Raw genomic sequence first — 144,179 nt, 5'->3', positions numbered from 1 at the left:
CCCTCCAACCGTCACTCCCAACATATACAATTACAAACTATTAACAAGGTGGGCATGGGCCACCTCCAATGGACCTGGCCCACACCCCCAAACCTCATTTAATACCAACCATATATATATGGGATCGGCAGGGGTCAAACCCACTCGGCCCATGTGGCCAGCCCCCAAGCGGGCGGCCCCAAAAACAAAGCGCAACCATTAATACAACGAACCAACAACTTAACAAACTGCGCATGTTTTAAAAAAATGTTTTGTTATATATGGTGGGGGCGAGATTTGATCCCCCAACCTCCGCGCTCCAAATATATCTGCCGACCGTTGGGCCACGGGTTTCCTTGGTAAACTCTGCCCATATTTTTCTATATAAACCCTTAAAATTTACTTGCACGGGGAGGAGAAAGGACCGAACGGTGGATTTGAGAACAGAGGTGTGGAACGGGAATGGAGCCACGTGATGCAGAACAGAACGGAGGCCAAAGACTGGCACATTTTTCGAGGCAACCATTTTTTAATTAATTTATTGCAGGTGGAACCATGAGCCCAGAGAAAAGGCAGGTGGAACCATGATTGGGCAAAATTCTCAAGAGGGTGAAATTTTTGCAGTGTCCAAATTGGACAAATTTTATGTCGATCTTACACCTATCGGCGACATGAACCCAATGGTGCAGTCAGTTTTCTAATCTGAGTAGCCAATTTGTAGAGGATCTGGAGGAGGGAATCTAGGGGGAATCTAAAAGATTCCTTAAGCCCCAAAATTCCACTTTCTCAGAATTCAGAAAGTTGACTGTTGATTTTGCACTATTCGACGCCACAAATCTAATGGTGTGTTTAGATTTTTCATTTGCTCATTCTATTCTTCAACCACTTTCTAAGTAGAGTGCAGGTGTCAGCATTCATGTGCGAGCAACCATTTCCATGTGATCGATGCCGTGAGATTGATGGCATGAACAGCTTCAGCAGTTTGACACCCGCTTCTTCAGATGGCCCTGGATGCGAGTTATATGTAGTGCGTTCATGTACTTCTTTTGCTATGCATTATGTTGCATAGATTCCTGGTGATGCTTGATGTGGGATCTTGTTTCTTACTCGATTTCATGATTCCTGCTTGATGTGATGCGGAATCATCCGTGTGATGTACTTGTTGCCATGATTTGTCATGTTGTGTTTTGAGATCCCTTTGTTGTATTTTCATGGGATACTCATGTGTCACTATGCATGTTTGCATTGAGATCCCTTTTATGCCATGTTGGAAGGATGCTCATTATCATCATGCATGAGTTTGTGTCATACTAATAAGAGTCTTTTGACTGAGAGTTCCTGTAGCGGAACATCTCTTGGAGCCACTCTGCGTGAGGGGATTTTCCTTGTATGATAGTGACATCATCTCTATGTACATCATCACTATTGACAGCACTTAAGGCTGCGGCCTACACCATCTTGACACCGGGGCCCGGAGACGTAGTCCCTCCTAGATGAACTTTGTTATCAACGGCTTATGTTTTTTATGTTGTTGATGATTGTCATCTCCCTCTTCTTTACAACATGCAGATGTATTCATTAATGTTCTTTAAAAAATGAAATTTAACACATGACGAAAGTAAAAGGTCTTGGAAGGGTCCTTTGTCACACCTGGGCCTGGATCAAAGGCCTTCACCTGAGTCATTATCTTCTGCTGCAATAGCGGACTCCTTAAATGTGGCATTAGTGAAGCTACAAACCACTCGCGATTTTTCCATCCGTTCATATTCATATTAGATTAGCAAATCATACATTTCAGCCTCTGATCCAGCTCCCAAGGAGTCTCTCTTGGTAGCATCATGATCTCTTTGAATCCAATGATCAATTGTGCTTCACACTTTTGCCTGCTAAATTATCTATTTAGCGTTGCTTGGATATCTGTGATTCCTGCATTTGGATTATCATTAGAGTGCTTAATATACCAGGTCAGTGCGCGGTCCTACAAGGCGTTAACCATTGTCTCTTTCTTTATATTGTCATCTATAACTCCTTGTGCTTCCCATACAACCCTTACAACGAACCAGAATTGGTTTGGATCCTCACTTCCCAAACCTTTGAACACAAGAAACTTCATTATGCTTGCCATATTGAATCGCGATGGTGGTGGAGGTGGTACGGGTGAAGATGGAGGTGATGGTGGAGAAGCTAATGGCTATGTGGGTGGAGGTGGTACAGATGAAGATGGAGGTGATGGTGGAGAAGCTGGTGGCGGTGTGGGTGGAGGTGGTATTCACGGAATTCTTTGCCTTATCAGATGGATCGCACTTCGTGGTGAGACCTTCCCGAGCTCTTCCTCCTCCCCTCTCAGAGATGAAATCAACAGGTAATTTTTTGGTCCCTTATTTCCTTTGTTTCTGTAATTTTTTCCACTTCGCGTAACCCTGAACATCAAGGTAACTCCATAACCCTATTTTCGTGCAATAACATTTTAATCCAAGTATTCAAAGACTTTACGTACTTACCTCGCGGTCCTTTGAGAAAGCATCTCTCTGCCTCGTTGTAGCTAACTGAGGTGTTAACCACAAACTCAATAATGAATCCTCCTATAATACGATTGAGCCAATGATCAACAGCGTGCGCGATCTTATCTTCCAATGCTTCCAACCTTCATGCTAACTCTGGGTTCCACACAATAGGATCGTCAAGCTTCCACCTTCCTTGGCTATCTGCTAGCTTCACGATCCACTCGTATAGCTCAATAGGGAAAGACGCAAAGGATATTTTGTGGATCTTTGTGTACAGGTAGCAGTCTAAACACTCTTCTTTGACAGTCGCAAGTTCCCATTCTCCTACGCCGCGAACTTGTGAATTTTTTTTCCAACTATCCTTCAATTTATTTCTTAGTTGGATTCCAAGGATATGACATCAGACATATCTATGCAGATTTTGATCCCAGCAACAAAAAATTTGTTGGTTTATGGGGGCCTGACCTAGGTTCGAAGTTATTTAGCCAAACAAATCCCTACACTACTGGCCCTTTCGGCATCAGTCCATGGAGCCCGGACTAAAGTCTCACCCGAAGCAATATGGAGGGATGTTGGAACCAAGTTTCTGCACCCTTGAGATGTCGATTTACTCCAACTAGATCTGTCTTCACACAAGTCATTTCATGCACTGTTCCAACCTTCAATACCTTCACGATCTATTATAATCGTCTTTCGCACAGCCCTAACCAGAGGCTAAGATGCTTTCGCGCTGCTAGTGCAGCGAACTACACTATTTCCCCAAACTACACCGCGTATCTTATCTTCTTAATAGATCTTAGTTAACTTTGCATAAACAAATATTTTATCTTTCATTCACTTAATCAATACAATTATACACATTCACGCATCATATAAGTATTAGAAGTGAATTTCATACCCAAGATAACATATGCATAAAAAAGGTAATAAATAGACATAAATGATAGGAAACTTCTCTTTATTAATACTTTGAACAGTTACAAACTCGACTCGCCCTACGCACTCAGCTGTAGGGCTCCGTGCACTCAGTTGTAGATTACTAGGCCTCTGTGCACTCAGCTACAGAGCCTTCTCCTACTCTACGACCCAAAAACTAGACTTTACTCCATAGATATATCTCGCATACATCATATGTTCATCTTTTCTTATTCATTCTTGATCTTCTTAATTACTTAGAGCCTCGCTCTATTTATACAATCCCATGGTCCGCGGACCATGGGTAGGTTTCTACAGCTGACATTACAATAACAAAACTAAGGTAAAACAACCCTATGGATCTTTTACAAGCTATGCGCTCCGTGCCCACAAAATGTGGAGCCTTTACATCATAATTACAATATTTGACAAAAATCTGGGCTCTAAGCCCCAAAAATTCCCTTGGGGGATCCTGCGCCCAAAACATAGTTCCCACTGAATTTGTCCTCCAAAGAGAAAGGAAAGATTGTGAGGAAGAGCGCCCCATTCACTTGGATTGGGGGAAACCTCTTCAAACTAGGCCCAAATCAAATTCTAAGAAGATGTGTCAGGGAGGAGGAAGTCTTTGAAATCCTTTTGACCTGTCATGAGCCTTGTGGAGGTCACTTTGCAGCAAAGAGGATAGCATTCAAGGTGTTACAAGCTAGTTATTATTGGCCCACTCTTCATCAAGATGTGAAAAGATATACTAGTCAGTGTTATCGGTGCCAAAGGATGGGAAAGCCTACTCCAAAGGATGAATTCCTCTACAACCTCAAGTGACTTTCGAGCCATTTGACAAGTGGGGCATGGATTTCATTGGACCTATTGACCCTCCTTCCAAGAAAAAGCAGTACATCATTGTGCGCACTAACTATCTAACTAATTTGGCTGAAACCAAGGCAATCAAGGCAGAAACATGGGAGAAGATGGTTGAGTTCATAAGGGAAAAGTCTTTTACAAGTTTGGGTACCCTAGAGAACTGGTCATTGATCAAGGCAGCCAGTTTACATCCAGCATGATTGAAGGCTTGTTAGGCCAGCACAAGATCAAGCATACGACCTCCACTCCCTATCACCCACAAGATAATGGGCAAGTGGAGGTGACCGATAGAGCGTTGGAGGGAATCCTGACCAAAGTGGTTAGAAATATCAGAAAAGAATGAGCAGATAGACTAGTTGAGGCCACCTAAGCCTACAATATCACTTGGAGGACCACCACTAGATTCACACCCTATGAGTTGGTCTATGGGAAAAAGGCCATGTTGTCCATTGAATTTGAGTACAATACATTGAGGATGGCAACCCAACTAGATCTAGATCTCAGTAGTGCACAAAAAGAGAGATTTCTCCAGTTGAATGGGTTAGATGAGTCCAAAATGTAGGCCCTCCTACACACAGAGGTAACTCAAATTCAAAGGAAGATCTAGCATGACAAGAACATCAAGGACAAGCAATTTCAAGAAGGTGATTGGGCTTTGTTATATGATTCCAATATAAGGACTTTAAGGGAAAGTTAATGACTAAATGGTTAGGGCCTTATGTCATAGAGAAATTTCATGATAATGGTTCAGTGCAGATCAGAACCATAGATGCAGAGGCCATTCCTTTACTTGTGAATGGGCACAGATTGAAAGTTTATAAAAGGCCATTATCAAAGCAAGAGTTCATTGATGGTATCAACAAAATAGTGATGGTGGTGAAGCAAGTCTCAGCTCCTACCTCATCAAGTCACTGAGAAAAAGAAAAAAAAAAAAAAAAAAATAAGGAGACTCGAGTGAAAACCTCCATGAGGTGCATGAGTCCCACTGTTGGGTTGAAAATCTCTTGAGGTGGCCCAATGGTGTCAAAACAAAAAAGAGAAATAAAAAGATATCTGGGTGAAAACCTCTCTTGAGGTGCCCAGGGCAAGTAGCTAGGATGAAAACCTCTTGGAGGCAGACTAGTTGTTTTTCAAAAAAAAAATACAAAAAAAAAAAAATTATGAAAATATTGTTTATAGGTCAGCAGGAGGATGATCAGAGCAACAATTGAGAATCAAAAGGGACCTATTCAACTCATATTTTTATTTCTCCATTCATTATCCTTCATCATTCCACCATTCATTTCATTTTTTTCACTCATTTGCCTCAGTTTGCAAGGGTTCTGTGTTTTCTACAGGATTCCCTGTAAACCTATAAGATTCCCTGAAAACCTACAGGATGATCCTTTAGGAATTACAGTGGCTTGGGAATCCTAAAGGAAGCGACCCTAGAGCAAGGAAATGGATTTCCCACGTAAAAGAAATAAATTCCTACATAACCATCTCATTACCATACCTCTGTCCACCATGATCGCCCACGACATTCATCAAAAAAATCAGTTTCCAAAAAATTACAGTTTTCAAAAAAAGACACAGAGAAAAAAGATGAATATAGAGAGCAAGGGGACAACACCTGAAGGTTATTTTTCATCATTCACAAACCCCTAAACCTTCTCTATGCCCATGCTAATCATCCTCATATCCCAGCAGTAGAATATGATTAAAAATTTTGAGGGAGAAGTAGCTACAGGACATCCTTTAATAAATCTTGTAGCAACCTATCCCACAGAACAGAAATCATAGGTTGCAGCAAGTTTCAAACATGGAGATCCAAAGGTAGAAGAAGCTCCTCCAGATCCTAGAAGCAGCAGCAACAGCAGCATCATCAACACCAAGTACCTACACATCAAGGAAAATCATCAAAGGACAATATAAAAAAATAATAATAATAATAAATAAATTCACATGCAGCCAACACATAGAAAAAACCCCATTTCTTCAACAAACTGCAGCAAGGTATTGTTACCACAAGTAATTATCTCTCTTCCACTCTCTCATTTTCATAATGTGATCAAAATATGTAAAGATTGTGAACGAGTTGGTTTATAAGCGAAAGGTGGCTAGTTAACTTGGCCACCTTCGTTCAGTCAGCGAGGACAAAACAATTAGTCCTCACACACGTGGCAGCAGTCAAGTCAAAGAAAAGGAGGATGAGGTCGAAAGCAGTTAAGCTATGGATGCTCGAAGTGGGAGTTGATTACGAGGTGAGGAGAATGATGATGTGGTAGTGGGACCAACGGTCCAAAAATAGATATTCGTACCTCTGCTGCCAACACACCACCTCACTCAAATCAACCATAAGAGGAAATAAACATTGATCCCCATGGATCGATGCATTCACATTCTCAAGGCTCACACTAGCGAAGTCACTCTCAGCCCTCAAGCAGTCTACACAAGAGGTAAATTTCACTTTTTTTTCTTGCGTAGGACCACTTACAGGGAATCCTACAGGATCCCACAAGAATCCTACAGGATACAGTCATGCAGTCTACAGGATTGGCAGTGAGAAATTTTAGAGGGAGGAAAACAAGGATTGGCTACATCAAGCATTGTAAGGAAGTAGGCTCTACATTTCCTCCTATTTTTCCAAGTGAAAGGAACGAAAAATCCTCTAGTTTGTTGAAATTGATTGCAGTAAAAGGGAATTGTATCCACAGAAATTCCAGTTCAATTTCCTCCTTCATTAAAATTTTGTACCAGACATCTCTGCTCCTCCATCCATCAAACAAAATAATAGGGGGATTTAATAGAAGGGAGCCCATCAACACTGTGAGGATTCACCAACACCCTCCTGTGCTATAAATATTCAAAAGGCATAATTGGATGGGTTTCTTTGAGAAATATACGGGGTATGATGATGAAGTAGCCAGGGATTTTGCTCTCTCCCTCATTCCACTGACTAGGACCCATGCCACTATTATGGTGAGAGGCCTCTCCATCAAGATCACCCCTGAACTCATAAGTAGAATTACCACACTCCCCTTAGTAGTGCCTTATAGAAATGAAGACAAGGGCAATAGCCAAACTGCAAAGAAAAAATTCATTTTAGAGGGAGAGGAGGCCATGGAAGAAAAAAATGGAGTAAGAAGAGCAAGCCTACCATACCCTTGGAATGAAATAAGCTACCACCTTATAAAATATATATCATGTGAAGGTAGGTATAGTGTGGTATATGGATACCACTTTAGGCTTCTTGAAGAATTGAGGTTTGAAGCAGATACGCTTCCTCACCACAAGTGCAGGAAGGAAACTACCAACAGCTAGCCCATCATGGGTTAATTAGACTCATCATAGAATATTCCCTCCAAAACCTTAGAATTCCTATCACATGGGTAATTTTCAAAGACATGCAGACAGAGGACGATATAAAAGCCCTCGAATATGACAAGGTCCCTACTGCCAATGAAAGGGATGAATAAGTAACTGAAATAGATGAAGGAGAAGCAGAGAAGGATGAATAGGAAATAGATGAGGAAAAAGAGGAAGAGAAAGAGAAGGAAAGTGGTCTAGAAACAGAACAATATTCCAAGGAGGAAACTGATGAGGAACTAGAGGGAGAAGAAGAGGAGAAAGACAAAGATGAAAAGGGCAATGGAAAAGAGTAGGCAAAAGACAAGGAGGAGTCACCCAGGATGTCTCCAGAACCCACCGAGAAAGAGGCAGCATCTGCCCTCACTACCCTTAGCACCCCTATCAAACAAAAAGGCAAAAGACAAAGACAAACTCCTTTGTACTTTAGAACAAGAAGAAGTACAAGAATAAGGCAGGGAAAACCTCAAACTCCCACCAAAGTTCCCATTGTTATTGAATACTTGCCTAAATAGTAGGAGAAGATGGCTCCGCTTATAAAAACTCAAGGAGAAGGAACCTCAAGACAAACCTCCCCTAAGTCTCCTATCACTTATGTGAGAAGGCATGTGAATAGATCTGCCTCATCCAAGGGAAAAGACATCCTACAGGATACATAGCAGGACCTACAGGAAGCAGAGGCAATCCTATAGGAAATTTTGCTAAACCTACAGGAAACTCAAAAATTGGATAAGGAAGGGAGTATGCAGCAAGAAACAAAGAAGGATGACCCAGAGCTAAGGGAATCTAATCCTCAACCTAACCTTGACTCCTACTACATATTTATTGAAGGGGGTAGGTTCATTCCACAAAAATTTTCCATCCCATTATTCTTTGAGCTTGAGAAAGAAAGAGAAAGAACACATAGATGGATGCTTGCCAAGTCCAAGGGAGTGGAGGACATAGTTCACATGGAGGAAAAGCTCAAAGATATGGGCAGAGAACTAAGTAGCCTGAGGGACAGAGAGGCCATAGTGAAAGCTCAATTGGAGGCAGAAAATGCATGGTTAAAAGGATAGTTGCAAGAAAGAGAGAATCAATTAGAAGCCATGGCTAGTCTATCCCTAGAGGCAATCCAATGTAGGATGCCGGCTAAGTCCTATGCATTATACCTTAAGAAACAGTGGTTTCAGTTCCAAATCAAGACCCTAGCACAGAGAGGCACTATGCCATTCCAGGATTATAGACAATTCATTGATCTTTATGATCAAAGCGCATTGGAGGATACGGCTAAGATGTCTGAGTTCTACTTGCATAACATGGCCTTGACAGATCTGAATGTATGGGACCCTAATGCAAAACTAGGGGATTTACAGTTGATGGCTTTGGCATCATGGATGAACCATGAGGAAGCAAGGGCTACAGAAATGAAGAAGATATTGGCAAGGGAACAAACAGAGCCTCTCATGATAAGAGTTGAGAAGTCAAATCCAATGGTTGTCATCAGCACACATAATTTAATTTCAAATGATCTTCAACTTGCACCAAGGTATCTTTCTGCCCAAGAGCAATCAATTACACATTTTGAGCATATGTTTAGGTTGTTAAGGGATGAAAGCATGCAATATTGCCAAAGGAGATGCAATACTTTGCCATACAATTTGAAAATCAGAGAGTGCCATTCTCCTCAAAGAATGAGAGAAGCACTGAATAGGACACCCATGTACAAGAAAACCATCCAAAGGCTCAAAGTCAATTGGATTGGCTTGAGACTCAGTCCACCACTGCTCTTGGGGATGTTAGAAGGAAGGAAGTAAGAGGAAGAAAGAAAGCAATGGGAGGAGATAGAAAGGAAGGTAGGATTCTATGCTCAAGAAGAGGAAACCACAGCAGAAGCATTGGATGTCAGGGAGGCCACTAGGGCTATGAAAGATATGGATATTGATTGAGTTGCTCAGAGGATGAGAAACACTTTCAGTAGGGGTGATGGTGAGCCTCATCATTGGGTAACTATATGGACCTTAATTCACCTCCTAGCTTAGTCAAATCAACTCTTCTCACAATTTATTACATATTTTGATTATTGTTTGTTTAATGAGATGAGTCAAAGTGAGATATTATGCCTAGTGGACTAATGTGCATTGAATATAGGTTTGTGAGAGAAAATTGGGGATTTTGGCAAGATTAAAGGTTGAAACTCGAATGGGACAACGAAGAGAGATTGTAGGAGGTAAATCCTCCTCATTTACTCCTCCCTCATTCAAATATCCCTCCATCAATCACACTATCTTGGAGTACAAGTATCCAAGTCATGAAAATCAAAAGGCAGTCGAGCAAGTGACAATCAAAGAGTTAGTTTATCTCTTGGGATCCTGGCCTCCCTAGATTTAAGGAAGTCGTTGGAGACTTCATCTGTGTTATGCTCCTATACCAATAGGTGTCATATTTCATGATTGACTTGATTAGCTCTGCAATATGTACATACCTTTTCTTATTGCAAAGGTTTTCCATATTCTAAAAAATCAAAAAATTTAAAAAATGTAAAGAGGGTATACCCTAAAAGAAAAATCAAAGGGTGAAAAGATAAATGGTCAAAAGAAAAAACGAAAAAAAATGAACCCCAAATGAAAAGGACCAGGAAAGTGTACAATTCAAAATGCCACTACTATTTCATTTTTCTGTAAATAAAGCATCATGTACAGCTTGTTGAACTGTTTTCCACAATTGATGAATGGCCAAATAGCTTAATCTTGGCCAGTTCATGTTTGAATTTCTTGTTTTAGAGATAGAGAATAAAAATCTATCCAAACTATTTAAACTTGGCAAATAAGTAGGTAGGTAGAGAAGCAAAGGAGCTCAATTGTTTAAACTGAGCTCTTGGATGTAATAAGTGCAGATTTAGATAGGCTTATCATGTAAAGAAAAGAAAATTGATGAGGGTTTGCTAGTCCAAGTGCACCCAAAGAAAAAGGAGAAAGAATGTTAGGTACAGTAGGCTGGGTAGGCAATTTTGATGTTGCAAAAACATACTTGTGATTGGTTTTGTCTCTCAAGATCTTCATCTTACTATTATCACAAGTGCCATGGCAGTTTTATATTTTGGAGCAACTCAAACAAAGCATGACTAATCTCCCTTCATACTATTTCCCTAAATTATTTACTAATATCCCCCAAGGTATTAAGATCTGCTTAATCTTCTTAGGGTCACTCATTCCCTTTTTCATCAAATACCTGAGTAAAACCCCATTTTTACTTAGGGAAATGTCCTCATTTCTTGCATAAATTCTTGTTTTTCCCTTTAGCCTAAGTTCTCAAACATTCTAACTTAGCACTTTTTCATTACATTTCTCATATTAACTATTAACATTATTTTATAACTCCCTATACTTGTTCCCCTTTCCCGTAAGGTATAAATCTATATAAAACCTCGCATTACTACATATCCCGCCCCGGTTCAATTATAAACCATATTATTATGAAAATGGGGATTAAAGGTTTATCTGAAACCTTGTAATAACCCTTCATGCACAACCTCGGGATTAATTAACCTTTGGTTAATTAATAACCAAGCCCGCAACCCCCCAAACCAATTGTAAATAACCTCGATGCGTTATAAAACCTTAATTTTTTGAGTAGGTCCTGCGCCTTAACTTTTTGCTACCTCCAACGAGCGACAACTGTCAGATCAATGGCCCCAGATCCAACGGCCGAGATCTGTATTGTGCTCCACTCTGTCGTCGAGAATTAACGCCCGGGAGACTGGCGGTATCGCAGCCCATACCCAGACGCGTGTCACATTCTCGTGTTGCTCGCGGCCCTCCCATCCGAAACCACTTTAGCCCATAAGCGGTTTGGGGTAAACCACTTACCGCCCTCCTATTAACCATCAGCCACATCGCTGCCACATCACCATCTCGTACCCTCCGCTACATGACAAGATGTCCCGTCATGCTGACGTCATCTGCTCAATAAATGCCAAAAATACCCGCCAAATCGATTTTCGTTAGATAAACGATAAAATGTCATTTTCACCCAAATTTTCTGCAAACTGTGCTCCATGCAAAATATTTCCAGTCGAATGTTCAAGCAGTTAGCTCGTCACCCGGCCAAGAAACTCCAACGTCATGCTCGACAGTCCACCATTCGACCTACAAAATTCACATCTTTACCTCCGCAATCTAGGTATTTATCCATTTTTACCCTACAAACCTAAAATTTCACTTTTCCACAGAGAATTCTACCTGAGAAAGCCAACTTTGAGTTGAAATCAGTCTGTTTAGTCCATAAAAGACTCCTAAACATGTTGTTTAGTCCAATTCTCCACAGAAAGCCCAAATTCCTATTTGAATACACAAGAATCAAACATAGAAGCCCCTGTAGCCCTGAATGTCGCACCCATGAATGCACCTCATAAAGACTTGAATTATCTACCCTTGGCCGACAGAGATTTCCAAATAAAATACCTATCTAGTGACAGGAATCATCTTCAGACCTTCTGCCAAATTAGAGATAGTCATCTAAGCAACTCTGACATTTTTGGACTATGGGAATCAAACCTTCCCATGTACTTTCTTCCCTCAGTCCATGTTTTCCCAGATATCATTCACCAATGCTGTGCCAGCTATGACCCTGTCCACAGAGCAATTATGTCACCTTCACAAACTGTCCTTTTTTCCATAACTGTTGAATCCATCAATGAGATGATACATTTCCATTCCAATGAGCCCCTTGCCCGTCTTTCCATGGGATTTTTTCTTTAACAAGCTTCTCAATTGCCCAACTCAGAGATAACTCATATTGCTCAGATGTTCATGAAACCAAACTACCAGCCCCAAGGCCCACCTCCCTATTTACATACCTGGTTCACTGAGACTGGAAAACTCATTCTTGACATGATATCCTTGATCTTGGGATTTAAATCCAGTGAGTATGTGGATGATATCATCCTAGTTCTATTATCTATCTTTACTCCAGGACAGCCCCCTGCTGTCAAGTATGACTATGCCACTTTTATAGCCAACAAAATCCATGACCAATTCCTAAATTTGGATAGAGAAGGAGTTTTCAAGTATACTTCTTTTATATACCATCTGTTGTTATATCATCAGCTAGACAACTTTCCATTTCCCATCAGGAAACTGGACTCAAAAGGAAATCGGAGGTTTGTAATCTTTTGGAGCTCGATCTTCCATAACTGTGACTCCCCTTATACCTATAGTGAATTCATTGACTTATTTGTACACCCAGCCTCCACTCTGTTGATAGGAGCTCCTCCTCCTAGAATTACTGGTGATATGAAGAAGATTTTGCAGCTTTCCAAACAGTACAGGATAGGTGACTGGTACCTCTACCAGAATCACACAGAAATCAGAATATATGGATGTGAACTATGCCCTTTCAAGTTGCCTAGATATGTGCCTATGAGGTTATTTGCATTAGAATATTTCAGGCAGCTCATCTATGCAAACTTAACCCACTTTTGTAATGTAAAGAAGAAGGCTCAGCTGAGAATCAGAAACCAGTTAGGCCCTTATGTCATCAATTCTAGGGATGTGTGGCAAGATGCTGAAAAGATCTTAGAAGACCACCTTAGATTCAAGAAGAGTTTTCAGTGGGTGCCATATGACCCATGTAGTTTCATAAGTGACAGAAGGGTAAGAAACAGGCTATCAGTGTATGTACATCATAGGATCCCAGAAATTGAACAGTATGCAAATCAGGAAGAATGGGTAGAAGGGACATTAATAGAGGAAATTAGTGAACAAGAAAAGATGGAAAAAGCTATGAAAGATCTTGAAAAAACCCTTGACCTGGACTCTTTTGGACAGGTATCTTTCAAGTGGCCTCAACAATCAGGAGTTGGGACATCCTCTGTTGGAACTTCTCAGCAGCCTGCACAGAGAACCAGCGCATCAGTCACAGGGACTTCAAAGGGAAAAGAGGTAGAAACTACAGAGCAGCCAATAATGACTAATCAGCCAAGGGGGTCTAGAGAACAGGAACAAGTACAAATTCCTCTAGCCCAATCTAAAGCAGTAGAAATCCCAGCATTACAAACTCCTCTAAATGAGGAAAAAAGTAAGAAAAGAGACAGAGAAGAGGCCACACCTATCAGTGGACCTGTTGAACAACCAGGAGCAAAGAGACGAAGACTGAATCCTCTGTCAGAAGAGGAAATCATTAAAGAAACGACAGACAGTCTAAGAGGTGAGAGGGTATTAAGACAGCAGACTTCCCCTGTGGTGGATACATCAACTAGCTCACATAGACAGGAGCTAGAAAGGCAGCACAGTGTAGAGGTATCGTCCACCAGGCCACAAAGCAAATAGTCCTCAGACATTAAATGGACTTTCATAGAGATCAAAGCTAAAAATGATCCTGTGAGGATTCAGATGTACAATCAATAGATGAAGATGGCCCCTTCAAACCAGCAAAGGTTAATGTCTTCCTATGACATTAAAGAAGGCAAAATGTTGATGAGCTATTTTAAGCCAAAGGTACAGCAACCCCAGTCTGCAGCAGATTACATCAGAACAAACTTAGAGGTCCTAGCCAAAGACATTCATCCATTGGACTAGATTTAACTTCACAAGCAGACTGTAGAAATGGTTTATTCTACATTGGCTGACAAAGCAATGTTGGCCCACCAGTTACAAAATTCCTTAGACAACACAACAGCTCAGCTGCATTGGGAGAAAGCCTCTTCTCTGGCCAAGGATAACAGAATCAAAACCTTAGAAGAGATCATCATGGAACTGGGGCATGACCCCCAAGATGCTAAAGGCATAAAGGCACTAATTAAAAATAAGGAAGAGGACATTGCTGCCCTGAGGAAACAGTTGAAGCTACCTCCTTCAAGGCACCCTCAGACTGCAGAAATTATAGATCAGAAATTAGAAGAAGACATGATGGACCTGCTCATGATACTTAATGAAAGATTAACTGATACAAAGCATGCACTAGAAAAAACATTAAAAGAGAAGCAGGGAGAGTTGACCTCCCATCCACCTGAGGTAATTCCTACAGTCACAACTGCAGTCCCCTCAACAGTTGGATCAGAATTGGCCCCAAATGTCCCAGCAGTCGCAGCAGAGGTAAGCACAGGTACATCATCAGCAGGAGCAACACCAGGCAGTAGTGCTAATATGAGAACAGAAGAATTGATAAAGGCCATGGAAGAATTGAGACTCCATGTGTCAGAACTGAAATAAGTAAAGGAAAAATTGGAAAAAGTAGAAAAGAGTTATGATAAATCCAAAATAAGTGTGGCAGAGAAAATAAGAGAGATTAAAGCATTAAAGAATAAAGTGATAACATTAGAGAAGGATCTCACTTTGGATAAACCTCTGGCAGAAATCAAAGGAATTCTTTGGACCAACATCAATCAATACCTAAGTAATGTTTGGCCATCTATCCAAACTATTTATGAGCAGATTGACTTAGTAAATGTAGCACATGGAGAAATTCAAAATTCAAGAGCTTTATTAGGACAAATGCCTGATCAAGCCAATCGGCTCATACATTTTTTTAATTACAGAAATAGAGAATAGTTGGAACAGCTTGGCATCCCAGACAGGACAGGCACCATTTTGGAAATCAAAAGAGTTCTAACCAAGAGAACTTTAATGCAAAATTTGGAAAAAAGATGCCAGGATATGCAAGTGGAAATTAATTCTTTCATGGATAGGTTTACAGTTTTGCAAAATAAAGGGCTACCAAGTCTTTTAGGAAATAATGACCGGCTTATGAAACACACAGATTATGTACATAAGTTGAACACATACGCTATTGATCAAGTTAATTCATCAACAAGTGCTTCAGGAGTAAAAGCACTCCCCACAGGGCAAAGTCTCTATGATAATTTGGAGAACTTATTTTATATTGAACATGAGGTAAAACATTTGTTTCATCTCCAGCCTAATTTTATCAGATATACAGAAGCTGATGAAACCTTGAGGAAAATTCAGAGACATAAATTTCCAGACCAACAATGGTGGGAATACATGTTGGGGTTTTTGTAAATTTCTCTCGGGTAAAACGTACATTTTGGGCTATTTTTCCATGATAAAGATAAACAGAGATAAATGACGCTCAAGTGTGTCAAAGTATATTTGATCAAGGTCAAAGAATGTTTGGCAATGACAGAGTAGCCAGCGCATAGTATCAGTCGAAGATAGTTGTAAACCGACTCGCAGAGCTTGCCTCCAGCACATCTGACGAAGACAGAGTAGCCAGTACAGCGTCGATTCATCTTCTCCCTGTTTTCGAGACTGTTTGTCTCTATCTTTTGTAAAAAATGGATTAGTCATCACTAGATATTATCTCTATCAGATATTTTGTAAGATATTTTGATATTTTGTATAAATACCCCCCCAGACGAAGTATTTGGGGTTGGTGGGTGTTCATAGTTTTTTACTGTAATACTAAAATTTTTGGAGTAAAAAGTTGTTGGAACCATTTGTTGTCTGGCCTACTGGATGAGGAATTGATGCAGAAGACTTGTCACAGAATTCTTGAATTAAACTCCGGATCAATAAGTCCCCTATATCTCATGTTTTACAGTTTTCTTGTTTACTATATCATCTGTGTTTCATAATCTGAATGGTAAAGAAAAGGATTAATTCAGAATTTGCTTAAATTGCGCTCTATCTTCAATCTTTATTATTATTTGTGTTTTCTTCAGCAGTGAATTCTTAATTGCTCCTGCTTCCTGGTTCTTGCCCATTGACTATTTGCTAAGGAATTCTTAACTACTTCTTACGAGTAATCATCCATTTTCTCTCTTGCAATATGTTGAAGGATTCTTAATTGCCCTTCATCCCTTGTGTTCATTCCATCTGATTCCAGCCTATCTTTGCTCCATGTTTGACTAGCTTGCTCTGTGATACCATCCTCTATTAAGAAACCGAATTCAGAAAGCCATCTTTCTTTGACTCCAGCATGCCCAATGGACTGAACCATTCAGTTTGCCTCACTACTCTATTGAATTCCACCATCCAAACCCAAAACAAATCCCTTGAACTTCATAACTAGACTAACACCTTTCAAAACAAAGCTAAATCATAAAGAGAGAGCCATCTCTGGAAGCAGATTGGCTAGAATCTGTATCTAAAAGATTGGTCTATGGTTACCTCGGTCGTATTCCCTTTCTTAAAACTTTGGGGAACAACCTAAGTGATAACATCATTGGCGACTCCACTGGGGACTCAATGATTTGTTAGTTGCAGCTATCTATTTCAAACATGTTTCAAGTTCTTGATCAGTTCCTTTTTACAAAAGTCTTTAGGAAAGTTTAAAGTTCCAATATCTAAAAATTCCTAGAAGATATTGTCAAAGTTGTATTGTTAAATCATTCCAAGAACAAAAAACCAAAAATATAACCTAGAAGCTGGCTCCAAAGAAGATCTGTTACACTAGATTAAACCCGGATCCAAATCCCCCACCTGTCTTTGAAAATCCTAATCTAATTCCTAGGATCCTTAGAAGCCAGGAGAGCCAAGAACATTCTGCTAGTTCACCCCTTGACAAACATTTGCAGAACCCTATCCAATCTGAGCTTACCTCTGGGAAAACACCAAATCTTTCTGTCATTGCTGCAGCTTCTTCAAGTTCCCCATCAGCACCTCAAACTATCCTTCCCACTCCTCCATCTATAGCATACATTTCCACTGTTATCCCTGCCCTTCCAATTGTCACTCTTATATCTGCAAACATGGAAAACCGATATGCTCCCCTGCAAATACAGGGGCCATGCCCCAAGATTATCAAAGTAAAATCACCTATTTTGATGGTACTGGCACTTACACAGCTCAACAACACACCAAGAAAATGACAGATTATTTTGAAAACTATGAGATTGATGATGATGATGTCAGAATGAAAGTATTTGTGCAAAGTTTAACTGGAGATGTCAGAACATGGTTTAGAGCCCTCCCTGCAAACACTATAAATGACCCACAAGCTCTTTATCAGACCTTCTTGAACAGATGGGAAAAGAAGAAAGACCCTCTCCACATTTTATCAAAATATGAAGGCTTAAAGAGAGGTACCCAAGAAACTGTCCAAGATTATTGTACCAGATTCAATAATGTTTACAATGCTATTCCTCAAAATCTCAGACCTCCTCCAGATTTGGCCTTGATCAAATTCCCTGATGCATTCGATTCTGATATGGCATACCAACTTAGGGAAAGAGCTCCTCGAGACTTAGAGGAGATGCAGAGTATAGCTGTCAGCGTTGAAGCCAACCTGATTTCTAAACGAGCTCGAGCCAGAGCTGAAAGGAGGATACCTATCAAAGAAGAACCTTCTGCCTTTGAACAGAAATTAGATGCTATTATTAAAGGAATGGATAGACTTGGTGATAGAGTAGAAACAATTGAGAGGAAATCCCCTTGGGATGGTATGCCGAGTAATACTGGGAGAAATCCAAATTTCAGAAGAAAAAAAAAAACAAACAAACAAACAAACAAACAAACAAAACAAACAAACAAACAAACAAACAAACAAACAAAAACAAACAAAAAACAAAAAAACAAAAAACAAAAAACAAAAAAAAAACCAAAACCCTAATACTGGAAAGGCTGGGCCTGACCAAAACATTAGGCCCCCATTCCAGGAAAATTATGCTGAAGCCTCAACTTCTGATCAACCAACAGAAGATACTCAAATTAACTTAATGGGCCTCAATAATGAACAACAAGTTTTCTTGACCCAAGAAGACCAAGAAGCTCACACTCTTAAACAATTCCAAACTCAACCAGGTGAATCATTTGATTTTAGGGATGGATATGATACAGCCATTTATGAAGTTCACAAGAAATACAATCTGAGGAGCAGAAGAATAGATGTCCCTGAGGCCAATAAACAGAAAAATACCAAGCAACCTACCAAAGCTAAGATAAATAACACACCTGTACAAACCCTTCTTAGAACAATTCCTAACCCAAATAATCCAGTAGTTGAAGACGTATCAGAGGATCAACGACCTAACAAACAACCTTCCACTTCCACTCCTCCCAAAGGAAAGGTGGAAGAACCTCCAGAAATTGACTTGGAAGCAACTTCAGCCCATAACACCACTCCTGAAAAAGAAAAAAGCACTGAAAATACAGTAGAAAAAAGAAAATCTCACAGTCCCAAATACAAACATTCAAACTGAAAAACCTTTCAATCTTGAGACTGAAATTGGCAAAATAAAGATAGTTATTTCATTGATATAATTGGCTAAACATGATGTCTACAGAAATCAAATTAGCAGATCACTTCAAATTTCAGAGAACAAAGATTCAGTAAATCTCTTTGATGACCAGCCTGAATTGATTTTTGGCCCTGAGGTAAACAGAAAATCAGTAGATGGAGGGGTCCCTCCTTTCTATGTAAGTCTAAACATACATGATAAAATACTTCATAATGCCATGTTTGATTCTGGTGCTTCTCATAACTTAATGCCTAAATCTGTAATGGAGAAGTTGGACCTAGATATTACCAGGCCATACAAAGACTTGTTCTCTTTTGACTCAAGCCAGGTCAGATGTCTAGGATTGATCAAAGATTTATGTGTATCATTAGTTCAATATCCCGCCAAGACCATTTTAATGGACATAGTGGTAGCCGATATTCCACCAAAATACGGCATGTTGTTGTCTAGATCTTGGGGTGCAAATCTCCAGGGATCTTTACAGTTGGACATGTCCTATGCTACTGTTTCAGTATTCGGTCAACCAAAGAGATTGTACCAAGAAACTTTAATGAAATATGTGGTAAGCAGTCAAGAGAAGCCCCAGAATTTTCCCATCTATTCTATGCACTCTGACATGGACTCCTTCATTCTATACAATGTTGAAGTTAATCCACCAACTCATGTCAAGGTTTTAGCACTTGAACAAAAAGAAATTATAGACCAAAAGTCTAATCTTCAAATGCAAGAAATTTCTAAGAACAATGATATATCAGACACTCAAGAGAAACCAGATGAAACTAAAAAGCCATGTTTCCCTAGCAAACAAATTTCTGAGACACCTGATACCAGCTATGAACATGAGATCCTTTGGTACTTAGAATTTGATGGTTCAGTTAATAAATTAGGGGCAGGAGCAGGAATTTGGGTACACAATCTAGAAAATGATCATGCTGAAGGGCACACTTACAGATTAAATTTTAGATGCACCAAAAATATGGTTGAATATGAAGCCCTGTTACGAGGGCTTAAATTGATCAAAAGTTTAGGGGCTACCAAGGTATCAGTTTTGGGAGACTCTGATTTAGTCATTCAACAGATAAAAGGAAATTTCCTCACAAATGATCCCAGATTAAGATCTTACAGAGGAGCAGCAATTGAGATCCTCAATAAATTTCTAGAAACACAGCTTGTCAAAATTCCAAGAAAACATAATTTGCATGCTCACAATTTAGCAACATTTGCCAACACTTGTAAATTTCCATTTGAACCCAATCATCAGTTTACATATGAGATTAAACACAGACCAACCATACTTGACAATGTAAAGAATTGGCAAGTGTTTGACAATGATATGCAGATTAACAATTTCTTGACCCTAGAAGAAGAATTTTCTAGCACTAATATAGACATGGACACTGTTAGTGAAGTTGAGCAAATAGATAAAATTCAAACAGACATTTCAGCAGAAAGGGAAGCTCAAATACTTCACCCAACAATATTTACCAAGAAAAAGTTGCAAGATCTTAAAGAAATAGACATCGATGAGATTATTGGAGACGAATATGAAGTTATTAATTTAAAAGACAATTATTTGCCCACAGGATTAACTCCTTTGGAAGATTTCTTTGATTCTAATGATATCCTAAAGAAACCCAAGATGCAACCTCTAAACGTAGACATTGAAGACTGTAACATAGGAACCGAAGAACATCCGAAAATGATAAAATTATCCAAAACTTTGCCCCCTGATCAGAAGCTTAAATATGTTGAACTCATCAAAGAATTCCAGGATGTCTTTGCATGGAGCTATGAAGATCTGAAATCTTATGACACCTCTGTAATTCAACATACAATACCCCTCAAGGAAAATCAAAAGCCATTCAAACAAAATCTCAGAAGAGTTAACCCTGTACTACTCCCCTTAATTGAAAAAGAAATCAAAAGAATGTATGAAGCAGGGATAATTGCTCCTATCAGGTTTTCAGAGTGGGTGTCTAATTCAGTGCCCACTAGGAAGAAAATAGGAGAAATCAGATTGTATGTCGATTTAAGGAATGTAAATAATGTTTCTTTGAAAGACCGATACCCGTTACCCAAGATGGACCACATTTTACAAAGGGTAGTAGGTGCTTCTAGGATTTCACTGTTGAATGGGTTTTCAGGCTTTAACCAGATTCTTGTCCATCATGATGACCAGGAAAAGACTTCTTTTACAACACCATGGGGAACTTTCAAATATGTTAAAATGCCATTTGGACTTAAGAATGCAGGGGCAACCTTCCAACGAGCAATGGACATAGCTTTTGCAAAAGAAATTCACGATTTTCTGGTCATATACCTAGATGATCTTACTGTGTTTTCTAAATCAGATCAGCAACATTTAGATCATTTGAGACAAATGTTTTTAAAATGCAGAAAGTATGGTATTTCATTAAATCCTAAGAAGTCCTTGTTCAGTCTAGAGGAAGGCAAATTGTTAGGCCATATCATCTACCAAAATGGCATTAAAATTGATCCTGATAGAATACAAGCCATTCTACAAATACCCCACCCCAGGAATGTCAAAGAACTTCAAGCTTTCCTAGGAAAAATTAACTTTTTAAGAAGATTCATTCCTAATTTGGCTGAATTAATCAGATTGCTAAACAATATGTTGAAAAAAGATTCCAAAGTTAAATGGACATTAGAAGCTAAGCAAGCATTTGAAGAAATTAAAATGGCTTTGACTAAAACACCAATCCTTACAAGCCCAAAGTTTGATAGAGACTTCATAATATTTTCATTTGCATCAGAACACACCATTGCTATTGTTTTGCTACAAAAAGATGATCAAGGATGCGAAAAACCCATAGCCTTTTTTAGTAAAGCACTTAGAGATGCACCGCTAAAATACCCAATCATGGAAAAACAGGCTTATGCACTTGTGAAAGCTATTAAAGACTTCAGAGTCTACATATTATACTCCCATATAATAGCCTATGTACCAAATGTTGTTGTCAAAGATATCTTGACCCAAGAGGGGATTGAAGGCAAGAGAGGTAAATGGATTGCTACTATATTAGAGTATGATATTGAAATAAAACCTACAAAGCTTATAAAAGGACAGGGATTGGCTAAACTCATGACTGAAACCAATTTCCAAGCCCTGGATATTAATGAACTGGATAATGAACAGGAGATGGCGACTCCACAAATTAGCCAGGCCTTCTTAGAATCACCTTGGTATGCTGATATAACTCATGTATTATTAAACCTGCAGGCTCCTCCAGGGTTATCCAGAACAAAGAAAAGGTTTTTAAAAATGAAAGCTTCAAAATTTTGTATTTTAGATGGTGCTCTTTTTTGGAAAAATCATGAAGGTATTCTACTAAATTGTTTGATAAAAGATGAAGCTGACAAGGTACTCAAAGAATTTCATGTAGGGGACTTCAGTGGACATCTTTACTGGAAATCAATTGCTGACAAAATCCTAAGGGCTGGATTTTACTAGCCAGCTTTGTTCACTAATGTCAAGAAGTTTGTCACTGCTTGCCATAATTGCCAAATTTTTTAAGGCAAGAGGAAACTTCTACCTCTACCCCTTAGACCAATTTCCATTGAAGACCATTTCAACAATGGGGTTTGGACTTCATCGGGGAAATCCATCGTCCCTCTTCAAGCCAACATAAATGGATCCTCACTACCACAGATTATTTCACCAAATGGATAGAAGCCATCCCTTGTAGACAAGCCAATGATTCAGTGATCATAGGATTCTTAGAAACCAACATCTTGTCTAGATTTGGCTATCCTGAAAAGATAATAACTGACAATGTTGTTGCTTTCAAATCCAAGAAAATGATAAATTTCTGTAACAAGTACCACACCACCTTAGGCCATTCCATAGCCTATTACCCTCAGGGTAATGGTCTGGCTGAGTCCTCCAATAAAAGCCTGATCAATATTATCAAGAAAGTGTAGGAAGAAAACAAGAAAAACTGGCACAAGAAACTTACCAATGCACTATGGGCAGACAGATTAACTACCAAGAGATCCATTGGGACTAGTCCTTATGAATTAATCCATGGTATGGAGGCTATATTTCCTTCATCATTAGGGGTCCCTGTAATAAAATTACTGCAATAAGCTCAGGTGCAGCCCAATGACATTCAAAGAAGGATAAATCAGACCATCCATTTGCAGCAAACCAGAGAAGAGGTGTACCAAAGATCCCAAGTGTTACAAGAAAAACTCAAGAAAATATTTGATAAGAGGACCAAAGCAGAGGATTTTTGTCTAGGAGACAAAGTTTTAAAATGGGATTCCAGGAGAGAAGACAAAGGAAAACATGGGAAGTTTGACTTCCTATGGAAAGGACCTTTTACTATCCAGGCCTCACAGGGGAACAATACTTACTTTTTAAAGAACCTGGATGATTCAGAAACAGAAGAAGGGCCAGTTAATGGTCGAATGCTGAAACACTATTTTGATCCAGTTTGTTGATATATCCTGACTCTAACTTGTACATAAGGAAGTTCAGTTTCTGCAACTTTTTACAGCAATAAGAATGAGGAGGAATGTGCAGAAAATTTTGAAAAACAGTAAAGGAACTTTACCATTTTTGCTTTGCCTCATTTCAATTTATCAGAGATTGCAAAAGAAGACTTGGGAGCAGAAAACATGAGAACAAAATATCCAAGCAAACTATCCAAAACAGATCTACAGTTATGTAAATCAGCTCAAGAAAAATGTGTATATTTTACATGATCTTTTGTACAGTTTTCTACTTTCAGCAAAGGAAGACTTCAGAACACAGCAAGAGTTGTTCATAAGGCCATCTAACCTGTTGTTCTTGACTTTTCACCAGGAAAAGCCATCCCCAAGTGGAGCCAGTGTTATGCTCCTATACCAATAGGTGTCATATTTCATGATTGACTTGATTAGCTCTGCAATATGTACATACCTTTTCTTATTGCAAAGGTTTTCCATATTCTAAAAAATCAAAAAATTAAAAAAAGTAAAGAGGGTATACCCTAAAAGAAAAATCAAAGGGTGAAAAGATAAATGGTCAAAAGAAAAAATGAAAAGAAATGAACCCCAAATGAAAAGGACCAGGAAAGTGTGCAAGTCAAAATGCCACTACTATTTCATTTTTCTGTAAATAAAGCATCATGTACAGCTTGTTGAACTTTTTTCCACAATTGATGAATGGCCAAATAGTTTAATCTTGGCCAGTTCATGTTTGAATTTCCTATTTTAGAGATAGAGAATAAAAATCTGTCCAAACTGTTTAAACTTGGCAGATAAGTAGATAGGTAGAGAAGCAAAGGAGCTCAACTATTTAAACTGAGCCCTTGGATGTAATAAGTGCAGATTTAGATAGGCTTATCATGTAAAGAAAAGAAAATTGATGAGGGTTTGCTAGTCCAAGTGCGCTCAAAGAAAAATGAGAAAGAATGTTAGGTACAGTAGGTTGGGTAGGCAATTTTGATGTTGCAGAAGCATACTTGTGATTGGTTTTGTCTCTCAAGATCTTCATCTTACTATTATCACAAGTACCATGGCAGTTTTATATTTTGGAGCAACTCAAGCAAAGCATAACTAATCTCCCTTCATACTATTTCCCTAAATCATTTACTAATCTCCCCCAAGGTATTAAGATCTGCTTAATCTCCTTAAGGTCACTCATTCCCTTTTTCATCAAATACCTGAGTAAAACCCCATTTTTACTTAGGGAAATGTCCTCATTTCTTGTATAAATTCTTGTTTTTCCCTTTAGCCTAAGTTCTCAAACATTCTAACTTAGCACTTTTTCATTACATTTCTCATATTAACTATTAACATTATTTTATAACTCCCTATACTTGTTCCCCTTTCCCATATGGTATAAATCTATATAAAACCCCGCATTACTACATATCCCACCCCGGTTTAATTATAAACCATATCATTATGAAAATGGGGATTAAAGGTTTATCCAAAACCTTGTAATAACCCTTCGTGCTCAACCTCGAGATTAATTAACCTTTGGTTAATTAATAACCAAGCCCGCAACCCCGTGAACCAATTTTAAATAACCCCGATGCATTATAAAACCTTAATTTATTGAGTGGGTCCCGTGCCTTAAATTTTTTCTACCTCCAACGACCGACAACCGTCAGATCAATGGCCCCAGATCCAACGGTCGACATCTATATCGCGCTCCACTCCATCACCGAGAATTAAAGCCCAGGAGACTGGCAGTATCGTCGCCCGTACCCAGACACGTGTCACATTCCCGTGCTACTCGCGGCCCTCCCATCCGAAACCACTTAACCCATAAGCGGTCTGGGGTAAACCACTTACCGCCCTCCCATTGACCATCCACCACGTCGCTGCCACATCAACATCCCATACCCTCCGCTACGCAACAAGATGTCTCGTCATGCTGACGTCATCTGCTCAATAAATGCCAAAAATACCCGCCAAATCGATTTTCGTTAGATAAACGATAAAATGTCGTTTTCACCCAAATTTTCTGCAAACTATGCTCCATGAAAAATACGTCCAGTCGACTGTTCGAGGAGTTAGCTCGTCACCTGGCCAAGAAACTCCAGCATCGTGCTCGGCACTCCGCAATTTGACCTGCAAAATTCGCATCTTTACCTCCGCAATCTAGGTATTTATCCATTTTTACCCTGCAAACCTGCAATTTCACTTTTCCACAGAGAATTCTACCTGAGAAAGCCAACTTTGAGTTGAAATCAGTCTATTTAGTCCATAAAAGACTCCTAAACCTGTTGTTTAGTCCAATTCTCGACAGAAAGCCCAAATTCTTGTTTGAATACACAAGAACCAAACATGGAATCCCCCATAGCTCTGAATGTCACACCATGAATACACCTCATAAAGACTTGAATTATCTACCCTTGGCCGATAGAGATTTCCAAATAAAAGACCTATCTGGTGACAAGAATCATCTTCAGACCTTCTGCCAAATTAGAGATAGTCATCTAAGCAACTCTGACATTTTTGGACTATGGGAATCAAACCTTCCCATGTACTTTCTTCCCTCAGTCCATGTTTTCCCAGATATCATTCACCAATGTTGTGCCAGCTATGACCCTGTCCACAGAGCAGTTATGTCACCTTCACAAACTGTCCTTTTTTCCATAACTGCTGAATCCATCAATGAGATGATACATTTCCATTCCACTGAGCCCCTTGCTCGTCTTTCCATGGGATTTTTGCTTGAACAAGCTTCTCAATTGCCCAACTCAGAGATAACTCGTATTGCTCATATGTTCATGAAACCAAACTGCCAACCCCAAGGCCCACCTCCCTATTTACATACCTGGTTCACTGAGACTGGAAAACTCATTCTTGACATGATATCCTTGATCTTGGGATTTAAATCCAGTGAGTATGTGGATTATATCACCTTGGTTCTATTATCTATCTTTACTCCAGGACAGCCACCTGCTGTCAAGTATGACTATGCCACTTTTATAGCCAACAAAATCCATGACCAATTCCTAAATTTGGATAGAGAAGGAGTTTTCAAGTATACTTCTTTTATATACCATCTGTTGTTATATTATCAGACAGCTTTCCATTTCCCATCAGGAAACTGGACTCAAAAGGAAATCGAAGTTCTGTAATCTTTTGGAGCTCAGTCTTCCATAACTGTGACTCCCCTTACACCTATAGTGAATTCATTGACTTATTTGTACACCCAGCCTCCACTCTGTTGATAGGAGCTCCTCCTCCTAGAATTACTAGTGATATGAAGAAGATTTTGCAACTTTACAAACAGTACAGGATAGGTGACTAGTACCTCTACCAGAATCACGCAGAAATCAGAATATATGGATGTGAACTATGCCCTTTCAAGTTGCCTAGATATGTGCCTATGAGGTTATTTGCATTAGAATATTTCAGGCAGCTCATCTATGCAGACTTAACCCACTTTTGTAATGTAAAGAAGAAGGCTTAGCTGAGAATCAGAAACCAGTTAGGCCCTTATGTCATCAATTCTAGGGATGCGTGGCAAGATGCTGAAAAGATTTTAGAAGACCACCTTAGATCCAAGAAGAGTTTTCAATGGGTGCCATATGACCCATGTAGTTTCATAAGTGACAGAAAAGTAAGAAAAAGGTTTTCAGTGTATGTACATCGTAAGATCCCAGAAATTAAACAATATGCAAATCAGGAAGAATGGGTAGAAGGGACATTAATAGAGGAAATTAGTGAACAAGAAAAGATGGAAAAAGCTATGAAAGATCTTGAAAAAACCCTTGACCTGGACTCTTTTGGACAGGTATCTTTCAAGTGGCCTCAACAATCAGGGGTTGGGACATTCTCTGTTGGAACTTCTAAGCAGCCTGCACAGAGAACCAGCGCATCAGTCATAGGGACTTCAAAGGGAAAAGAGGTAGAAACTACAAAGCAGCCAATAATGACTGATCAGCCAGGGGGGTCTACAGAACAGGAACAAGTACAAATTCCTCCAGCCCAATCTAAAGCAGTAGAAATCCCAGCATTACAAACTCCTCTAAATGAGGAAAAAAGTAAGAAAAGAGACAGAGAAGAGGCCACACCTATCAGTGGACCTGTTGAACAACCAGGAGCAAAGAGACAAAGGCTGAATCCTCTGTCAGAGGAGGAAATCATTAAAGAAACGATAGACAGTCTAAGAGGTGAGAGGGTAGTCAGCTAGCAGACTTCCCCAGTGGTGGATACATCAACTAGCTCACATAGACAGGAGCTAGAAAGGCAGCACAGTGTAGAGGTATCGTCCACCAGGCCACAAAGAAAATAGTCCTCAGACATTAAACGGACTTTCATAGAGATCAAAGCTAAAAATGATCCTGTGAGGATTCAGATGTACAATCAATACTTGAAGATGGCCCCTTCAAACCAGCAAAGGTTAATGTCTGCCTATGACATTAAAGAAGGAAAAATGTTGATGAGTTATTTTAAGCCAAAGGTACAGCAACCCCAGTCTGTAGCAGATTACATCAGAACAAACTTAGAGGTCCTAGCCAAAGACATTCATCCATTGGACCAGATTGAACTTCACAAGCAGACTGGAGAAATGGTTTATTCTACACTGGCTGACAAAGCAATGTTGGCCCACCAGTTACAAAGTTCCTTAGACAACACAACAGCTCAGTTGCATTGGGAGAAAGCCTCTTCTCTGGCCAAGGATAACAGAATCAAAACCTTAGAAGAGATCATCATGGAACTGGGGCATGACCCCCAAGATGCTAAAGGTATAAAGGCACTAATTAAAAAGAAGGAAGAGGACATTGCTGCCCTGAGGAAACAGCTGAAGCTACCTCCTTCAAGGCACCCTCAGACTGCAGAAATTATAGAGCAAAAATCAGAAGAAGACATGATGGACCTGCTCATGAAACTTAATGAAAGATTAACTGATACAGAGCAGGCACTAGAAAAATCATTAAAAGAGAAGCAGGGAGAATCGACCTCCCAGCCACCTGAGGTAATTCCTACAGTCACAACTGCAGTCCCCTCAACAGTTGGATCAGCATTGGCCCCAAATGTCCCAGCAGTCGCAGCAGAGGTAATCACAGGTACATCATCAGCAGGAGCAGCACCAGGCAGCAGTGCTAATATGAGCATAGAAGAATTGATAAAGGCCATGGAAGAATTGAGACTCCAAGTGTCAGAGCTGAAACAAGTAAAGGAAAAATTGGCAAAAGTAGAAAAGAGTTATGATAAATCCAAAATAAGTGTGGCAGAGAAAATAAGAGAGATTAAAGCATTAGAGAATAAAGTGAGAACATTAGAGAAGGATCTCACTTTGGATAAACCTCTGGCAGAAATCAAAGGAATTCTTTGGACCAACATCAATCAATCCCTAAGTAATGTTTGGCCATCTATCCAAACTATTTATGAGCAGATTGACTTAGTAAATGTAGCACATGGAGAAATTCAAAAGTCAAGATCTTTATTAGGAAAAATGCCTGATCAAGCCAACCGGCTCATACATTTTTTGAATTACAGAAATAGAGAACAGTTGGAACAGCTTGGTATCCCAGACAGGACAGGCACCATTTGGGAAATCAAAAGAGTTCTAACCAAGAGAACTTTAATGCAAAATTTGGAAAAAAGATGCCAGGATATGCAAGTGGAAATTAATTATTTCATGGATAGGTTTACAATTTTTCAGAATAAAGGGCTACCAAGTCTTTTAGGAAATAATGACCGGCTTATGAAACACACAAATTATGTACATAAGTTGAACACATATGTTGTTGATCAAGTTAATTCATCAACAAGTGCTTCAGGAGTAAAAGCATTCCCCACAGGCCAAAGTCTTTATGATAATTTGGAGAACTTATTTTATATTAAACATGAGGTAAAACATATGTTTCAGCTCCAGCCTAAATTTATCAAATATACAGAAGCTGATGAAACCTTGAGGAAACTTTAGAGACATAAATTTCCAGAGCAACAATGGTGGGAAGACATGTTGGGGATTTTGTAAATTTCTCTTGGGTAAAACATACATTTTGGGCTATTTTTCCGTGATAAAGATAAACGGAGATAAATGACGCTCAAGCGTGTCAAAGTATATTTGATCAAGGTCAAAGAATGTCCGGCAATGACGGAGCAGCCAGCGCAGAGTATCAGTCGAAGACAGCTGTAAACCGACTCGCAGAGCTTGCCTCCAGCACATCCAACGAAGACAGAGCAGCCAGTACAGCATCGATTCATCTTTTCCCTCTTTTCAAGACTGTTTGTCTCTATCTTTTGTAAAAAAGGGATTAGTCATCACTAGATATTATCTCTATCAGATATTTTGTAAGATATTTTGATATTTTGTATAAATACCCCCCAAGACGAAGTATTTGGGGTTGGTGGGTGTTCATAGTTTTTTACTGTAATACTGAAATTTTTGGAGTAAAAGTTGTTGGAACCATTTGTTGTTTGGCCTATTGGATGAGGAATTGATGCAGAAGACTTGTCACAGAATTCTTGAATTAGACTCCGGATCAATAAGTCCCCTATATCTCATGTTTTACAGTTTTCTTGTTTACTATATCATCTGTGTTTCATAATTTGAATGGTAAAGAAAAGGATTAATTCATAATTTGCTTAAACTGCACTCTGTCTTCAATCTTTGTTATTCTTTGTGTTTTCTTCAGAATTAATATAAGCAGTGAATTCTTAATTGCTCTTGCTTCCTAGTTCTTGCACAATCACTATTTGCTAAGGAATTCTTAACTGCTCCTTACCAGTAATCATCCATTTTCTCTCTTGCAATATGTTGAAGGATTCTTAATTGCCCTTCATCCCTTGTGTTCATTCCATCTGATTCCAGCCTATCTTTGCTCCATGTTTGACTACCTTGCTCTGTGATACCATCCTCTGTTAAGAAACCGAATCCAGAAAGCCATCCTTCTTTGACTCCAGCATGCCCAATGGACTGAACCATTCAGTTTGCCTCACTGCTCTATTGAATTCCACCATCCAAACCCAAAACAAAACCCTTGAACTTCATAACTAGCCTAACACCTTTCAAAACAAAGCTAAATCATAAAGAGAGAGCCCTCTCTAGATGCAGATTGGCTAGAATCTGTATCTAAAAGATTGGTCTGTGGTTACCTCGGTCATATTCCCTTTCTTACAACTTTGGGGAACAACCTGAGTGATAACAAGTTGTATAAATAAAGAGGCCTAGAGCCTCATTAGGATTCAATTTTTTGTTGTAAAAACACTATTTATTTTCAATCTCAAGACTTATGGAAGACATTGCAATGTAATTTTCTGTTTTGAGAATGAGAATGAGTTTTTTCTTGATCCAACACTGAGTTAACTCAGAGGGCTGAAGCTCTTGAGTTAGGGCCCAACCCTAGCAGAAAATTCTCCTCTTCTTCTATATGTATGCTTAGATTGATTTCATAGATTCATGGTTAAATTGTCCTTAGAAGTATTTCATTGCAAGTGGTGTAGATTTGATTATTTTGTTTATTAGTTTGCTTCCATTTGTGCTTTACTTCAGCAGTAGTTTAGAAGATATAAAGGAACATCCAAAAGATGTCAATAGGTGTTTTGGACTCATTTCTTCCTTCAGGGATCATGATTTGAGGAAAGGACTACCATGCAGCCCCAAAAACACAGAATTCTACTTTCTCATAGAATTTAGAGTTTTTTTCACTTAAGCCAGCATTTGATCAATTTGAAAAAGTAGGATCTAGTTATCATTTCTTCCATAATTATTCCTACAGTAGATCTCGTTAATGATTCCATATTATTTTGCAATTTTGTCTCATGCATGAAGTAGACAGCTAGCTCATTAAACTTTGTTTTCCTAGCTTATTGAAATTCTTCTTGTTTACATGATTTTTGGGAAAATATCAATGTTTGATGTAGTCTAGGTGTTTCAGAAGTAAAGATAAATCTCATATCCAAAAACCTCCTTCAAACTTTCCATCCATGATCATTCCTTGCTTTCACTAAGACCCTCACCAATTTCATCATTTTACAAGGAAACTTCTCCAAGCATGTTGAGAAAATCCAACCATCTCCCAGCCTTGGTTTTCAGTTCTAAGTGATCCTAGTAACAGTATTGCTTCATTCCATCCACCAACCACCTTCCCTAAGCCTTCAATCACGTTCAGCACCCATCATTTTTCTCTCGGTTGTATCCTGTAGAAATACAGGGAATCGTGTAGGTTTTCTTGTAGTGGCATGTTTTGAGGCCGAATTGAGGGGAAAGCCTATAGAAAGCAAGACAAGGTCACCTAAGGGTCTCCCAAACCTTCCAACCATCCACCAGCATTCCTAAGCCACTTTCCACATCACCAGAAGAGATTAGCTTTCACACTTTTCCATAATAATAAAAAGGCAAAAGGAAAAACAGATTTATTTTAAGTCACTTACATGCACAGTAGTAGCATGTTTGATGTTTTGAATTTACATTCTTAAGATAGTATAACTTCTTACATGTTAACCTAGAATTATTTCTAAAGCATAGTCTCTTAGAAGTTAGTTAGGAAATGGTGTGATTTTAGCATTGGATTTCGGTCTTTTTCCTTATTTTAGTAGACAAGCTTTCTCTTAGAGTAGATTTCTCTTTCCCTCATCAGTAATCAAGCTTCTTCTAAATCCATAGAAGTCAGGCTTGAAAAACCCTAGTGGTCTCTCGCTAGTTGAATAGTGACAAAGGGCAGAACCATCACTTTTACTTGTGTATACAGCACAGTCACCTCCAAGTTTGTACGAACCCCGGGTTGATAAAGTAAAGTTGGTAGCCCCAGGAGTTGCAGCATTCTTGCTGCAATACTGGTGCTCATCAGAGGTCATACACATCATTCATCCTATCCACCTGTTGCTGAGCAGTATAAGCACCAGTGTTATCAAAAGTCACAATTTCTTATTGATAATCTCCAGGCATAGAATTCAGCTAGCCTAGCAGGCCTGGCAACACCAAAGGTGCATACCTTCTTGCCATAACTATTCTGGAAGATTAAATTGAAGATGGACCTAATGTAGGTGTACTTTTGATAACTATAGGGATAATAGGAACAACATTTTGGGAAGTCAAAGGTGAGGAGGTTGATACTATGGAATGACTAGTACTGGGAGGTTGTAGATGAACTGACTAGGAGGATTGACTAGACAAAGAGGTTGTTGCAACGGTTAAAGAAGAAAATTTAACCCACTGTTGAATAAAGGCTTCTTCAATAGCTTGGTCCAATGCTGAAACTAGACCTTGTAATTTGTCAAATTGTTGTAAAGATTCAAAATCAGGATATGTTTGAAGGAGTTGTGTTTGGGGTATATATGGTTACGGTATGGCTTTATCTATGAAAGTTTGATCTACAAAAGCCTCAAACTTTGATCTAAACAAACTTTGCTGGAAAGGCAAATCAAATTCTATATCTTTTAAAGTTTCAAATTTCTCTGGGGGAGAATTAGACCTAGACAAAGAAATATTATCAGGGAAAGAATTGAATCTAGACAGAGAACTATTACTACCTTGACTCTTGGTAAATCTTTTCTTTCTCACCAATTTCTCAGGGTTATCTACAATTTCAGCAGGGTTTGGATCAGGGTGAGATCTAGTGTAAATTCTTTTGGGAGCCAGGGCTATAAAAAGTCATCACACAAATAAAAATCAGAATCAATGACACATTAAATATATACAAAATAACAACCTCAAGTCATGTATTTCATAATGATACAATAGTTTCTTATTGAAATACTAATTTAAAACCAGGGAATAATAATGTTTTGTATTAAAATGTATTCTTCCCTAGTATGGTCACACTATGTTCTCATTCTGTATTTTGAGGTTGAGGGAGTAAACACATTAGACAACATCAAAACCACTTTGGAAGTTGGGATCTATCCCTGCCATTTTCAGAGAGGGATCTCTCTCTTTAATTTATCTTTTTCTTAGTGTAAGTTTTAGGCTAGTTATGATTGTACTTGTTTGTTTTGTTTGAAAGGTTTGGTTGATTTGAGTCTTATAATTCCATTAGGATATGGAGTCCATAAATAAAACTGGATTTTGCATCAATTGTTAGAGGAGTTCTCACAAGGCAAGATAGGTTGCACTAACTGGATCTTTTCAGAATTTAAATGGATGGTGGAAAAGAAAAAGTGTAAGGTTCTGTTGACGGTGTTGGACCCACCAACATGTCAAGGGGATCTCCCCAGTAAGAAGTCCCAAATAGACCTCTGATCGTTTGGTGTAGTAGTGCTAGCAGTGGGTCATAAGGTAGTGCCTTAACTGTGATGTCATACAGAGGCAAGTAAGATATTAGTAGTAAGGGTGTGACTACTACAGTGAGTCAAGGAAGGTAAATGAGAGGTTTTGACACACGAGGGGTGAGTTGAGTGTGCCCCTTAGCAACCTGTAGCAGTACTCAGCTAAAAATGGAACACACGAGTGAAGATGTATCACAAGCTGGAAAGCAGATCAGTCGACAATCCAAAGTGATGGTTAAACCAACAACACATCTGCAACAAGATTCACATAATTGCATACGAAGCAGTTCATACACAAATACGTAATTTAAACAACATATATTGCTAATAAACCGAAGTAGTTCAACTACAAGAATGACATATGCATGAAAATGTGTTGGCTCTTATTATATAAATAAGTGTAAGTCCCAATCATATAGTACATCCATGTAAACCTGCTAGCCCCAATAGTGAAGCGTTACAGGCACATCCGCCTACTCCTCCAAAGAGATGAACTAGCTCCGTGTAGTGGAGAAGCCAAGGCGCGTTACAATATTGTCCAAGATTTTTTCATGATAGCCGTATCAGAAGCTTGGCTAACCAAAAGCCTATACAGTGAGTTATGAGGGACTATTTATAGAAAAGGGTGGGGTGGCCCTTGACATTCCCCGTTGTGACTGTTCAACTACCCTCATGACTCTTCACCTACTCTATGACTGTTACATTCACTATTGACTCTTGACTTACACTTGACATGACTCAACATTATAATGCATATGTACCTATGTGAACACAATGGCTTGAGCAAGCCAAACTAGACATCACTCTGACTTAGACAACAATAGAAGTTCAACTTCTCAACATCCTCATGCTGATCGACAGTAACATATTGATGCCAAGCTTTGTAGTCTATGATAGTGTCTATGTGTTTCACGATGACATCTGTCTGAAACCTAACCTTCGTCTCCATAGCATCGGGTACACTGCTCGGTATCCTCTATCCGACTTGTTTGAAATCATGTGCATCATTGTCTTTAATGTGGTCAGACCAGCAACATACTTGTGCATGATATCTACACTGATAGGAAAGTCTAGGCTGGTGGCGATGCATATCAACTTGTCAAAGTGTGAGTCAAGCTCTAATTGGACCTGCTTCTTGGTCTTCTCCTTGGTGAGAGTCCCAAGTGATGGGATCGCACGTGTGCGCACCACAACATCCATGCTCTTGAAAGCTCATGCATGGGAAGCCTATATGCTAGTGATGAGTTGCGGGAGGTCCTCATAATTCTAGATCTGACTCCAGATATGTGGTTTCATCTCAATCGCATTTGGCCTCATCAACTTTGGCAAGTGAAGTGGGGCTCCCTTGTACTTCATCATCCATGTTTGCATGTCATCAACAATAGCATTTATGTTCATCAAGATGCGTGCTCTCCTAGCACATAGTTGTTGCCATCGGTTGAGATGGACGACCGCCTTGTGCACGATACCAAACTTGGAGTACAATGCTCGCATAATTGTGTCAAGGGACAATACTTCATCTAGTATTGCCTTCTTCAGTTCATCTTGGGCGGACGTTGTCGTCGAGTCTCCTCCTTGCTTGGCAACCTGTAGTTCCTTCGCCATTCGCTCATTCTCAACTATAATAAAATGAAAACTTGAGCTAGTGGCTTTGGCATACACTCTGGTTGCATCGGCCAAAGCAGTTGGATGCTTACACACATCAGTCACGATCACTCATTCTTCAACCTGCGCAATGGATTTTTGATCATCCGGAGTTGACACTCTGTGAAGCTACACAACTGTATGTTAGGATTCATCAAATGAGATGTTTTGCATCTCTTCTTCCAGATGATCACCAAGGATCTCAATGCCTCCTTGGTCATCTGAGACTTGCTCTTCTTCTATATGCATTAAAGCGGGTGAGTCGAACTCTTTGTGGTGAGGCATGAGGTCGGTATCATGTTCCAACTCATGTTGCTCAATGTCTACATCCAACTGTTGAAGTGCATGTTCTATCTCATGAGCAAAGTATTGCCTCTACAATGGTTCACCCTGTTCACCCAATGCCAGCTATTCAGATGAATCAACTACTTGTACAGGTGCTACTTCGCTGGTTTGCACATGATGCACCCCCTATTGTATCTATTGTTGCTACGCTTCCCACTCCTATTTGCGCAGCTCTTGTTCCTTTCAGAGTTGCTCTCTCAGATCATGAAACTCCTTCTCTACTTCTTCCATTTTCTTCTTATCCTTCTGCCTTCGCGCAATTCGCTTGTCGCGCTGCTTCCTCTTTGCCTCTATAGCCATAACTGCTTTCTCTACAAGTGGGTCTACTCGAAACTTACATCTTTGCTCCTCCTCCATGTGATCGAAAATATTCCTCTTCCCTTTGTCACGCATTGGTATGCTTGGCTCTGCTACTACTGCTGGTGCTCTCCATGACGCTTCTTCGCTAACCACTCCACAGCGAATCCGACTAGTTCATTGGGTCTGGAGAAACTGTAGCAATATCTCCATGGGTCCTCCTCGACTCAATGAAATGCCTCGTAGATCCAGTTGAACTAAACTCTCTTGCAGTGATCCTTCACAATTCAATGTGGGTCATACGGATTGTAACTTCGAAGGTCGAACGGGCATTTCTTCATCAGTTTTGCTTCGACATCCGCTTGCTTGATACTCTAGATCTCATATAAACCAATCCACAATGGAAGAGTGGGCCAAGGTGCCTTCTTCTTTCATTGCAGTCTAGCTGTCAATCCTTCTGAGATGTGATAGGCTACTTCCTACATGAAAAATACGTCCAAGGAAAACTTTGTCAGACATCCAGAGGCTTCTCCGCACTGAACATTCGAATGAAAGTGTTGGACGATGAGGCATACCAATTTGCAATACTTATCAATGCCTCTATTACTTCCTTTGACATGCAAGGTGGATCTTGTTTGAATATCATCTTGTACAAAGGGATGAAAAAATGATCGAATAGTCGTGTGATTGCTCGTTTGAAGTTGTATTTGGACAAAAACTTGATATATGTGTTCACAACAATCTCCACTGGTGACCATGCCCACTCCAAGCTTAGAACTCATGTCAGGCATAGATTTCATCTAGGATGTAAGTGGACATGTAAATATCTGCGTGCATACCTCCAGGTGACTGTGACTTGCTCCTTCAGCTGATGAGCCAGTATGCCAGACCAGTTACATGGTTTTCCTTCTCTAGCCACTTGGTCCAATGCAACCACCCAACTCTGTGGGAAGGTTTACGTGCTTGCTTGGCCATAGAGTCGACAAGAAAATATGATCAAGTATTGGTATGCCTTCCTCAGCATCTTTTTCTTGTAGACCTCGTTGGGTGTCATCCTGAAATGAGCTAGCTCCTTTACCCAATCCTTCATAATGTATCTAGAGTTAGCATTGTTGTTGGGTAAGCCAAATGAGGTCTCCACGACAGTCACGGGCTTTGACATCTAATACATATCATCATAATCATGTTCCCAGAAGGTCGCAAGCTTCGTCCCATTGACACTGCTCAAGGTCAACATCTTGGGATCAGTGTGAGAGATGATCCAGTGTATCATGTCCGCTCATGAGAACACGGGATATTTGCATGCAATCTGGTACAAGTCAGACTTGTGAATATTCATGTACACCTGAAAGTCTTCGAGATGTTCCCCAAACGTGACGCAAATGTTTCATTGACTTCTTGCCACTTTAGTTTGATGTCCTTGTCTAGATACAGCTTTGTATCTTCATAGATCGGAAGACTAGAGGAAATTTGCTAAGTTGCTACTCCATTTCCATTTCCATCATTGTCCTGAGATCATGTTATCTTGGAAGCCATTGAGATAGATGAACACTTGAAATATCTGGAGACAAGAAACATGCATGGCAAGAAATCTATCAATGAAAATAAAGCAAATTCTGGGGAATGAGACAGCACATACCTGGGAAACTGATGAGCAAGATTGTGCAATTTCTTCTGGGAGGCTAGGTGACTGGCTTCCAGAACTGCATAAAAGGCATTCTAGACTATCTGGGAGGTAGGACTAGCTGCTGGATCTGCGCAATGCGCAATCTAGGCTGGTTGTTGGCTACTGGGATTACGCAATGCGTAATTCCAGCTGGGAAGGACTACAAGCCCTGGGACTGATTTATGCAATTTCCTGATCCAGCAGTCACGGTCCTCCAAAAATGCACAAAATAGTCATGGAGAGAAGTGCTAGGAAAAAATGTTCATTTCTATAGAGGAAGGTAGAGCCTTCCTTCCCCAGATTGGGCAAAGCAGTCTAAGTGAGGCAGACTCCAGGCCAAGGTTGGTCTGACTCGTCGACGAGAAACTGAAATCAAATAAGACAGTGAATGCATGGCGACACTAAGTGATAGCAGAAGTTATTGACAGTGCATGCAAGACATGAATGAAATATTTAGCAAACAGATCAACATGCATGTGGGTGAAGCAGTTTGTCGGTTGGGTGAATGTTCATGCAAAACAGTGTCATGCATGTGACATTAGTGAGATAGCAATGAAAACTAAAACAAAGCTAGGACAATCTAGTATACATGTAAATGACAACAAGCGTTCAAAGAAATCAAACAAACAACACTCATACAACAAAATACACAAAAAGCGACAGAAATGGTGGAAAAAACAAGTTGAGGCCACTTACCCGTGAATAGTTGAGCCAGATGTGTCGAAGAATCTTGGATGTTCCGTGGAATGTCAGAGCTCCAAGGTCGATGTGAAAGAATGAGCTCTAATGCATCGAATAAATAAGTTTGGGCTCATGACACGCATGCCACGAATCTAGGAAAAAGCGACACTTGGAGGGAAACTTCTAAAACAACTTTGTATGTAACCCCTAGCTACTAAAAATATCTCCCTGAATCATGGGATGCCCTTTTCATGTTACCTTTTGCTATTCCGGGAAGAACCTATCATGCATGCATACAAGTCAAGTTTCCTCACTCACGGGTGGAACTAGTCAACCGAACTGTTCATGCATGCAGCTACTCAACTGCTTGAGAAAAATGTGCATGTTTGGTTGGGAGCTGGGTTGACTGCCCAGGAGGATTGTGCAATTTCTGGCAAAGCAGCTGACTGCTGCCTAGATTTGCGCAAATTCTGGGCTCAGCAACCCTACTGGGGAAATATGTGCAAATCCTGTTGGGAGTGTTGACTGGAAGGATTGCACAATTCTGGAGCCCAGCAAGCTGCCAGAGAGGATTGCGCAATTTCTGGAGGGAAGGCTGGTTTCCCTCCAGAAATGCACCATTTTCTAGGGGAAGATGCTCAGCCTAAAGTTGGACCAAGTCCGGGTGAACAACCTGTGAGGGGAGTGGATCAAACTATGCTCGATATACTGCCTTTGTGCATGAAAAACACTGAAGCTTGTGTACTTGACAAAGCAAGACAAAGTGTTGTGTAAGGTTGGTAGGGAGGCTCCAAAACCGGTTAAGGCGAAATTTTGGAGGGTGGTTGTAGCCGCTACAACAGGTTTAGTAAAGACCAAAGAGCAGTTAAGAATTCTTTGACTTGAATTCAATGGAAAACATTTAAATTAAAAACAGCCAAAATACGGTGCTTTTGATAACGAATCATATTTATCACAATTTATGTTAATTAATTCAGATTTAGAATAACAAAGAAAAGAAATAAAATTGTTTAAAAAAATAGACAGAAGAAACACATCACCATTTAACACACCACATGAATCTTGTGAAAGGTCTTTGTATTATTGATGTTACAGTACTTCAAAATTACAATATGTAGCAAAAATTACATTCGAAAATCAACCCTTAATACTTCACACAGTGAAGTATTTATAATAAAAATTACAATAATTCTTTACAAAATCGTTGTCAAACCGACAATGTATGATTAGCCTAATTATAAACTAATATCATCTAATCTTGGAAAAAGGATAGGCCACATAGGCTATTGACGAAAGTGGTGGCCCTGTTTGGGTGGTTTTAGTTGCTGAGTCATCCAAAATAGAATGTGATGTTGAACTGAATCTTGTGTTGGCTATTGCACTGGAAAAATATTTTATTTCTCCTAAGTTATTCCTTAATCCAGTAAATCGAGTAACTCTTCCCAATATCTTTTCATTTGGAACTGTTAGCTTTTTCATCCTATGGTAGATTTCATCTACCTCTATATATTTAGTAAAAGTTGGTTTCACGGTAAAAATATGTTTTACCTCATTCTGCGCATGAAATTCATTTGACATGGTCTCCAGAAATGCCTTTGTTTTCATACTCCATTTGATTCCACTAAATTTAATGCTGCTTTTGGCTACCTCTTTCATCTTCAGGAAATAGTCCTCTGAGTGATCAGCTTGTCATTAATGACATAGATACTGGGCAGTCCCTTCTGCATTAAGGCTTCAATCCTATTTGTAAATTTGTTCACCTACAGCTCCAAGGTTTCACACCTTTCCTCCAATTGGTCAATAAGATTTATCTTTGGCAAGACTTTCTTAACTTCCAGAATGGTGGCAGTTTTTTCACTGCCTCCCACTTCCTCCAACTCATATCTGGAATTTGAATTTAAGAACCTGATAATATTGGCAGCTTCTGTTGGCATTTCTCCTAGTTTTTCCCTTCCTTGCACAATGGTCTTAGTGGCCTTTTCTATTAACTCTTTTTGTTCAAATATAATTTGGATGGAAGGCCAAATCTCATTCATTGAATCAAGTATGTTCATCCAAATTGTTTCCTTGACTTGGGCCAAGGTCTAGCCAATTGAAGTGTCTCTCTCTACCTAGCGCATCTTTTCCAAAAGTCTCTGAGATTTGTCCAGTTCAGCAGTCTGAGTAACTTCAGCTTTGGCCTTCTGGACTTCCAAAGCTTTGAGTTGGCCCTGCAAGATCTCAATTTCCTTTGATTACAATGACATGTTTTGTAGTGCCTATGTTACCTATTCAGCACTGGGTGTCTGAATTGAAGTGGTAGGTGCATTATCTTTAATCTGTCTTCCTTCTCCTTTATCAGCTTTTCCAACTCCGTTTCCATTTGCCTGATCTATATGTTTTGGTCAATAATCAGTTTCATCATGTCTGCTTTTCGAGCTTCACCTTCTTCAATGTCCTTGGTCATTGGATCTTCTATAGCTGGAAACTTTAGCTGTTTCCTCAATGTTGTAATGTCCAAGTTCTTCTTCCTAATAATCTCCTCAGCGGCATTAACATCTTTAGGGTCATACCCTATCTTGACCACCAAGACTTCCAAAGACTTGATCTTTTTATCTTTAGCCAAGGAGGATACCTTCTCCATCTTTAACTTTGATTGTAAATTTTCAAAAGAAACCTGCAATCTCGATAAGGACATGGAAATATCAGTCAGAGTGGATGTTATCATCTCACCAGTTTGTTTGTGCATCTCCATTTGATCAATGGGATGTATGTCCTTTGTACTGAACTCAAGGGTGGTGCTCTTGTATTCAGCCATTGATTTAGGCTGTGAAGTTTGGGTCTCAAGAAAGGCCATCTACATTCTACCATGCTCAGTATCAAACACTGACAGAAATATCCTTTGTGAGTTGGAAGTCTGCTTCCATAATTGGTTGTAAGTGTTGTTCTTCAAGATTTCATTCCTGAGCTTTATTTCTCTGTACCTATCAAACATTGTCTTTTATTTTTCTATTCTTACAGTGTGTGATTCTAACTCAGTCTCCTTATGACCTTGTGAAGATGAAGGTTCAGAAGGAGATGTAGTGAACTTGGTGGTTGTCGGTGGTGAATCTGTGATGATGATAGCTGCATGTTCTTCAATCTCTTTGTCTACTTCTAGTTTGTGAGTTACCTTGGGTCTCTTTCTGTAACTGATTCTAAATTCTTTAGCTTCACTCTCGGTTGTAGATGATGACCCTTCCTCCCTCTGCCTTTTGCTGGATTTTTCCTGAGGAACAAGAGTCTGCAAACTGGAAGTGGAAACAAGCTTCTCTTTAGCTTCCTGCAGGGTATTTTCTGCCCATTCCAATTGATTGGCATATTGTTCTATGTCTGGCCTAGAAGTATGGATGTAGGTAGTGTTCTTATTGTCCACTGTGAGTTTTGAAGTGATGCCACATTGGTCATAAGACCATGTGAAACTCAAGCTGAACTTCATTTCCTTTAGTATCTTATCTGCCTCCTCACCTTTTGTTCTTGTGTTGCACACAAATGGGCCCACCTGTGTTTTAATTCTGAATTGTGCCTTCTTCTTGGCCACTACAAAGTGGATATCATCTGAGTTCAACATCTGCCTGATATACTCCAGTGCAAAGATCCTCATTAGGAGGTACTTGGGGAGTTTATAAGGGGCCAATTCACATCTATAGACTCTAATATTTGTGTAGTTTTGATACATGTACCAATATTCGGTCTTTGCTTGGTCTGATAGATGCAGTATTCTTTTGATCTCCTCATTGATCCTGGGTTACACTGTACTATGGAGAATGTTCATAGCTGGATGAACAAAGTCTTCTATAAATTGCTTGTAGGTGAATTCTTGTTGTTCTTTCATGACCAATGAGGTCTAGAAGATCAATGGTTGTTGGTCCCCTGCATCATCTAATTTCTACAATGCAAAATTGAACTTTTATGCTTGATAGTAGATAAACATGTAAATTAAAACAGAGGTGTAACTGAACACCTGCTCTGTAGGAAACTTGATTAACTGCTCATGGATATTGTTATCCAAGAATTCACTGAAATTGAAAATTATAGAGGGCTTGTTGTCTATGGAAAATGTGGAAAGGAATCCTAAAATGGGCTCATCTACCCACTGATCAAAACGATAGCCTAGAATGTAAGAAAGGATGGAAATAATCTACTTGGCCTGATCAGGGAAAATGGAAGAAGGATAGGGAGGATTCTTCTTGGGCAAGTGGGCATTCTCTGGCAAGAAAATCTCAAAAATTCTAGCTCTGGTAGCAAAATCCAACTTTTGATAAATCTGGATGAGGGCTTCTAAGGAGAAAGGGGCAACATTTTCCATAGAAGCGGCCAACATCATTTGGTCAATAGATTGGGTTGTAATGGTGAAAAGAATGTCACATGTAGGGAAAATTAAGTATCTTTGGGTAGGGACATAACAAGTTTGGCATCTTCTGGTAAATTCTAGGGCTTGGAATGTCAAAGGAAAGATACAGTGGGGGAGGTTTGACCTTCAGTGCCCTATCTCATCAATCTTATCTGTGTGTTTATCCTCTAACCAGCAACACAACTCGAAGAAATCACAGTCACATAGAGTTTCGTTGATTCTGTAATCCCTGTCTATTAATGGGATGTGATCTAGGTCTATAGAAGGTGCAATTAATGGATTAATGGCCGGGTCCTGGGTCTTAGCTTTAGGGGGCATGACTGTAGAACTTTTATGAACAAAATGAATATGCAAAGGAGGCTTATCGGGCTCAGAAATGATAACAGTTTGTCAGGCGAAAAGGAATAGGCAGATCAATGAATGTCAGAGTCCTGGTGGTGAAGAAGCTCTGATTTTGTAATCCCTAACTGCTAATGGAATATGATCTAGGTCTATAGAAGGTGCAATTAATGGATTAATGGCCCAGTCCTAGGTCTTATCTTTAGGGGGCATGACTGTAGAATTTTTCTGAACAAAATGAATACGCAAAGGAGGCTTACCGGGCTCAGAAATGATAACAGTTTGTCAGGCGAAAAGGAACAGGCAGGTCAGTGAATGTCAGAGTCCTAGTGGCGAAGAAGCTCTGATGGAGATCGTTGCAGGAAATTATGAATATCAGAAGACAATGAGAAGTGAAAATTTGAGAATGACGGGCTTTGGATTTATTTAAACATTTGTGATAGAGTCCCATTGGAAATGGCGCGGGATCGTTACTAAACGGTTACCCGAGAAAAATTAAATGAGAAACGGGTATTAAGTGGGAAAGCATTTAATTGGTGCAACGGTCTAGACAGGTGGCAGGTGGAGAGTGGTGGAGGAAGAGTGGTGGGGGTGTGGCAGGAACGGATACAGGATAGGCGATTTCCTAAGGGGGTGATGGAAGTAAGCGGTATCGGTGGGGGGGGTGTGAAATCACCACGACGCACCACGTAGGGGCTAGGGCCCAGCGGGTGAAACCACCTTCCGCACCTCCCTTCCCCCCGTTGGTAAAGGGAGAATGCAAAGGGGGGGCCAAAAAAGAACAAGGGTCAAAGATGGAGTGGGGGATCATATCTCGAGGGTATTCAATGCACTGATCTTTAACCATAAACGATAAACATAATTTGTCCATTTGCGCTTTTTAATTTCCTTTTCAAACTTAGGGTAAGGAGGAAATATAGGATATGAAGTACTTTATCCTCGCGCACATATTTATCCTTTGAACTTAGGATAATGGATTAGTAAGAAAATATTTTGAAATATATAATGCATAGCTTACACTGCTGCCCCTTTTTTCCCTATCCTCAAACTTAGGATAAAATTCATGCATGCTAGTATTTAAGCAAACCACCTAATCTACCTACCCTTAGCTAGACTAGCATTTTTATTTTGATCTCTATGGTGCACTTAGACTAGAAAACCCACTTTTATCTTCTTTTATGCAGAAAGAAAAACTATCTAAACAATCCCTTATTTCTCCTATTGACCCAGATTAAACAGTTGGGTCAATGTCATTTTCTACCTAACTAATGATTTACCCAGATTAAACTGTTGGATAAACCTTTATTCTCTATCTAATTTACTGAAATTTAAAGAAGTCTAATCATGATTAAACAATATGATTAAACTAAAGCTAGTGATTGTGGCATTTTGAACAAGTTGCACACAACTTTATTTTACAGAAATGAAGCAAAAAATATGTATGAGTAGTGGTATTTAGACTTGTAACACTTCCAGTATTAATCTTTTTTTTAATTTTCTTTCTTTTGGTGGGGTTCAATCCTTTCTTCTTTTTCAATATTCTTGTTTTTCTCTTTATTTTTCTTGTTTATACCATCTTTTCATTTTTTATTCTATTTGTTCCTTTTTATTTGGAAATCATTGGCAGATTGACAAGTATTTACAAAATAGGATTCCTGAGATATAATACTCAATTACCTTGAGCTCCTATAAATTATAGGACCCTAACACTTAAAATATAGTCATCTACTTTTATATATGTATCAACTCTTCTTCTCAAAAGATTAATAGAAATGGAGAAATAGATTTTGAGATGGTTGGATCTGTGAAAGATAAATTTTAGAATTTAAAATCTAGTAAGCTAATATCATAACAATATGGTTTATTTTCATTATTACAAATTTGACAAAACTTTTAGGGATGAATAGAGTTATACCATCATTAAATATCTTTGTTTGGTTAAAGAAAGTTGGAAAGAAATTTATTACATGATTAAATGACTCCAATGGAAAGACGAACATAATTTATCACAAGTATCAAAGACTTACATCATATAGATCATATAGCAATTTGGAATATCAAACAATGGATTTTGATATATGAATCTTTAAAACTCAACCTTTGCACACATACACCTATACATAAACCCATTTACAAAGATTAGTCATCAAACTATGATAAAACTATTTGAATGTATCAATCAAAAGATTGCATCCATATCTTAATTTCTCTTTTTCCTTCTTTTTAAGAGGCACAAAACATTAAACAAATAATCTTTAAAACTCAACCTTTGCTCACATACACCTATACATAAACCCATTTACAAAGATTAATCATCAAACTATGATAAATCTATTTGAATGTATCAATCAAAAGATTGTATCCATATCTTAATTTCTCTTTTTCCTTCTTTTGAAGAGGCAGGAAACATTAAACAAATAATGTAATGTAATAAATTCAAAATTTAAATAGAGGAATAACCTTCATATAATCCCTTAAACTCTCCTTCAAAATACACATATTTAATTAGACTCTAGTTTCTAATATGGTCATCTAAAGAGCATCTTTCACAAATAGGGCTAAGTTTCACAGAGGATATGTACACACATTATCACTAAATTAAAACCATACCTCACTTATCTTGAAAATGTATATAAATTCATATTGATTGAAATTATTTTTAGAATACTAAGCATTACATCTTTTTTAATGAAAATGACTTTAGTATTAGTATATATATATATATATATATATATATATATATATTATTTTTAGAATATAAGCATTACATCTTTTTTAATGAAAATGACTTTAGTGTATATATATATATATATATATAGAATATATATATATATATATATATATATATATATATATATATATTCTGCAATTTTATAATAAAAAACATTCTATTGTAATAATATATGTATAAATACGATTTAAAATACGAGATGATTTTATTATATATAAATATAACAATGAATAAATAAAAAGTTAATATATATTAATTAAGTAAAGTTTTTCGGTAGAAATTATATAAGAGAAATTTTTGGCCGACGCATTTCAAACCAACAAGTGTGGTTCATCGTTAAGACTACCTATATAATTAATATATTTAAAATCATAAAAATAGTTTTATTATTTTAAAATTAATTTGGTATATAGTTATTATATTATTTTTTACTTTTTGTATTGTTTAAATATTTTGTACAACGCTTCAAAAAATTTATATTAATAAATTATTTTATATTTTTTGAAATGTATTTATTTATTTGGTTATCAATTAGAGATTTTATTGTAACAACATATTTTTTTAAAAATGAAAACCTTTTTCTATATTTTTTACTATTTAAAATTCAACTGTTACATTACTCAATTAGTAAAATGATATAAAACAAATTGTAAGCTTGGTGGGACTACATCATCATCATGTCCATGACTTTGATCGGAATGAGAAATTGAACCAGTGATTTCACATCAAAAAGTGCCTTAGCATAGCACCCAATCACCATTTATCTAAAACCCCATAAACAAAATGATATAACAATTAAATTGTATTATATCACAAAAATAAATTATTTATTTACATAATTATAACTAATTAATAAATATATTATTTTTCTTTTTTCTATTAAATATAATTTATTTTTTAATGTTTTAAATTTTTTTTCCATTCCAATTCAACCCTATATATATATATATAATTATATATATAATTTAAATGAAAAATTTATATAGAAAATTTTTCCAATTCCAATTTAACCACTAAATCTATTTAAAAAAAGTCATTTAAACCACTCTATCTAATCTATAAAAAAAAATTAATTAATTAATTAAATAATTAATTAAAAAAAAAATTGAAGTTCACGGGGTCTTGGATAGATGGTGATCAGATATTCTATTAACGCACTTCTTGATGTAAAGTCACTAGTTCAATACCATGCCCCGATCGTGATGATATATTAGACATGAAAAAAATGTAAAAAAAAAAACAAAAATTATATAAATTTTTTTACATTCATATTCCAATTCCAATTCAACCACTACTCTATATTTAAAAAAATCATATAAACCACTATCTAATATATAAATAATAAATTACATAAAATATAAATTTTCTATAAAATCTTTTTTCTATCTCTTTCTCATTCCAATTCATTCACTACTCTTCTTTTTTCTCAAAAATCACATAAATTATATCTTATATATAAATAATAAATTACATAAAATCTAAATTTAAATTTAAATAATAACCTATATGGAATTTTTTCCCATTTCTCTATCTCATTCCAATTCAACTACGTTATTAAAAAAAGCCAATCTATCTAATATATAAATAATAAATTATATAAAATAAAAAACATATATAAATTTTTTTCCAATTCAACCACTCGTCTATTTTTTAAAAATTCATTTAATCCATTCCATCTAATATATAAATAATAAATTATATAAAACAAAAATTTAAATGAAAATATTACACAGTTCATTTTTAGAGTTAAAAAATGGGTTAGTTTGTATTATGGTAAGTAGTTATTGGAGTCTAAGAAGATCCGGAAACTAATTCAACATATTTTCTTGTATGTACTAATATGTACACATCGTACATCATTCATTGAGATCAATTAATATATGTTTATATTTGATTTCCAATTTCTATGTCTAATTGATTTTACATTGTAAAAAGGGTGCATTTTTTGTGGTAGTCAACACTCTTTTCAAGGTTGATTGCAAGTTTAAGTTTCTTTTTTTCTTTTTTTTCTTTTTTAGGACACTAGAGAAATAGTCAGACTTGTTGATCTATTAGAGTCATTGAACAATCTAATGTTGTCTATTGTTCATAACAGTGTCCAAGTTAGCAAGGACACGCTTTTTGACATTCAAACATGTTTGCAAAATGCTAAAAGAAAAATTGAATTCTTGGAACTAGAGTCGTAGGTACAGTGAGACGAACTTCAAAAGAAAAATTGTGATTCTGAATTGTTGCTTGTTTAGAACAACACTTTGTTTGAGTCTAATTTTAATCTACAGTCAGGGATCGATCAAACTATTTCAAAAGAAAATTTGGATGCAGCCAAAAGTCCTAATGAAAAGTTTGACATTTCCAAAACTTTTATAAGACCGTGGGAAGAGATTACACATAACAAACACAAAATTGGCTTGATATATAACGAAGATGTCCTGGATGTATCTTTCCATCTTACTAATTTTTCTAAACCTATACGCATAACAAACACAGAATTGGCTTGAGATATAACAAAGATGTCCTGGATGTATCTTTTCATCTTACTAATTTTTCTAAACCTATACAATTTTGTAATGCTGGATTTTTGGATGGTGTTGTTCCTGAACAAATTGATCGATGTCAACAGTGTAATAGAGTTGGACACGTGAAAGATCAATGTTTTGATCTTCACCGTGTGAGCATTGTGGAAAGCGAAATCACCACTCAAACAGATGTTCCAAAAAGAAGACTACTGTAAGAGAGAAACTAAGCTTCGGATGGATTGCTTCTTGGGATTGGTCGAAAACAACCAAGAAGATTTGCAGATCATACCACAGGATATGTTCGAGAGTGTTGACCAGTCTTGTAGTGATGAAGATTACTTCTGACCTTGTATCCGACAAGGGGGGAATTATTGATGGTCTACTACAAGTTCGAAGATGTCAAACGAGTTTGTGAACGAGCACTTCCAGATTCAGAATTGTTTGAGGAACTACATTGATGGTTCTAGAATTGTTATTTTTTATTGATCTAACAACTGCTATGAAGGTTCCAGATGTGGATATCGTTTGTGGTTTTCTCTTAAAAAAACACTATCTTCGATTTGTGGTTATCCTTAAAAATCAATTCTGGGAGACATTTAGCTCTTGATTGAGATGCATTTTTTCATTTTGAGCTCTCATTCTTGGACTTTGGTATATCCCTTCAGATTAAGGGGGAATGTTAAACAACTAATCCTCGCTATTAAAGATTGGGTTATTCTATATTATGGTAAATAGTTATTGGAGTCCAAGAAAACCCGAAAATTAATTCAATGATTTTTTGTATGTATTAATATGTACACATTGTAGATCATTCATTAAAATCAATTAATATATATTTGTATTTAGTTTCCAAATTATCTCTAACGAAAAAGAACTTATATAAAAATGAAAATAAAAATAAAAAAATCCTTTCCCATTCCAATTTAATTTAACCACCAAGTCATACGAACCAATCTATCTTAAATATAAATAATAAATGATAGGACCAGCCCGTGTTGTATGATTTAATCAACCCAGTAAATTGTTGATTAACAATGATTAAAAATAATTATTTTATTAACCAGGGCTTAGCGCTGATATTTTTTATTTGGCATTGATTGTTGTGTTAATGAGTTTGTACGCCGAGAGGACAGTTGTCTTGGCCTCGGGCTTCCGTCCCGTGTTTGGCTAAACCCTAGGTTGTTGGTTTCTCCCGGTCATTTTCATCGTACTCTGTTTGTGTTGTGAGCATTGTGGTTCTGTGGGTGACTGTCGCTGCTATGCAACGATGTTCTGCTCACGCCGACTATGGCTTCCCCATTGGTAATTGGCAGCTGTGTGTCGAGCAGTAAAAAGGGTCTTTTTCACCTCTATTTACCCTACATTAATTATCAATCCATGTACAATTTATTATCTCAAAGAGTGTACTCAGTTTGAGGCGGTCATTTGTCAGAGTAATGCTAGTAGTATAGTGCTTCTGCAAAAGTAACTAAATGCTAAAAACAAACTTCTAAATGTAATGGCAAGAACTGGAAATTCTTGTAACTAAATCATTCAATGAAGAAACTACAGTACTTCATCAGTCAAGGGTGCAGTAACAATAACTCCTCCCTTTGTAACCTGATGTAATTGAGAAGCAATAAAGGAAAAGATCATCAATATAGGAACTGGACAACAATAGTCAGTGTTCACTACAGTTTCAGATCGTTTTGTTCACACCAAAGCAATGATGATTCAAATAACAGGAAAAGGAACAGCAACTAATCTATTCAGCAAATCTTTAATCTACAGAAATGAATGAAGTAGTAATCGCAATCTACCGGAATTAAGCAACAATCTTTATCTCAGAAATGAATTGAACAGTAAACAAAAATGGGACAGCAAACTAAAGGAAGTTATGAAATATTGAATAGAAACCTGAATCAAATGTAAATGCACATCAACTAAATCGATTATAGCACACAGCACATCTATATCAAAAGAAACAATAATCTGAGTCTAGGCATGACAATGATTAATCACGGTTATCAAGAAACAGAAATTGCGGTCACGGTAGAACAGCAATCCCAAATGAACAGCAATCACGTTTGGAAGTGAACCTTAGATAAATACACAATAATACCTATTTATAAATACACAGCATTGTTACTCTGTAATCGAACAGCAATGGCAATCTGGAAGGAACAGCAATGTTATACAATAGTATCAATTTGTAAAGGAACGGCAATGCGATATAAATTCAGAATGAACAGCATAACATTCCAGTTGTTGAAGACAACCTTACTATTCAAATATGAATGAAATATAACAGAGCCAATGCATGAAATAATAAGGAACAGCAAATTGCTAAACAAAGCGAATAAGAGAGATCAAACCACACGCAACTTAGAATCAGAAAATAATGGTACATGAAGCAAGTGATCCACCAGGGCCGGGCCCTTAGCCTCCAGGGACGCACTGCTTAAGATTACTCCAGAATCAAAGACGAAATGGCAACGACATTCATATATTAAACATCAAAACAGAGTTACAGTAACTGCTCTTTTAAAGAGAGTCGATGATCAAAGTTTCAGTTACAATAGTGAATTTCATAAAAACAACAATAGTCCCTCTCTTGGGCTAGCAACGTTGTCCCTCCTTATAGCATCCAAGCGGAAATATCAATGATACAGATAACCTTTGAGGTAGCGATCCCTCAGGATCAAAGGATCCTGAGGGATTCACCATATTGTTATCTCTCAGTTATCTTCTCGTTCTCTTGTGCCGATTTGGTATCTCCTCTTCCTTTTCCTGGCTTATATGCTCTAATTTGGATTGCCTCGTTTGGATGCGGTTCCCTGTCAAAGGGACAACAATTAATTTTGTCTTGTCTTTTCCTTTGGAATGGTGATCTTCCATTTTCTCCTTTTTCTGCATAGGAAAAGGTAATTATTAGTCATTTTATGTTGCTCATAAATCTTCTAAACTTTATCATAATCTTTCACCACATGCTCATTTCATAATGCAAGGAAGTTATGAATTTAAGGAAAAGATGAAAAAATAAGTGGTAATTACATACCTTCTCTAGTGCTCAACACACCCCCCTGCTTACCCTTTTTCATGCCCTCATGAAAACATTGTAATTGACATGCAAGGTAGTTAGGGAATAGGCTGGAGAAGGGATCTCATGAGGTTGTCTACAACCATGATGGCAAGCTAGGAATTCAAAAAATTATCCTGTCTGACCTTCAGGCATTTCATATAAGGCTTGATATCCTGGTGCAGGGTGCCAAATAATTGGACTTCTGAACCTACAACCTAACCAAGACAGGTCTTCTCTCAAAATAAGGTCACCATAGATACCCAAGCGGTCAGCAGCTAGCTTAAAGTTCTCATAATTGAATGGTTCTCGGTTTTGGATGTTCTTATTAGAAGTCTAGTACCGGAATTTGGCTACTGCTATGGAAAGGTCTTTGATGGTAAAGAAATATTCTATCCCTTGTTGGATGACTGTTGTATGAATAGGTCCCAATGCCTCGATCACTCCCTGAGTTCTCATTAGGCTCCTATGTTTATTCCATAATTGTTGTGGGTCTCTAGGTTCACCTCTCACCCATAAATCTAATCCATTCTCCTACCTTTGAAAGACATTGTAGGCTTTAATCCACTTTATTTTATTAACACCAAAAGAAATGAATGCTTGCAGTTGGACATCACCCACAAAAGGGCTAGGGTTCTATTTTGTTTCTCCATCTAATACAAGATTGTGCAAATAGAATTCACATAACAATCGTTGGACTTTCTCCTTGTAATGCTTACAACAGTTTATGAAGTCATCAATGGTTTTTATCTCTATAGGTACTCCTACTTTGACATCTTTTATTTTCAATTGTAAATATCTTTCCATTAAAAACAAAGCATAGTTCCTAGCAGGTGCCCTACACGCTAGAATGTCTGTATATAAAGAACATAAGGTGTCCATTTGTTTGGTGACTATGTCTAGTCTATGGGTTACCTTTTTGACTCTTTCTTTTGCCTTTTGCCATCCTTCAAAGGCCTGGCTTTCTGATGCGTTAATTCTCTTCAGCTGTTGTTGTAATTTCTCATATTTTTCTCGAGGGACAGTCTGCTCTGTAAGTTTCTCTATTGTTTGTTGGGCTTGTGCCAAATCTTTCCGCAGAGTTACTATCCTCGGGTCCTTATTCAACATAATAGTTGTAGGCGGGAGATCTACTTGGATCTTTTTATCATAGGCCGATACGTTATCCATTTGTACTTCGACATGGGCAACAGCCAGATGTTGTTCCTTTCGGTTTTGAATGGCAGGTGGGACTTGAGTCCTCTTGATCTTTTTCTTAAGGGGTTTTGCCTAGGTGGTTGCATTCTTTGCCACAGCAGTCCCTTTCAATTTCTTCCCCATTTTCAAAACCCTTATCTATTGTCAAAGTTGCTTAATTACGTTAAGCAATCTCTGTTTTTCCTTTCACAATCTTTTAATTTCCTCTATTTTCTTGGAAGGAACAGTCGTTCGTTTACTAGGGCCTGGGCTTTGTACCTCAAGTGTTGTGCCTTCGTCTTGGCCAATTTCCTTATTTTCTTCTCGGGGTGCTTCTTCAATGCTATGCTGATCAAGTTGTTCAGGGGTAGAAACCCTAGCTTGCTCTACTGCTTCCTGGGTAACCTCTTCTTCTACCCCTTCTTCATCGAGAAATTATTCTGGTGTATTCTGACTAGGAACAGATTGTTCCCCTTCTTCATTCTCATCACTCTTCTCCCCAGATACGCTCTCGTTATGAGTAGAGTGGTCCTCTTCTCCTTCCTCCTCATCACACAGTTCCTCGGATGCACTTTTATCATGGGCAGAGTGCTCCTGCGGTCCTTCTTCCTCATCACACAGTTCCTCGGGTGCACTTTTGTCATGAACAAAGTGGTCCTGCGGTCCTTCTCTGGTGTGGGGGTTAAGTGGGCTATGAGCTTGGACATATTCTCCCATATTGGCCAGAATCTAGGCCAATTTATTTTCTTGCAGTGGGTTTTGTAGTGGACTTTCACTGCATTGCTCTGCTCCCTCTTTTTCCTGACCGGATTGCTCAGTCTCCTCCTCCGGTTCTCCTTCATCATTTTCCTCCAATTCTTTTTCATTCTCCCCACCTTCCAATTGTGGGGGTTGTTCGTCTCCTGAATCGTGTATCTCCACAGGCTGACTACTATCTTCCTGGCAATTTCTCAGCATTCCCCTGATCCTTGCCAGTCTAACAGATTTCCTTCGTTTCAGTGGTCTGCTCGATGTACAGGCAACATGTTTTCGTTTTGGGGCTGGCAAAGCCAATCCCCCGTCTATTGCGAAGATCAGTTCTTCCCAACTGCTCTGTTGTTGGGCAAGACTGTGGCTGACTATCAGTCGTATTAACCCATGGTGGCTTACTACTGACTCTAAATGGCGAGATTTCTTCATACTTCGAGAAACATCGTGTAATAAAGAATTTAAAAACACAGGCAAATTCACAGCGCACTTTTGCTTTAACACAGCTAAAAGTTTAAGATGGCGTGGTCTTACCACGTCTTTCCTGCCGTCACAAGTGATGTAGCTCTGGATAATTCTCACCAATTCTGCCCACGGTTCTCCCAAGGTTTCCGGCAGAACTCCCTTCCCTTTTACAATCAGGTTCTGCCCTTCATCCTAGAATATTTTTATGGCGTCTCGTTGTCTCACCTTTTTTAGAGTCCACACAGGTCCAGTGGCTAGCAGTCCCAAAACCTCTGCAATTATGTCATCAGTGACTGCTACCTTTCTCCCTCTCACCATGAAATAATGTTCATGCAGGTTCTGTAGAAACTCAATTGCCACCGTCTCATTGGATTGTTGTAGATGGTTAAGATAAGTTATCCATCCTGCCCTCGCTAGGATCTCTCGTGCAGCGTCAGAGACCATCAACACATGTGGCTCACTGCGAATTAATCTTCCTCCCATCTTAGTACACTGTAAAAAACACAGGGACGATAATGGAACAGCAGGCTATTCCAATTTTTATCTCACTGTTAGCAAACACAGACAAGATGACAAAACAGCAAGCTGTTCGAATTTCAAACTTACTACTAATTTTTGCAGAGCAAAACAGGAAAATAGCTTCAAAACAGCAAGCCATGCATACTGGGAAACAAAATATCGTTAAGCATTGCTATTCCTAAGTCATTAATTCTTTAGAATGATGAGATGACACGTATGTCAACGAATTATGGGGATCACCTGCGCCCCCCCGCAATATGATAGGTCATCCTCGGTCGTCAAATGAAGGAGCAGCATGCTGAACTGCCCTAGTACAAAGTCATAAAGGAACAGCGTATACAGAAATTCCATGTTTACAACGACGAGCAGATTGCCGAAATCGAGGCGTATAATAGAACCGCTTAATAAATAAGGAAATGCCGTGATATGATGTGAGAATTGGAGGATAGGACAGCTGACGTGCATAAAAGGTCCTATGTAGTCATTATCGACTTTTACCGTCATAATTGATTTGTAATTAATTTTCATGTATCAAAGGTTCGTAAGGGTTATATACATAATCTCATTTGAACCATTGATAAATATATAAGAAGAAGGGTTTTATAATTACTATTGGTGTATAGGAAATATGACTTCAATACCATCAACAGAGCTCTGTTGCCCACAGGTGTCCATAACCTTGACAGAGTTGTTTATTTCACCCTTGGAACCATAATCCTTTGTGTGTGCCTAGGAAAGTGTTGTACATTATCAGAATGGAGGCCATTATGCTGGCTTGGTGACCAGATGAATCACAATTCCATTCACAAGGAAGGAGTGAAAGGTGGGCAGATCGGCTCGTGATGAGACCTCCTGTTCTAGGGACTTTTTATTTTTCTAATGTGCTACTTGGATCATATCCCTGGTGTGGTGGCCATAGTGGGAATGCCATTTCACTATTGTCCTTATGATCATGGTAGGCTGGCTCTTGATGAGACCCCCTATCCTTCATCTGACAAATCATGTTAGCATTTATATAAACATTTTTCTTTTTCTTCTTTTTGTTCTTTTATATAGCACTTTTTCCTATTTATATACAGAGGATGGTTCAACACTCCTTAAGAGTAGGGATGGTGGAAGAAGTATTAACATATCAATAGAGAAAAATATACCCTTATTCTTATTCAATAATAATGATCAAAGAGAATAATGGGGATTTAGGAAGAACCATCATAATAAAAATAATCAATCATATTGGTATTAGTAAAATAATGACAGCAAGGTGATCAATAGTTGTATCCTTTCCTCTTTCCTCTTATCAATTCAAAGCAATTTCTTCTAAAGATAATGATTTTTATGTAATCTGTTGATTTCAGTATCCTCTAGTTTTTGTATTGTTGCATAAATATATAGTTGTGCTTTAAATGACCATGACTAACAAAAATGATCTAAATGGTAAAACACACAAAGAAGAAAATGCACTCTAAAAATGTTGTTCTCAAGATAGAACAGCTACTGTACACAAAAACCGCAAGCAAAAGGAAAAAGATGCTCAAAACCGTTGTTCTTTAAGAGGAACAGCAGTTGTCCCTTAATCGGAACAGCGAAGAAAACAAGCGCAAAACAAAGAGATGCGAAAATGTTGTTCCTTCAGAAAGGAATAGCAGAAAAATGAAAGTGTTGTTCCTTCAAAAAGGAACAGCACAAAAAATGAAAGTGTTGTTCCTTCGGAAATGAAAAGCAAAAAACGAAAGCATTGTTCCTTCGGAAAGGAACAGCAAAAATGCAGAAGTGTTGTTCCTTCGGAAAGGAACAGCAAAAATGCAGAAGTGTTGTTCCTTCAAAAAGGAACAGCAAAACGTCAAAGTGATGTTCCTTTGGAAAGGAATGGCGAAACATAAAAGTGTTGTTCCTTCGAAAAGGAACAGAACATAATGAAGATATTTTTCTTTTAGAAAGGAACAGAAAAGATGCAGAAGTGTTGTTCCTTCGAAAAGGAATAGCAAAACGTCAAAGTGTTGTTCCTTCAAAAAGGAACGGCAAAACGTAAAAGTGTTTTTCTTTCGAAAAGGAACAGCAAAACGGCGGAAATGTTGTTCCTTCGAAAAGGAACAGCAGAATGCAAAAATTTTGTTCCTTCGGAAAGGAATAGCAAATGACGAAAATGGTGTTCCTTCAAAAAGGAACAGCAGAACGCAAAAGTGTTGTTCCTTCGAAAAGGAACAGCAAAATGGTGGAAATGTTGTTCCTTCGAAAAGGAACAACAAAATGCAAAAGCGTTGTTCCTTCAAAAGGACCAACAAAGCAGTGAAAATGTTGTTCCTTCCGAAAGGAACAGAAAAATGCAAAAATGTTGTTCCTTCGAAAAGGAACAGCAGAATGGTGAAAATTCTATTCCATCTGAAAGGAACAGCAAAACGCAAAAGTTGCAGAAATGCAGAAATTTGTGCAGAAAGTAATTTACACAATCAAAACAAAAGAATTATGTACAAAATTTAAAAGCAATCAAATCACTTAATGAACCAACAATAAGGAAGAGTTCTCTTCCTCAACCAGAATCTACATGTTGGAGTCTTCCCGGAGTTATTGGTAGAAGGATTCTCGAGTAAGTGGTTTGCGGTACAATCGAACTCAGTGGCCGTTTGCCTTAAAGGTATGTCCAGATCCATCATTGGTGGTTAAAGTAATGGTGCCATTATCATGTACCTTCTGGATTTTTTATGGTTCCAGCCAATTAGTCTGGAGTTTCCCCGGAAAATCCTGAAACCTGGAATCGTATAGGAGCGCCCAATCTCCTTCGCGGAAGACTTTCTTTTTGATGAGGGCGTCGTGCCATTTGGCTCTCTATTGTTGGATTAACGCGGTGTGTTGAAGAGCGGAGAGCCTTATTTCATCCAGCTCGTTGATTTGTTGTAGTCTATTAATATGGGCCTCGTTTAAATCTAGACCGACTTCTTGTGCTATTCTCAAGGTCTGTATTTCGAATTCTATTGGAAAGATGGGCTCCTTTCCAAATACTAGCTGATATGGTGAATAACTAGTAGTGCTTCTCCATGTTGTTTTGTATGCCCACAAGGCTTCCGACAATCTTGTAGCCCAATCGCGTCTGTGTGACACAATGGTTTTTGTTATTATTGCTTCTATTACCTTGTTCGTGCTCTCTACTTGGCCATTTTCCTGTGGGTGGTATGGAGAGGTAATTTTATGCTGAATATGATAGTTTTTTAGTGTTGCAGCAATTTTATTACCAGCAAATTGCGGTCCCCCATCCGTGATTATGTCTCTTGGGAGGCCATATCGCACAAATATATGGAACAGGAAATGAATGACGGAATCCTCTGTAGCTCTTGGCAGCGCCTTTGCTTCAACCCATTTGGTCACATATTCCGTTGCTACCAAAATATATGTTTTCTGATTTGATGATGGGTTGATCGGACCAACAAAATTGAACGCCCAATGCTCAAATGTTTCAATGACTAACTGCGGGTTCAGGGGCATTTCATCGGACTGTCCAGGGCGTCCTGCGCTTTGGCAACTGTCACAAGCTTGAACAAATTTCTTTGCATCTTTGAAGATTGTGGGCCAATAATACCCTATTTGCAAAACTTTGTGACCAGTTCTTTGATCTACGAAATGTCCACCACACAGTCCATCATGACAGGTTTTTAGAATGTCAAAAATTTCATCTTCATGGACGCATCTTCTGGTGTGCATATCTGCTCCTGTATGAAATAGGTAGCCCCCAATCTAAGAAAATTGGGTACTACGTTGGACAATCTACTTTCGTTCATTGGGAGTCAGATGTTTTGGTAATTTTCCTACTGCTAAATAATTTGCAACATCAGCATACCAGAGTGTTTTGATAGTAACAGCAAACAAATGTTCATCTGGAAATTGATCTTCGACTGCTGCTGCGTCCACTGGTTTTGGAATTCGTGAGAGAAAGTCAGCGAAAGGATTTTCTTTTCCAGGTTGGTCTTTTATTGTGATGCCGAATTCCTGCAATAAAATCAGCCATCTTGTTACTCTACCGTTTGTGATTGGTTTATTTGCTAAATATTTTATGGAAGAGTGATCTGTATATAAAACAACAAGATATCCAGTGATGTAATGCCTAAATTTATTTACAACATGTATTACAACTAAAAATTCTTTTTCCGTAACAGTATAGTTCAACTCAGCAAGAGACAAATTCTTGCTAATATAATAAATTGCATATGGTTTTTTGTCTTCTTCCTGCCCAAGGACTGCTCCAATAGCTGTGTCTGAAGCATATGATGAAATTTGAAATGGCAGGTCCCAATTTGGACCTCTAAGTACTGGTGTTGTTGACACAAACTTTTTCAGATCCTCAAAAGCACGGTCACATTTATCTATCCAAACAAAGTCAACATTCCCTGTTAGTGCGTATAGAGGTGCAGCAATGTGAGAAAAATGTTCTATAAATCTCCTATAATAACCAGAAAATCCAAGAAAATTGCGTACCTCTGTCTGTGTGGTAGGAGTAGGTATTAACAAAATTATTTGAATTTTGGCCGGATCTACCTGTATTCCATCTGCTGAGATATAATGACCTAGGATGAGTCCTTCATTCATCATCATATAGCATTTTTCATGGCTCAAGCAGAGCTTGGTAGCGATACATCGATGCAGCACCTTTTCCAATGTGTCTAGCGCTGGGTTGAAATCATCTCCGTATGGTGTGAAATCATCCATGTATACTTCGAGCCCTTCATTTATTAAATCTGAAAAGATGTTGAGGATAGCCATTTGAAATGTGGCAGGGGCATTGCATAGGCCAAAGGTTAAAACTCTGTAGGCAAATGTTCCCCAAGGATAGGTAAAAGTAGTTTTGTCTTGGTCTTCACGGCAATCTGAATCTGATTGTATCCACTGAAGCCATCCAAGAAAGAAAAGAATTTATTTCCTGCTAATGTATCTAATACCTGGTTAATGAATGGAAGGGGAAAGTGGTCTTTCTGGGTTGTTTTATTTAATTCTCTGTAATCTACACAAATCCTCCACTTCCCATTCTTCTTTGGCACCACTACAAGTGGAGAGACCCATTTGCTATTGGAGATAGGATAAATAAAGTTTACATCTAAAATTTTTTGTAGTTCAGCTTTCACAATGTCTTTTGGATGAGGATCAAGTCTTCTTTGGGGTTGGCGAACGAGTCTTGCATCCTTTTCTGTATAAATGTGGTGTGTACATAACTGAGGATCGATTCCCTTCATGTCTAGATAATCCCATGCAAATGCTTCCTTGCATTTTCTCAGTAGTTGGATCAGCATCTCTTCTTGTTCAGGAGTCAGGTTACTATTGATGTTTAAAGTTTTTCCTGGCTCAATCTCCACAGTTTTGCTATTTGAAACAGAGGTAGTAGGTATTGTCTGATCATGAGTGTCTTTGAGAGGATCTTCTTCTAATTCATTATCAAATGTTGCCTCTATCATGTGACATTGTACGTGAGATTTGGATTCAGCTTGGTTAATAAAGTTGTTAATAACATCATCCTCTGTTTGATCTTTGAAATCGAGGGCATCTTCTATAGTTCATGGGGATCTAATATTTTCAGTAAGGTATGATACAGGTTGTTTGTTATTTTTTATTATCGTTACACTTGGCTGGGATGGAGGGTATAGGGCTAGATTCTTGATATTACTCCCTCTAGTTATGGTCATATTGCCTTGTCGGCAGCCAATGTAAGCATCAGCAATTGCAAGCCAAGGTCTGCCTAAAATTAACAAATGTCCATCAAGTCGATTTTTGGGGTTTATTATCAGAAAGTCGGTAGGATATTCCTAGGAATCAACAGATACCATGACATCATGTAGTGTGCCTTCCGGCCTAACCACTGATCGGTCAGCCAATTCTAATAAAGTGGAGATCGGTTCTACTGATGTAATGCCCAGTTGTTGACAAGTGGTGGTTGTTAAGATATTAATTGCAACCCCTAAATCAACTAAGGCATCTGAAAAGGTTTTTTCATTGATTTGTACTATCACTATTGGATTTCCTGGGTCTTCATATTTGACAGGTGCTTCTCTACCTGATAATAGGTCAGATAAGGTGCCAACTACTTGGACTGTTGGGTTATTTGTTATTCTCCTCCTTGGCTTTTTTATACATAGTTATTTGATGGTATTTGCATATATTTGGATATCTTGGATGGCTTGGAGGAGTGGGATTTTTATGTACAAATTCTTAAGTTCTCCCAGAATATCAAAGTCAGGATGTTCTATAGGTCGTGGTATAATTAATCATTCTGGGAATGGGGGAGAAGATGTGGTTGCTTGATCGTGAGTCTGTTTTTGGCCATAGCTTCTTCTTGTAATGGTTGTTCTATAGGTAACTGATTTTCAACTTGAACAGTTTTATCCCCCTCAGTTTCTATAATGCACCCAGACCTTAATTGAAGATCGTTGCACTCCCTTAGATCGGTTCCTAGCTCTGGTATTTCAATTATTTGAACAGATTGGATCAGTTTGCTATTTGGCTTTGGGTTAGGTTGGGCTGGGAGTTGCGGTCTTAAATTGGATTGGGGATTTTGTTGTAGTGCTGGCAAAGTAGGTTGAGGGAGCGGAATGGTTCCTATTGGCTGATTCATCAGTCTTTTCCAGTTTGTCTGCTAGGCTTGACTCTGCGAAGTGGGAGGGGACCATTGTGCTGGGTACGCATTGTTTTGCCAATATGGTGGGGCGTAAAGAAAATTTGGCCAATTAGATTGGCTTACTTGATTCGGCCATGGTGATGATGAAGGAAATGGTTATTGTGACCAATTTGAAAAGGGAGGTTGATTTTGCCACATTATGTTATATTGCTGAGCATGATATTGTGAAGGCTAAAAAGAAGAAGCTGGATCGATGAACATACCTGATTATCGTGGCTGCCATTGACAGCGTTGATTAAGTAGGTACACCGGTTCTGGTTCTTCTTCCAGTTCTTTGTATACTGCTTTCAAACCAGGAAGTGAGTGACAGCTTTCTGTAGAGTGGTCTTTTGTACAAATGGCGCAAACTTGAACCGCATCTAATGGGCACTCTTTGTGGCTGTATTTCTTTCTGCATTTAGGACATAATATTGCCAGATTTTTCTCTACCTCTGCTTGTTTTTGTTTGGCTTGCATAATATCGAGTTGTGTTGTCAGATTTCCCAATATATCAGTTTTGAAATTTTCTAATAAATTTCCAATTTCCGTGCAAGTTACTCCTTCTCCAGAGATCTTGTTGTCCCTTGTAAACCTATCATGTTCCGCTGGTCTTAGCCTTGTACTTCCTCGTGAGCTCCTGATACATAAATCAATGATGTTAGCAAAATTTTCTTGGTAGATGTCCCCTTTTCCCATAATATTCAATGTTTCAATCCATTGTTCCTTCATACCTTTAATTAATTTTGTTTTTAGTACATTGTCAGGTAAGGGTAATGATGCATAAGGAGATCTTTGAAGATTATACTGAAAACGTTCAACATATTATTCTAGTGTTTCATTAGGTCTAGCTACCATCTGAAATATTTCATCTTTTAATTCTCTAGATCTACAATAATCCTAATATTTCTTCGGGAAAGCACCTTTCATCTGTTCCCAGTCATTTATAGCACCTCCACCCAACCCCATAAACCATCGTAAAGCAGCTAATTTTAATGTAGACTGAAATAGTTTCAGTTTTTGGGGATTGATGGTATAGTCATATCCTCTGCACAGCACATCGAATTCAAACAAAAATGCATCTGGGTCTTCCGATGTTAGGCCATGAAATGTAGAGATATGCTGGAGAGGAATTGCCTTCATAGGTGCATTGACTGCAGTATCTACAATGGGATATTGCAGTGTGGAGGTTTGAGTGTTTGGCTGGTTCTGGGCCATTTGGTCAAATATGTGCCAATAACCTTCCAGGATTTCTAGGAGGGTATTCTTAGGTTGGTTAGACGGAGCAGGGATGGCCTTAACAGGAATGGCCTTAACAGCACTTCCTTTGTCTGGGATGATGAGAGTTCCTAATGTCTGGGGGGATTTTAGCTCTTGAGGTTCTTCAACTTCGTTATGAATGATTTTTGTAGCACTTCCCTTATCTGGGCTGCTTAATGGCTGAATTACTCCAAGAGGAGATCTTGGTTCTTCAGTTTCCCCTATTTCTCCTCCCCCTTCACATAGATTACTAAGGTTCCCTTCTTGCAATGATTTTGGGCTAGAATTCTCAATTTCTTGAAAATCTTGCTCCCAGTTTGGTTGTGCACCTCATCAAAGGCTACATATGCCGATCCTGTGGCCTGAAGGCTGAGATTCTGCTTTTTTGAGGATTTCGTCTATAAAGGTCGATCGACCAAGGGTCATTGGCCCCTTAGCTTTATCAGGCTTGGGTAGTGGTTTAGGATTCTTTTCAGGCTTTTTCTGCTTAGTCATGCACACAAATCAAATGCTGATTTCTACCCAAAACAACAACAAATCTGCAGGAAAGCGGGCAGGGGAGCAGGGCTGTTACATGCTCCGTACGCAGGTTCTTACCTTCATTTTTAAAACCCAATTCTCTCCTAGCAGGTACTTACACTACTCTAAAAAGAAACAAATGGCTACACTCTCCCTGGAAACGGCGCCAAAATGTCGAGCAATAAAAAGGGTCTTTTTCACCTCTATTTACCCTACATTAATTATCAATCCAGGTGCGATTTACTATCTCAAAGAGTGTACTCAGTTTGAGGCGGTCATTTGTCAGAGTAATGCTAGTAGTATAGTGCTTCTGCAAAAGTAACTAAATGTTGAAAACAAACTTCTAAATGTAATGGCAAGAACTGGAAATGCTTGTAACTAAATCATTCAATGAAGAAACTACAGTACTTCATCAGTCAAGAGTACAGTAACAATAACTCCTCCCTTTGTAAACTGATGTAATTGAGAAGAAATAAAGGAAAAGATCATCAATCTGGGAACTGGACAACAATAGTCAGTGTTCACTACAGTTTCAGATCATTCTGTTCACACCAAAGCAATGATGATTCAAATAATAGGAAAAGGAACGGCAACTAATCTATTCAGCAAATATTTAATCTACAGAAATGAATGAAGTAGTAATCGCAATCTACCGGAATTAAGCAACAATCTTTATCTCAGAAATGAATTGAACAGTAAACAAAAATGGGACAGAAAACTAAAGGAAGTTATGAAATATTGAACAACAACCTAAATCAAATGTAAATGCACAGCAACTAAACCGATTATAGCACACAGCACATCTATATCAAAAGAAACAGTAATCCGAGTCTCAGCATGACAATGATTAATCACAGTTATGAAGAAACAGCAATTGCAGTCACGGTGGAACAACAATCCCAAATGAACAGCAATCACGTTTGGAAGTAAACTGTAGATAAATACACAATAATATCGATTTATAAATACACAACACTGTTACTCTGTAATCGAACAGCAATGGCAATCTGGAAGGAACAGCAATGTTATACAATAGTATCAATCTGTAAAGGAACGACAATGCGATATAAATTCAGAATGAACAGCATAACATTCCAGTTGCTGAAGACAACCTTACTATTCAAATATGAATGAAATATAGCAAAGCCAATGCATGAAATAATAAGGAACAACAAATTACTAAACAAAGCTAATAAGAGAGATTAAACCACGTGCGACTTAGAATCAGAAAATAATGGTACAGGAAGCAAGTGATCCACCAGGGTCGGGCCCTTAGCCTCCAAGGATGCACTGCTTATAATTACTCCATAATCAAAGACAGAACGACAATGGCATTCACATATTAAACATCAAAACAGAGTTACAGTAACTGCTCTTTTAAAGAGAGTCGATGATCAAAGTTTCAGTTACAATAGTGAATTTCATAAAAACAACAATAGTCCCTCTCTTGGGCTAGCAACGTTGTCCCTTCTTATAGCAGCCCAGAGGAAACATCAATGATACAGATAACCTTTGAGGTAGCGATCCCTCAGGATCAAAGGATCCTGAGGGATTCACCATATTGTTATCTCTCAGTTATCTTCTCGTTCTCTTGCACCGATTAGTATCTCTCTTCCTTTTCCTGGCTTATACGCTCTAATTTGGATTGCCTCGTTTTGATGCGGTTCCCTGTCAAAGGGACAACAGTTAATTTTGTCTTGTCTTTTCCTTTGGAATGGCGATCTTCCGTTTTCTCCTTTTTCTGCATAGGAAAAGGTAATTATTATTCATTTTATGTTGCTCATAAATCTTCTAAACTTTATCATAATCTTTCACCACATGCTCATTTCATAATGCAAGGAAGTTATGAATTTAAGGAAAAGATGACAAAATAAGTGGTAATTACATACCTTCTCTAGTGCTCAACACTGTGCCTCAACCCTTTTTCTTGGTTTACGCTCTTGTTGGCTTGGCTCTGCTAGTCGTTGGTTGAACTATTGTGAGGTTCTCTGCTCCTTTGGTGACTCGATGCTCACTGTCTCATTTTTGTTGCTCACTCGGTCTTTTGGAGTTTGCTTATGGTTCCTCTGCTACTTGTATGGTTGTATAATCGGTTGATTGTGTATGCATGCGTTTGTGCTCAGGTCGCGACCTCAACAAGACCCTTCCATTCGGTGTTTGCTCACTCTGGCAAGGTAAAATTTCTCTCCCTGATGAAGATTATGCTCTCAGCTTTTCTGTGCACTAATAGACTCGGCTCCTTGCGAGCAGGGTTTTGTTTTGTGACGGCCACGGTCAGTTATGACTCCCCTTGTCCATCATTGTTGTCGAGAGGGTAAGTTCTTTCGGCATTCTCTTTCCCTTTCTGTTAGTCTTCACTGTCTTTTTCGTTTTGCTTTCAAACCACGGTGCTAACGCCTTGTTGTATTGTCTATGCAGGTCGCTGGTCTCTGGCTGGAGTATCCCTCGGCTCCTTCTTCGAATGGAACCAGTAGGATCTTTCCTTGTTGTCTCTATTTGGTCGAAGGGTTTCTGGTTGTCTTTTCTTGTACTCGACCTGAGTCCAGTTGCAATGCCGTTCGGTTGTGAGCAATTTTGGTTTTCTGGTTCAGTTGACTGAATAATATGGGTTCTGCCGTGAACTGTAATGAATTTTTGTTTAAGGGTTTAAACCCTAACCCTCTTCTCGTTGCTCTGCTCCCAAAGGAGGGTTTTCTCGCCTTCAGGACTATTGGACTTTGGACTTGTAATTGTATGGTTGGAAACACAATGTTTGCTATTGTAATTATTGTGAAAAATTAATGAAAAGGATTTTGTATTAGTGTGCACAGGATTACCTCTTGCTCGAATTCGGTTCTGTGACTGTATTTGTTAATGATGACTCGTTGTAGCGTACTCTCGTGCCTCTGTAGATTCTTAGCGTGCAAAGGAACTATGTGTTCGGTCTTCGTTGTTTATATCTGTGTTTGTCTTGTAGCTATGCTTCTGCTTGTCATTTATTTTGGAAATTCGCCTCTGTTCTACAAGGAAGGATGTTGACAGATTGTTTAACTGTCTTCTTTTTACACATAGCAAGAATTAGATGAGAAAGGACATAATAGCTATTCAGATGGACTCAGGAAAATGAAAAGAAAATAACTCTGTTTTGTATTATTCTTCTCTGCCCAGAAATGTCGAACCCCGTCCATGTTGTGTACATATGTTTTATAATCTTTACAATATAGTTAAGCAAACTGTTGGTAGTTGCTTGTTTAGTTATGCAGTTGTTAACTATCTTGCTATTTTGATTCTTTCGTTCTGTAGAATACAAAGATAATATTTTCTTTCCTGTTATTTTGTTTTTTTTTTAAAAGTAAATAACTATGAAGATAAACTAAACAAAAGACCAGACAACCATGTGTCTGCAACTACTTCTACCTGACTGTACTATCCCTAACTACCTATTAACAGACAAAGACATAAAACAGGCTCCTAATACTGTTCTTAATTAACAAACACAAATGAAATTCAAATTACTGATGAACCTCTCCTCCTTAGCTGAGACCAACACCCGGTCATGGCACCCTTAGCTGGATTCTCCTGCATCAATAAATTTATAAATAAAAAACTTATGAAAAAAGGAAAATTTTAAATAAAAGGCTATATAGATGACAATCGAAAATTTTCAAATAAAAAATCTATATGGATGACATATCACTAGTTTCTCAAAGGCAGTCAATGGACATGAGGTTTTTGTTGGGCAGTAATAGTTTTAGGCCGAACATTCGATCCTCGGGGTGTCTCACTAGTAGAGGCAGTTTTCGTTTCCTATTGCAACAATCAGGTACCTTGGCTATCAAAGATGTCAGGAACTAGAACATCCACCATTAAACTACATGCCCCAGCTTTACAAAGGCCCCTCCGCCAATGAAATTTTGCAAAAGAGGAAGAATTTCCTCGACCCCTCTCTCATTTATTATTACTAGAAGCCTGTAAGTCGATTCCCCCTCGTTTTTCTCATTTTAAAATACATTCAATTTTCTGGAAATATGAGAATACTTGCTCAGTTTGAAGCATCGAAGGAGTTTTTCTTTGTGAGGGGAAAATTAGAAACTTTCTAGTTGGAAAATGGCAAGATCATCCTCTGCTTAATAATATGAGGTGCCTGTATGATCCCATTGCACAGATGAAAAAGGTCATGGAAAAGGGTAAAGAAAATGACAAAGGAATTCATGATCTATACAGAGTTTGTTTTATTCTGCAATATGTCTCTTGAGAAATCCAACAGTTGAGGTTGAAATTGTTGTTGAAGGTGCAATTTATACGCGAAAAATTTGTGGTTTTGTTTTCCATATTTTTTATGGCAATTTGATTTTCCTTGGATCTCCATCTCATCAAAGACATGCTCTGCAACTTCGCCAATGAGCTTAACATCCCCTTTGAATTCAATCTTCTCCACCTCGACTGCATCAACCGCATCGAGACTCTGGCGCTGTGTGAGTGGGGAGGTTATTGGGGTGAATCTCTTGCACTTTCCTTTCACTTTCACTTCCCAGATTTGATCTCCCGACTGCTCGAATCTTTGCCTTATCAAGAACAAGTTATTGGGGTGAATCTCTCGCACTTTCCTTCCACTTTCACTTCTCTAAATTTGATCTCACAACTGCTTGAATCTTCGCCTCATGAAGAACACCATCGCCAGGGTCATGGTGGTGGTAGACACCTAGATCGCCGCTGCAGCCACCTCCTCCACCTCTTTCATGCACCACTTCCTGGAAGCACTACAACTCTACTCCTGCATATTCCATTCCTTGAACGTTGTGAGCATCATCATGGATTAAAAAATATCTTTTAAGTTTTTATTTTATTTTTAAAATAGTTTCATATTAATAATTATTTTATATTGCTTTGACATTTTATCATTCTATTTTTATTAAAAGATTATAAATATTTTTTTCCCGTGGAAAAAGTCGCACTTTCTTTATTGATAAAGAAACTACATTTTGCAGATGCGTTGCATATACAATATTCAAGCCTGGCCTGTCTATCACCAAAACATTCAAAACTATGTTCCCCCTCATGTGTGAGGCTTTTCATAAAATAGTCTATGTAAATACTATGAAGCTCTTCGCAAAGAGCCCTTACTGTCTGTAATATAAGAAAATAAAAACAGTGAATAATTACATATGGTCTTTCATGCTATGGATCCAAAAAGAAAAAAAGATACAATCTCATTTGTGAATTGTTCATGTTCCAAGCTCTATGAACGACCTATGGTAGTACTGATAGATGTTGTCGTCTCTTTCCTCCACGATCAACCAAGTAGTGTCGTCCCTGAGCTCCGCCTCCTTGGATAAGATGTCAGCGGCTGTGTTGTGTTCCCTGTAGATGTGATGGCATGAGAAGACATCAAAATGTGTTATGAGTCTGTGTGTTTCATCCAAAATGTGTTTTAGAGAGTATGCATTGCAGTGAGCTATTTTATTTATCCAATTGCATATAATTTGTGAGTCACCAAATAATTGTAAATGATGGCAGTTTTTGGATAATGCAAAATGAATGAGGTTTTTAGCCGCAATGAGCTCTGCAAAGTTGTTTGTCCCCCTTCCCAGACCCATTTGTATTTTATATACATGGGATACAGACAGATGAAGGATAGCCCCCCCACCACATCCCACCTCCTATGTTGATCCATCAAAATAAGCCCATGGATGGGCTGAGTTGATGACTTCTGGTGTAATGATCCTGTTGGTCGGCTGGTCTTCCTCTACAGATATGGAGTTGTAATCGGCTAGTAGCCTGGTGGTAATGGAGGGCCAGTGGGGGGGTCTTAGATGAAAAATGGTTTGGTTCCTGGCAATCCAGATGGCCTTGCAAATAAGAAGCGGGATGTTTTTTTGTCTGACAGAGTTAGTAGTGCACCAATTGTTCCATGCTTCAGAGAGATGAGGACCCTGCCATTTCAATGCAGAAGAGATCGAACCGAGGAAGCCATTCCATAGTTCTTGAGTGCGGGGACATTTTAGGAAAAGGTGTGCGATATTCTCATTGTCACTTTTGCAGAGATGGCACCAGAATGGCCCTGCAAAAGATCTTTTCATCAAATTGGCCCCAGTCGGGACTTTGTTGCGGAGGATGGACCACCATTATGCCAGTTCCTGTGGTTTGTGCCTCTCCATCAATACTTGGTAGCCTATCTTGGGGGAGTATGAACCATGTTTAGCATGTGCCCAGATAATCTCGTCCTCGCCCTCAGTTATTCTGATATGAGCCTCCATCAAATCATTTGTATAATTGCGCCATTCCTGCTGCCAACATCCAGGGATATTCAGATCGATGGCAGTTCTCCAAGCTTGCTGAAAGATGGTAGTATGTGCCTCGTCTGCGACCTGATTAATGTGCACAATTCCATTGGCCTGTAAATGTCCTCGCAGACCTTCAGTGAGCCTGTGAGTGTTTCCACAACCCACCCAGGGGTCTGTGCCAATCTGTATCTTTGTCCCCGATCTAATTCTCCGTGTCAGGCCACTGCAAATTGTTAAGAAATTTACTGCATAACATAAATAATTACTGAGAGGAATAAATATAAAAATAGCTAGCAACAACCATAAACACATAAACATAAATGTTTATCTGAGAAAACCCCAAATCCAGGGAAAAACCCAACCTGATAAGATCTTATTAGCATTGGCCAAAACCCTGGCCAATCTGACCAAGTGAGCCTTCACCGCTCACCTCCAGGTCTTGCATTACAATGAAGTCCTTCCAGCCTTTTATAAGCTCCATTACATATAATACCATGGGCAGAATACTATGGGTGCACACTACCATGTGCCCCAAAACCATCACTGTTTAACCTGGTCAACTTTGACTCTATCCTGAGTCAAGTTTACCTAACAATAGCGCCCCCGAAGCCAAAAATAGATGTAAAATTGCCTTGTAAAAGTATAGTAATTTCTAGTCAATCTGGGTCGTTCATTAGGCAGATGATCTGACGGTAGAACTTATGTTTAGTTTAGGGTTTTTTGCCCTAGAAGGCAACCCCTCTCTTTGTATGAGGGCATTGTATTTGAGGCTGTGATATAGATGTGTATTCTATGAGCGAGAAATAGAGAGGTGAGACTGTGAGAGAAAACAGAGGATATTACAGCGGATTTGTTGTAGGTTGTGTCTCTTCATTTTTGCTGGATAATAGAAAGGAAGGACTGGCTATTCGGGGTGGACGTAGCCCAAACTAGGTGAACCACATATATCTATGTCTCTCTTGTTTTATGCGTTTTCTGTGTTTATATTTCTGTAATATTTTATGTGTTCCATTGCTTTGTAATACATAATTTTCTAACACGAATGAGCTCCTTAGTGTTATTGAATGCCTTCTAGATAATAGAGATGTTGTTCCTCCTAGTGTCTTGTCTGATCCAGTCGTGTACACTTGTTGGATGGATGTATTTGGACACTGCTACCTTCATCCAAAGACTGTTGTTGTTTAGCAGTTGCCACCCTAACTTTGCAGCCAAGGCTTGTGAGAAGGTATCCAGCCTCTTGATGCCCCATCCTCCCCAGCTCTTTGGTAGGGCCAATGATTCCCAGCTCGTCCATGCAAATATTCTCCCCAGCTGATTCCCTTTCCACAAGAACCGGCAACATAAGTTTTGTAGGTGAGACAGGATGCCTCTGGGTATCCAAGCCAATGTCATCCAATAAACTCGTGTGGCTTCTAAGACAACCTTGATGAGTACCAGCCTCCCCGCCCTGGAGAGATATTTGTGGTACCAGATGTTGAGCCTCTTCTCCACTTTTGATATGAGCCATGTCCAGTCAACTATCTTGTATCCAAGGGGTTTTAGCCTATATCCCAGATATCTCAACCCTTCTTCAATTTGTACTTCTGCAAAAGCAAATCTTCTAAGAGCAAACTGGACCTCATGATGAGAGTAACTGGTGGCAGTTATAGTAGATTTTGCCTCATTTAAGACCATGCCTGTGGCTTTTAGGAATATGCCAAGGGATTGGTGAAATGCAGTGGTGTCTCCAATACCCCCATTTAAGAGGATCACTACATCATCCACAAACAGCAAGTGGGTGAGGGTGCAGTCTTCAGTAATTTTGATACCCCTTATTCACCCTAGTCTGAAATCCTCTCCGACGGTTCGAATAAGGCCCTCCATGATAAGAAGGAAAAGTAAAGGGGAGAGTGGGCATCCTTGCCCAGTCCTCTTTCCACATGGAAAAATGGGGAGGCTAAGCCATTGATAAGCACGCTGAAGGATACATTTGTGATACAGCACAAGATCCATTTGATGAAGGAGTAGGGGAAGCCAAGATGGGTTAGTAGCATTCGAAGGTAGAGCTAGTTAACCCTATCAAAAGCTTTGGATAGGTCGATTTTCAGTATCATGCCTTTAAGTTTTCTAGTCTGTACAGAGTGGAGGAGTTCCTGTGCAGTGCCAACAACCTCATGGATTTGTTTGTTCTGGAGGAAAGAAAACTGTTCCAGGGAGATATGGGCGGAGAGAAAGGGCTTGAGGCGGTTTGCAATAATTTTAGCAATGATCTTATAAATTCAATTGCACAGAGAGATGGGTCTAAAGTCGTCAAAGGACGAGGGCTTATCAGATTTTGGGATGGGGGCTATAAACGTAGAGTTAAAGCTCTCCCACATTCTGCCCCTCAATCGACATTCTTCAATCAATCGCAGAAGGTCTATACCCAGAATGTCGAAAAAAGTTGTGTAAAACTCGACTGTCCATCCATCCGGTCTAGGGCTCTTATCTTTTTTTAACCATTTGAGGCTTGCTTCCAATTCTCCCAAGCTCACCTCCTTAGTCAGCTCTAGCTCTGCTTCTTCATCCACAAATCTAGGGAAGTCTATGCAATGCGCATGACCTCCGCCAGGGTGGCAGTTGGGGGCTCCTTGTAAATTCCTTTGAAGTGTGCACTTGCAAGGGATGCAAGTCCCCGGAAAATGTTTACAGTGGTGCCATCCTCCTTCTTGAGCTCCCAAATAGTGTTAATCGCCTTTCTCCCATTTGCATGTCTGTGAAAAAACTTAGTGTTTTCATCTCCTTCTTTGAGCCAGATGGCTCGACTACGGAGTCTCCAGCACTCCTCTTTGTCTTTCAGTATTTGTGCCCTTTTTTGGAGGAGGGCAGCCAACTTGTCCTTTTGTTCTTGTGAGGTAAGTATCCCCTCCGAATCCTCCTCCATTTTAGCTATTTCTTCTTCTGCTAATTTGAGCTGGTGCTCGTCCTGTTCTTTTTTCCTCCTGGCCCACTCTTTTGAAAGCTCCTTCAGGGCATTCATGTTGCATGCAAACCCTTCTGCAATGAGGCCTTCTGTGCCCACTGGGTGAGCCTTCCAATAGTCACTGACTGCCTTCAAATAACTAGCATCCTTTAACCATGTAGAGTTGAACTTAAAGGGAGCCTTTGGCTTATTATGGGCAGATTGCAGTTCCAAATAGATAGGCCTATGATTTGAGACCCCTCCCGAGCCAACCCACTGTCTAACGTGATAGCCTCTATTGACCAGAGCTTCACGGATGAGGAAACGATCCAATCTTCTAGCCAAACTGGCCTCTCCAATTCTATTGTTCCTCCATGTTGGCTAGATCTTTGCAATGTGAATGTCAGTAAGATTGTGGGAGTCCAGTAAATTCTCAAAGAATCCCTTTGAGAATTAGGTCCCCATGACTCCGCATAACCCAACGAGAAATTTAGATCACCTCCGAGAATGATATTGTCTCCTTGTAAGGTGGAGGAGGTGAGCAGATTCCTCCAGAAAGCCTCCCGGTCTCGGCAAGGCCCATAGATATTGAAAAGCCTTAAACAGGATTCCAGGGTCGACGAGTAGATGTCAACACCCAAAATCCCCACCCCTCCCAAAACATTTAACAACTTAATAGAATGGTTGCAAAAGCCTAATGATAACCCCCCTGATCTGCCTATCGCATCCAGGGAGTGAAAGGACCAGTTGGGGAGCCAGGATTCTAGGAGGGGTGTGATGGAACTAGCAGGTCCAAGTGTTTCTTGTAGAAAGATGATGTCCACAGGTTCAGTTGATAACAGTCATCTCAGGGCTAGTTTTTTCCCAGGGCTAGCCAACCCCCTACAGTTAAAGGAGAGGATTTTCATGGAGGCAGGGGGGAGGGAGCATCCTCTGCTCTAATACCCCAAGGGATTTTAGTCTGTCTGCCTTAGACAATCTCTTCGCTCGCCCGATGTTTAGCCTTGGTGAGTTGGGAAGGCCGACCACGGGGGAGCTTTGGGAGATAGGGGAAGGGAATGATCCTGAAGCCGACCGCATCCTTGCCGAGTGAGCGGAGCTTAGAGCGCGTCGGATAGCGGTGGTCCATGCAGGGGGAGGGCATCTGAGGGGAAAGAGGGAGGGACTCCGGAAGAGTGGGTTGGGGAGGAGGGTCCACGGAGGGAGGGGCCACCATGGGACAATGTAAATTGGGGAGGGGGTACAGTGAGGGGAAAGGGGGGGGAGAGGAGTTCAAGGGAGGGGGGAGGGAGCTCATCGACCCGCCCATGGGGTGGGAAGTAATAACATGAGAATGCAATGCAGATGCCATAATATTACCACAAGCAGAGATAACAGAATGGGAGATAGAAGGAGTCATACCCGCGGTAAAAGCCTCCCCTGAAGCCGCCCGAACTCTCGTCATCAGCGGAGAGGGTGGCCTGAGTGGAACTTTTCCCCGCTTCTTGCTAGGTCCTGGGTCAGCTTCTTCGATTCCCTCGGCTACATCATGTATCGGTTGCTCCACTGACAGCTGCACTTTTTGAGTAGGCTCCAAAGGTGCCTCATTTTTCTGTTCATTTTCCCTTGTCCTCTATCCCCTGTTAGGGTTCAAGGGGCAGTCTCTGGATACATGGCCAACCTTATGGCAGCGCCAGCATCTATAGGGCACACCTTCATAGTCCAAAATTTGCTTTCTGGTGAAGTTCCTCCACTGAATAGTGATAAACTCTTGCAGGCCCCCTCACGTATCCATGTGCACCAAGATGCGTGCATAATACATCTTCCCTGTGACGAGGTAGGATTTATCCGAGCCCATATACGAACCGAGCGAGTTCCCAATTCTCTTGAAAATCTCTTCCGACCAGAAGTGTGGGGGAAGCCCTGGTAGCCTGACCCAGATTGGTCCTATCCCCAGCTGTTCAGATTCTGGATCGAACAGCGGCGACCATCGCTTCAGGTGGACCGGAGCATGGTCGAAATGCCAGTATGAGGATAGTACCTAGTTTGTATGGTCTGGCCGAGCAAACCTGAAGGCGAACCAACCCCGCATGAATGTCTGTACGGTGGGTAGATCTGCAAGTCGATGGCCCCATACCTCGGTCACCCATGCCTTTAGTCTTTCAGCTGAGTAGTTCCTACCACGAATCCTTCCGACCAAGACCCTATCTGCGATATCCATGGATTCCGCCAACTGAATGTCTTCCTCCAGCCGCAGGATGACGTCGTCTATCTTCAATCTGAAACACTTAGCCTTCTTTCGGGGCCTCGCCTCCTCTGATAGTGGCGCCCTCGTGTCCAAATTGCTTCCAGGATTTGAGAGGTCCTTAGGGCCGAGTGGGGGGGACAATTGAGGGGCGCTTGTGAGGTCAGGGGGGCTGTTAGGGTTTCCATGGAGAGTTTCGAGACTGTGAACCAGAGTCGGCAGTGTCGGATGCGGACGAGCTGATGATCAGTGCACAACGAAGGAAGGTCCGCTTGTGAGGGGGATGTAAGTAGCGTCAGCCTGACTCCGGGAGGTTAGGGTCTAGGCAGCTCGTAACAAACCCTAACGAGGACAGGGAAGCCGGAAGGGTGGAGAGGGACATCCAGGTAGGGGAAACGTCCGGTAGGATGATTGGGCAACCAAACGGCCCTGAGATTGGAGGCTAGTCGGCAATGGCCTCATTCAACTCACAACTGAACAGAATGTGGTCTACCCTTACAGAATGCGGAGATGTCCAGACTGAACCTTCAAGCAATGGATCCTCCGAATAGTCTACGATATCAAGGTCCATTGCTGTCGGGGCAAAGCTAGCGCCAGCTACCTGTAACCGACAAAGAAAGGTGATAGCGAGGGGGAGGCAGCCCTAAACAGAGAGTCGTGGTAATGGTAAAACTCAACGCAGTAAACCCTCTGCAGGCCAAGAGAACAGGGTTAGGGAGGGATGATTGTAGCCCTGGGGCCAGTCTATGCGGTAGCCCTTACGCCTGCCATCTGCTGCAACAATCTGCCTCCACGTCTAGTCAGTCGTACTTGCCATCGCCATCATGCTTCAGAGCCATCGTTTTTCAAGATTACAAATATAATTCAGCAATATAATTATTATATATTTTTGAATTAAATTTTATTTTGAATAGTCAATTTCTAAAAGTATTTTAAAGAAGTATGATAAAAGAAAAATACCATATTGTTGAGTAAAGAAAAATAAAATATTAATTGTGTTGTGTAGAGCACTTGAAGGATGTGGTTCACCTACACAACAAATCTTGACGTTCATTCCCAGGTATAACTATGTACTTACTTTTTCTTGATATATGTATGAAAAAAAATTGTCATATTTTTTTCATTTTGAGGTAATCATAACCAGATTTTAGGTTAACATATCTACAAAAATTTTATGGTAAAATGGAAAATTATTTGTGTGTCTTGTTTATTAAACTATCTTCTTTTACACGATAATAGTTTTAGCTCTCTTTGAATATCTATTTATGGAATACATGTATTATGTAGTTGGGTGTCCATGTGCTTAATTAAGAACATGACTATTTTTTCCCTTAAATTCACATTATTTCATGTTTGTTTAAGGTCTATCACTATTTTATGAAACTCACTATGTTCCACGATGAATGATTATTAAGTTATGTCAAGATTTCGTCACTGGCTTTGGTGAGGGTCAAGGTAATTTAATTAACTATGCATCACCCTTCAGAGTTATGTTACAAGATGAATGATTATTAAGTTATATCAAGATTTCGTCACTGGCTTTGATGAGGTTCAAGGTAATTTAATTAACTCATGCATCACCCTTCAAAGAAAGAAAGATCTCCTCATGGTCCTTAGCATGAGAGTTCATGGTGTTCAATTTTAGTTTGAAAATTTTCCTCCACAAATATTGACATATTCTTCAATGTTATGAGAAAGATATGCAAAAAATCTAAAGAAAGAGATGAAGAAAAAGGTCAAACATTATGGGCCATAGGTCTTGATCATTTTACATACTATAACTCTCAACCTTCTGATAATGGATTTTAGTTTTTTGATGGAGGGTATTTTCTTCATTTGCATTTACAAGGTCTAATATAGATAGAAATGGTGTACTCGATATTGCAAAACCAACCACACGTATAGGTATTGAGGTAAGACGATCTTAGAGTTATCGTCTATTGTTGCAATAGAATAGGTCTAGGTGCTAACTTATTTCTTACATTGAAATGGAAAGTATGACACTCACGATGAATTACAAGTATGAAAGGGAGGTTGCAAATGGATTGAAAATGAAATATTCAAATAAAAACATGGTTTTTGTGATTACAAATTTCCTAAGAATAAACACATAAAAGTACAATCCCTAAAATGACGTTAATGTTGGCACTAATATTCCTTCTTTAGTGTTCGCTTTCTATTGTTGAATTTGCCTTTATTTGCTCTAAGTTTCTTCATTATTGTTCACTTTATCCTATTAGATTTACCTGTATTAACTTCCAAATTTAATGAATAATCAATATTATTTTATATGTGTGTAATTGTTAAGAATTTAATTGAGCCCGCATATAATTTATTATTATTATTTATTTATATGTATTTGTTATTATTATTAATTAAAAGTTTAATTAAGTTGACATATATTTTTATAAAAAAAAAAAAAAAAAATGTAATATTATAGGACAACATCTCTCTTCCTCTTCTTTCAAGGGAAGGTCTCTCGACTAGCCTCCATCGTCTATCCACCTCCAATGGAAGCAGGCCATTTGTCCCTATGTCATATGTCAATTTTTTTGTGATGCTCCATAAGATTGGATGTTATGTCATTTTGTTTTGTAGTGACACTTTGTAAGATTAATACTAGTTAATTGCTTGTCCATGTGTCCTCTACCTCATTTATTGCCACTTCTTTTAATGTCTCTTTATGTAAGCATTCAACCTCCCATAAACCTCCATACTTTGAGCTCACGGGTGTACTAATTCCTTTATTACATGATGCAATTTAATATTGACCCAACGATCCCCTTAGATTTAAGATTCTACGTTTTTGCACATTTAATGTATTGTATTTTGTTTTGTGTAGCTAAATCTAGGAATAACAAATCAGTGGCTACTCAATTCCTACAAAGTGAAGGGAGTCATTCACCATGAAATTGCAAATAAGTGGTCGTTGAGTTCCTGCAAACATAAAGGAATTGTTCACCATGAAATCGCAAAGAACACAAACCCTTTTCTTTACATTGGAGATGTTACAATTCCTTGTTATTGAGCTCGTATTAGTTATTGTGGAATGTTTATGTTTATCTACGTGAATTCTATACAAATGATATTATAGCCTAATAGGTAGATGATGTTGTAAAAATATCATACGATTGAATGATGGATCTTAATGTATATATATAAAATGCCGTATGATGTAAGAAATAAAAGAAGTTTATGGCTTCTGAAAATATAGCACATGGTTCCTATAGTAATACATAGAAAGAGAAACATAGTGAGAAGTTGAGAACTTATCCAATTGTGGGGAATTTCAAAATAATTCTTTTTGAATTGCATGTGTAAAGGAGGTTTCAACTAACCATGATATATTAATTGGATGCACATCTTCCCTCTTTGCATAATTATCTTCTGTCAAATCTATTATCAATTCCTTGAATTCTCACTAAAACTTGGTATTAAAATATGTTTGATTGTTATTTAACTTTAATGGTGTAGTCCACTATGTTTTATAGTTTCTCACCTATAACATTGTGGTTCAAGCACATTATCAGGTAGTCAGGTGCACGCTAGTTACCTTAGTTGGAGCTTTTGGCCATGTTTGTTGGCATGCATCCCTTTGTTGATTTGTTTGTCTATTGGCTTGGAAAGGTTCTTATTTCTAATGGCTAAGCAATCCATTATGTTCCAATTTTGAATGTCTCTGTGAAGGTGGAAATGGAGCACAACTAAGTTAATATTAAAATTTTAATATATTCATGAATTGTTAGGATATTCCGACACATAGGAAATAGTTAAGTACAACTTGGTCTAGTATAGAGTTAGGTATAGAGTTAGGTAAAGTGTGTTTCTTTACCTTGTACATTTTGTAACTTACAATCCGATGGTCACGATATGTAGTGATCCGACAGTTCATTCTCTCCTCGGTATTACCGACACTTGATCCGTGGCTTGACACCCGATTGGTTCATGATTTCTATTTAAAGCGCATGGAGGGTCATTTGTAGGGTAATCCGTCTATGAGAGAAGCTTATGTAAATTTTCATTCTTTTATTAATAAATTGCCTGAAGTGGCCGCGTTGGCTCAGGCCGTGGACTATTTCCCTCTTTGAGGGTTTTAACCACGTCAAAAATACTGGTGTATTGATCTGCGATCTGGTTGTGAGCAGTGTCCTTTGGTGTTCTGTCTGAGGAACTTACCCTGTAAATTCCTACATGGTATCAGAGCCTGGACCCAGGTTCGATTCCCCCTAGTTGCGTTTGAGGAGAGGTGTTGGAAGAATCACCGCACCTCTATGGAATCTGTAATTTCCACCCTGGGGATCCTAGTTACTGATTTGTAACATTTACCAACACCTGTGGGTTTTGGTGTAACGGCAAACCTGGAAAGCAGCTGAAAGAATACTTCGTTACGTTCGAGGTACAGTTCAATTTGGGATTCATTACAGTGCCGAAGCAGCTCCTCTATTGGTTGGTTTCACTGATTCTGATTGGGTTGGTGACCCTGATGATCGGAAGTCTACTGTCGGTTATGTGTTCACTCTTGGTTCAGGACCTATTACATGGGCTTGCAAGAAACAAGGTGCCATTTCTCTTTCATCAGCAGAAGCAGAGTATCGTGGTGCCGTAGAAGCTAGTAAGGAAGCCTTGTGGCTTCGTCAGATCCTGTCAGAGTTTGGCTTTCAGCAGCAGCATCTGACTACACTTTGGTGTGATAATCAAAGTGCCATTCAGCTATGCAAATATCCAGTCCAACATCAGCGCAGCAAACACATTGAACTGCACATGCACTTCATCAGAAAGCTCATCCATGACCATGTTCTTGAAGTGCAATATTGTTCAACAGATGATCAAGTTGCAGACATCTTTACAAAGGCTCTCACAGAGGCGAAGTTCACTAAACTTCGATTTATGGTTGGAGTTCAGGAAGTTGTCACTAAGGGGGGATAGGCTTTAGTGCCTCCTTCCTTCTCCTATTGTGTCATATTTGTAAATCCTTCAATCCTATCCCAAGTTGTTCTTAAGGGGGGATGTTAGGATATTCCAACACATAGGAAATAGTTAAGTACAACTTGGTCTAGTATAGAGTTAGGTATAGAGTTAGGTAAATTGTGTTTCTTTACCTTGTACATTTTGTAACTTACAATCCGACGGTCACGATATGTAGTGATCCGATAGTTCATTCTCTCCTTGGTATTACCGACACTTGATCCGTGGCTTGACACCTGATTGGTCCATGATTTCTATTTAAAGCGCATGGAGGGTCATTTGTAGGGTAATCCGTCTATGAGAGAAGCTTATGTAAATTTTCATTCTTTTATTAATAAATTGCCTGAAGTGGCCGCGTTGGCTCAGGCTGTGGACTGTTTCCCTCTTTGAGGGTTTTAACCACGTCAAAAATACTGGTGTATTGATCTGCGATCTGGTTGTGAGCGGTGTCCTTTGGTGTTCTGTCTGAGGAACTTACCCTATAAATTCCTACATGAATGTTATACTTTAATGTAAGAGTATTGAAGTCAACTTCACCATTCTCTTCTTCTCAATCGTCATTCCAAAACCCAAAATCAATTTACATAATTGTTAATGTAAAGAGGATATAAATTAAGTTGAAAAGGGACTATCTAGCCTTAGAATTAATACCAAAATAAGGAAACTTCTACTGAACATGACCCCATACAGGATGAATTTATCTTATTTTCTTGTCTTTAAACCAATTTCACATTATGAATATACCCATAAATTAATGGCAAAATACCACCAAATAACTATGGAGTCCTAAATAGAGAGATCCCTTTTCACTACAAGGTGAATTCAATTATTTATGGCAATCATAAAACACAATTATATAAAATCATATGATATGACTAGAATCTCAATTATTTCTCCCCATTATAAACCTAATCTTTGTCATTAATAACATGTTTTGCACAACCAACAATAGAACAAAGTCGCAAAGTTGCAAATCCATAAAAGAAAAGCTCAATAGTCGAAATCACGTGTCATATGTATTTAGACAATAATGAAAATATTAATTGGGTTCACACTATCCTTCAATGAATCTTTTATTATCTCTTCTCTATTGTATTTTTACAGTGTCGGATGTTCCAGTGCGCTAGGGACGACAAGCGCTTATGTAATACCATGATAACACTGTAAAAGACATTTTAATGTGAATACAAATTATTTGTGATAATGTAACGGGATAATTGATTAGATAAAGAAAATAAGAGGACAAACTATCCTAACTTGGGGAAATCCTTCATGGTACCTTACATAAAGGGTTGAAAAGTTCTTATAAGATCTAGCTACTTCATAATTGATTGGATTTACAGATATGTAGACAAGAAGAGAAATGGAGATTCCTTTATGCTCAAATTCTCTCACTCTCTCTTCCTTTTTCTTTTTGAGCAATGTCAACCCAAATCTAGATCCATTCTCTTGCAACAATGGCGAAAATAAACTTCAACCTTTTGATGTTGCATTCATCATATCTGGAGGCTTTTCATTTGTTCAACTACATTTTTCAAATTTAGTTACACTAGAAACAATAATTCACATTTCACTTGTAAAAGCATGTGGCAATGGGTGCAATACACAACCTATAAGAATGTCAAAAGATTTTGTCTCTATTGTTCCCCTTTGGTATTCCCAATAGAGAAAATCATACCTCGCTCCCTTTTCTATTGTACTTGTCTCACTATGCTCACACTTGACAATTACATTCTCACCTCTATTCCAACCCATTTCACTAAAATCAACCATCTCTCAACTTGCTCCTTCCTAGGCATGGAGTTCACAAATGACTCTTTATCCCACTTTATCTCTCATAACCCATTTCTTGAGAATCTTGGCATATTTTGCTACATTGGCCTAACAAAGCTTGTTATCTGTGCTCCCAACCTAGAGATCCTAGTCAACTAAGTTTGATCCCATTCACTTGACATCAAGGACTAGTTGTGTCATTGACTCTACTCCCAACCAACTTCTTCTTGCCTACATCCTTTCTCAACCAACTGATGGCATTGCCATTTTGCACTCCTAGCATAGAGCAAGTAGCCACAGTCAAGGCCTTAAAATTTCATCCCTCAAGAGAAAACTACTTGTGTGTGACCAATTTATTAAACCATCTTTGGATATATACTTACAGAAATATATATATATATATATATATATATATATATATATATATTATGTACGTTGTGTGTCAATGTGCTTAATTAGGAATGTGACTATTTTTTCCCTTGAATTCACATTATTTCATTTTGTTTAATTCTCATAACCATCACCATTGAACCTTGAGCTCATGTCTAAAGAAAATTTGGCTGCTAATTAATAATAATAATAATATAATTCTAGGGTCATGGCCAAGCCAAATACCAAATTAGTGTATGAGACCTCCTTGTTTTTGGGACAAGGGACCCACCTCCATGCAATGATTTGACTATTAAAAGTCTACGGAGGTGTACATACTCTAGCCCCCTTTGAATCTAAACTTGTGACCAAGAGGAAACACATGCTCTTAACCATTAGGTCCACTCAAGTTGTACTACAGTGAAAAGTGAGAGAAACCAATTGAGGGGTTCACTAACCTTAGAAGTAAACAGTCACATAAACCAACCAAGGGCATTCTGAAGGCAATAATGTGAAGGCATTCAGATGTCCTATAATTCAAAAGTTTCTTGAACCAATATAAAATATCATGTCAACCATGACAATTTTCCCATTCCTTATATAATGCACATATCTAATAAAACCTTATCACATTCCATATACATATTTGGATATGTTTTAAAAGAATGAAAAATGTTTATTTTAAAGCGCATGCAAACAATGGATATTCCTTGCATCTAATGACATCAACTATCAGTAAGCTAGTATGCTTTCTGCCCAATTTCTAAACCAAAAACCTTCATAAACATATACAAAAATTTATTTCTTAATCTGCTTATTTCACTATCTACTTCATAAACGCATACAAAAATTTATTTCTTAATTTCCTTATTTCACTATCTATTAGAAGCTTCCAGTGTCCAAACTAACATGCAAAATTAGAGATATCAATTCATTGATTGCTAACATAACCTTTGTTTGAATAGATTGGTAAAACTTACTCTGAAATTGAGTTAGCTGCTTTTAACTTAATCTAACAAAAATAACATCACCCTCGGGCATTACTTCTATACCAAGTGACCATTTTTGCATCAAACATACATTCTATATAAAACTGGATTTTAACAAAGCTTCTCATAAACTTAAATCTCAACATAACTTGCATAATTCTAAAATTGTCAAATGTTTTTTTTTACAATATTGTATTTTGATCTCCAAAATCCTTAATGTTCACAATGCCAGATTTAAATATCCTTGTTACAAAATTTAGCTTTGTCCCTTCTCATAAACTTAAATCTCAACATAACTTGTATAATTCTAATATTGCCAAATGTTTTTTCCTTACAATATTGTATTTGAACTCCAAAATCCTTAATGTTTACAATGCCAGATTTAAATATCCTTGTTACAAAATTTAGCTTTGTCCCGATCAACAATGTCATAGTGTATACTTTTAGCAACAATATCGTAGTCTATACTTTCAGCTTTGTCCCAGTCAACCTTCTCATAAACTTAAATCTCAACATAACTTGTATAATTCTAATATTGCCAAATATTTTTTCCTTACAATATTGTATTTTGAACTCCAAAATCCTTAATGTTTACAATGCCAGATTTAAATATCCTTGTTACAAAATTTAGCTTTGTCCCGATCAACAATGTCATAGTGTATACTTTTAGCAACAATATCGTAGTGTATACTTTCAGCTTTGTCCCAGTCAACAATGTCATAGTGTATACTTTCAGCTTTGTCCCAGTCAACAATGTCATAGTGTATACTTTCTCCATCTTCCTTACTGGACACTTTGAATTTGATGTTGCATATCATTGTTTGGGCCATCTATAAAAGGCCACCACTTGGCTAGTTTGGCAGCTTATCATCACTTCTTTCTTCCCCTTTCTTTAGTATATTTTGTCCACTAATTTTGTCCATATTCCTTAGTGGACACTTTGGAATTAATTTAGCTTTGTCCCGGTGAACAATGTCATAGTCTATACTTTTTCCATTTTCCTTACTTTATACTTTCTCCATCTACCCTACTTTCTCCATCTTCCTTCCTGGACACTTTGAATTTGATGCTGCATATCATTGTTTGGGCCATTTATATAATGGCTACCACATAATATGTTGTGTTAGTTTGGCAACTGCTCATCATTACTTCTTTCTTTCCCTTTCTTTAATATATTTTGTTTGTCGATATTCCTTTTATTTAGCTTTGTCCTGATCAACAATGTCATAGTGTATACTTTCTCCCTACACTATGCATACACTGTCATAGTGTATACTTTCTCCATCTTCCTTACTGGACTCTTTGAATGTCATAGTGTATACTTTCTCCATCTTCCTTGCTGGACACTTTGAATTTGATGCTGCATATCATTGTTTGGCCCACATTTATAAAAGGCTACCACATAATATCATTATTTCTTTCTTCCTCTTTCTTTAGTATATTTTGTCGATCTTCCTTACTGGACACTCTGAATTTGATGTGTCCATCTTATAAAGTAGCTTGGTAGCCCTCCTCATCAAGCTTCTTTCTCGCCCCATGTTTTTCTCCCCGCATTTTATAAAGGTAGTTTGTTAGCTCCTCATCATTGCGTCTTTCTCCCCCCTTTTGTAAGCCAGCCTCACATTTGCTAGGAATGTGTATTTAATAAGTTCATAAATTTTCCACATGTTGACTAGTTATAAAACTAAGATCTGAATTAATTTCAGAAAGATTGAGATAAAATTGTGGAGTAATTATTAATAGAATTTATGGTAACCGTTACATTTTTAACAAATTTATCTCCTTTAAATCTCTATCTCCTCACCTCACATGTCAAAGAAATCTGTATCATGCAAAAAAACTCAGTAAACATTGTCAAAGAAATCTATATCATGCAAAAAAAACTTAGTAAACATTTATTAGAGTTTGTATATCATAAAGTCCAAACCTTTTTTTCCAAAATCAATCCATACTTTTATAACACATAGTTGTCGTTATTCTCAATAATTGAGAATTGTGTTCTCTTCCTTATTATCAATTCCACCAATTTTTAAGTTTTTAATGAATATTGATAAAACCATCTTTAAGCCCTGAAAAATCCAGTTTATGCTAAGTACCATCCTCAGAATACGGGAAAGTGCCCAGCAGATTTCTCCATGAATCCAAAAATATATATATTTGGTGATGCAAACTTTAAAAATGTATATTTAGTGGTGCAAACTTATAGAACTTGCTCTTCACTGCCAGTGACTTGACTTCTTAAATAATTATTTATCAAGAACCAATCTTCATGTTACATTAAGTTAAAACGTAATAGTTTTTCGTTCATGTTACATTAGTTAAAACAGAATGGTTTTTGTATAAATATGCAAGCTCAAAGCATCAAAGTCTAATTAAATTTAGCATGTGACATTTAGCATCCTATTTTCAGCTACTAATGCTGGTAACGATGCATTCACTGAATATCAAAGACCTTACTCAAAACACGTAGCTTAATTGCTTCTCAATAAAAATAAAAACGGTATCCCGCTGTTGCAGGATGGAATATCATACTAGACACGGCACAACTAAGAATATATAATTACTGTAGAAACTATAAAGCACTAGCAGTAAAAATCTAAACACATTTTCCAAATGAAGAATTGTAAAAAGCCCTTGATAATCATATGTAAATAATAAATGGACCACTAGAGTGATTTATCATTTATCATTTCTGTTTAGAACCGATTTGAAATTTATTTTTCTTCCTGCAATGGAAAATTAACCGCACTTTAGAAGAGCCCATGTTTCAAAGCACTGCAGAAGGAGAGTTGATAACAAAGCACTCAAATACATGCCACAAAATACTAAAACCGCCTCGTATATCAAAAATCATGTTTAGGCTATGCTTTATTAGAAAGCACCACAAAAAGATAGCATTAAAGATTTTCCGTAGTTGGTCTGAGTGAACTAATTTATTCAAAAAAATCAATTTCGAGGCATGTGCCTGGTGGTCCAAGAATAAATCTATAAATGGTATCGCCTACAGACCAACCCCTATCCAAGCACATTAACCAAAAATTTCTTATTAGAACACTGTTATGTAGCATATTATCTTATGGCAGTTACTCTGGTAAAAGAAATGGATGTGCAAAATTAAACATCAAAGGCGAAAAGAAAACATGAGGCCCTTAATATGAACCAAGAGTGCATTGCCGGGTCAACTAAATTAAGGTGAAAAAGGAGAAACAGGTAATAATGTTTCCTACGATCGAAGACAAAAATATTCCGCCTCTTCCTCAAGCCAAAAGAAGTCTTACAGCCCAATAGATTTCTGAAACTTCTGAATTTGGTTTAAGAATATCCATGTCATCTGCAACCAAATTGCATAAAATTGATAAGAAAACATGTTCCAAATTTCAATGTATCAGTAACCATCTTTTAGGAACAACATAAACAACAGATTCCAAAAGCATTACCATGACATGGGGAGCAATTCGAATGCAATAAACGGGAAACCCAGTATAGAACTTAAATGGTCCCCCTGCTTTGAATGTTTTCACAAAACAGTCCATGGAGCCTGTATATGGATACTTCCCACTGGCATCGGGTTGCATCTTTTGTATCTGAGTCTTCACATAATCAAAGGGCAGACTACACGCAGATGCAAAAAAACCAGAAACAGCACTTGCACCTGCATTACACAAATCAAAAACAAAAACAGTTTAAAAAAATAAATAACATAACAAAAAGTTCACCATTTCAGCACACTGACCTTGCCTGGATGGGTGGCTCTGAATAAATTATTTCGTAATAAACACTAGGACTCGTACAAAATTTAGCATGCCAGTAATGAACAATTGTGGAACATTGCAACACAAGGCAGTATATAAGTATAGGATCATGTACATCGCAAGACAAATGAACTACATAACAAAAATAAATCGACATAAAGGCAAGATGGATTCAAACAAATCTGCATTCTTTGCACTTGGATCTATTATGCAGTGCTTTACAATTATTTAAGAAATCTACTACTGTTTACTTTTTTCCTCGTTTACATTCCAAGTATTTTTGTCCCCTAACAAATTGAGTAAACCAACAAACAATTCTGCTTACCAGCTGAATGAAATGGATCAATATATTGCAATTCCTTCATTGATTCTTATACAAAAAGGAAATGCTTAAGCACCAGGCACACATGTCCCTTTTTTAACAAATGAGCTCTTGAAACCTTCACTAACAAAAGAGAGCATAACAAGAAAGGAATCTAAATGAGTCTTACCAACCACAGTTGTAGCTTCAGAAAGGCCCATGGTGTCCTTGAAAAATTCTACAGCTTGATCATAAGAAGCAAGCATGCCCATATTTAAGGCCATTGCTCGGACAACTGTTGGACCCGCCCCTTTCCATAGGGCTAGAACCCCTTCATCAGCAGTAATACGGTATAGTGCATGGAATGCATTTTTGTAATGCCGCCGCTGGGCAGCAGGCAAAGTTGCATCTGCCTGCATGCGGATGAGAGCTAAATCTGCGGGACTTCCAACACATGCCCCAATAGCTCCTGCTGTCAATCCACAAAGAGCCTTCTGATAGAGAGGTAGAGGTTTCCCATCATTAGCTGCTATTGCTTTGTTTGTCAATATCCTGCAGCAGCCAGCATCTTATTCATAAAATGAAAAAGCAGTTACTAGAACGTAAATATCATACAAAATGGGCCTGAAATTCTACATTTGCACCAAGGATATATAACTCACTAGATTAAATGGATTTGGGTGGACTGTAAGTCCAATGTTCATGACATACGTATATACTGAAATTCAACTGATAAAATCAAAATAGAGACAAATATGATCCCATCTTTACTTAGTTGGATGTTTGCCTAAAGTATAGACTTTCATATATAGGGTCTTCAAAACATCCATAATTTGCATCTAGTTTGTGTGCCTCTTATGGCTCCCTTCTAGCATTGTTGAACCACCTCTCAGCTCCCTTGGAATCAGAAAGCAGGTTCCTACTAATAGGAAACACCAGGCTCTGGTCCCAAAATATACCCTGTTATCCAGATGTGAGGTGTGCCTCTTATCGGTTCCCTATTAGCATCCATGCAATCAAATGCTCATTGTTGAGCCACCTCTCAGCTCCCTTGGAATCACAAAGCAGATTCCCGCTAATAGGAAGATGATGATGCTTAGAATTTAGAAACTAATGCTTCTATATTTTATGTAAGACATTTCGTAACTGTAAACACTACTGTCTAAGAGGAAACATCAGACTCTAGTCCCAAAATTAAACCCTGTTATGTGAAATGCCCTTATTATATAGATTCCAAATGTGAGAACAATTTCCCTTTTGGACTGACATTTCCAGTGGGGACCAAAACAATATCTATCCTGGAGCATAGCATTCTGAAGGAATCAAATCCCAACAAAATGAAAACAGTTTGGTCAGGTTTCAGCTGAATGTCTGTTGAAAATTGAGAACATGTCCTAAGAAGATTCAAGTAGACAATTTTTTATCAAAAATTGATGACTTAAAGTGCAATAATTAATTTCAGAGCAAGTTCAATAAACTAGACACTTCCATGTATTATTCATTTTCCATTACTTGCTGTAATTTGATCTAGAATAGTGACGTCTCTGTAAAGTCATGACGAGGTCCAAAGTGGCAGTGTACCTGGCTGAGTGCAAGCCAGGCTGTCCAATAGAAGTGAAGACCCCTCTATAGAATATGATGTTTTGGTTTGCAAAAACATTTGTAACTGTCCCTCTGATAATGACAACTGTATGCAAATTTGAAAGGGGTATCACCCCTGGCAGACTGCACACCAGGCTTTCAAACATAGGGCATGACTCCTTTGTTGAGCTTGTGTCACTCAGGAGATCCTCGTCATACTAGGAATGCCTAGCATGAATGGGACATTAAAAGTGGCAGGGCATTAATTAAGTGTGTGAGAAGCGCATGGAGAGAAAGAGAGGGGCATTCATGTGAGCACTGATAGCATGAATGGGACATTAAAAGTGGCAGGGCATTAATTGTGTGTGAGAAGCGCATGGAGAGAAAGCGAGGGGCATTCATGTGAGCACTGAGTGTATGAGAACATGAGTAAGAGGGACTTGGCTACAGAGTTCAAAGTCTTTGCCAAGAGGCAAGCAATCGACTTCAGAGATAAAATGGGAGTAGTGAAGAACACTTTCCTCAGTAAGAGGGAGTGTTGAGATTTGGAAACTTAGAAAGTGTGTATGCCCACCTTAATGTTGGCCTTGCATTACAGTGAAAGGGGCAAAGAGGACCCACAAAGTGATTTTATGAGAAATAAAGTCAAAGTGTTTTTATAAGGTGACAAGTGTGCTTTTAAGAAAACACAAGTGTGTTTTCTCATAAAGTGAATTTTTGGGATCCATGTGAGCATGACATGGATCATGATCTCAACCATCAATTAAGAATTGATCTGAGCCATTGATTCCTTATGAGAGCCTATAAAAGCAAATTGAGGGTTAGATGATGAAGAGAGAGATCTGGTTATTTATGAGGAGAGGAGATCAAATCATTCATTCATGAGAGATTCATGAGATGATGAGGAGAGAGAGCTGAGGGTTTGAAGACTTCCTTGGAGGGCTGAATTTCTGAGTTGGAGAGGGAGGATTTTACGCTGGAGCTCAGGCATGAAAATTGAGGCATCCGTACAGGTGACGTTAGCAGCCGTACAAAGTGACATCAGCAGCATCTAAAGCAGGAGTATCAAGGCTGTACAGTCAGGTCTGCACCTTCATTAAATGCTGTAATTTCTCCATAAATTCTGCTGTGTAAATTTACTCCGAGTAGTAGAAATAAAATCAGACTTTCTGGGTTTTCCCCGTGGTTTTTTCCCTGGTCCTTGACCAAAAAAGCCTGTGCCCTTTGATCTGCATGTGCATTTAATTTTTCAGCTAATGTCTTTAAGATCTTGTGGTGAAATTGCAAATTTAATTTTCAGTTTTCACAAGTAGTTTTTCTTCATGGTATCAGAGCTGGGAGGCATAAGAAGCTGAAAATTTGCACTAAGGACAGTTCTTAAGAGAATTTGTGGTTAAAGATTTTCTGGGTAATTCTGGGTTTTGCTAGAGATTGCTGAAGCTTTCTGGGTTTTGCTAGAGATAGCTGCAGTTTTCTAGGTCTGCCATTCGTTGAACTTCAATACAAATCTGGCATGAGTTCAAGGGTTAACAAAGAGAGTAAGTAGTGCTCACTGTAAATGCCAAATAAGGGAGGGCTGGCGCCAAAAGATGTAAGTACAGCCTAATTTTATCTCTGCGTGAGCTCTATCAGAATTTTTCGACATGCCTTTGATGTTTCGATGTGGTGATATGTGTGCAGGTGCCTACACAGCTATAGGTATGCAGCTTACAACAAATATCAGTTAAATTTTACACACTGGAGGGTTTGCAGGTTATAGTGAATGTCAATTAAATTTTACAAAATGAAGCACCCACGCAAATTAAAGGCAAATTACAGGGCCATCAATGATGGGCTTTAAATTTGTGCTGTGAAATTTAAATTGAAAGACAACAAATTCTTATTACGCTCGAAATAAAAAACAAAGGAAAAAAGTTAGAGCAACCACCCAACTTGAAAACAAAAGCTCAGGACAAGGTTTCTGTTTGAAAGAAAATGAATTCTAAATTTCCTCAAAACAAATAAAAGTTACAAGTGGTGTCTCTAGAACATTCAAGTCATAAATACTAAAAACTACTCAATCAAAAACAAAACCTCTAACTAACTTATTCATGGCAATGTTTGAGAGCAAAAATGAGCAAAGAACAAACTCAAGCAATCACAAAAAGATGTATCAGAAAATACCTAAATGATCCAAGACGTGCTGTTGTATAGGTTGCCTGTCTTAACAGACCAGCTGATAACCCCTGTTGCAAGCACCACAAGAACTACCTCTTCAACATGCGTATACAAGTGACAAAAATGAAATTCATAAGCCATGTATTATTCAATTAAGCAAATTGCATATGCACATAATCCTATACACAAAGGCTGGCTTCTCTGAAGCAAAACAAACCTAATTAAACGATGAAGATAGAATTCTAGGCTCAACCAATTAAAACGACAAAACAAAACTCTGATAAGAGGCAATTAAATGCCAAGTTACTTTCTGATTAGTCTCAAATTAACTGTGATAAATAGCTGTTACAACAATTATAAACAATGTCAAAGAATTAAAGATTGAATCCCCATTTTTCTGAATACAGAGAAATATCAAATCAAAGTGGAACTGTGATCAAATTTCAAGGAAATTGATCCTGTAGACAGCTTAATACGAGAACGGTTACAAATTCTTCCTTTCCTTAAATGAAAGGAATACACTTAACAGTAAACAAGATCATTTTTCCATAAATAAGTTTTGAAACTGTGGTCAAATTTCAGATCCTATAGACAGCTTAATACGAAACCCGTTAACTATTACAAATTCTTCCTTTCCTTTAATGAAAGTAATACACTTAACAGTAAACAAAATAATTTTTCCATAAACAAGTTTTGATTTGACTAACATCTGAGAATAAATGACAACCAGAGATTGACACAGCTTAAAAGCAATGGGTCTGTTAGGCTGTGAACTAGCAGCAACTTGGAGAGGTTATTGTGACCATAACACAGATTCAAATCCTGGCAGGCATGTTCCTTGCCTGTGTGGGGTTTGGCAGATGTACACTTTGGCCAGATTATTGTATAGTGCTTACAAGGTGCCAGCAAACCCTATTGATTGCTCAAGTGCGTAAGGGTGGGTCAAGCTCCTTTCATGATTGACCATCTGTGAAAAATGAGTTTGCAATTCTTGCAGGGAAGACTATACCATTATAAAAGTCTAGTATGAAATAGTCTTTTAAACAAGGCCTCTAAGGCTGGCATTCATAACCAGTTTTTAGTAAGAGCTGCAAATCATTTACTGCATATATGATAGCCTGTTTTATTTCTGATGAAAGGACTATATATTTCTTCTAAGTTGCATAGAATTCTGGTTGTCATTTATACTCAGATGTTAGTCAAATAAGAACGCGTATACAGAAATATCATACTGTTTACTGTTAAATGCATTCATTCACTAAAGGAAAGGAACATTTAAACCAACCGTTTATCATAATGAATATATAACCAATCAGAAAGTTGGCAAAGTGCATGGGATCTTTGACTTATGTGACATTATTGCTTTCCCCCACCTATTCCACATCCCTAGTTATTCCAGGTCCCTAGTTCATTTATCTTCAGGAGTATCTAGATGGTTTGGAAGTGTTAAAAGTTCAGGAAGTTGACATTAAGGGGTTGTAGGCTCTAATACCTCCTTCTCCTATTGTGTCACCTTTGCAAATCCTGCTTCTCCTATCCTGTCACCTTTGCAAATCCTCCAATTCTATTTTAAGTTAATACTAACGGCACTTATTCCATGGTTTGACACTCAATTGGTCCATGATCTCTATTTAAAGAACATAGAAGGTCATTTGCTGATGATCAATCTTGAGAGATGTCCATGTAATCTAATTTATTTTTGCATTAATGTATTGCCTCAAAATGACTTAGTATGTTTCCTTAATGTGCTTTTCTAACTAACTAATCTGACAGTCACGATTATGTTGAGACATAAAGTGATCAGACAGTTCATCTTCTCATTGATACTAATAGCGCTTGATTTGTGGCTTAATGCTCGATTGCCCATGGTCTTTATTTAAAGGGCATAGAGGGCCATTTGTTGATGATCGATTGTGACGAATGTTCATGTAATATATTTTATTTTGTAATTAGCTAATTTGATGGTCACAATTATGTTCTAAACATAAAGTGATCAGGCAATTCATAACATAAAGTGATTGGGCAATTCATCTTCTTGTCAGCATTAATGGCACTTAATTGTGGGTTAACACCCAATTGGTCCATCATCTCTATTTAAAGAGCATAGAGGGTCATTTGATTATGATAAATTGTGAGAGATGTTTATGTAATCTAATTTCTTTTTGCATTAATATATTGCCTCTAGTGGCCATGTTGGCTAGGGCCTTGGATTGTTTCACTATTTGAAGGTTTTAACCAAATTAACACTAGTGTACTAATTTTTGATCTTTATGTGTGAGCCTTAAGGTGTCCTTACCAACACAATGTACTAATCGTTTATCTATGTGTGTGAGCTATTGCCTTAGGGTGTTAGACCTGTGTGAACATAACTTATAAGTTATTTTCGAACAAAAAGAGGGGAGCTCACTTGGTAAAATGGAACATGGTTGGAAGTAGCATAGGTTGGCATTCTGCAAGACACCCTATTTGGTGTAAAAGAACACAAGGTAGTTGTATCACAGATATGCCTTACTTCTGTTAATTTTACTAACCTCAGATACTCGCAATGTATTCTCTAGTAAATTCCTTGCTGTAAAAATTTATTAACAGCAGATTTACTAAATAAAAGCACTGCTAACATTTTTAATAGGTAAATAAAACATGAATAATGGAAGCATAATAACACCAATCTCATACACATGCACACAAAATTATACACTCAAATCTGATGGCCATGGACATTAGTTTTACAGCATAGAAGGGCTTCCCTTCCCAGTAAATTAAATGCCCACTCTAGAAAATTACAAACAGCAAAACCTGGAATTTTTCCAGCTGATAAAACCCTCGAAATCTGTCATTCAACTTTGTTGACAGTTGGATCCTTCTCCATTGCTGCTCCTTGTTCTCTTCCTCTGGAATCTGCACACTTTGATGAATGTCCTCCATCCAATCACTAATATCTCGCAATCTCATTGTGTCTTTAGCTCACTTGATGTGTCTTTTTCCTTAGCCTGGCCTTCCTTTTATAAGTTCGAGTTCTTGGCCAAATCCATGTTAAATCTCCTAATACCAGCCCAGATTTATTTTCTCACGGCAATTATTTATTCCCAACAATTTATTTAATTAACAAAATAAATCCTGAATTACCAAAAAATAAAATCACTGGTATTTTAACATCTAGAAATATATGCAGCAGAAATAAATCAAAGAGATCAATCACACATTGCAATAGAAATAATTCACCCACAACAATTCTGTCATTTATTAATCTGGAAAATCAGGGTTTCAACCCATAGAGAATTTACAAAGAAAAATACAGTGACTGGAACCTGCAACTCGGCCCCACTGGAATAATTTGACCCAAGGAAAATCAGCCAAACTAGAAATCAGCCTCTGAAGAAATTTGGCCAAAAGAAAATCACCCACCTCTGACCAAAAAATCAGCCTCTGCGCACTCAGAACTCAACCCTGGCAAATCGGTTACCCCAGAAACTATGCCTCCTCAATTCGGGAATTTGGCCTCTCCAATTCCCAGCAAATCGGCCTCCTGGAAACAGCCTGAAATTAACCTTGTATTCTTCTTCCTTCTCCTCAGTCGAACTGAGCCTCACACTCCAGAGAATTCGCTCTCCTTGAGAAAATCGTTTTCCCGAAAATGTTGTAGCTGCCTCTCTCCTTTTGTGTTGTGTCTTCACCTCTTCATTAGGCTTCTTCTATAATCTCATTAAGCCCAAACCCCTAACTCTAATCTCCCTTCTAGAAGATCTTGGAGATCAATGATTAAGATTATTTCTAAGTCACTTAAATCATTAAATTATTTATCCTTAGAAAATGACTTACTAGTCCACAATTATTTAATTGAATTTAATTATTGTACTTTTCGTAAGTTAGACTTAGGAAAGAAGGCATAAATCACTTACTCCACCAAGCAAGCACCTAAAGAGGCAATAAATCATCTTCCATGTGTTAAGACACCAAACCTATGCAAAAGACCTTCCAAAGCTACCACAAGCTTCAACAATCCATAGCCCTAATCTCCAAAGTGATTGACTGTTGAGATTATATCTCAACTTCACTTAAGATCAATGATTGAGATTCAAATAATTCACTAATGCAAAACCCACATTTTCTTATAAAAAGCAATTACTTCAATAAATTCTTTAATTAAAATAATTTGGTACGGTTAAGATAGAAAATCCACAAAAATATGCAACTGCTCTAATGAACAATTTGAAAGCTAGTTTCTTTTCATTAGGACACAAATTTTCTCTACTTATTTGCGGCAGAATAGGAACAAGAATAAACACAATCATACAATATCAAAAACACAAGTTTTTTAGGGAACCCAACTAGGAAAACCCTCTGCATGAGAATTTTATTGATAGAAATTTAGAGCAATGGATCTTGTTGTCGCACAAAGTGTCTAGGCACCGCGACAACGCTCAGGGTAAGGGCTGTCATTCTAATCCTTACTTCGTTTAGACTCTCTCCTAGACAAGTCAACAGGGGTAGTCCCTAAGGTGAATGAATGAGAAAAGCTTGTGGAACACAGGCTGTAGGAACTTAAAAATGGATAACTTGACGAATGTAAATGAGTTTTGATTAATTCGGATGAATAGATTAAACGCTAATGTAACCAAGACACCACCACAAATAGCAAGATAGAAATGATTATAGACCAATGCCTTTATGTTCAGTTAACCAGAGATTAAGTAAAAACAAGTTATCCAGAACAATTTTCCAATATGTGACGAATAGTGACAATCATGAATGATTAATGTAAACGCCCAAAACTTTAGCATGCGGGATAATCTAGCAAAATTATCTTTCTCTAACAGTGAATATAATTTAAAACATTTATCGCACCTGACAATAGAGAAATATTACCACAAAAATGATACCAAGGAAATTTATGTAATCAATTCAATTGTTCCTTAGGAAATTAATTTAATGTGGTAAATGAAGAAATTAAATTTTTTTAATGTGACAAAAGATAATAAAATCAGAAGGACTCTAATAAATTAAAATTTTAAATGAGCCATAGGCCAAATTAAAAGATTTTAATGTGAAAGCACAAATCCTCAATTTTTTAGTAATCTCAAGTCACAAAAATGAATTTTTTTTTAAATATTTTAGACTTTTTAAATTTTTAGATTTCAAAATTTATTTTTTTTTCATTTTAGACATTTTTATGATTTTTAATTTTGTAAAAATAAAAATAAAAAACAAAATATGAAGAAAAAATTCAGATGTAACAAGATTTAAAACAAAACAAAACAAAAAAAAAAAACAAAAAACTTTTTAAAATTTATTTATTTATTTTAGTTTTCTTTTAAATGAAATCAAAAAATCAAATCAAATAAAAAAATTAAAAATAAAAGTCGAAACAAAAAATTGAAATTAATAAAAAAAATGAATTTAACTAACATTTCAAAAGAAATGAAATCGAACTAACCTAAACTAAACTAAATAAAAATAATACCTAACCTAACGCATACATAAAACATAAAAATCGAATGTTTTTTTTTTGTCAATGTAGGTCAGGCATCGGAGAGGTAATGGAGATGGAGGGGAGTTACGAGAGCCTATTTGCAGGTCAGAGGGCATGGGGAGGAAGGCGCTGCAACAATGGGCACAGAGGAAAGCAATGAAGGGTGAGAAGGGCGCTGCATGGAGGATAGTCGCAGAGGGTTTTGCAAGTTGTTGGAGTAATGGCGAAAAGCGTATGGAGATGAGAGAACGCGAGGGAAAGCCGCAGAGAGGAGAGAAATCAGGACTGAGCGAGAGGATGGAGCTACGGGTTAGGAATGATGGTTGCGGTTTGGAGGAAAGAAGATTGCGTGTAAGAGCAGAATAAGGCAACGGAGTGATTAGAAAATGCAGCGAGGCAGTCTTGTTTGCAAATATGCTAAGGAGGTAGTGAGATGGAGCAACGAAACGATGTGGGCCTTTTAAAAAAAAAAAAAAAAATTGTAGCAGAGAAATTGAAAACTCAGGCAACAGACAAGTAGCCAAAGAACCGAAAAGAAATTTCCAGATTAAGATGTTATATTTCTACTTAAGACTTACCAGTGAAACCCTTAAAATTTTAAATTATTTTCAGATTTAAAAATTTTTAAAACCCTTAGAATGCAAAAATCTGGATAAAATCCCTGCAAAAATGATCTTGAGGCCAGATCTTACCCTCCAGGGCTTAGATTTGGCTTCAAATAAAAATTCACCTTCAAATTTGCAACCTATACCTGAAAACAAAAACACCCAGAACCCAAATATACAAAAAATAAATAAAACCCCAGAAACCCAAGTCAGAAAACCCAAAAACTTTTTAGATCTATGCACAAGAATGGAAAATCTATCAAATCTGGGGAGTGTGAGTCCAACTCCACTCTGATAATCAAAGGCTCTTAACAGCCAGATTCATCAATTTCGCACATAAAAAATTAAAAGTTTAAATTTTAAACAAGGTGCTTATAGCTCAAAACTCTTCATGCATCACAAATAAAATCTTATGATAAGCCCGAGATCAAATTAAGTTGGGCTCTTCAAAAAACAAAAATCAAGAGTTGGTTGGTCCAACTGAAAACTTCCCCGAACGCCCGATGATCTGAAAATCAAGATTTTCCTACAAAACTCAATCCAACCATCAAAAAAAAGCGAGAAAATGATAAGCAAATTCAAATAAATAGAGATACTTGCTATTACATTCAAAATTTAAATTATCACTTAAACCCCAGAGACTAAGCAATATACCTTTATTCAAATCACTCTTCAAAAGCTATCATCAATGGATAAAAAAAAATTACGCATGAAAACGACACATCTTACAATATTTCCATGAATAGTAACACCGGCGAAAAATTAACCCCAAAGTCTTTCTTTATTATTCAGAAAAATATTACACAAGAGCTTTTCACTTAGCACACAACTCAAAGGTCGCGGATGATTCTACTTACAAATGACTTCCTATTTAAAGATAAATCCTCCAACGGCTAGTTCAAGTGATCCTCGTCAAAGCAGTTTCGACTGTTGATGAGGATTAAAATTTATTTTAATCTCATCCGTTGAAATATTTAAATATTTGGGTAAATTCGAATTTTTCAATTAAATGCATTTTAATTAGTTCAAATATTAAATTTTTGAATTAATTTCCCCAAAATTTTGACTTTGACTTGACCCTAGGGATCAAAGGCTTAAAATTTATCAAAATAGTTAATTTACCTTAATCCCTAGACCTCTTAAAATTTAATTTTTAAGGACTGACGAATTTTGCCTTTGGAGAATTTAAATTTACCTAAGACCTAGAATTAATTAAATTTCTAGCTTAGGATTTTAATTAATTTTTGGCCAGAAAAAATAATTAATTAACCTATGAGGAGATAAATTATTTTTCCAACCCTCAAGGCACTTTATATCGTGATTTTCAGATTTTTTACATCATAAGGGAGAAAACCCATTTGTAAAAGACCCTCACGGACTACCCATTTCTGCGACACAAATATAATCCAGTAGACCAAGCAATTTGTAATAAAATAACCTAACCAAATAGTTAGGATTATTCCCAAATCAATATTACATAGACTCGATTTATAATACTAGGACTCACCTAAGATCCCAGTGATAAAATCCATTCCAGCTTTGGGGTAAGACTGAAGGAAAACTCTGCTGACAATTCGAGAATGGATCAGTGAGACAAAAAACCTCCCGAAATGTAAATCGTCACCAGAAAAGTAGGTTTACCTAGGCAATTACATACATGACACAGATCTGCCGAGATTATTTACATCATATACATGCAGAATGGGTTTACATCATAACATGATGATCAGGTTGATGATGATCGCTGGATGGCACAGACACATCGATCAAGCGCTATCCCTTTTACGAAAAAAGCGGGTGTACTGCTATGGGTCGTTGACACGTAGTGGTCAACAGATCTCTTACAACACAGTCCCGTTTCAATAGAAAAAACAACTTATTCTCCCTGCTAGTCCTTAGCTTGAAACACCTTGCAAGAATGTTGATCCTGCTTCTTCTTTTACTTGCCTGGTTGAGCTCCTATTTCCTTGTAGTAATTTCTCCTAAATCCTAGCACAATAGAGACTCCTATTATTTAGGAATTACTCCTAAATTCTAGGGCATTCTGCAAGGAATTATCCTCTATCAATCAACCCTTCCCACCACAAGCTCCCGCACAAACTCGTGCTCAAGAATAATGAATATAATTGTGCCTTCGATCTCCTTACAAGCACTTAGATTTAGCTAATTCTGACAAGTTCTATTTTTGGAACTCAAACTAGTGATTGATGAGTTAACTAACTCATGCAACTAATCTTGCCTCAAATTAGAAGTTGAGACTCACTCATTTGTCTTTTCCCAAAAATAACTTGCACCAGAAGACAACAAATTGAGCCTTCTATTTCCATGCATAAGTCAAATTGCTTCATGAATTGACGTATAAGAGTTTGCCATAAATTTTAGGAACTCGTCCTATTTTTTAGGAATTGGCTCATAACTTTTAGGAACTTGTGCATGCTAAGGAAGACTGCTTCTTGGTCTCTTTAGATAAGGCACAAGTCAAAGAAGGACCTTTTTCGCTACTATTTTCAAAAGTTAAAGGTCATGGATGACTTCCACACATCTAGACACTTAGACCTATGTGAAAGTACCTGTCTAATGCTACTATCACTAACACTCCCTCTTAGTGAGGAAGGTACTTCCTAAAAAGCCACCTAGAACTAGCTCCCCTCGCCCAATCCTGGCACAATGTCCTAAGCATCATCCTTCACCATGGCTTTCCTCCAAACCTCTTGCTTTGCTACCCCTTCAACGTGCTCCTAAGCATTCTTAATGTCTACTCAAACACCTAGGCATCCTGACAAAAATGGAAGGAGTTACTGACTCCTCCCACCTGAAGGTTGATTCCTTTAACAGGAAGTCTCTAAATGTTGTTCTCCATTTGGAGCCTCCTACTCCTCATCCTCTGTCAATTTTGGTGCCAACTCACGAGACTTCCTAGATGCCAAGCTCTACTCGAACTTAACATCTCTGCACATAATTGTCTCTCTATGCCAGTATGAAGATCATGTAAGCTTTTGAGGTTGCATTATATCCAACAAATATCCCCGTCTCTCCTAAAGGCTCCAGATTCGTCCGCTTCTCACAGGCACATGGATGTATAATGGACAACAAAAGATGCTCAAGTGTCTGATCTCTAGCTTCACCCCTGTCTGCTTCCTCAGGAGTCTTGTCCTCCAAGATCCTGTGACGAGTCTTGTTTTGAACATACACACGCCTTTACCCAAAGAAACATAGGCAGATCCTGGTCGTGTATCATTGCCCTAGCAACTCCTATGATGGACAGGGTCTTTCTCTCCACAACCTCGTTCTACTAAGGGTTGTATGAGACTATCGTCTTCCTCTTGATCCCTGCCTCCTTGCAAAAATCCTTGAAGTCATTGGAGGTGTACTCAGTCTCACCCCCAATGTCCAACCTAAAGATCTTGATCTTCTTGCCTATCTGGTTATCCACCTAGGCCTTGAACTCCCAGAAAGCACTTAAGACCTCATCCTTGTCTTCATGAGGATAAAAGTTTTCTTGGAATAACCATCAATGAACATGACAATATATCACTTCCTAAATTTATGCCACTAGATCGGTTCACACACTTCTAAATGAATGAGATCCAAGATCCCCTCGAACCTACTTTAGCTATTTGGAAAAGCAACCTTGGCATTCTTGCCAAGTACACACCCTTTGCACACGCCCTACTAATCAACACTAAAATCTGGGAAACTAGTGACAATCTCCCTTAAGATCGGCAATGCCCTATAATGTGTCCCATCTTCCTGTGCCACAACTCGCACAAGTTGTCAATACCATGTATCAAAGCCATAATAGTTTTGCCCTTCAATTTGTATAAGTTGCCCTCTTTAACCCCAATGGCCACTATTGTGTTTGGGCTAGAATCCTCTAGACAAATGAGCTCCTGCCCATTCTAAAACATGACTAGATACCCTTTGTCCTTCGCGACTGAATTGATAGCAAGTTCTTCAAATATAGTACATGTAGTACATTCTCGACCTCTAACATTCCTCCTGACTCGAGCTAGAACTTAATGGTTCCCTTTCCTTTCATTACATACTTGGCATCACTACCAAGCTCCACATGAACCCTTGAGCCTTTCTTCATCGAACTACTAAATAGCTCGTGTGCTTCTTTCGTATGGCATGATACACCATTGTCCAAGTACCAAGCACTCATGGTGATGGTATTGGTAGGTAGATAGGAGACCAATGGGAAGTCATTCTCAAACTTCATTGCAAACTCGTTGAGCAATACCTCTGTTAATGTTGTTGTATGCTTCAATTTCCCCTTCCCCTTCTCCTCTAGACACTATGATGTATAGTGCCCATTCTTGTGGCAAAAGAAGCACTTGAGTTTGCTCAAGCCCTTTTTCCCCAAATTTGATCCCTCACCATTACCCTTGGAACCCTTCCCTTTGCCCTTCTTGGCCAGACTAACTAGGCCAAGTTCTTCTCTCCATCTCCTTTCCTGCTTGCATTAGACTCCTCCCGAGCCTCTTGCTAGATGCAATAATCCCAAAGCCTTTCCCAATTGGGAAGTTTCTCCTAAGCACATATACCCTTGACAAATGGTTCCCCTAGCTTGGTGAACCCATACAATGTCACATTAACGAGTTTCGTCTCCTCCACTTTGTCCCTAATGGTTGCAAGTTGATCCCTTATCTAAGTGATCTTCATGAAGTAGCTGGTAACGTTATCAGGCTGTGACATATGGATGGATCTGAGCTTGTTCCTCAAGATCATCTTCTTGTTCATATTATCACTTTATAACAGGTCCACTAGAGCCTTAAACATTTCTCTAACCAACTACTTCTTTGCAAAGTGTGGGATCAAATGATCCTTTATAACATCCATGATCACTCCATGGGCTTTGATGTCTTTTTTGAAATCTCCCAAAGATCATGTGCCCTTTTTCCCCAAATGTGATGCCTCACCATTACCCTTGGAACCCTTCCCTTTGCCCTTCTTGGCCAGACTAACTAGGCCAAGTTCTTCTCTCCATCTCCTTGCCTGCTTGCCTTAGACTCCTCCCAAGCTTCTTGCTAGATGCAATAATCCCAAAGCCTTTCCCAATTGGGAAGTTTCTCCTAAGCACATATACAACAAATGGTTCCCCTAGCTTGGTAAACCCATACAATGCCACATTAACGAGTTTCGTCTCCTCCACTTTGTCCCTAATGGTTGCAAGTTGATCCCTTATCTAGGTGATCTTCATCAAGTAGCTGGTAACGTTATCAAACAGACATATGGATGGATCTGAGCTTGTTCCACAAGATCATCTTCTTGTTCATATTATCACTTTGTAACAGGTCCACTAGAGCCTTAAAAGTTTCTCTAACCAACTACTTATTTGTAAAGTGCAGGATCAAATGATCCTTTACAACATCCATGATCACTCCATGGGCTTTGATGTCTTTTCTGTAATCCCCCGAAGATCATGCGCCTTTAAAAGCAAGGTCACCCTTGCCTTCCAGAACATATAGTTAGATACTCCATCCAATCGATCTTCAAATTTGGGACTGGTTGTTGCCATTCCTAGATCTGATAGAATTTGATCGTGTGCTTATTCCTTCAAACAGCCACAAGAATTAAAATGTCGTTGATTTATAATCTGCTAAGATATCCTTGCGAATCTAATAGATCTACTACAAATTTCCACGGATTTGTGTTTTGGTCCTCCTTCAAAACATCCACCAAACCCTTGACTGGTACAGCCTCCCTCTTTCCCTGGTCCACCAAATCACCACTAGTTGATCTATGCAAAACCCAAAAATTGGCCTCCCTCTCAGAGTACAAGCTCTAATACCATGTTAAGTTCACTAACATTGACTATTGCCAATTTATTCTCTAGTAAATTCCTTCTTGTTAAAAAATTATTAACTGCAAATTTACTAAATAAAAGCATTGCTGAGAATTTTAATAGGTAAATAAAAGGTAAACAACGAAAGCAAAATAACACCAATCTCATATACATGCACAGAAAATTATACCTTTCAAATTTGTTGTACATTAACATTAGTTTTGTAGAAATATAAGGACTTCCTTTCTTGGGAAATTAAATTAGAACAGGGGAAAATTGCAAACAACAAAACCTAGATTTTTTCACGCTAATAAAAGCCTCAAATCCTATCCTTCAATCTTGTTGGCTGTTGGATCCTTCTCCCTTGCTGCCCTTTGTTTTATTCTCTAGAATCTGCACACTTGGATAAATGTCCTCCTCCACCCAATCACTGAGATATCACTATCTCACTATGTCTTGTGCTCACTTGATGTGTCTTTTCCCTTAGCATGGTATTTCTTTTATAAGTATGAGTTATAGGCCAAATCCACAACCCTAATCTCCAAAGTGATTAACGGTTGAGATTAGATCTCAACTTCACTTAAGATCAATAGTTGGGATTCATCTAATTCAGTAATGCAAATAGCCCTTGCATTTCATTAGACTAACTCACTTTTTTCTTATAAAAAGAAACTACTTTAATAATCCTTTAATTAAAGTAATTTGCTAAGGTCAAAGGTCTTCGACTACTTCCACAAGTCTAGACACTTAGACCTGTGTGTAAGTACTTGTTCAACACTATTATCATCAACAACTTCTAGGCCCATCATCTAAGTAGAAAGGCCATCTTCTTTTGATAATACCTATCACATTTAGTTGCACACCATCAACATTCTTTGGCTCACTGTTTAGCTTGATCCTCTCGAACTAACTGTCCATCACAAGGCTCGTTGTGCTTATCCCCAAGGGGAGCATGTATAGGGTGAATATTGCTATGACAAGACATTTTTGGCATAACTAGGGTTAGAGCCTTGGTTGCCGTCTTCAACAGTTTGATTCCAAGAGGCTTTATTCCATTTTGCATCAATGATGTGTTAACCCCAATCCTCAATGCTCATTCATGATCGCAATTATTCAATTGGTGTAATTAGGGTTGGAGTTGTGGTTGCCCTCTTCAATAAGATGATTCCAATCGGCGTTATTCCATTTTGCATCAATGACATGCACTAAACCCCACCCTCAATGCTCATTGAGTGATTGCAATTATTTTATTTATGCATCTTTTATTGGGATTGGCATTGGCATTGCCTAAGGATCTTTGCTCTATTTACCCTTTGGAAAATCTGTGGTAGGTATATTTTTTACCATGAGGTAAGTTCTTTGTCTATTTTCTGTTCTATGTGGGGGGTGAGGTCTGTATGCAGTTGTTGGCCAAAAGTACCTTGCTAATAAAGGAAGTCAAATCCCTAGATGCAGGCATATTCTGATTTTATTGCTGCATTAGTAGTTTAAAAGAAGAGGATATAAGTTCCATTGTCAATACCCTTCCACACTTTAGCTTTATTGATGTAAATGCTTGCCTTTATATATGTGATGCATTTTTCAAACAAAAAAAAACAGAAAGTAACTTGGTGTTTTGTAACTAATAAAAAACAAAAGCAATGAAGGGAAAAATAGCCAGTAAAGAGTGCATCAATATATAACAAAATCCCCAGATAGGATGGATGAGAGCATTGGAGAAGGTGGTGGTGATACCCTCACCGTCACGTCTTGCAGTAGATGAGGGAGGCATAGATACCACCCTCACTCATAAAAGTTTACATGAGAGTCCCTCTATATACTGTACTCTCCCCAATGTTCAAGCATGTTGAATTAATGAGATTTGGATGGCTTGAGAGGAAGACATTGGATCGTGTCTGTTTGTGGGCTATGATGTATGCAGATGGTTTACTCTGTCTAATGTTTATGGTAACTCTCCCCCCATCTACTTTTACTCCTCCACTATCGCACTTCATGAATCCTAACTGCTGGTTGCATCTCCCAGTGGTTCTGTGATTTCCTATATTTCTCTGGGGACAGTACCAGGCCCTCCTGGCCTGGCCTCCCCCATTCTTGCCTCCTGCTATAAATTCCTCCTTCAAGTCTCACCTTCAATTCTGTCAACAATGGTAATATTGGATGCTCAATTAGCAGTAAGTTTGTGCTCACAAGCTCGCAAGGTATCTGAAGGTGTCTGGTCTTTCCACTCCACGCAAGGAGAAAGCTCAGGTATCTCAGTGTTTCAGTTGATTGGACATTCAAATCCCTAGTCTTCCATCGCTTTTTCAATATTTGATTTCAGTTACAGGTTTTTTCAGTTTCTGAGTTTTTTGAGAGGGCTTGGGAAAGAAAGAGGCCTCATATCCATGCTCTTGGGCCTCTTTCTCGTATTACTTTCTTCCTCACAAGCCTCTTCGAGGACCGTTGGTGGTTGAATTTGGTGGCGGATATAACTTTTCTGGGAAGTTCTCTCCTCTTTTTGTTAAGCTGGTGTTTACTAATGCAGGTCCAAAGCTTATATAAAGTCTGCTTGAGTTTCATGTTGGGTATATCTGGTACGGATTTCAGTCTTTTCCTTGGTGTTTCAGCTTTGTTAACCTCCGACTGTCCTTTCCCTGGAAGAGTGTCCCTTGGGAGGTTTCCTTGGTCCTACATGCACAGCTCAATTCGCTCTCCCCTCTGCTACCTTTATGCTTTAGTTTCTTCCCATTGGAGGGTGTTCTTCTGGTCTTCACCTTCTCTGGTCATTATTTTCCCAATCCAATTCTCGACTGTGTTTTCCCTCCCTGTCTCTTTGCACTGTTCTTGACTCCCCAATGCCTAGACAAAGAGCTCGCTCCCGCTGTAGAGTAGGTTGCAGAAGGCTCAGGGTGACTCTAGAGTACGAGCCAAGGCAGCCCAGTCTTCAGCCAGATTGTATACACAAACTCCTCCATAAAAGGAGGAGGAAATCAGAGATGCCGAAGAAGAAATTATTGATGACAACAAATGCCACTCTGATTCCAAGATATTGGCTACAGTTGATGCTTGGGTGCCCTATATTTGGCAGATCAGAAGTCACCAAAATCAGTGTTTGCACACCATAGACCTCTATTGGCAGATTTAATCCTTACTGGGCAAAGTCCTTGAGAGGAATGATGCCAAAAACAAAATCTTACTGCAGTTGGATTAGATCCAACAGAAGCACAGAGAGATGGACAGTTGTCTGGCTTACATTGAAACCTCCCTCTCGCAAGGGAAAGGACCAATGCCCACAGGCAGCCCAGAGGACCTTGTTCCCATTGAGGTCTCTACCTCCTCTCGATTTTCTATATCTGATGGCTTCTAGATTTTTTTCGTCTCCTAGTAAAGCACAGTATTTACTAACTGCTATATATGACAAGGCTGTATCCTTTATATTGAATTCTGAGCAGTTTAGGCCAGTTTTAGAATTTACTCTTCAGAAAGATATGCTCAGATCAGTTTTTAGTAGATTAAGGTTGTACAAACTCAGCTATCATGGTATATTCATTTTGCTCCTTTGGACAAAGAAACTCCTATTTTGCCGTTTGTCTGGTTTCCCTTGTGGAAGGCCACGGAAATAGGAGGTTAGTCATGATGTAAATCTGTTTTTGGTTTAATAGAACGTAACTTACAATAAAAATAACAAATAAATTTTTTAATGAATAAAAAAAAGGTTTCTATACATTTAAAAAAAACATTGACTACAATTATTGAGTATCAAACATGTGGGCATGTATAAAAAGAAAAGGAAATCCAACAAACAAGTGTGTAAGTTTCTTAAATATGTCCAGACTCCAAAGAGAGTCAACCCTTGTCTTTTTTGAGCATATCAAATGATTACAAAGCCTTATCAAGAAATACAAAATGTTTCTTATTAATTGAAATCTATCAAATGATTACAAAGCCTTATCAAGAAATACAAATTGTTTCTTATTAATTGAAATCTTGTAATAGTATAATATTGCATCAGAAATATATTATTCCAATCAGAAATATAAAATCCTTAGAATCTATAATATCTGCAGAATCAATACATTGTTTTCTGATATAAAGATAGTTCCACACTAACCAGGCCAACCATCTCCTGTCAAATATGAAAGATCCACTAAAATGCAGGATTACAAAAGGTAGATGGTAAAAAGATTCAAACCTCTCTCAACTTTGTATCAATTCTGTTGATTTCTCTAAAAGAAGTTTCTCAGTATATTTTATTTCCTTCACATCTTTGTTATCTTTAGTTTGCAGATACCAGGTTGAAATCCACATGTTGATTTTGTTTACTAGTTCTGTTGGCTGCTAGGTGTTAATTTTAGATAACAATGGTATGTTCTAGGCTTAAGAGCAATTTACTTCAATTTTCTTATTAGCCCAATCTCAATTTCCAGATTAGCAATCACATTCACATGACAGTAAATGCAGATAGAACATAAATAAAAACAGTAGAAGACAAGCCAAGACAAGAGGCCACAGGATGTGGCGCATGCCAAGGACAAACCCCATTTATTCACATGACAATAAATGCAGATAGAACATAAATAAAAACAGTAGAAGAAAGGCCAAGACAAGAGGCCACAGGATGTGGGGAAACCCTTTGATCAATTCTTCTTATTATTCTTCAAAAGTTCAGCACAGAGAAAGAGTACAATATGCAATATTCACTTTCCCAATCAAAGTCAAATCTGTCCAGTCAAACAGCAGCCACAGGAAGCCCTAACTAAAAAGTTAACACTGTTAAATAGGGAGTCCATAGCTAAAGAGATAGCGCATCAGATTTCGAAAAATTAAGATTGTCCAGAGCTAAAGAGATAACAAGGTCAATATATACCCTAAACCCAGCTCATGGATACATCATTGATTAAAGATTATCTATTGTCGCGTCCCCTGATGATGGACTCACTTGGCAGTCCGAAACGTTGGGTTCACAAAACTCTTCAACAGGTCATTCCTCCTCTATCTAAAAGTTAACACTGGTCAATAGGACAGAATTTATCCTCCAAAACAGCTCAGTCAAACCCAGTCAACTTGGCCTCCAACAGTCATCTGAATCAGCACAAAACAGTCACAAAAAACTCAGTCAAACTTGATCAACGCAGAGTCAAACCTGTGGTCAAACCCTCCTGCAGTCAACACTGGTCAAACAGCTCGGATTGCCTTGATTTCTGTGCCCAGAAATGCGGCCTGCCCAAACAGAAATATCCTCAAGAAAAACACAGTCTGATCAAGTCCACAATGGCCCAGTCAACACTGGTCAAATCCTCCTGCAATTCGGTCAATGCCCAAACAGAAAATTACAGTCTTCTTCGCAGGTGTGGAGAGAGAGGCTGCCCAGAAAAATGTATCAGATGAGAGGGAGATTTGTGAGAAGATGAGTGAACAAATGAGGAAGAGGCTCCTTCTATTTATATGCAACGTTGAGGATGAATAGAGGTGTCTTTTGGGCTTATGAGCCTACATTAGTTTGCTGGCCGACCTTGACAATTTGTCCATAAACGAAATAAATTCATAATTCCATTTGTACATGTCAGAATGAGATGATCTTTAAATCAATCCTACACCTCTCAGAGAGAGGAATCCAATAAAAATATCAGCTACATCATATGAGTTGTCCAAGGTGGAGTTTGACCCTAGTTGCCAAATTTAACACTCCTTCTCAACTAGGAAGAACTCCACTTGCCAAACCATCTGACAATCTGTACTATCCTTGTCATCCCTGCTTTGCTCTGCTGAACCATGAATAAATAATGAAGAAGAGTGTATCATACTACTCTCCATTGATCCCAGATCAATATCAAACATCCTAGCATAGAGAGTATGGTAGTACACGATGCGTCCATCGATAGTACTATGGTCCCTATCCTCATTTCCCTACTTATTGGCCAGATGAGAGGTACTTCCCATGAGTCCCACATTGCATGGGTGGGATGTACCGGCAGGAGAAGGTGAACCACTCATCCTGCTTCTATGCCATAGGAGAAGGTGAACCACTCATCCTATGCATATCTCAACATGGGGTATCACAAGGAAAGGTGAACCACTCACCCTATGGTCACTCATCACTCCAAGAAGTACCCCAAGCCCCCTAGAGCTCCCAGAGCTCAATATCCATCTCATACGGGACCCTCATAAGAGGGTCTCTCCACAACTCCAAGTCGTTCACGAAAGGTTAAGAATTTGACCTTCCCCATGGGCTTCTTAAGAATATCTGCGACCTAATCATCAGTCCCAATATGATGGAGCTTTATTGCTCCCCGTTGTACCATATCCCGGATAAAGTGATACCTGATATCAATATACTTGGAGAGGTCATGAAACACGAGATTCTCAAAAAGGCGAATCCCACTTTGGTTGCCACAATAGATCACGATGGTATCTAGCACATGTCCAAATAGCTCACTAAAGAGCTTCCTCAACCAAACATCTTAACAGGACACCATACTAGCAGCAATGTATTCAGCCTCAGCGGTGCTCAAAGCAACCGACTTCTAATTCTTGCTCATCCAAGATATCGAAGCAAAACCTAAAGAGAAGCAACATCCAAATGTGCTCTTACGATCCACCACACTGCCAGCCCAGTGAGCATCAAAATAACCATGGAGCCTCACATTCCCGACAATGTATCTCAGTCCATAGGTGATTGCGCCCCAGAGATATCTCAAGAGATTCTTGGCAGCAATCCAGTGTATGTGATGAGGCTCGACCAAGAACATCAGGGCCCACACGAGTTGACGATACTCAGAAGGATTTCCCAAATCGGGCCCAACAGCACTTCCGCATAACTTCTTGAAGTTAAGTTCCATCGGAGTAGTCACGGACTTGTAGTCCACCATCCCAAATCTTTCAAGTAGCTTCACAATGTATTTTCCTTGAGAAAGGATAATCTCACCTTGCTTTTGCCAGACATCCAATCCTAGGAAATAATGCATCAACCCTGGGTCCTTCATCTCAAATTTGGAAGCCAACTCCCTCTTACATTGACGAATAATAGGGTCTTCACCTGTCAGAAAGAGATTGTCCACATAAAGTACCAAGAAGAGAGATCTATCATTCTCAACCTTAAAATAAAGGTTCAGATCAGCTTCACTTCTCGTAAATCCCAGCTTCATCATATAGTTGTTGATCCTCTCCTACCAAGCTTGGGGAGCTTGCTTCAACCCATAGAGGGTTTTCTTCAACCTGCATACATGTGTCTGACGATCTTGAACTTTGAACCCCTCAAGCTGTTCGACATAGACTTCCTTCTTAATTGAACAATGTCAAAAGGCGGTCTTGACATCCATCTGGTGTAGATTCCATCCTTGCGAGCCAACAAGGGCTATAATCGAACGGATGGTGGTATAGCAGGCAGTAGTTCCAAATATCTCATTGTAGTCCACATCTTCCTTTTGACAGAAGCCTCGAGCAACAAATCTAGCCTTGAACTTTTTAGCACTTCCATCAGCTCCATGCTTGATCTTGTAGAGTCATTTCGAGGTGACAACAGATTTGTCCTTGGGTCTAGGGACCACATCCCAGACATCATTCTTCATAATCGACGTTCATAGCATCCTTCCAAACTTGGTGCTTCATAGCTTCTTCGAATGTGCAAGGTTCAGATTTAACAATGGTGCTCATGGCAGTTAAGTACCCTTGGTACCTATTCGGCTTCTTACTTTCACAAAATGTCCCCCTTGGTGCAACATGTCTCTCGACATCTTCAAGAGTTTCCTAAGCCATGAGGGTCTCCTTTTTGAGGAGGGCTCATGAGGGGGTGGCCCAATGGGGGGATCCATTGGTCCTTCAGCATCAAGCATTGACTCATCCTACGATTCTCCCTGCTTTCCTGAATCTGCTTCTTTGTCCTTCCTTGGAATAGGAAGGTTACTAATCTTCCCAAGGGCAGCATCTTCATCAAAGGTGACATCATGACTTATCTCCACTTCTCTTTGACCAGGCACATAGATTCTATATGCCTTAGAAGTTTCACTGTAGCCCACAAATGTTGCTTTCTTCCCAAATGCATCCAATTTATGTTGGAAATACTGAGAGGGGGGTGAATCAGTATTTCTTTTCAATTGTTACTTTTACCAATTAGATCACTTATATTTAGAACACAAAAATGAACAATAGAAGTAAACGCTTTTATTAATATAATCTTTATAATGAATCAAGTACAATATGGGTAGGGCTCCAACCCTTGATGGAGACACCCAGGCTCCAACCTGGGATGTGCCAAGCACCTACTTGGACTTTAGTGAGGCTCCAACCTCTAGGGCTTCGACCCTATCTTATCCAAGGCACCAACATTGAGTTTAGGAGCACTAACTCCAAGGACACCAATCCTCAATCTTCCAGGCTCCAACCTGTATTTGCCAAGCACCGACTTGGACTTCCAAGGCTCCAACCTTGTCAATTTTGAGGCACCAACCTCAAGGGCTCCAACCCTATATCTAGTTCACTTTGTCTAGGTATGTTTGGTTGTACTTCGCGGCTCCCAATATCTTCTTCAACGAGCCTTGTCAATCTCTTCATCAATGCCTTCTCCAAATCACTTCATTAATGACAACCTGTCTTCATATGAAGGATTCTTCACAACTCTTCATATTGCTCAAACAGAATCTCCAAGTCACATCATGATGACTAACACACCATGGTCACAATCGTCAATGTATCTTCAATGATCTTACACACACAACTCTCTGTTTCAACCCTCTGTTCTAACAGTTGTGATAACTGCTTTAAGAGTAACTGCTTCAGAAGAGTGACTATTGCGGCTTCAAGTTGTGCGCACAATTATAAAACAACCCTGTCTTATGCAGTCTCTTTAACAAATCGCGGGCTGCGCTTCTACAGATTCATTATAAGTCCAAACTTTCAATGATTAACCCAGTCAACAGAATGTTTTTATCTTCGTCTTCCGCTGGATCTTCGGCTTCCTCTGCGCTCACTCAACCTTTGTAGGAATTTACATGGTAAGTTCCACAGAAAGAATACCAAAAGGACACCGCTCACAACCAGATCTCAAATCAATACACCAGTATTTTTGACGTGGTTAAAACCCTCAGAGTGCAAGGAGGGAAACAGTCCACGGCCTGTCCCAACGTGGGTACTACAGGCAATTTATTAATCAAAGAATGAAAATTTACATAAGCTTCTCTCATGCACGGATAACCCGAACAATGACCCTCCATGCGCTTTAAATAGAACTCATGGACCAATCGGGTGTCAAGCCACGGATCAAGTGTCGGTAATACCGAGGTGAGAGTGAACCGTCGGATCACTACATATCGTGACCGTCGGATTGTAAGTTACAAAATGTACAACGGTAAAGAAACACACTTTACCTAACTCTAACCTAACTCTATACTAGACCAAGTTGAACTTAACTATATCCTATGTGTCGGAATATCCTAACATCCCCCCTTAAGAACAACTTGGGATAGGATTGAAGGATTTACAAATATGACACAATAGGAGAAGGAAGGAGGCACTAGAGCCTATCCCCCCTTAGTGACAACTTCCTGAACTCCAAGCATATATCGAAGTTTAGTGAACTTCGCCTCTGTGAGAGCCTTTGTGAAGATGTCTGCAACCTGATCATCTGTTGGACAATATTGCACTTCAAGAACATGGTCATGAATGAGCTTTCTGATGAAGTGCATGTGTAGTTCAATGTGTTTGCTGCGCTGATGCTGGACTGGATCTTTGCATAGCTGAATGGCACTTTGATTATCACACCAAAGTGTGGTTGGATGCTGCTGCTCAAAGCCAAACTCTGATAGGATCTGACGAAGCCACAAGGCTTCCTTACTAGCTTCCACGGCACCACGATACTCTGCTTCTGCTGACGAAAGAGAAATGGCAGCCTGTTTCTTACAAGCCCATGTAATAGGTCCTGAACCAAGAGTGAAGACATAACCGGCAGTAGACTTCCGATCATCAGGGTCACCAGCCCAATCAGAATCAGTGAAACCAACTAACAGAGGAGCTGCTTTGGCACTGTAATGAATCCCAAACTGTACTGTACCTCGAACATAACGAAGTATTCTTTTAGCTGCTTTCCAATGACTTTCACGGGGGTTTTGCATAAAACGAGCAACAAGGCCAACAGCAAAGGAAAGATCAGGACGAGTATGGGTTAAATACAAGAGTTTTCCGACAAGTTGACGGTATAAGGTAGCATCAACTTCAGGAGAAGTACAAGAGACTGAAAGTTTGACTCCAGACTGAAAGGGAGAAGGGGCTGGCTTACAGTCTTCCATGTGAAAATGACGAAGAATATCACAAGCATACTTGGACTGGGAAAGGAAAATACCCTCTTGGGATTGCAAGACTTGAAGACCGAGAAAATAGTGTAAGTGTCCTAAGTCTGTCATTTCAAATTTCTTTTTAAGGCTTGACTTCACATGGTTTATAAGGTTGGGATCACTACCAGTAAGAATAAGATCATCAACATAAAGAACAAGGATGATAAGAGAGTTGCCCACTTTCTTGGTGTAGACAGTATTGTCAGAATGACACCTAGAAAAGCCAGATTCTAAAAGAAAGCTATCCATTTTGGCATACCAAGCCCGAGGAGCTTGCTTGAGGCCATAAAGGGATTTCTTAAGTCGACAAACAAGGCTGGAGTCTGTTTGTATGAAGCCAATGGGTTGTTCCATATAGATTTCTTCCTGCAAGTCCCCATGCAAGAAGGCAGATTTAACATCCATCTGATGGACTTCCCATTTTAAAGAGGCAGCAAGGGAAAGAACAAGGCGGATAGAGTTCATTTTGGCAACAGGGGAGAAGGTTTCAGTGTAGTCAATGCCTTCAACCTGTGAAAAGCCCTTAGCAACGAGACGAGCTTTATGTTTATCAACTTTCCCATCTGGTCCATACTTGGTTCTGTAAACCCATTTACATCTAACAAGTTTGCGTCCCTTTGGTAGAGGAACAAGATCCCATGTATCATTTGTCATCAATGAATGATATTCTTCATTCATAGCTGCTTCCCAATGTGGATGGCCTGAAGCTTCTGCAAAAGTGTCAGGATCATGATTTACTGGAGCTTGAGCCAGTAAAGAAGAGGCTCTTTCAAACTGAGAACGTGTACGTCGCTGATCTGTAGGATCACCGGCAAGATCACCTGCTGCATCCCGAGTAGCACGGACCCATCTTGGAAGTTGAGGATCCTGAGAAGGTGGGGGAGGATTATCATCCTCGCTTTCATCATCTGAAGAAGAAATGTTTTCAAAAGTAGAAGAGATAGGAAGAGGTGGCACATCCGCCGGACTAGGCTCGCAGGCCGATTTATTTTCATCAAATTTTACATCTCTTCTAATGATAACATTTTTGGACTTAAATGGAATAAGTCTATAACCTTTTACATCTTCAGAATATCCAACAAAAGTACATTTCTCACTCTTAGGTTCTAAAGCTTTATGCTTTTCATCTGGAATATGGGCCCATGCTTCACTTCCAAACACACGAAAGTGACTTACATCTGGTTTAATGGAACTCCAAGCTTCTTCTGGAGTGATATTCTCTAGAACCTTAGTAGGAGTGCGATTGATTATATAATTTGCACAATTAATTGCTTCGGCCCAAAAACTAAGACTGAGTCCTTTAGATTGCAGCATACAATTAGCCATTTCCTTTAAGGTGCGATTTTTCCTTTCAGCTACACCATTTTGTTGTGGAGTGTATGGAACAGTATGTTGCATTTGAATTCCATTTTCGGTGCAAAAGTTGATGAATGTGTTTTTAACATATTCTCCACCATTATCAGTTCTTAGCTTAAGAATTTGATGTCCAGATTGTTTTTCAACAAAGGCTTTGAAGGCCAAAAAAGTGTTAAATACTTCGCTCTTGAGTTTTAAGAAGTATACCCAAGTGCGTCTGGAGAAATCATCAATGAAAGTTAAGAAGTACTTGCAGCCAGAGAATGAAGCAACAGGAAGAGGACCACATAAATCACTGTGCACAAGCTGTAAAGGGGCTGAGGCGTGCCAAGAGGCACGTTTGTCAAAACTGTCCCGATGATGTTTTCCGAGTACACATCCGGAACAAACACCATCTCTGCAAGATACCATAGGAAGACCTGTCACCATATTTTCTTTACATAGATGCTGAAGGGAGCGATAGTTTAAGTGACCAAATCGCTCATGCCAAAGTTTGCTCACTTCATCATTATGAGCAACAAATACTGAGGGAAGATTGGATGACCCAAAGTTGTGAAACTTATACAACCTTTTGGAATCATCAGCAAGACCAGTAGCTAGAATCTGTTTAGGATCTTTTAGATCCTTGATTACAACATCATGAGGTGAAAATTCAACAATTTTACCTTCACCTGAATGAGTTATCTGATAGACAGATAGAAGGTTGCAGGATAAGGTTGGAACACATAATACATCATTAAACTGACCATTGTCTAGATGAACAGTTCCAGTCCCTACAACATTAAGAGATCTATCATCACCAATATATATATTTTTGGTGTTACAATCATTTAAAGAAGAAAACATGGCTTGGTTTTTGGCCATGTGACAAGAGGCTCCAGAATCAATGAGCCACTCATGAGAATGAGAAGAAGAAGAAGATACATTTAATGCATAACCAGACTGAGATGATTGACAATGACATGCAGAAAGTGCCATTCCGGAAGTTGAAGTTGAAGTAGGCTCCACATGGATGTTATGTTTCTTCATTGCGGCTTCCAAGGCTTCCATCTTCTTAAAGCATTTAGATTCTAAGTGGCCATCTCGATTACAAAAGTTACAATGTCTATCAGTCTTCTTCCATTTGTTTTTATTGGTCTTATCATTTTGCTGAAATGATCTTTCATTTTGAGGCTGAGATGGTTTAGGACCATTCTTTTGAGGATATGACTTCTTAGGATTCTTTGAATTTGGTTGCTGCTTGGCGGCTAACGCTTTCGTGGAAGAGTTTCCAAGATTAAGAAGACCAAGGTGTAAGAGTTTTTCTTGTTCTCTTATTAAGGAATCACAAAAGGAGTCAAAGGAAGGGCCTTGTAGTCTTGTCCTTGACAAATGAAAGCTTCCCTTGTAGAATGGAAAGTGGAAACAAATACAGAGTAGGCTGGTCCCAACTTAGTAAGGATGGAATAAATAAGGTTACCATCTTCTTTCTTAACTTTAACACCTTCCAAGAGATATCTAAGGGTCTTGAATTTGGACAAGAAATCTTCAATGCAAGAAAAATTATTAGGATCCAAAGTAAGCAGCTCATTTTCAAGTTGATGGGCTCTAATTTCATTTTTAATTCCAAAAACTTTAGCAAGTTTTTCTAATGCTTCATGAGGAGTCTCAAGTTCTGCAATGTGGAATCTAAGATCAGGAGAAACAGACATCCCTATCAAACCACGTGCTTGATCTTGTCTATTTTCCCATTTTGCCGCCTTGTCTTCATCTTTTGGTTTCTTCTCTTGGTCTGTGGCTATTCTGTAGAGACCTTTACTTCTAAGTAAATCTCCCATGTAGGCTACCCATTGGAAGTAGTTAGTGCTGTCAAGAATGACTTGGCATGGACTTTCCATTTTAAAAAAAAACTGAAGCTGAAGATGCTGAAAGTAAGTGTTCCAATGGATAGATCTCGAAAAAATAGGCGGTTTTTAAAAAAACGGCTCTGAAAAAGGCTTCCGGATGAAGAAGTTATGGCTTTTTGAAAAAAAATGTTGACGTTGCCGGCAAAGTGCGCGAATGTGCGGGAATGAAAAAATCCGCCCCCACAAAATGGAGACTTGAACCCAAGACCTCTACTCTCTTAAAATAGCTTTGAACCAATTGATCTATACAAAAAATTTGAGAGAGAGAGAGAGAGAGAGAGAGAGAGAGAGAGGGGGGGGGGGGGGGGGCCTTGGTTTGCGTGCTTGCCTTGAGAAAGCTCTTTTTCCCTACAAAACACAAAACACAAAACCCAACACGAATATGCAAAGAAAAACGAACCTTACGGCTCGAAGTTAGCTTTAGCCAAAAAAACTAGAAATTTTTAAAAAAAAATCTCAAAGTTAGCTTTAGCCGAAAAACTAAATATTTTTCTCAATGTTTCTGATTTTCCGAGATCACACTAAGGTGCAGGGAAAAGAGCATACGCATGAGAAAAATCCTTCCTTTCTGTTTCTGATTTGCCCAGATCGCACAGAGTCGCAGGGCAAAGAGCATACGCAGAAATGAAAGGTATAGATCCGGTTAAAAAAAGGCTAAATAAACTGAGACCGAAATAAGCAGAGAGAAAATAACAGTAAACTGCAAAAAAACACTGTATACCTCCCGATCTGAAAAATGACGCAGCTAGGGCTACCGGAAACCTTTTCGCGTGAAACGAAAGGGGTTCCTCACTGGAACAGATGCTCCGAACGCAACAGAGCAGTCCTCTCGGCCCGAAAGCAGTCAGAAACAGCAGATCTAGGAAACGACAGCCGCATGCAGTTCTACCGGCTTCAGATTTGGATCACCAACGGACGCGGCCCTCAAATAGCTCTGATACCATGTAGGAATTTACAGGGTAAGTTCCACAGAAAGAATACCAAAAGGACACCGCTCACAACCAGATCTCAAATCAATACACCAGTATTTTTGACGTGGTTAAAACCCTCAGAGTGCAAGGAGGGAAACAGTCCACGGCCTGTCCCAACGTGGGTACTACAGGCAATTTATTAATCAAAGAATGAAAATTTACATAAGCTTCTCTCATGCACGGATAACCCGAACAATGACCCTCCATGCGCTTTAAATAGAACTCATGGACCAATCGGGTGTCAAGCCACGGATCAAGTGTCGGTAATACCGAGGTGAGAGTGAACCGTCGGATCACTACATATCGTGACCGTCGGATTGTAAGTTACAAAATGTACAACGGTAAAGAAACACACTTTACCTAACTCTAACCTAACTCTATACTAGACCAAGTTGAACTTAACTATATCCTATGTGTCGGAATATCCTAACAACCTTCGGCTTTCTTTCTACTGTTCCTTTGGCTTCCTCTGTCTCTTCAAGTTCACGAGTTGTGAACTTCTTTAAGCTCTATTTTTATGCCCGAGATAGATACTCATAACTAAAGCGTTTTAACTCGTTTTTATACGAGCTTCACCAATGACCAAAGAACACGTCTATTGGAGGGACGCCGACTTGTATATTAAAAATATATATCAGAGAGTCTTTTATCCATAGACTTGATTATTCACGGAAACCATATAAGAGTTGCTATACCCACATGGAGGTCCCACATGCCACGTCATCACCTTTAATCCCGCAATCGCAATTTCATGAGAATCGGAGTCATTCCTTTAATCCCGCAATCGCAACTTCATAAAAATCAGAGGTTTTACAAGTGTGCACATGCTCTGTCTTCCGATGGAGCGGATGCGATATTCAATAAATTGTTTTTGATGAATCCATCGGGTCCACAATATTATAGCAATCGGAGGTTTTACATATCATCCCTTTGAAACTAGTGATCCAACGGATGCGATATTACATTAAGTTATGTTATAGTGTTGTAGTCGGGTCCGCAATAATATCGCAATCGCAGTTTTTAATGTGACATCCCTTTATAATTTGCGATATGAAAGTTCCAATAGGCGGATGCGATATTACATTAGGGTTGTTACCATACACTGATCGGGTCCGCATATTATATCGCAATCGGAGTTTTAATGTGACAAGCCTTCACAACTTGCGACACGAAGGTTCCGATACGGTGGATGCGATATTAATTAGGGAGTGTTGTAATGGGACCATCAGTTCCACAATGCTCCTCCGATATCGTTGTTTTCTTCCTTTAGACTCTTACTCTTGGCTTGGATTTCTTGTGGCTTTGCGTTCCTGTGATTTCTGTTGGCCACTCTTTGATGACTTCCGATAGCTCTTCCTTTGACTTCCAATAGTTCTACTCCTCCGACGTAATGTTCCTATTTGTTCTTCCAATAGCACTTACCCTTGGGCATATGCGATAACCTGTTTCTCTTGCCCCGATAACTTGCTTAACTTGCTTCTTTGATGGCTTTCGATAAACTCTTCATCTTACTCTTTGGCTTCACGATGGTTTCTCCTCTTTGGTTTCTTGCTCATGTTGCTTCACAGATCTACTGCTTCTATTATGTTTGTATATATATATTCAATCCACTTGGGTCCTCCATCTCATCATATCATCATATATCAAACTTTCATCACTATGAGCATTATGATCAATGGGCATCAATGGGCAATCATGTATCAAAGAATTTTCCATCACTAACACTTCCATATTGACATCAATGACAACCTAGATTAACAATTTGCTTCTCTTTGCTTTCGACACATGAAAATACACGGGGCTACCAAAAATTCTAAAGTGAGAAACATCAGGTTTCTTACCGGTAAAAATTCTTCAAGAGTTTTGAAGTCCAAAGCTTGATGAGGGCATCTATTTTGAACATACACGGCAGTGTTTGCAGCTTCAGCCCATAGAAACTTCGGAAGGCTTTGATCATGAAGCATGGCACGAGTGGCTTCTATAATAGAACGATTCTTCCTTTCAACAACACCATTTTGCTCAGGAGTATATGCGATAGTAGTCTCCCTCTTAATGCTAGCTTCTCTACAATAGTCATTGAACTCATTTGATTCACATTTGGTTCCATTATCGGTCCTCACTATTTTGATCTTCTTCCCGGTTTGATTTTCGACAAAAGATTTGAAAGAACAGAACCATGAGAATACTTTGTCCTTCTTCAAGAAATAAATCCGAGTCTTGCAAGAGAAATCATCCACAAAGATAGCAATAATATAAATATCCTCCCAAAGATGTCACGGGCAACATACCAAATAGATCAAAATGAACCAATTGCAAAATGTCGGTAGTCTTGCTATCACTTGAGGGGAATGGTCCCCTTGTATGTTTTCCTTTGGCACATCCCTAACAAACACCTTCATGTTCTACTTTAAATTTGGGCATACATGTCGCCATCTTCCTCACATCGGGTAGAGCCTTATAATGTAGATGAGCAAACCTCCGGGGTCACAATTCTTGATGTGTCGCAAGACATAGCTCCCAATGGACTTCCTCCAACTTGATATAGGTTATCAACCTTGAATCCAAGTGTAAATGCATCTTTGAAATTTTTATTCCAAACACGTACCTTTCCATTGATGAACGCCACCTTGAATCCTTTGCCCTCCATCGCAATGGATACCAGGTTCTTCTTAAGATCAAGTACATATAGTACTTCTTGTAGATGAATGGTGTTACATTGATTCAATTGAAGAGTGACATTCCCAACTCCCTTCACAAGATAGGTGGCATTGTCTGCGAGGATAATTTCCAAATTTGTATTCTTTTCTACCAGATTTGAAAGAGCTTCCTTATACCCAGTGAAGTGCCTTGAGGCACCACTATCAATCAACCAATTCCCAAGCTATCCGGTGGAGAGGAAGTAGAGAGGGCAGATATAAGATAAAATTATTTTTGCTTGTAATCTACAACATTAGATTCATCATACCTAGAGTTTCTTGATCTTTTGGAAGGTCGACCATTTTCATGTTGAGTAACCGGAGCATTCCTTTTTCCTTTGTTGTTGAATCTGCCATTCATTTGATTGTTGTTGCCCCAAAAATTGGTGTGGTTGTGGTTGTCATCATCATGAGGTGTATCCCTTCTATTAGGACACTCCCTAGCATAGTGGCCAAACTTGTTACAAATGAAGCATCTTCCCTTCCTTCCATTTTTGAAACCCGGTCTTCCTTGACATTGCTTCTTTGAACCTACATTGTTCTTCTTTTGCATGAGCGGAGAATGCAGTAGAATCATTCCTATTTGAAGGCATATCCATTCCCATCATCCTTGTTTCTTCTTGAGAACAACTAGTCAGCAATTCTTCAAAACCTGGAATCTTGTCATTGTTAAGAATAGTAGTGTTGAACACATGGCATTCACGAGGGAGTCCTCCAAGGGCAATGAGAGTGATCTCCCTATCAGCAATAGCTTCTCCAATCGAAAGAAAATCATTTTTTATCTCGATAATGCTCATGAAGTAGGATTGAATATCTCCACCTCTTCCCTTCTTTATGTCCTTCAATTTGTTCTTGAGAAAGAGAACTTGGTTTGCATTGCTAACTTTGAACATGCCAACCAATCTGTCATACATCTCCTTAGATGTGTTCAAATCGGATATGTATGCAACCAAATGCTTGTTAATAGAATCCCTAATGATCTTCTTTGCTTTGACTTCTCCTTTCTTGTACCTTGTCTTCGCAGCAGCCAGTGCATTTGAAAGAGGTTCAGTAATCTTTCCCTGCACATAATCCATAACATCTTGTTCTTCCCAAGTCAAATCAAGAGACATCTTCCATGCATGATAATTAGACTTATCATTGAGGTTGCCCTCAGGCTTGAAGTAAGATGTGTAGGCCATTGAATCTTGTCATTGTCCAAGAAATCTTAGTGATTGCTCTTTTTATTCTTGCTTGGACTTTGTCTTCATCTCAGCTCCAATACCATGTTAATTTTAGATAACAATGGTATGTTCTATGCTTAAGAGCAATTTACTTCAATTTTCTTACTAGCCCAATATCAATTTCCAAATTAGCAATCACATTAACATGACTATGAATGCAGATAGAACATAAATAAAAACAGTAGAAAACAAGTCAAGACAAGAGGACACAAGAACTCGGCCTCCAACAGTCATCCGAATCAGTGCAAAATAGTCACGAAAAACTCAGTCAAACTTGGTCAACACAAAGTCAAAACTGCAGTCAACCCCTCCTATAGTCAACACTGGTCAAACAGCTTGGATTGCCTCGATTTTTGTGCCCTGAAATGAAATGCAGCCTGTCCAAACAGAAATATCCTCAAAACGCAGTCAAATCAAGTCAACAGCAGCCCGGTCAATGCTGGTCAAACCCTCTTGCAATTCGGTCAACGCCCAAACAGAAAATTACATTCTTCTTCTTCGCACGTGTGGAGAGAGAGGCTGCCCAGAAAAATGTACGAACCAATCAGATGAGAGAGATGTGTGTGAGAAGATGAGTGAGCAAATGAGGAAGAGGCTCCTTCTGTTTATATGCAACGTTGAGGATGAATAGACGTGTCTTTTGGGCTTGTGAGCCTACATTAGTTTGCTGGCAGACCTTGACAATTTGTCCATAAACGAAATAAATTCATAATTCCATTTGTAAATGGCAGAATGAGATGATCTTTAGATCAATCCTACACCTCACGGAGAGAGGAATCCAATAAAAATATCAGCTACATCATATGACCTGTCCAAGGTGGAGATTCATAATTCCATTTGTACATGTTAGAATGAGATGATCTTTAGATCAATCCTACACCTCACGGAGAGAGGAATCCAATAAAAATATCAGCTACATCATATGACCACCTGTCCAAGGTGGAGTTTGGCCCTAGTTGCCAAATTTAACACTAGGCCTATTGACCACCTTTTGTTATAAGTGGGCATTGATATATTTTATCTTTTTCCTTAACTCTAAAAGTCTACATACAGTACACTGTACGATTCTGTTTCATAGAAAATATATCCAAATATATATTTCAAGACATTCTCCGTACATATTTCTTAGTTATTTTTTGACAGCTTTCTTGACTGTTCATTACGGTTGGTATTTCAATCGCTTGATAAATTGATACTAGATAGCAAAGACCAATCACAATAACAAGAAGTGGCCACCATAAAATTTCAAGCACATTTGAATAGAAAATTTCATTAACCGCAAATAGTTTTTCTCCAACACATATGGTAACCCTTATAATGTTATCCGTTGAATAACCACAAACAGTTTTCGTCCAATACCTCTACTAATTTTTTAAAACTTAGCTGCTTTAAGTGCCTTTCCCATTGACGCATCGGTTGAATAAAAGGTACTTTCATCTCTTGATGCTCTTGCAAGCAGTCACATATGCAAATTTCCAAATCATGAAATTTTTGCCTATGCTCTATGCTTTCCTCACAGTCCAAAAGTTATAATAGGTAATTAACAGTTACCGGAGCCACTGCTGTAACCATCCTAGAATTGCACAAGGGAATAAGCAGTAGAGATACGATATAGGTGTAGAAATACAAAATTGGCACATGGTAGGCAATGCTTCACCAAATTTACCCATGCCCTCAACGCACCCTTTAGTAGTCTATAATATATAACTAAATAGAGAAAACCCAGAAACCTTATTAGTAATTACTAATTAGCAAGGAAACTGAAAACAAAACAAAACAAAAAAAAAAGAAATTCAACAGGTAGATCCTGACTCTTGAGTAAATATCTAATTCTGCAATTCGCCCCTTCTGTATAATCCCATATTTACCCTTCTCGACTCCACCCAGAACATATGCCTCCTCAAAATACAAGTCGTGACTTGACATTGAATCAGTGTTGTGAAAAGCGCGATCGGGATTAAATTGGCGCGGGGAACGAATCGGAAAAAATCAGAAAGATCGGGAAAAAATCGGAAAAAAATCGGGAAAAAATCGTTTGGTACAAAAATATTCATTTTTTTTCATTTTTTTTCAATTTTTTTAATATCTAAACCATCTACAACATAAAATAAATACATTGACACATAAATATGATAAAAAAAACTAATATATAAGATGTTTAATATCATTTCTAGCGCTAAAATCACACATAACATTGAATCATGTCCTAGATAGTAAGTCCTGACTCTTGAGTCCCAACTCAGCCTCAAAATATCAACAAAAAATATGAGGCACAATACTTGCTAAGGTTTTGCAAATGGGGTAGCAAGCTAAGTGGGCTTGATTGTGGGGAAAAACTCCACAGTTAAGCGCGCTTGAGCCAGAGGAGTTCTGGGATGGGTGACCTCCTGGGAAGTCCTGGTTACCGGGTGCAAGCCCCGGAAGTGATGATTGATGCTATGTGATTCGTTCTCCACATTTCACTAGTTTCAATCCCACTTCTTCACCCCTGTGAGCATCACCCGATGCAATGAGTGCTAAGTGAACTATTCAAAAATCATGAGAAATTAGTCACTTTACGACTACCTCTCATGGAAATGGTCATACGTTTGAATGACTTACTTAACGCAGTTGAATCCCAAAAATGATATCTAATATAATGCACTGCGTAAATCCCCCATACTTAAATTCAAAAAGAGTCAAGGGATCTCTACTTGAATGGTTCATGAGGCACAATACTTGCTAAGGTTTTGCAAATGGGGTAGCAAGCTAAGTGGGCTTGATTGTGGGGAAAAACTCCACAGTTAAGCGCGCTTGAGCCAGAGGAGTTCTGGGATGGGTGACCTCCTGGGAAGTCCTGGTTACCGGGTGCAAGCCCCGGAAGTGATGATTGATGCTATGTGATTCGTTCTCCACATTTCACTAGTTTCAATCCCACTTCTTCACCCCTGTGAGCATCACCCGATGCAATGAGTGCTAAGTGAACTATTCAAAAATCATGAGAAATTAGTCACTTTACGACTACCTCTCATGGAAATGGTCATACGTTTGAATGACTTACTTAACGCAGTTGAATCCCAAAAATGATATCTAATATGATAATGTATCTCACCATGTCATAATATCATATACAATAAAATGAAAGTCTAATGCTATTGATTTCCTCTGCCCCTCTTGCGAGAAAATGCCACAGCTTTCACTTTCCCTCTAGATGTAGATGCTGGTGCCCGTGCTGGTGGAAATGGCAGTGTGGAGTCTGATGTGCTCTAGAAGCTGAAGAACTAGAAGTAGGAGCTATAGGAGGTAGACCACGTCCTCTACTGGTGGTAGTGGTAGCCCGGGCAGGCGGTGTCACCTCCTCCTCTTGTTCCTCCTCCTGCTCCTCCTCCTCCTCCCCCTCCTCCTCCCCCTCCACTACATCCTGCACTAACCAATCATCAGTAGAATCCATGAGAGGCCTCTCCTCTAAGCACTTAGATTTGGCTAAATAGTAAAAACCCTCTTCTCCAAGAGCTCCTCTTCCCTCCGCGCGCGCCACTGTCCAAATGAGCAATTGAAAAACCAAAAAGAAAATTATAAAATCGTGTTGCCCCGACCCCGCACGATTTTTTCAGTAAAAATCGCGATTTTTTGAAAAAAACACGATTTTTTCAGTAAAAATGGGCAAAAAAAAGTAGGCGATTTTTTCCGTATAAAAATCGCGATTTGATCGGCAAGCTGAAAAAATTGCGATTTAATTGTGATTTTCACAACACTGCATTGAATCTCTTATTTCTTCAAACTACAAAACTACATGATTTTGGATTTACTGACCAGCTATTAACAATAAGAATGATGTGCTAGCTGAAGAGACAAGGATTTACAACTAAGCCAAGCAGAATAAGTAGGAGGAGGGCTTTACAAAAGAATCTACGTGGTAGTGAAGGCAGTAGTGCAAGAAGAAAGGGGGCAACCATTGCAGGACCCCGAGAATTTCTGCCCATGGAGAAGTATTTACCGGTAGCCATTGCATTAAGGCAAGAATTTCGTCAACGCTTTTTTGTATGCGTTTATAAATTGGAAGAGTGAAATCAGAAACAAGAAGAGCCTGAAAGAACTGAACAAAGAAATGGAGGCCACGGGGATAAAGCTGATGGCGCTGGACTTGGCAGTTTCACACTGTCACAAGGGCATCCAAGACAACCGTGACCTGATTGAAGAAGTGTCAAACATAGAAGATATCAATCCATCTTTGACTATTTCGTCGAAATTGTGTTATCTTCTGTTAACCTTTGTTTGTGTCTATTTAAATGGATACTGTATTGATAGCCTAAAAATGAGCCATTTTGGATTGTCTATAGTTTGTGCTAGTTCTGAAAAAGAAATAGCAACAGTTAATCTCTTCGACTGCAAAAAGTATTCTGCTTGCTGTGTTGGGGAGTCTCTCTCAGGAAATTTATGGAGAACCCGACATATTTTGTATATATGTACTGTGCAGAACCTTTATAAATCTACCCTTCCAATCAGGGTCAACCCAAATAAATCTGACTTGGTGGTTCCACTGCAGCAGCATTTGCCCCACAACAAACACAGATCAAGTAAGCATGTGTGCTGTGTGTGTGTTTAAAGAGATGATAGGCAGGTTTACTCTTACGAGAACAGGACACATCTGACCAGAATTGGTGAGTACAAGCATTTGCGAAATGGCATCATGAGTGAAGCCTTTTCCAGAAGAGATTATTCTTTTACATCACAATGTATACAACATGCAATTAGCATTCCATCCGTGTTAGCGCACACACCTCTTATGGTATTCACACAAGGGACAGTCGGAAGATGTCAACAAAATCACATATTTATTGAATCCTCAACCAGGAATATTCTACATTGATTCTTAATGTGCTTGCAACTAGGTAGGCATCAAAGACAATCATTGCAATGAAGGGACCACAAAGCAAGGTCACCTCTTAGTGGATGTTAGAACCCACGAGGAAGAATGTATCACATCAAGCTGCGGGGCAGGCACCACACCAATATGAGCAAAATAAGTAACTGTCATGGATTAACATAAAATGGAAACTAACCTGGTAAAAAACACCAAAGCCCTCATCCCTCAGCATGTTCTTTGCCACATTATAACCCGAACCTTGACCCAACTGAATACGCACCTACAACAATTTGGGTCAATTCAAATCAGCCATTACATCCCAACATAAACTAACACCGGAACTCAGTTATTAATAAGATTAGGTCACATTTCTATGATTTGGGGCTTAAACAAAAGCTAGAGGGCATGCAAATACAAAACAAGGAGCTTATTTTTTTCCAATAGATTTACATACAATTCTGTATCCATATTATACTGGAGTGGATCTCAACACTTCCAAAATAAAAAGAACTTAAGTCTGGGGTGAAGGATCGATTTGAAGCATGAAGAACATAAAGCGAGAAAAAAGGCCCAAAAATCCAAGAGATATAGCAAACACCTTGATCATGTCCACGAGCTGGATGACACACGTGGCGAGCATACCAGAGGCTCCTCCATTGACAAATGGCTTCACTGTATTCCACACGTTGCCTGTCTTGGGCTTCTCCTCTGCCATCTCTCTGAAGGACTCGAACACCCGATCGATCTGAAACTGCCCTCCTTCCTCTTCCTGAGGTCACCAATGATATGAGAAAAAACCGGCGAGAAGAATCTGGCTATCTACGCCTCCTCAACAAGAATGAAGAAGAAGAATAGGCAGAGATCTGATCTCCGCTGTGCTGCAAAGCCCCTCTTCGATCAAACTCATGATTTATAAGGCCCTTTATTTTTATATTGCAAGAGGGAGAGGGCAGTTTTACCCCAACAAACAGCTAACTTAGCACGTGGTCATGTGAACAAAGTCTTTGAACCAAAAAAAAACCACAGACCACCATTCTTCGCAGACATCTTAAGGGTTAGGGTATTATTGTAGGCCACCGCCTGAACGAGAGGCTAGATCTGGTGCATAAATTTGTGCACTGATTTTTATGTTAATATGGTTTGTGATATTCATGATATATCGTAAAGTTTCGGGGAGTTAATGTATTGTATTCTTTTTCTTTTATGTGAATGAGGTTTGTGATGTTCACGATAGCATGCGATATTCTTCGAAGGGATTCATTAAATTATTATTTTATTAATAGTTTTAATTTGTTATTGAAAAATAGATAAAGAAAATATTTTATAAAATATGCATGCTATCTAAATATTATTAGATAAAATTGCAAAAGGAAAATGTGAAATAATAAAAAATTCAAAGATGTTATAAATAGATTATGAACCCCAATTAGAAATAAAAATTAGCTTTTTATTTGAAAAATAATATTTTTAATATAAATATTGTTAGCATAAAAGTATATTAAAAAGAATTTTATAATGAAATAAAGATTGGTTATTTTTAAGGGCTAGTTTAATTGGTCGAGGTAATATTGTTGAAAAATTTGAACAATGAGAAAAAGTTATAAGATTAATTATTGCTAAAATATTTTTGGGAAATTATAAAGTCAATTCTCCTTTTTATGAGATGTGAAGAGGTCCAAAGTTACAATTTATCTTTCCAAAAAAATTGTATCCAACATAATAAGAGTTTAAAATTTTTAAATATATTTTTACATTTAATAATACAGTTTTAATTATTTTCAAAATTTACGTAACTCAATTTTAATAATAATTATTTTGTAATAATATTAATATTCAAATACTGTAAACAAACATATAAATTTAATATTTATAATTCTTTTAAAATAATTAATTATTTATATATATATATATTTATTAAGTTTTTATAATTACTAGAGGTTTATTTCACGTGGTGTGATTTTTTTTAATAAAAATGATGAACCTGTGTATATTTATGGATGGATTGTAGGAAAGATAGTTATCTTCGTTGTTGGTTTGACAATTAAATTATAATAAATTTTACCACTTTAAAAAAAAACGATCTTTACTATCGTTAATGTGTACATGTTTCAGCCATAAAACCCTAAAAAAATTGATGAAATATAAAGAAACAGGATAGGTTTGACTTTGGTATCCAGCCATGGTGTTCTAATGACTATGACTTGACTGGTAGGGTGTGGTATCTTACCTTTAATGCATTAAAGAAATAGAGGTTCAGTGGGAGACGAAAAAGAGTAGGTACATCTAACATGGCATGCAAAAGCCAAATGAATAATATTTCTCAATTAATGGATCGATATTAACCGGGGGAGGAAAAATAATAATAGCTAAATTTAGTTCTGCAATGGAGGATGATGATGATATGTAACGGTTTTTGTTATTTAAATATATGGGTTTTTTTTAAGTAATGTATATTGTTGTAATTTATGTGGGATGTCAATAATAATATTATGACATTTTTTATTTATAATATAATTGAATATTAAATATTTAAATTAATAAATATTAAATTTATAATATTAAAAAAAATGGTTGTGATTTATTAAATTAGATATTTATAATTAAAATTTAAAATTAATTTATTAATAAAGTAATAAAGAAGTAGTAGGGTTATATATTTAATTATTAGTATTTATGTAAATATATTTTTATTTTTAGGGAGATAGGCTTTTCCTATGCATCAACTTTTCGTCAACACTTTTACTTTGATCCAGATCAGATGAAACACTTTCAACTGTTGATCTGAACCAGAAAACAAAACAATGGAAAATCAAGAAAGCACGGAAAGTCAAGAAAGCACAAAAGCTCAAAAAAGATTCTATGCAAAAAAAATCAAGAAAGATGCATCAACTTTTAGTCAACACTTTTACTTTGATCCGTTAGATCAGATGAAACACTTTCAACCGTTGATCTGAACCAGAAAACAAAACAATGGAAAATCAAGAAAGCACGGAAAGTCAAGAAAGCACAAAAGCTCAAAAAAGATTCTATGCAAAAAAAATCAAGAAAGTACGAAAAAGATCATAAAAATCAAAGATCGAAAGAAAAAAGCTCAGAAAAGCAAAGATTTTTGAGGATTTTTAATTTTTAAATGCAATGTATTATTAATTTATTTTTATAATTTAATTGAAATATAAATTTTAAATTTTAAATTTAAAAATTAGTTTAGATTTATTTTTAGTTGTAAGTTTATTATGTGTTAAGAGGGATTTTTTTTGACACTTTGATTTTTTAAGAGTGAAAAGAGATTTGATTTTTTTGGCATTTGGTAGATGTAGAGTTAAAATGAATTTAGATTAGTTTAAATATTAACCTTTAAATAACTCACATTAGAGAAAAATACCATGGGAAAAAACCATAGATTAGAAATATGATAAGGAAAAACCATGGGTTGGAAAATTTTATATTTTATATTTTAATTTTAATTTGACTAAGTCAAAATGTTAAACATTGTAACATCTCTCTAAAATAATTAAATTCAATTTAATTCCATGCTAGCTCCCATCATTTTCCTGCTCAAAAGATAGGCGTTCTCAACACCTTAGCTACTTCGGCGGGCATTGCAAGTTTATGACGAAAATCACCTTGAAGATGAGAAAACTTACCTCCTGGAAGTTTTTAATAAGAATGGTTATAGTAGGTCTCAAGGTCTTAAGGCTTTTCAAAATGCTGAAAAGGGTCCTAAGAGTAAGATTGACCCCAAGGATTGGTCTTCCGGTGTTCATCTTCCCTTTATTCAAGGGACCACGGATAAAATTGCTAGGATCTTGAGGAAGCATGAGATTCATTCTTCTTTTAGACCTCTTAACACTATATGAAGTTCTCTTCATTTTGTTAAGGACCCGATTAACCCCAAGGATTAGAAGGGTGTTTATATCATTCCCTGTTCTTGTCGAGCTCCTTATATTGGTGAGACCGGTCAATCCATTAACCAAAGGATTTGTGAACATGCTGCCGACATCAGGCATGGAAGGTCTCGCTCCTCCGCTTTGGTAGAGCATGCAGAAAAAACCAATCATCACATCTCCATTGAAGAGGCTAAAGTCATTGCGAGGATTGACCATTTTCATTATCGTAAATTTAGAGAGGCCTTAGAAATTGAAAAAAAAAAGACTTGTTAATTTAAATGGAGATGATGGCTGGAGTATCAACGGATGCTAGATTCCTGCGCTTTCTTCCTAAAAAATTATTTTTATTTATTTATAGATTAATTAATTAATTTTTTTTGTTAATCCCCATATTGCTTAGTTTATGACTCTCTTAAATTATTTTTGGTAATATGAATAGGATTAAACCTTAATATTAATATAATATTATATATAATAATATTCATTAATAAGATTATATAGGGTTATGAATCCTTTCTCACTTGAGGGGGGATGTGAAAAAGAGAGCGATGAGGGCTCTTTCGGCAGGAGGACTCGAACCAGGGCAGCCTAGGCCATCGGCCTAGGGTGCTGCAGACTAGACCTCATTTTGGATGACGAAGACTAGGAGGTACGAGGTGGGTCAACAGGTTTTCTGTGGAGATGGTCCATACAATGGCCATGTAGGCTGTGGGTTGGATCCAGGGTGCTCAATCTGCAAGGATCCCAAGGAATATGTTTACTGGGACAAATTTCATCCAACTGAGAGGGTACAGTGGATGATTGCAGAGGAGGTTTTGGGCGGGGATTCTTCCTTCGTTTCTCCCATGAATCTCAAAGGCTTGATCCAGTACACAAACCCCACCCCTTCCCCCTTTGATCCTTTGTTTACGTAATAGATTATACCCTAAATTATTCATTAATCGAGCATGTCCAAAGGTATGAATCAACAATCCAACTGTATATATTTGTGATGCTCACTGGTGCAAATTTTCATTTTTTCACAAATGCGTAATAGCGAATAGATTTACCTTAAATTATTCAACGTCCAAAGATATCAATCAACAATCCAGCTGTATAGGTATATGTGTGACGTTTACTGGTGCAAATTTTAATTTTTCACAAAAGCATAATCGTTGTCAAGGTTTACCGGGAAGAGTTGTGGCAGTGTAGGAAACCAGGCTGATTGAACCAATATCTCTTCTAAAAAAATTCAACAATTCCAATTTAATAATCCTATCGGCCTCTATTTGTACCTTTTGGGACAATTGCTAGTATATTTATTAATTATTAATGAAATGTAAAAATTTGAGAAAAGATTTTTACTATTAAGAATTTAATTTCTCACAATTCTTGACAAGGTTCAAATCATGTCTTTTAGGCATGATCTCCAAGTCACCTCCAAATTCCAAAAACTTGTCTTATGTAAATAACAATAGTTCACAGGGAGATACCCAATCAATTTTTTGTTTCTATGAAATAGCATAGTGCCATATTTATGAACTAACAACCCAAGCCAAGCTATGTTGTAATCAACAAACTAAATGCAATTTACATCATACTTTACAAGGAACTTGTTGGCATTATGATACAAGTGTTGCCCTTGATGGCAACTCATTCACAGGTCAGTTCAGTTTTGATGAAAGGCAACCCACAGTGTAACAGATCCATTCAGATGTAACAGGGCATTAGTACAGAAGAACAAGAAGATGGAACTAAAGTCTACTAATCAGAATGAAGAAGTCGAAGGTAAAGGATGGTGAAATGCAGTTTAAGATGTATATGCAAGTACACTTAGTCAAAACAGCGTATACACACAGGTCCACAGAACAAAAGGCACGCATACGTATACACACACTCCCGCAAGAGGAAAAGTGTGTACAGGTTGGAAAATCAAAGAATTTCAAGAATAGAGAATACCAGGGGTCAATACCATGGTAGTAGCCCACAATAGTGAGCGGAGTAATGACTATTTGATCCCACCCAAGAATACCACGGAACCTAAGTGGTTTTGGTCCAAGGTATTGAGAAAGGCCTAAAACTATATAAGGAGGAAAGATCATATAGCCAAAGTGCGCAAGTGAAAAGGGTTTCTAAGGAATACTTCTATCTAAAGTATATTTTATGTTGCAGGGGCTATGTTGGTGATTTGATCTGAAATATTTTGTGCACCTTGAATTCAATGTTGGATCAGGATCATGAGACCTGAAATGACTTATCATTGAATGATTTGATATTGGTTGGGCCAGATCTAATTGTGTACACCTGTTTTATTCTTTGAATGTCATGATCTGGGTTTGTCTGAAGTCCGGAATAACAGCGAAGTTATGAGTTAATATTTGCATATCTATACGCTGGTTCGCTTTGGTGAAGTAGCATATACACACCGGTTCGGCTCTTCCAAGTAGCATATGCAAAAGAAAAGTATGTTGTTCAGAGATGACTGATCTATTTGATCAGTATTGTTGTTTTACTGTTGTTTGTTAATGAAGTCTTCTTAGATCTGAATGTAAAACTGAATGCATGAGGAGTTTGATATCTGATTGATTGATTGTATAAGTGAGAAGGGTGATCTCTGCTATTGCATGTGTAAGGCTCTGTAAATTGACAGTAGATGTTCAGTATATTGCTGGTTGGTACAGACTTGATTCAGAAGTTTTATGTTTCAATAGTTTTGAAGGTATATGCAGGTTTGATTAAAGGAAGTAGCGTATACATTCTAATGCATGATTTTTGAGGTTGCAGCTGGTTCTGAATGATGATGCAGGCTTCTGGGTTCAACACAATGTTCTTGTGACAGTGATCTGATTGTTTAGATTAATTGATTGTTGGTTGATGCAGTATGAGTTTCAAAGTTTCTGATTGGTCCAGTATGAAAATGTGATGAAATGAGGCCTTCATGTGTATTGTTGTGTACCAGGAGCATCCAGTCTGAAAATTTATGAACCATGGTCCCTGGAGGAAGAGAGAAGGTCGTAACCTTCTGTAGGTTGGCGCCTACAGTACTAGTAAACATATTGGCTAGTACAAGAGCTAGGGGGTTGTAGCTCCCTTCCAGTAGAAGCTAGAAAATGAGAGAAGGTTGTAGCCTTCTGCAGGTGGGTGCCTACGTACTGGTATGAGTCTGCACCAGTACAAGATTGTAAACAGATTTTCTTATTATTAAAAGAAGACAAAGACGACAACATTAGGTGGTTTTCACCTACATTGGGTTTCCACCTTAAATCTTGGTGTTCATGTGTGCTACTTATGTGTGATGGTTATTATGTTTTTACTGCACTGTTCAATAAGTTACTGATGCACTGGTTATAGATCAACACATGATAAATTAACTAAATCACAAGTTCTCGGGGTATACGTTGGTTTCATTAACCATAGTAGCATGCACACGCTAGTTCACTTCATAGAAGTAGTGTATATAAATTTTCTTGGGAAATGATAAATTATTGATCTCATAATATTAATTCACCCCCCCCCCCCTAGTGTTATTTCCAACAGAACTAAGCTTTTTTTATGTTAAGTAACTATTTGTATTTCCATCCAAACAAGATATTACATGATATTCATAAATATTTTAGATAAGTATGTCACTAGGAAAGCTCGACCATATCCAGAAATGTAGCTTTTTCAAAGAGGAAGACGACAAACTATTGTCTAAAGAGTCCAAATTCAAAATACATATGCAATATATTGAACCTTCAATGCCTTGAGGAAAAGAAAGGAAAACCATAGTATGAGGAAATTGACTAGGAGAGAGGTTCTAAATATGTGGCCCTACTGGAATAGGCTCCCCATTACTACTTGGAGAGAAACCAATATTAGGAGGGATGCCTATATGATTTTTAATGCACTCTAGTCGACAATCCAGATCAAACATATGACAATGCAAGTGTTCCATAGAGAGGAGGAGATCCTCCTACTTTCGTGCTTATCCAATAAGACTTTTCCCAACAAATACTTCATGTGTCAATAGATTTCCATCGTGTACAGATATTGTTTATTATTGGAAATATTGTTGTCATTAATGTCAAAGATAGGGGGAGACTACTTATGTCCAAGATAAAGATTGGAAAATGAATATCGTTGGAAATATTGTTTTTGGACCTTTGATGCTCTATTTGGATTCCCTATCTTTGGAGAATATTATGCTCCAATTACCTAGCTTAAATGGGAGCCTAACATATATAGTTGGAAATCTTATTTTGAGACCTTTCCAACGACATATGCACTCCCTCTAATTCCATAAGGATGAGGAGATATGAAATATTTCGTCACGATGACCCAACCAAAGTACAAGTAGGTTGACCCAACCATTTGAATGTACAAACACAATAAATAAATGTCATAGGAGTGCATTTGGTCATCAATTCATTGAAGAATAAATCTGAGGTCCCAAAAGGCACTGAAGAATAGTTTTTGGGGTAATTCTTGGAGTGTTAAGGTTGAAGCAAAAATGTGATTTATGGGGTGAATGAGTCATCTTGACATTTTCTCTGTAAATGTTATTATAGGATGTTTCGGAACATGAAACTTAGAGGATACAGATAGAAGATTTTCATGTACCTATCGTTCAAATTTCATACCTTGATTCGCTATAATTTTGAAGATATCGTCTAAGGAAGTTAGGCTTCTTGAATGCTCATCAAATAGGTTTGCTTGGCATTTTCACTATAAATTTTGTTCTAGGATGTTTCAGAATGTGAAACTTGGAAGATACAAATAGAAGATCTTCATGTACCTAGGGTTAAACAATTCGACCTCGGTTCACTATAATTTAAGATATATGGTTCAAGGAAGTTAGGCTTCTTGAAATGCTCCTAAAATTTGCTTAATAAGGTCAACTTGGTATTTTGGCTATAACTTTATTTCTATGATATTTCACAATCTAAAATTTCGAGGAGACTAAGGAGAGATCTCAAGGTACTTGTGGTAGAAATTCCAGGCCCTGTTTCACTAAAATTTTGGAGATATGATTTGAGGAAGTTACTATTCCTGAATGTCCATGAAACACACTACAAAAATGTTAACTTGTCATTTTTCTATAACTATCTTTCTGAGATGTTTCAAACTATAAAAGTTGGATGAGATATAGAAGAGATCTTTATGTACCCGTGGTAGAAATTAGAACCAGAATTTCAAAATTAGATACTTGGCATGTTGTGCAAATACGTTCTTGGGAAGAAGCTAAAAACAACAAGTTTTTGGGAGAAGTAGACTTCGTGAAGGAAGAAGCAACAGGTAGACCTGGTGAAGATAGAAGAAACTAATAAAGCTAGTGAAGATAGAAGCAACAAGCAGACTTGGTGAAAGTAGAAGCAACTAACAAATATTTTAAGGAGGCAAGTAAATTCAGTGAAGTAGGTTGGTGCCTATGAATATTTGCAACGCTGGGGATTGGTGTCTCTTGTAGGTGGGTTCCTACAAAGTAGCAGAGGGGATTTATGTCTCCTGTAAGATGGTGCCTACAAAGCAGCAAAGAGGATTGGTGTCTCCTATAAGTTGGTGCCTACAAAGAAATAAAGGGGATGGTTGTCTCTTGTAGGTTAGTGCTTAGAAAGCATAAGAGGGGATTGGTGTTTCATGTAGATTGATGCCCACAAAGTAGCAGAGGGGATTGGTGTCTCTTATAGTTTGGTGCCTACAAAGTATTGATAGGAGTATGGTGTCTCTTATAGGTTGGTGCCTACACATTGATGTAATAGTAGGTTGGTGCTTACAAGATCTTTAATATAAAGAAGTTTTTTGGTTTTCTCCTGTAAGTGTTTCCATGTATGTCTTGTGTTTCTTGTTCAGTTTATGAGATTGATGTTTTATGATGTTTGAATGACATTAAATAAGTAAAAAATGTCATTATACTAATTCACCCCCCCCCCTTAATATAATTGTGAATTATAGCAGTTATAGTCCTCTCACATGTGACCTGCATCGGGAACCCAATCTGCCACGTCACCATAACCTCCACCTATAAGAGAAAGCATCAGTGATTGGCAATCCCCCTCTCAACTTGAGTGAGTTTTTCTTCAATTGGGGGAGGGGTGAGCTCCTAAAATCGTATTGTTGAACCTTGATCTCTAAGTTAAGCCTATGTATGTCCCCAATATCCATGCTCCTGATAATATGTTTCCCCATGATGAACACAAGTACATTGACAAGGCATTATTGTTGCACAAGGGATATAATCTATTCTGAGAAGTGTGGGGAGAGTCGTCAGAACTGAGACAAGGGTGGGAGGAGAATGACGTAAGCACCAAAGGACTATCCTAAAGTGAGACCCAAGGTGAAAGGAAAGGCTCGAAAAAAAGCTCGAAAGGATGTGACTCCACAAGGATTAGAGGAGACCAGAAAAATGCATCCCTCCAAATACCTATGCAACTTGGATTCTTTGAAACCAGAACATGTTGGAGGAAAGACAAGAAAGACATAGAAGAGACAGAACCCAATAGCCCAATAGTAAGGAGAATCAAAGTTGAGCCAAGGAAGAGGTTAATAGAATAACTTGAGTGAGAAAGTAGGATGGTCAACCTGAGAGGAAGAATGGTGAGACCAAATAGGAGAGAACTTTCAACTCCACTAGAACACAATTAACAACCCAAAAATACAAGGTGTTCCACATCCTAAAAGTGAAACTTGATCACTAACACTAATTATAACCTGTGTTATGGACGAAATTTTTTGAAGTCATGGAGCAGGCCTCATCAGTGAACTGGTTTTCCCAACTGAAATTCTTGTAGAGAGGATTGAGGTGAATGAAGGCTAATGGTGTAGAGAGTAAAGTAGGCTTGTTGTGGACAAGCATATGGTGTTAAGAAAAGTTTAGTATGGTGCCTATGCCCCAATCCCATAGCCAAAAACACCACCTTGTTCTTGAAATTGGTGTTATAATAGAGCATTGCATACTCCCTTACTAGATGTCTTGTTGCTTGGAATTGCAGTTAGATGTGGTGTGAGTGATGGGAATCAACCTAGAAATTAAGGCATTCATCAATGGCTTGACCAAAAGAATAGTTGCACAAGGTAGCCACAATGGATGAGTAGGTGAGAGGATATGTTGCTAAGCTGAGAAGACCTGTCGAGATTTGACATTATAGGAGAGGTAATCCATGTATTGGGTGTTAGGGGCATCCCCCCAAGCCATGTTCAATTATCATGGAAAACCCATTAAGCGAGTGTGTTGCCACATACCCTAGTCATGTGGCCAAGTGGGACAACAACAACCTGTCCTCCACCTTTTCTCGTGCGAAACACCCCATCTGGGGATCTACAAAGAACTAAGTTAGTTTTTGTGTATGTGTAAATTATTACTATTATTAAAAAGTTTTTTTTTAGGTGAGGGGACATATGTATTATAAAACAACATTAAAATCTATTCAACATTAAATTGCAAGATACATCTATTAAAGTAATTAAGATGTGTGTGTGTGTGTGTGATGAACGTCCATTAAGGCCAATATGGTCTATCAGACCTTAAGAGTGAGAGATTAATTGAGATTCTTTATCATTTTATTTCTATGATCAAAAAGAAGGGAGAGAAGCGTTCCTAGATCATTGTAATTTTATTGACTTAACAAGTCAAGAAGTTTTGTAGTGGATTTTGAAAATTAGAATGGATGTGAGTAAGAGTTAGGCAATCTAAGAGAAAGTTATTTTCATCTTCAACCCTCTTCGTATTGCAAACTTGTCAAACTCTTACGTCCCAAGCTATTTTGGGAATAGACCAATGCCCGGTTTCACTTTAAGCTCATGAAAATTAGTTCTTATCTTGGCAATGTTCCTTTTCTTCTTAAAACTTATCAAGTACAACTTAAAATGACACATCCACGCCATATTATACATGGAGATTTGAAAACACCCATAAAACATCAAAGTAATAAAAAACAACTATCATGTAAAAACATCAAAAATCAAAGATAAGTTCTCTAAACATATCTTAAAGAATTACCAAAGCTTAAAATTGCAATTATTAAAATGATTTACTTGAATAAACCATATAACATAACAATTAATATTATAACATTGTTTAGTTTAATGTTATATAAATTGAAATGTCTATAATTTAATTTGAAATATTATAGGTAATTCATATTCTAATCTATATAATATTAAATATTTCATTACATGGTGCATATATAACATTAAATAATTCATTACATGGTGCATATTGATAACCATAACGAGTTGTCTTTAGTGAGACTTTTTGGAAGTTTTTATGGTTGAATTTCTCTAAAATCAGGCAGGAATTTATTGAAATCACAAACTTGATGGGTAATCCATGTACAATCGAAATGCCCTAGGGGTTTTTCAGGGTGCGAAATCCATATATACAATCAAAAAATCAGTTTAAATAACACAAATCAAGATTTCACCTCAATTTTTTATGCCAGATTCTAGCACCGGAAAGTCCAAAAAAATCGCATTAAATACAACTCCTAACCATAATCTCAAAAGCCTATAACGACTAACTACCCATCAAATCATCCTAGAAACCATATAAATAATCTTTAACATTATATAATTATAATAAAAAGTTGTCAATCCCCTATTAATAAATAAATTGGGCAGAAATCATATATGTGTTCATCCTTTGGATGAACTCAATTTATCAACTTTAAATACATGTTAGGTTAGTATTATGACTTCAAATAATAATGATTGACCTAACATAAAGAATGTTTAAATAAATTTATATTTTATTAATTAAATAAATAAATATGTTATAAAATAATTGATATTTTTGTAAATAAATATTAACTTAAATATAAAAAATAAATAAAATTATAATATACCATAAATACGATTATAACTAAGTGACTAAGTGTTATAGCTCCAAACCTCACCTTTGGTATTTGTGTTGCTGCATTTATGGCCTAGGGCAACCCCTCCTTCCAGACTTGGTCCAAATACTTTAAAAACAGTGTTTTATTCCCTGTACGCGACATTGCCCTGAGCTAAATGTGTGTGTACGCGGGTCAGTGTATACCCAACTCGCGTATATGTCTTAAAACACTTAAAAAAATTAAATCTTCGTAATTTCAGGCGGAGATCACGGGTTTTACCTGTTGATTACCTATTAGTGCCCGTGGCCCCAACTATTCCCAATGAATTCCCAACTAAACTACTTTGGGAGAACTATAAAAAGGCTTCAATGGGAAGGCCTTAAGGAGAGAGAAGAGAGATAATTACTCTACTAAGATTATCCCTGATCAAGTCTGAAGATCGCTGTGCTTCCAGCACTTCCCCCATCACAGGAAACCCTTGTTTCCTTGAGTTTTGATGTCATTTCACTAGTTGAGATATCCTTGTGTGAGTCATGGAAGGAGTCTTTTGAAGACTTGGGATTGGGCAGACCCGGAGGACGGTTCTGCTTGGAGCCAGCAAGAGGAAGATTCAGGTGATATCATTCCTTGCTTTGTTTTAGTTATCTGCAATAAAGAAACATTTGTCTTGTTCCCGAAATCAATCTTCTTTATGCATATGATGTTATTGTTATGGTTTACATATGAATAATTGTTTCAATGTATAATTAACCATCTTTCAATAAGTTATGAAGTTGATTTATATATGATACTTTGTCCATAAATTGCTATGCTTCTTTGAATTGGTTGTTTTGCAGGTTCAAGGATCGAGAGGAACTCCAAGAGGGTTTGGACCCTGGCTGGATCTACCCGAATGAAGGACCCCCAGGTGCACTTGCTTTGCGTAGTTTGTTTATTTAAGTATCATGTCTGTGTGGAATGCTTGTCTTTTACTGTAGATAACACCTCGCTGTGCTAGGGTGTTAACCCAAAGCCCTAGGGGACTTATTCCCTCAATAGAATTGATGACTCCGCTGGGGACAACAGTATTGTTGTTCCTAGTTTGGGTTAATTTAAGCCGATCAGGGCTCAACTATTTGTTTTGTTGTTGTAACTGATATGTCTGTTCCTGTAGGAACTCAGACTTTAAGTCTGAGCAATTTCTTCAGACCTTTTTTTTTGTTGTGAACTGTTATATACGCAGTTTTGTCAAGTTACAGAAGCGTATGTACGCAAGTTTCCCCATATGAACCCGCGTATACACAGGTCACTTTGGGCTGAATCGCGTATACACGCAACTATGTATTGAGACAGTCGCGTATACCCTAATTTTCCAAGATTTTTTTTCAAGTCTTTCTGTCTCAAAAGATTTGTTTGTTGGTCTGAGTATTCCCTGAGCAGTCAGTTTTTATTGTCAGTCTTTTGTTTTGCAGCAAGTTTACGGTTTCAAATTCTCTCCTATTGTGGAAAGTTTTGGTCTTGTTTTGTTTTGTTGCAAGTGTCATCATTTGTGTTTGAGCACATGAGATTTATTTTTGAGAATCTTGGTTGTTTTGGTCTTCCAGAGCAGAAAGATTGGTTTCAATCTTTGTAACAAACTTTATCTTTGTGGTCTTCTTGTTTTGTGTCAAAACTGCATCTTATGACCATTTGCTTTTCTCGCTTTTTCAAAGTTGTTGGGTGATGATTTTGAAAGTTGTCTTTCTTGGTCTTTTGATCATTGTCACCAAGCTCTTTTTGCTACTTTTTGGCCGTTCAGGGCATCTTGAAACACCTATTTTGTTGAGTTTTCGCCCATTTTGAGTTGATAACTTGCAAAGTGTTTTTGTTGTCTATTTGTCGGTCTCAAAGTCTTCAATAGTATTTGGAGCGCTTTTGAAAAGTTATATTTTTGCTTTTGTGAAAAAGAAAGCTTCTTTAAAAAAAAACTTGGTTGTTGCTTTCTTTTGCCTTGTTTTGATTTGGTTTCTTTTTGCGAATGAGAGTGCATTTTGTTTGTCTTAAGATTTCCTTCTAGTGTTTGGACGAAAATTAACATTAGGAACTTATATTCTATCTAAACATCTAAGGTGGCTAATTAGAAGCGATAAACTATTTGCTTTCATTCTTTGTTTTAGAATAATCTTAAGGTTTTGCATCAGCATATACTCATTACATTTGGGTAGTTTGTGCATTTTTTAGGGCATCCAATAGTTTTTGTTAGTTGTTGTGACTGTGAAGCTTGTTGAAAGAAGAGAAAAGAGAAATTTATTGCTTTATTAGAAGTTCCTTAGAACCTGGTAGAAATTTCTTTTCATCGAAGAACGAAACAAGTGCATTTGCATATAATTTGGTTTCTATTCATTTCTTTTGCATCGACAAACACCACAAGTTTCGCTTTCATTTATCCCTTTGACTTAAGAACAACCCATTTAAAAACAAGTGCTAAATAAAATATACTAGAACATTTTTTATATTGTCAATTTAGACACACCAATAAGTTTTAGGATATTTAGGGCCTTGGATTATGTGAGTGGAGAGAAAACTTTCCAAGGCCACTTTAAACTGTCAAACATAGAAGTCTGAATAGAGAGTGCAAATCCAATAGCGTTAGGGAGACCAGAAAACCTCTGGATCTGGGAGTTAAGCACGAGGGTTTTTTAAGATAAGGAAGAGAGATACCCCCTCTCCTACTTGTCGGATCTTACCTCAATATTGTTTCACCTGGCTTCTAACACGAGTTGGTAACCTTAGTTGCTTATCCTAGGGATCTACACAGGTGGTTGTGGAGGGTAATCCCGTGGCACCTGAGGTCGACGTTGTATCATTCTCAGCAGTACTTCTGGAGGGCACCCTTGCGAAGCTCGGGGGCTTGCACCGGCACAGGCTATTGTTTGGAGGTTAGCGTAACTTCCTCTGATACCTTCACTAGTACGCCTAGGCCGTCATTATCCCAAACTATCTTTGGAAGGCCCCTACTTCACTTTCTTGTATTTTAGTGTCCGATCCTCATCACCTGGAGTGGAAATACTTGAAAGATGTTTGACTGGCTGACTTCTTTTAGGGATATTTTTAGTGTGTTCTATGTGCTCCTAAGTTGGCCTAGCTTTCATTTTTCTTCAGTCTTTAATTAGATGTTAATAAAAAATTAAAAGTGGCTGACCGATCGCCTAGACGGTCTCGTAGACTTCGTGGTCTTTCACCATCAAGTTCAGAGCCTTCTCCTAGAAGGCGAAGGGGCAATACTGTCGGTGGTTTTCACCCCGTGGCAGCCGACGCATCGGAGGTTGATCCTCCGCTCGATAGCATTAGTGTTTAGGATAGGCTTGGTACTTCTGCAGATCTAGAGAGGAACACCCCAGTTCTTTCTCGAGTTCTCTTCCAGTTGAAAGATAACATTGAGGTAGAAGAACTCTCAGAGTCGTTAGCAGCTCCAAATTCTCCTCTACCTTCTGATCATCCAGACGTATTATTATATGTTGGGACTCTGACGCATAGACCGTCAAGTCCAGGTTATTACACGCACATCCCTTCGATGACCACTGCTGGGAGCATGGCATCCACCACGAGTGCTACAAGTATGTAGACTCCTATATCAGTACAAGGGGGAGGAACCATCTCCATCCCCTCTGCATCCTTATTTGGGTCTATTGCTAGCACATCTTTAGTTGGGTCTACCTCCATTCTGTTTACGAGTGGAAATTCCCAAGCCTATGCATCCAGTTCTGGATTTTTCTCATTTGGCACCCATTCTCAGGGTATTCCGTCAGCTCTGTTTAATGCCTCCACATCCATGATGAGTGGATCGGCTTCGTTTTAGGGTTTTCCTTTTGGAAGTGGTCATATACCACATTCCAACCCGACAATAGGATCTATGCCTTTCTCTTCTACAAGGCAAGGCAGTAATCCCTTTCAAGGTTGGACTAACCCTACGGTTAGTGGCATAGGAACTGGGAATCCGTTTTTCGGCCAACAAGGGAATATGTCGTACTCCATAGTTAGTTCATTCCGAAGTATTCCTCCCTTAGCTACCGCTTGGAATCCTTATCAGGGGTTATCGGCTCCTTATAATTCTTTAGGAGGGAACTTCGCTGGTTATGGAGGTTTTTCGGCTAGAGTTGGTCAAACTCTGAATTTTGCTGGACCACAAGGATCACCTTTTGGTTCAGTGGGTTCTGCTAGTTACTTCGGGTAGCCTGGTGCCTTTCAAAATCCAGGCCAATCTTTTCAGAACTTTGGGAACTCTGCCCAATCTGGGTGGAATCCCCAAGGTCCTCCCAGGCTTCCTTTTCTGGCAACCCTGAATTTGCCAGATCTCACAAAATTGACAAATGATCCAATCAGATACAATCCGACCTAGCCTCCGGTCCCAACCAAACTCCCATCGGATATTCCAAAATTCGAGGGTAAGGGTGGTGAAGACCCAGGTGACCATGTAACCACATTCCATTTGTGGTGCTCATCAAACTCCCTCATCGATGACTCGATTAGGTTGAGACTTTTTCAACGCACCTTAACTGGCAATGTGACTAAGTGGTATATAGAGTTGCCAGGGGGCAGCTTTACATCTTTCACCGATTTGGCTAACATTTTTCTAAACCATTTCTAGTCTCCCATCCATTATGACACCGAAACTGAACTTCTGGCCAATTTCCGTCAAGCTACAGCAACTCAAATCTCTGATCATATTCAGGAATGGAGACGAAGAAGAGGTTCATTAAAGCTGAAATTCCTCCTAAATACCATCTGGAATGGTTCTTGAGATCGTTACAACCTAAGATCTCCAAGGATGTCTCTCTGTTCGGAGTCTATTCTGAAGAGCAAGCTATTTTTTGGGCCCAACAGTTAGAATTGATTTATTCTCAGTCTGAGATTCTTCAGAAAATCTTACCTGATGCTCCAAGGACTAAGATTGATATAGCCAATTCGAAGCCAAGTCCCCATGCGGACCGTATCGTTGGATCAATTGACACTAATGCGGTGAACCTGTTGAGCCAATTGCAGCAGTTGTCTTTACAAACTGCTTCTACCAATCAGGTCACATCGTCTAACCCTTCGCATTCTCACCTCATTATGTAAACACCGTTCAGGCTTCTAACCCCAAAGGAAATCAAAATTCCAATGGGAAGAAGAAGGGATGAGGTAAAAAGAAGAATCAGGATGGGAAGGGTAATGCGAACAATCCTGACAATGGTGCTGGTGAGGGTGGAAATGAGTCTAAGAAGAAAATTAAATTTCCATGCAAGTTGTGTAGTGGAGATCATTTGACTCATCTTTGCCTGAAAATTCAAGATGCTCAGCGCTTGTTAGTGCAGCAAGGGTCTTCTAGCTCTTAGGTTGTCTTAACTAACCCTTTCCCCCAAGGGCAACAGTTGCTTGCTGGCGCGAATTCAAACCCTGGTACCTCTGTAGGGGGCAACCAGGAGGGGGACAATTCCTCAAATGTTTTCATGATGAGTTCTCACGTCAATGTGGCCACACGGTCACGTGATTATGGTGAAGCTGAAACATCCAAGGATAAATATGTTCCTGGAACTACGAACCCACTTCATATTGAGTGACCCTTTGTCGAGTCTATACCTTGGATACCGAAAGGTTTCGCTAAGTGCGCTACTATTAACCCTAATGTTAGGGCAGCCCAAAACTACTCCATTGTGGAAGATCTGGCTCAGAGTCCATGCGCGATGTCTGCTTTAGAGGTACTCCAGTCGTGTCCTGCTCAAAGAAGTGCCTTGCTTTCAGCAATGGGGGCAGTGGATCCAAATAATTCTTTAGCTCTCACTTTTGATATGCACAATGTCAAAAAGAGACTTCCTCATCATATGGCTTTCCAGATAAAGTCTACTTACCGGAAAACCAATATTTTCAGATGGTTATAGATGAGGGAGCTTCCACGTGCGTCATGTCGATGTCATGTTGGAAGGCCATTGGATCACCTTCGCTTGTTCCTTCACCCACACTCTTGACAACATTTGACGATCATTCTCATAGGCCACACAAGATTATCCCAGCCTTTCCTATATGTGTTGGAGGAAAGGTTGTTAATGTCGAAGTAGAAATCATTGATGCCAACCTCGATTACAATCTCCTTTTAGGGTGGAATTGGATTTATGAAATGGAAGCCGTAGTTTCGACTCTGTTTCACATCCTTTGTTTTCCTCACGAGGGGAGAATTGTTAAAATTGATCAATTGGATTATTCTCCAGGTGATCCTCGGGCAACTTCAGATTCTACCGTTCCCTTGGTAGATAATCCTCGTCAACCTATCAAGAATCTAGGAGTCGGGATGTACTCTTCCTTGATGGGTGTATTTGATCTTCTCCCTCCTATAGCTAGAATAGATATAATTTCGTCCTCCAAGGAGCCTTTACGGAAAGAGTTTGTTCGTACTCACTATTTTTCGGATCCTGGGACCTTACCTTCATCTATAACCACATCAAATGAAGGGAAGGTGGGTGGAATAGAATCTCCTATGTCTACAGCAGAGCTTAGATATGAATCTATCAATAACTCTACAGACGACCTTCCTACTCCTTCAGAAAAGGAGTTAGATGGTGATGTGGCCCCTACTTGGACCCTTGATTCCACTTCTGCTTTGGATTGCTTAGATACAGTTTTTCCATCTGACGA

At 38.4% G+C, this 144,179-nt stretch overlaps 1 protein-coding gene across 1 annotated transcript; it reads right to left on the bottom strand.

Annotated features, from left to right (window-relative positions):
• Positions 1-84,760: 84,760 nt before the first annotated feature.
• On the bottom strand, positions 84,761-126,008 carry LOC149185687 (mitochondrial dicarboxylate/tricarboxylate transporter DTC-like). The gene is made up of 6 exons (XM_089410775.1): positions 125,472-126,008; positions 125,070-125,153; positions 89,735-89,796; positions 86,181-86,542; positions 85,375-85,589; positions 84,761-85,268 (listed from the first exon to the last, which is right to left on the bottom strand). The coding sequence occupies exons 1-6, from the start codon at positions 125,586-125,588 to the stop codon at positions 85,212-85,214; spliced, it is 897 nt and encodes a 298-aa protein (XP_089266901.1). The 5' UTR covers positions 125,589-126,008; the 3' UTR covers positions 84,761-85,211.
• Positions 126,009-144,179: the final 18,171 nt, after the last annotated feature.

Source organism: Pinus tabuliformis, chromosome 3_1, assembly GCF_031772625.1.
Source record: "Pinus tabuliformis cultivar Carrire ecotype Pingquan chromosome 3_1, CPIR1, whole genome shotgun sequence".
In the NCBI taxonomy this organism is placed as follows: Eukaryota; Viridiplantae; Streptophyta; class Pinopsida; order Pinales; family Pinaceae; genus Pinus; species Pinus tabuliformis.
This window is presented reverse-complemented; position numbering and strand designations above follow the sequence as displayed.

What these genes read in the sequence shown, in the direction of transcription:
- LOC149185687 (XM_089410775.1), bottom strand. Translation starts at nt 125,588, where the DNA reads ATGGCAGAGGAGAAGCCCAAGACAGGCAACGTGTGGAATACAGTGAAG. An exon ending in GCACGTCTTGGATCATTTAG is followed by an intron (nt 86,543 to 89,734) that starts GTATTTTCTGAT and finishes TGGCTGCTGCAG; the next exon opens with GATATTGACAAACAAAGCAA. An exon ending in TGAAGCTACAACTGTGGTTG is followed by an intron (nt 85,590 to 86,180) that starts GTAAGACTCATT and finishes TGTGTAATGCAG; the next exon opens with GTGCAAGTGCTGTTTCTGGT.